The following is a 144179-nucleotide window of genomic DNA, read 5'->3' on the forward strand; positions in this document are numbered from 1 at the left end:
TGTCCATGATGGGACTGAGGACTAATGCGGCTGGCACTCGGACTGTCCTGTACTTCAGCTCGTCACCGGCATTGAATGTTATAGCCATGTCGCTCCAAGGGTTTATGACAGCGATTTGGCAGACTTCGGCGAGGTCACGAAGTGCTCTTTTGTGTTTGTTGTTCGAAGCGAATGTCTCAAAGACTGTCAACACTCTTGTGTCGTCTTCCGGAGGGTGCTGTTCTGGGGCATCATTGATAAGGATGTCTTCGCTGCTCTTGGCCACCTGCCGGAGTATCCAACAAGCTCTAAGGCTATGGTTTGCCATGGTATCTAGTGTTGTGTGTATTTTGCATGGGCCATCGAGCCATCCCTCCAGAGCGGTGTCGTGCCGCGTAATGGGTTTATGTTTCTTGACTGTTGGACTGGGCGTGCCGTGGGGGTGCGCCCTCTTCGTTTGTAGGAGGAGTTTAGTTGGGACCGACGGTTCCCAGCAAGCTACCTGAGTTTTCCAGGCGCTTTCCATCGTGTTGTACTTCTGTATGATAGTTGCTAAGTCGGTGAACTTCATTATGCGGCGGCAATTGATGGCGTTGAGGATTCCTTCGTCTGCGCAATTGTTGCGGATCGCGGACATCGCGTCCTCGCCATGGCAATCTTTTACCCTGTCTTTGATAATTAAATCCGAACCCCGACCTGAACGATTATCCGGAGTCTGAAGACCTTCTGGACTCAACATTCCAGGTTCCGGAACATCTTATGATTGTTTAGGACTGCCGTCCGATTCTACGTTCGGAGGGCTGGCCGCATCCTTTCGCTGGTGAGTATCCGGCTCTTCTTGATCGGCGATCCGAACATAGTCCATCTTCGATATAGAAGGAGACTCGCCGTCCTGCTCCTCGACTACCGCAATCTGGTGGGTGACCGGTGCAGTCTTGATTTCTCCTTGATCGGTTTTAGGCCCGATCCGATCGTAATCTGTGGCGATTCCCAAAGCGGCGATGCGATCTAGGAGTTCGTTCAAGGACAAAAACTCTATCGGATCCATCTTCTTGGAGTGCTCGGAGTTGATGCGAAGGGGGTTTTCGAAGGCCCGAGAGGTCATCGTCGGCTCAACGACCGAACCGGCGATCATAGTGAAGCCGCCCAGCTAGAGGGTTTGGCCTGGGGCCAGAACTCCCGCGGTGGTGATGTTGTCTTTAAGGACAAGGCGAACCATCAAACCTTTCGTCCACGGCACAGTGGAACTCTCAATGAAAGCACCAATGTCGGTGTCAAAACTAAAGGAGGAACCCGCCTTGCAATACCGAAGACAATTGGAGTGCGGACACCTCACTATTGAAGACTGGTTCGGGGGCTACTGAGGGAGTCCTGGACTAAGGGGTCCTCGGGCGTCCGGCCTGTTATCCATGGGATGGACTGATGGGCTGTGAAGACGTGAAGGCCGAAGACTGCACCCGTGTCCGGATTGGACTCTCCTTTGTGTGGAAGGCAAGGAGAGTCCAATCCGGACACGGGTGCAGTCTTCGGCCTTCACGTCTTCACAGCACATCAGTTCGGCCCATGGATAACAAGCCGGACGCGCGAGGACCCCTTAGTCCAGGACTCCCTCAGTGATCTCAGGAAGGTCATAATGAACAAAGTGCACAATTCTCTTCTTTCTATCCACCCAGGCAGTTCGAAGATGTACCATGACCTCAAGCAGTTGTATTAGTGGACATGAATGAAGCGAGAGATTGCTCAATTCGTGAATGAATGTGATGTTTGTCGAAGGGTGAAAGCAGAACATCAACGACTAGATGGTCTCCTCCAACCTCTTGCTATTCCAGAATGGAAGTTCGATCATATCGAAATGGACTTTCTCACTAGCTTTCCCAAGTCCAAGCATGGGAATGATGCTATCTTCGTTGTCATCGACAAGCTTACAAAACTGGCTCATTTCCTTCCAATCAAAGAATATATCACGGCAGCTCAGTTGGCAGAGCTATACACCTCTAGAATTTTCTCATTGCATGGAATTCCACAATTGATCTCTTCAGACCGTGGAAGCATTTTCACTTCCAAGTTTTGGGACTCTTCCTAGAAGGCCAGGGGCACCAACATTCGTTTCAGCATGGCTCCATCCTCAAACAAGTGGCCAAGTCGAGAGAGTCAACCAAATCCTTGAAGACATGCTCAAAGCTTGTGTCATCTCTTTCGGTATGAAGTGGGAAGATTGCCTCCCATATGCCGAGTTCTCCTACAACAATAGCTACCAAGCAAGTTCGGGAAAGGCCCCCTTCAAAATATTATATGGCAGAAAGTGTCGTACTCCTCTCAACTGGTCTAAGACTAGTGAACGCCAACTTCTTGGCAATGACTTGATCACAGAAGCTGAAGAAATGTGCAAAGACATCCTTGAAAATCTCAAAGCCACGCAATCGCCCCAGAAGAGTTACTATGATAGCAAGCACCGTGACTTGGCTTTCGAGATCGGAGACCATGTCTATCTCCGCGTCTCTCCAATGAAAGGCACTCAATGCTTTGGTATCAAAGGGAAGCTTGCCCCTAGATATGTGGGTCCTTTCAAGATCATTGGCAAAAGAGGTGACCTCGCCTACCAACTTGAGCTCTCGTCCAACTTCTCAAATGTGCACGATGTGTTTCACGTGTCACAACTTCGCAAGTGCTTCAAGACGCCCGAGTGCACTATCAACTTCGAAGAGATTGACCTCCAATAAGACTTGTCTTATCATGAGCATCCCGTTGCCATTCTTGAAGAAACCGAGCGCAAAACTCGCAACAAGTCGATCAAATTACTCAAAGTTAAGTGGTCTCACCATTCCGACCGAGAAGCCACTTGGGAGAGCGAGGATCACCTCCGTTTTGAATATCTGGAGTTCTTTCAATCCTAGATCTCGGGGTGAGATCCTCTTATAGTGGTGGAGAGTTGTAACGTCATGGATGTAACATTCCATATTTGTACCTCCAAGTCTTGCCATTTCCGGCAATGTGATATGTTATATCCTCTATGGTTGGTTTTTGTTCTCGTTTTGCATTTTGTTCATGTCATGCATTTCATCTCATGTCATCATGTGCATCTCATTTGTATTTGTGTTCGTCTCATGCATCCGGTCATTTTCCCCGTTGTTCGTTTCGGAATCCGACACTCACACATGCACCCGATGCACCTCTCAGATCTCGTTTCGTGAGAGGGAGAAAAACCTTCTCGGAATGGGTCGAGATTTGTCAAGTGGCCTTGGTACATCACCGGTAGGCTTCCTGTCAAATTTCGTTCCATTTGGAGGTCGTTTGATGCCCCAACGGTTAACCGTGTAACCACCGAAACCCCTCTCTCTTTGCAGCCCAACACCCCTCCACAACAGCCCACTAGCCCATCAAAACCCCTCCATGCTCTCCATCGTTGGATCATGATCGTGTTGGCGAAAACCGCACCCCATTAGCCCTCTCCTAGCTCCCATAATCTATAAAAAGGCCTCCCCCTCCGAAATCACGGGCAAACCCTAGCCACACCGCTCCCCGCGCCGCCGGACGCGTCCGCCGATGGCCGGACGCGTCCAGCCGCCGTGCCCCAGCCAACCGCAAACCGCCATGTGGCCCCGGCCATCGCCAGCCACCACCGGCTCGTGAGCCCAGGTTGGGCCCTCCCGGCCCGTGCGCTCCTCTGCCTCCCGCTCGCTCCTCCGCCGCCCGTGCCGCCGAGCGCTGCTGCCTCCGCTCCACCGCGCCGGCCGCCGCCTCCCGCCGCCGCCAACGCCGCTCTGCCGCCCACGCCTCGCCGCCATTGACTCCGGCCAGATCCGGGTCGGCGCCGCCCGGATCCGCCGCCGCCGACCCTCCCGGCGCCTCCTAGCCCCTCTGCGCCATCTCCGGCGAGCTCAACCTCGCCTCAGTTCGCATGCTACGGACGAACCCTAGATCTGCGAGGTGAAAATATTTGTAAGTCCCAGATGTTTTCTTCTCATGTGTGCTACCTTGAACTGCCATAACTTCGTGCTCGTGGCTCCGATTTGTGCATATGATATGTCAAAATGTTCATCTCGTGATGCTCTACATGCTAGTGTCATTTGCATGCATGTTATTATCCATACTGATGCCCTAATCTTCGTTGCAAAAGTGCTAAATGATGTTATCTGCTGGAAACTATCATAACTTGCTGATTTGTCTTTTTCATAGCATTTTGTGTGTTCATCTTTTGAGCATCATGTCAACATGTTTTAGGAGCATCTTTATGCCACGTTTGCGGTGGTGCAATCAATGTATTTTTATGTGCCCTGTGGTGACTAGCACAAGCATGCAAATTAGGCTACTTGTTGTTGCTGATTTCAGTGACTTGGTTTTCTGCTAAGTCTTTTCCTGCTACATTATGTTGCTACAAGTGAATCCATGCATATTTTGGTGATGTTTATTAAGGATGTTATGTAGATGTTGTAATGTTCTATCCATCCATGCTTTGTTTGCAATTATGGAGTACTGTACCTTGTCGTTATCATGCTCTCAATTTGCTAAATATTATTGTTGTCAGTCTGTTAACAGTAAGTTCATTTTTGCCATGTGAATAACTAGTGACCTATGCATCCTATGACAATGCTCTTGCCATGATTAGCTTCATAAATGTATCTTATTACTTTTGGTTGCATTATTATGCCATTAAATGCTTTCTGGTGAGTTGCACAAGCTCGCAAACATGCCTACATGAATCTGTTTCTGCCATGCCATGTTTTCTAGTCTGAATTTGTTCATATCACTTGCCATGTTTGCATTGATGTTATCATCTTTTCTGTGGATCTTTGGGACAAGTTCAGTAAGGGATTTTTGTTAAGTGCATTTAGTACTGGGGTGCCATGCTCAAGCTTTCCATGATAGGTTCCTGTAACCTGTAGTTTACTAGCTCTAAACATTGCTACCTGATGTTGTTTATGCCATGTCCAGTATTTTCACTGTTTGTTAAACTGTTATCATTTGCGTTTTTGCCATGCTGTTTTAAACATGTTCTAGTGAGTTCTAGCAGTAGCTCAATGTTCATGATTTGTAGAGCTTCACTTGTACTTTACTACTGTAAGTGCATCTAGTGCCACCCCTAGTTGATTTTGGAGTATTGACGACAAACCTGGTTGAGGGACTGATGTGTTTGTGAGAATTGTAGGATAACACAGGTAGTGGTCCCTCATTGATTCGGTTTACCTACCGGAGATGACCCCTAAAAATGTATGAAGACATTTGAAGACAATGGTGGTATATGAAGATATTCACATTGAAGACTATGACATGGGAAGACATTGAGTGAATACTATGGAGCGCGAAGACTTAGTTGTTTCGTTGTTTCCTTTTCTTCTTTGTTGAGTCATAGGAACCACCGTACTGTTAAGTGGGGTCCAAGTGAACAAAGTCAGAGTGACTAAAGTGATGCTCAACCAAAATCCTATGTCTTTGAGCGAAGACAATGAGAGCAAATCTTATCCAGAGCTGGATGAGTCAGCTTTGCTTGTAGCCCAAGTAAAGTTGTCGTGTGTGTTAGAAATCTGACCGTTGGAACACGTGTCAGTTCCTTAGTGACCCAGGGTCATTTCGGACAAATCAGGTCGGGTTGCCTAGTGGCTATAAATAGCCCACCCCCTACACCATAAATTGGTGGCTGCTCAGAGTTAGTGCACGGCTTTTGTCATTTGAGAGCAACCCACCTCCAAAGCTTTTGAGAGAGTGAAATCCTTGCGAGGACAAAGCCCAAACACCTAGAGCCAAAGAGTGTTAGGCATCACTGAAGTCTTTATGTCCGCGTGACCTGAAGACTTGTTACACTTGAGGACTGTGAATCCTGTAGCCTGTTAGGCGTCGCGTTCTGAGCATCCAAGAGTCATTGTGGATCGCCAGTGAACGAAGTCTGTGAAGGTTTGGAAGTCTACCTTGAAGACTTACCAGAGTGATTGGGCGAGGACTGGGTGTCCTTAGCTCAAGGGGAATAAGGTGAAGACGTGGTCTTCTGAGTTGAATCTCAGCCTCCCCAACCAGACGTACAGTTGGCACAGCAACTGGAACTGGTCCAACAAATCCTGTGTCCTCAACTAGTGACTGGTTCTATCCTCTTCCTCTCTTTACTTACAGTTTGTCTTCATGAAGTCATTGCCTGATTGCCTTACCTGTTTGACTTCACTGCTTGACTACTATTGTTGTTCGGCTTCATACTATCTTCCATCCTGATCTTTACTACCTAGCTACAATTAGTCTTCGTGCTTTCACTTCATTGCATACTTGACTATGGCTTTCTTAGTGTAGTCTACCTTCCGCTGCATATCAATGGGTTCATTTCTATTGTTTGTCTTCTAAACTTCCATGTTTTGAAAACTTTCATAAAAATCGCCTATTCACCCCCCCAACCCCCCTCTAGTCGATAACTAGCACTTTCAATTGGTATCAGAGCAAGGTACTCCCTTGTTCTGTGTGATTCGGTTTAACCACCTGGAGTTTTAGCTATGTCGACTGCAGGGATAATCAAAGTCTCTGCTGCTTGCCCCGTCTTTAATGGAACTGAATATCCCTACTGGAAGAATAAGATGCACATGCATCTTGAAGCCATTAATGTCGACCTCTGGTATGTCGTCAAGAATGGCATTCCCAAGGCTGGTGAAGGTGTCACTCCTGCTGATGTCAAGAAGTTCATTCAACTGGATTCAACTACCAAGAACATCATCTGTGGTCATCTGACCAAAGGACAGTATGGCCGTGTGAGTGCTCTGGAAACGTCCAAGCTAGTTTGGGACTGGCTCTCCAAGGTCAACAAAGGCGTCTCAACCCAGAGAGATCAAAGGATCAGTGTTCTTCGCAACCTCTTCAATAGCTTCAAGAGAAATGACAATGAAAATGTCCAGCTCACGTTTGATCGCCTCACTGACATCACATATGAGCTTCGTGCTCTCGGCGCCACTGAGATTACCAAACATGATCGTCAAGACACTGCTGTGATCACTTGACAGCTCCTTTGACACCCTTGCCCTCATGATACAAGAACGCCCTGACTTCAAGACACTCGATCCGTCTGATATACTTGAGAGGCTCAACACACATGAGTTCCAGCTATCTGAGAAAAGAGATATCTATGGTCCCAACTATGGCCGAACTCGTGCTTTGAAGGCAAAAGTTGTTTCCTCATCTGAAGAAGAATCTGACTGTAGTTCTGATGATCCTAAAGACATTGGAAAGGAACTTGCCATGCTTGTGAAGAAGTTCCAAAAGTTCACTAAGAAGAAGGGCTTCAGAAAGTCTTCACGATCCAGCTCAAGAAATGATGAAGCTTCCACTCATGACTACAAAAAGAGAACATGTCACAAGTGCAAGAAACCTGGACACTATATCTCTGAGTGTCCAAAGTGGGACAATGAGAAGAACAAGAAGAAGAAGAAGAAGAAGAAGAGCAAGGAATATGATTCTGATGACAAGAAGAAGAAGAAATCTTCGAAGTCTTCTTCCAAGTCTTCATCTCATAAGAAGAGCTCATCTGGCAAGGCTCGTGCTTTTGTTGGCAAGGAGATGGATTCAGAGGAGGAGTCTGCTTCTGAGGAGGCGGAGGTGGAGTCTGAGGAGGAGTCCGACCCCGCGTTGCAAGTCTGGCTCTAGCCACAGCCTACGTTGCCAAGTCCATCTTCAACACTGAAAACAATGACTCCCTCACCTACGCTAAAGCTAATGACAAGGACGACTCTGCTCCCACCTACTGCTTCATGGCACATGGTGCCAAGGTAAAATCACGCGATGCTTACTTTCAAATATCAAGTGAAGATGACTCTGATTGTGAATCCAAACCTAGCTACAAAACACTTGCTAAAATTGCAACTGAACAACAAAAAGCTATGGAATATACTCAAAAACTGTTAGACAAAAGCGATGATCTGTTGGACGCGGAAATGACCCGTTCACAGTCCTTAGTTGAAGACATAAAAAATCTTCATGCTACTGTTGCATTGTCTTCAACTGTTGATGTGGTAACTAACCCCTCTGCCGAGGATACCACTACTATTGCTGATGAAAATGCTAGGTTGAAGACATTGCTTGAAACAGGGATGTAAAAAAGTCTGAAAGGGCATCAGACACTGTGCGATGTCCTGAACCGAAACCCTAGGAAAGAGGGTGTTGGGTTCGAGCGGAAAATGAATGTTGATGGTTCCTACTGGAAGCCTGAGCAGTACCCCAAAACCACATGGGTTGCTGCAAAGGGACCTTCAGTGGACCCATCCACCTATCTGGCTTTACCTGTGCTAACCCCATTGTCATTGATGAATCCTTTGATGCAAACTATAAATTGTTTAAGAATCAGAATGGTGAAGTGTTTGCCAGGTATATTGGTACTAACTGCAGGAATGGGCCACCTATGAAGAAGATCTGGGTTCCCAAAAGCTGTCTCGAGAATCTTCTAGTGAATGTCATCATGACACCACCTGGGAAGAAGAAAAACCCCAGACCTAAGGCTTCATATGGCCCAAGGGCTTCATACAGACAGAGGACTCACCTAAGTCACCCTAACACCAATGTTTTGCAGGGAAACCATACTCAGACTTATGAGTATGAGCGTGTGTCTTCGAACCGCTATGTTCATAGAACTAAGGATTTTTCCGCTTATTCATATGAGTATCGTTCTTCTCCTGCAAGGCTATTTGCTAGGGTTCCAAAGCCAAAGTTCTCAGATGCTGCACTTAGACTCATTGCTTCTAAGCCACCCCTGAAGATGTGGGTGGTTAAGAAGAATTAACTCTCTTTTGCAGGGAAAGGTCTCCAGCCAGAAATCAAAGGCGCCTGATGCTATTGCTGGGGACCTAAAACATCTTGTAGGGCGCAAGATCAAATGCCCAAATGGTCTCACTATGTATTTTGTTCCTGAATTGTTTGCCATTCATGCCATCAGTCCTAATCTTGATCTGAGCTTCAATAATCCTCTTGCCCATCAAATGTTTATGCTTCACACATCTCTTGGTGAGGCCTATCCCCCTGACTGTACTGTAGGGTATGACACCTCATGCTTCAGAATGGATTATGGATAGCGGATGCACTAATCATATGACTGGTGATCGAAGTCTTCTCATGGACTCAACTTTACGTCCATCTGACAAGAGTCACATCACATTCGCTGACACTGGTAAAAGCAAGGTATTGGGTCTAGGTAGAGTTACAATCTCAAAGGATCAACACATGGATAAAGTGATGCTTGTGGAATCCCTTGGTTTCAACTTAATGTCTGTCTCAATGCTTTGTGACTTGAACATGGTTGTGATATTTGGAAAATATCGTTGCCTTGTACTTATGGAATCTGACAAGTCTCTAGTCTTTGAAGGGTACCGGAAAGATGATCTATACATGGTAGATTTCTCAGCAGGTCCACCGCTTGCCGTATGTCTTCTTGCAAAAGCTTCAGAGTGCTGGCTCTGGCATCCGAGACTAGGGCATGCTGGCATGAGGAACTTACACACTCTCGCCAAGAAGAAGCATGTCATAGGCATCGAGGGAATCAAGTTCAAGAAGGATCATTTGTGCGGTGCCTGCGAAGCTGGGAAGATGACTAGGGCCAAGCATCCCTCGAAGACAATCATGACGACATCTCAACCCTTCGAGCTGCTACACATGGACTTATTTGGCCCTACTCACTACTCTACCCTCACAACAACTGCTTGTCTCTATGGCTTCGTCATTGTTGATGATTACTCAAGATATACGTGGGTGCACATAGTTCTCTACAAGACTAAAGTACAGGATGTCTTCAGACGCTTCGCCAACCGTGCCATGAACAACTATGGCGTCAAGATCAAGCATATCAGAAGTGACAACGGCACTGAGTTCAAAAACACCGGCCTTGATCTTTATCTGGATACTATTGGAATCACTCATGAGTTCTCTGCTCCGTACACACCTCAGCAGAATGGCATCATGGAGCGCAAGAACAGAACCCTCATTGAGATGGCTCGAACAATGCTCGATGAATACAAGACACCAAGAAAATTCTGGCCTGAAGCTATTGACACTGCATGCCATGTCATCAACCGTGTTTATATTCACAAGCTTCTGAAGAAAACATCCTATGAACTCCTCACTGGCAAGAAGCCAAATGTCAGTTACTTTAGAGTATTTGGAGCTAGGTGCTGGATCAAGGATCCACATCACAAATCAAAATTTGCACCAAAAGCTCACAAAGGTTTCATGCTCGGTTACGAAAAGGACTCGCACTCTTACAGAGTCTTCAACCTCTATCTCTATAAAGTCGTTGAAACTGTGGATGTCAGATTCGATGAAACCAATGGCTCGCAAAGAGAGCTCCTGCCAAATATGCTAGACGAAGCTCCGCCCAGTGAATCTATCAAGCTAATGGGAACTGGTGAAATCATGCCTTCTGAAGCACAGCCTGAAAAGGAACTTATCATTTCTGCACCTAATCAATCTGAAGACAATGCTCAGCCTGAAGACAATGATGACAATGATCAGCAAGAACAGAGTCTTCGTCCAGTTCATCCGCGAGTTGCAAACGAGGTACAGATTGAGAAGATAATTGACAGCATAAATGCGCCTAGTCCACTCACTCGTTCAAGAGCAACACAGCTAGCAAATTTCTATGGGCACTTTGATTTTATCTCAATATCTGAACCCAAGAAAGTTGTTGAAGCCTTTATGGAACCTGAATGGATTCAAGCTATGCAAGAAGAGCTTAAACAGTTCAAACTGAACAATGTCTGGGAACTGGTCAAGCGACCTGACCCTCGCAAGCACAACATAATAGGCACAAAATGGATATATCGCAACAAGCAAGATGAACATGGTCAAGTCGTCAGAAACAAGGCACATCTCGTCGCTCAAGGATATACTCAAGTGGAAGGGATTGACTTCTATGAAACATTTGCTCCGGTGCCTAGGCTTGAAGCTATTCGCATACTGCTAGCCTATGCTAACCATCACAACATCTTGCTATATCAAATGGATGTGAAGAGTGCATTTCTCAATGGCAAGATTGAAGAAGAAGTATACGTTGTACAACCTCCTGGCTTTGAAGATCCGAAACATCCTGATATGGTGTACAAGCTAAACAAAGCAGTGTATGGCCTCAAACAAGCTCCTCGCACTTGGTATGATACGCTCAAGGACTTCCTGAAGAGCAAAGGATTCAAACCTGGTTCCCTGGATCCCACACTCTTCATGAAGACATATGATGGTGAACTATTTGTGTGTCAAATATATGTGAATGACATTATCTTCGGCTGCACCAATCAGAAATACAGTGATGAGTTTGGACACATGATGCAAGAGCAATATCAGATGTCCATGATGGGTGAGTTGAAGTTCTTCCTTGGTCTTCAAATTGGTCAGCAAAGAAATGGCATTTTCATATCTCAAGAGAAATACCTCAAAGATTGCCTGAAGAAGTTTGGAATGCAAGATTGCAAAGGTTACACGACGCCAATGCCAGCTAAACACCATCTGGGTCCCGACGACAATGGTAAAGAGTTTGATCAAAAGGTATACCGCTCCATGATTGGTTCTTTACTTTATCTATGTGCATCTAGGACAGATATTATGCTTAGTGTTTGCATATGTGCTTGATTCCAAGCGGCACCAAAGGAATCGCATCACTTAACTGTGAAGTGAATTCTTTGATATTTGGCTTACACCCCAACATCAGGATTATGGTATCCAGAGGGCTCAGAGTTTGATCTGGTTGGTTTCTTAGATGCTGATTATGCTGGTGACAAGGTGGATCGCAAGTCTACATCAGGCACATGTCATTTTCTGGGATGATCACTTGTCTGTTGGTCTTCAAAGAAGCAGAACTGTGTATCACCCTCCACTGCTGAATCTGAATACATTGCTACTGGATCTTGCTGCGCTCAGCTCCTATGGATGAAGCAAACTCTCAAGGACTCACTACTAGAAAAAGGGCTATAGATGGGATTGACACTAATGGCACACCAGACAAGCGGTGCGCCATTAGTATATACTAATGGCGCACCACCTTTTGATACGCCATTAGAGTTGAAACTACTAATGGCGCATCTGGCCCAGGGTGCGCCATTAGTATCAATTTTTTTTGAACTAGTGCGCCTGTCCAAACATACTAATGGCGCATCCAGACATTACTAGTTACAACTAGTAATGGCGCACCTGTCGGAAAGTGCGCCAGTAATGTTGTTTTTTATTATATTTTTTATTCCTTTTTTTGCAAAACTACTAATGGCGCATTGTTCCACCATTTGCAAAACCAGTAATGTGGAACAGTGCGCCATTAGTATGTTTTTTTGCAAAACTACTAATGGCGCACCACCAGAAGGTGCGCCATTAGTAACCTGGATTACTAATGACGCATTTAGAGTTGGTGCGCCATTAGTAAGTGGGCAGCAACAAGATATTTTGGACAGCCTCTCCTACCCACACTCACTTTCTCCCCACTTCATTCTCTCCACCTCCTCCTTGTCTCGGGTGCCTCCTCTTTTTCACCTCATTTCCACCATAGATTCATTCAATTTAAGTGGTTAAATTACCTTGTTTTGATAGGTAAGTAAGGGGGGAAGCTATATTTATGTTGTTCTCCCTACAACAATGTGCACATGCACTTTTTATGGCCTAGCTAGATCTATGTATGTTTGTGGTGTTGCATATGTTTGTGGTGTTGCATATGTGTTTGTGTTTGCAGGTGTACCGGTATTTGAAATGCGATAGTTGCCAATATTTTGCTGGAATGTTGATTCATTTCCGTTTCGGCGAGAATTTTGGCATTAAGCATTCTTTTTTGTCCTATTTTTAGGGTAAGTCATGCGAAATTTTTTCTTGGTTCTAAAATATCGATTTGCTCTACCCCGCAGGCGACCATGGTCCGCATGACGACCGAAGGCATCGTGAATAGGTTTTTGAGGTCCGCAAAGGCCGAGATGCTTCAAAAGAACGAGACGGAGATAAGATGTCTGTGTCGAAGATGCAAGCTGAAGAGCCTTATTTCGGACCCGGATTCCGGGCAGGTGCGGGACCACCTGCTCTTGCGTGGTTTCATGGATGGCTATAGGTGGCAAGGTGATGAAGATGACTACGAAGTCGTCCATGGGGGCCGGGCAAGAAATGAGGAAGGGCAGCAAGGCAACCACCGCGGCTCGGGCGGGCAAGAAGACGAAGAATCCCTAGGAGATGATCATGACGGTGATGCTGTACACAGTCATCATGTAGAAGATGCAGGACATGATGATGAGGAAGATGCCGGAGCAGACGACGGGCATGATCATGAAGATGATGATGCCGGCGGAGCAGATGACGCTGGACCATCGATGGGCTAGGTGCAGGACCCTCATATTCAAGAGCTGCTTCTCAAGCAGACGGATAACGCAAGAGCTGCCGCCCGAGAGAAAGCCAAGATGGATCAACTTGAGTTCGACGCGGTTACTCCATTGTATGAAGGATGCAGGCCCGAGGATACCCGCCTGAAAGTAACGCTCATGGCTCTGGAGATGAAGGTAAAACACAAAATGACCGACGCATGCTTCGACGAGAACATGTCATTCTGGCACGAACGTCTTCCCAAGGGGAACAAGTGCCCGACCAGTTTGGAGGAGGCGAAGAAAATCATGTGTCCTCTGGATTTACCGCACGTGAAATACCATGCGTGCATGAACAATTGCATCATTTATCGGGACGAGCACGCGGAGTCTACCATATGTCCGGTGTGCGGCGTCACTCGATACAAGAAGAGGAAGAAAGCTCCTCGAAAAGTGGTGTGGTACTTTCCGATCACTCCTCGTCTGCAGTGGTATTTCGCGGACCCTAAGGTAGCAAAGCTCCTGCGGTGACATGCGGATAGGGAGGAGAAGAAGCGAGAAGATGACGCAAATGATCCAGAGATAGATAAAAAAGACAAGATGCTGAGTCACCCTAAGGATGCGAGCCAGTGGCAAGCGTTGAACTTCGAATACCCAGAATTTGGGAAGGATCCAAGGAACATCGTGCTGGGCACGAGCACCGATGGAGTCAATCTGTTTGGCAGCCAGAGAAGCACACATAGCACCTGACCTGTGTTTGTGTGGATGTACAACCTTCCCCCCTGGTTGTGCATGAAGAGGAAGTACATTCACATGAGTATGCTAATTGAAGGTCCGAAACAACCAGGGAACGACATCAATCTGTATCTGGGGCTGCTGAAGAAGGAGCTAGACACACTATGGAAAACGCCAGCCAATATGTGGGACGCCGCAGAGAAAGAATATTTCCCTATGAGAGCCGCACTGCTCACGACGGTGCACGACTATCTCGGTTACGGATATCTCGCGGGGCAGGTAGTCCACGGATTTTCTGGATGCGTAAGGTGCATGGATGATAGAGATCCCGGGTCTTCAAAAACCGTGTTCATGGGACATCGAAGGTGGCTTCGCGACGATGACCCGTGGAGGAAACGCAAGGATCTGTTCGATGGTGAAACCGAACCCCGAAAAGCCCGTGTACGAGGAGCGGCGAGGAAATAGACAAGCTGTTGAAAAATTGGAAAGACTGCCCACTGCCGGGAAAGAAGAAAAAGGCGCCGGAGCCGGGAAAGAAGCGAAAGGCGCAAGAGCCGCTGCTGAAGGTATGGAAAACGAGGTCTGTTTTCTGGGACTTGCCGTACTGGAAGATCCACCGTGTGCCTCACAGCCTTGATGTCATGCATATCACGAAGAACGTGTGCGAGAGTCTGCTTGGTACCCTACTCAACATGCCAGAGAGGACCAAAGATGGGCCGAAAGCAAGGGCAGACTTGAAATCAATGGGCATCAGGCAGGAGCTTCATGCTATATATGATGATGATGATGATGATGATGATGATGATGATGATGATGATGAGGCGAAGCAGGACACAGAAAGTCGTCGCAAAGGCAAGAAGACCAGAAATGACTACCCTCCCACGTGCTTCACTCTAAGTCAAGAGGAGATCGAGCAGTTTTTCACCTGCCTCCTAGGAGTAAAACTTCCATACGGTTATGCGGGGAAGATAAGCAGATACCTAGACCCAGTGAAGCAGAAGTTCAGCAGGATGAAGTCTCGCGACTGTCACGTGCTGATGACGCAGATACTTCCAGTTGCAATCCGTGGGATCATGGACGCGCACGTCCGTGAAACGCTATTTGGCCTATGCAACTTTTTCGACGTCATCTCTCGGAAGTCGATTGGCGTGAGGCAACTCAGAAGGCTAGAGGAAGAGATCGTGGTGATACTATGCGAGCTTGAGATGTACTTCCCGCCCGCATTCTTCGATGTTATGGTGCATCTCCTGGTCCATATAGTGGAGGATATCATCCAACTCGGGCCGACGTTCCTGCACAGCATGATGCCGTTCGAAAGGATGAATGGTGTCATCAAAGGATACGTTCGCAACATGTCACGTCCAGAGGGAAGCATAGCTAGGGGCTTTCTGACCGAAGAGTGCATCTCCTACTGCACGAATTATCTAGGCATCGAGAATCCCGTTGGTCTGCCCGTCAACAGGCACCTCGGCAGGCTCGCTGGATGGGGTCACCGTGAGGGTCACCGCGAAATGCATGTCGACTTCGAGGGTCGACTCGCCGACTTTGAAAGAGCAAACCTAGTCGCGCTACAACACATAGACGTGGTCGATCCTTGGGTGGTAGAGCACAAAACCTTTATTAAGAAGACGTACAATGACCGAGGCCAATAGAGGACGGACGGAGATATACTCAAAGAGCACAACTCATGTTTCACGCGTTGGTTCAAGCAGAAGCTTCTGTCGTACCCTTTACATGAGGATTCTTCCGCGGAAGAACAACTCATATTCGCCTTGTCACAGGGCGCCGAGCACAACCTGATGACCTATGAGGCGTACGATATCAATGGCTACACATTCTACACTGAGGCCAAGGACATGGAGAGCGATGGTTATCAGAACTCCGGGGTAACGATGGAATCCTACACCGGTAACGACAAGGACAGATACTACGGAAGGATCGAGGAGATCTGGGAGCTGAGCTTCGCTGGAGAGAAGGTCCCGATGTTCCTGTCAGATGGGCCAAGAGCGTCCTAAAAGAAGACCGGTATTTCACCACCATGGTTATACCCGAAGCCAAATCCAAGACCGCGGGCGCAAACGTCACCGCGAAAAATGAGCCATGGGTACTGGCTTCCCAAGTGGACCAATGCTTCTTCATTACCGACCCGTCAAAGCCAGTCGTGTTGTCGTGAGGAGAGGCAAAAGGAAGATCATCGGAATGGATGGAGTAGCCAATGAGCAAGACTTCGACAAGTACAGCGACCCGAGGATCGAACATGACGACGATGATGAAGTAGCAGCATACACCACAAGAAGAAGCAGGACCACCCTACCTAAAGGACGTCCGTTCCATAGAAGAACTCCATTTGCGAAAAAGAAGGGCAAGAAGATTGTGAACAGATAGCTAGCTAAGATCGATTGTATTTTAAATCGTAGCCTTCATTTCTCGATTGTATTTCATGGGCACTTTTTGAACTATCATGAATATTTTTAAATTTCATGGACACTCGATCTCGATCCCCCTCCATCTCGATCGCTATCCCACCTCGCTAGATCCGGTCCCCCTCGCCGCCGAGCACCCCCCGCACCCTCCCCCGCTCCACCGGCATTACTGTTTGATGATATTTTTTAAAAAATTATTACTATCTTATAAAAAATATTACTGTTATGATTTAAACAAGTTTGAACATATTTAAACACAAATAAGTATCAAACAGCATTTTAAATGCATAAAAAAAATTGTGGAGCCTGGGAATCAAACCCAGGACCTCCTGGTGTGAGAACTGGCTGCTGACCAGTCAAGCTAGTAGAGGGAACTTGATGTGGATCAGGTCAGGTGGAAGATAACCTGTTGGCTCGAGCAGAAATCAAAAAAAGTACTAATGGCGCACCAGGGTGAGGTGCGCCATTAGTATGGATGTACTTATGGCGCACCGAGGGGTGGTGCGCCATTAGTATTGTGCCGCCCCCATCCATATTTCCTCCTCGGCCCAAACCTATCCCCTCTCTCTCCCTCACCCTCGCCCTCGATCCCCTTCCCCTCTCCTCTCCCGACGCCGCTGCCCCGCCACCTCGACGCCGCCCCGACGCCGCCTCGACGCCGCCTCGACGCCCCGACGCCGCCTCGAAGCCCCGACGCCGCCTCGACGCCTCGACACCTCGACGCCGCTGCCCCGCCGCCTCGATGCCGCCGAGGAGCACGACCTGGCGCAGGCGCACGGCGTGCAGGGCTACCCCACCCTCCTCTTCTTCATCGACGGCGTGCCCAGGGACTACTCCGGCGAGAGGACCAAGTGAGCAATTTCTGCAGATCCCAATTCCCTCCCTGTTCCCGCTCCGCAGCTGCTGAGAATTTTGTTTTTGCTTTGCTGCAGGGACGCCATTGTCGCTTGGATCGGCAAGAAGCTGGGCCCTGCGGTGCAGAACCTCACCACTGTCGACGAGGCCGAGAAGATCGTCACCGGCGACGACGTGGCCGTGCTCGCCTTCCTCGACCACCTCTCGGTATGCAATGCGCCTTCTCAAGTGGCAGCAAAGTCAAACAAACCCAAAATTGGTTCAGTTGCAAACCATGTTACCCACATTGACCCAAAATTGGTTGAATTGCAAACCATGTGACCCAGATTGACCCAAGAATACAATGCTTGAATTGTGGCCAAACCAAGAACATGTGGCCATGTTACCCAAAATACAGTGCACCTAGTTTTCCCAATGCCTTTATTCTTCTGCTTGCTCACTACTAGATGAAATGTCAACCTGCATTTTCCATTTCCATGTTCTGAGAACAAATCCGAGATGTGCTCGTATGTTTAGCTCTCGGTACGCAATGCACCTTCTCCAAGCACAGCAAAGTCTAGCAACCCAACCTGCTTCAACTGCATCCATTACAAGCATAGTGTTCCTTTACAAGCATAGTAGAGCATAGTATGGATTCTAATGTTCAACTCTGACTAAACAGGTTCTGCAAACGGTCTTTTACTGCACTTGACTGAAGAAGTAGGTGTCTGCTATATCCTGCACTTGAGGTGAGTTGTGTTCTCAGGTTTACATTGCAATGGGCACTCTTCTTGTAAACACAAATTCAGATTTATATACTATATGCTGGCATGACTGTTTTTATTAGGCAGGACAGTGCAGTAGTTGATGTATCTTGGGTTGATTATAAAGTTTCTTGGGTTTAATATTACCCATCATGATGATGTATCAATGTAGCATTAGCATATGATCCAAGTGCTAGTACTGCTAGTAAATAGCTAATATAGTTAATGAAGAAGAAAAAAACTGCTAGTACAGTTAATTAAGAAGAAAAAAACTGCTACTACTGCTAGTAAATATCATCAGACTGAATGTCTTTTATATATGGTACTGCTAGTAAATAGCTTCTTCTATATACTAATTTGCATCAAAGTGTAGAACAAAGCATCAGACTGAATAACTAACAGTGGGTAATTAACCTAACTATTCATTTTTCCTTAGGTTAATATTAAAATGTCCAGTGTATATATATTTGAAAATGATTGCTGCTAGATGTTAATTTGCTGGTACTAGCTAGAATTTGGCACTGAAAAGCAAAAGAAAAAGCTAATTAACTGCTGGGTAATAGCACTGGTACTAGGTAGCTAAAATATGTGTTCTGAAACACTGAGAGCAGAAACACTTACTACATACATATGCTCAAGGAACACTTACTAACCAGAAAAGGTTTTGACTTGAAATGTTAATAGCACAGAGAGCAACACAAGTTAAACACCTCAATCTGTTAGTATTTGTCTGCATTTTCTCACATTCTTCTTGTATCTGATCCAGTATTGCTTGTAGTGGTTTGTCCAAAATGTTGAATGATACTGCTTGGAGATGCATATATTGTTTCACCTCTTCACATGCCAATGTATTTTCCATGTTGTGATGGAGGCCTTTTATGCCTCTTCCACCCGAGAGGCCCTTGAGTTTGCTGGAATGTCGATTAACTTCCGTTCCGGCAAATTCGGGTACTCCATATGTCCTATTTTCAGCAAAGGTCAGGCTGAAATTTTCCGTGAATTTTAGCATGACTTTGCTAAAAATAGGACATATGGGGTACTTGTGACTAATGCATGGGTGTCGAGAAACCATTAATTATACAACCTTGGCTTTTGGGGTGCCTCGGTGTCGATAAAAACCGAAATGATGAAAGATTAGGCTTTTAGGGTGCCTCGGCGTTGAAAAACCCTCAATGATAAAAGCTTAGCTTTTAGGATGCCTCGGTGTCGACAAACCCTAAATGATGAGACCATGATCTTGTTCCTTGACAATAACCAACTTTTTGACCAAACTTTGTTCCTATTTAGAGAGAAACATGGCCAACAACGATGAGGCCGGGGGTTCGGGCGGCAAGGCATTCTGGGAGCTGTCCCAGGAGATGGAGGAACAACCTCACTTGTATGAGGACGCCGCCTTCCCCACCGATCCTGAGACCACTGATGGTGCCGCCGAGGATGACCCCACTGATGCCACCACTGATGGTGCCGCCGAGGATGCCACCACTGATGATGGCGGCGCATGCACAGATGGCAGCCAACCGAAGAGGCAACGGAAGGACCGGCGCCCGACCGTGCTCCGCACCCTCAAGGAGGAAGTTACTGAAGTGGACTCTGACGGGAATCCAACGGCGGCGCCTGAACGAATAGTCAAGGGGTACTCGCTTCAGCTCGGGTGCATTCTCCGGAGCACCGTCTCGATCAACACCGAGAACCTGAGGCATCCTGACCGAGGGAATTTGCGCAACCTCCTCTTCACGAAGCTGCACAAACGATACAAGTTCCCCGCTGAATTTGAAAACACAAGCCTCAAAGGGAATAAAGTGAACAATGCTGCCCTCACGAAGATGAGCAAGGCCCTGTCTACTTGGAAAAGCAATGTGAAGAGAATGATCGAGAAAGGTGAGGGTTATGAGAAGATCAAGGAGAAAAATCCTTTGATCGCCGAAGATGACTACAACGACTTCAAGATCAATTGCTCGAGCACTGCAAACTCCGAATCAAGTCAGTGGGGGAAAGAAATGCGGGAGCTGAACTTAGGGGAACACACACTCGGTCCCGGCGGTTACAGAGTGGCGGAGCCTATATGGGACAAGGAGGAGGCGGACCGTGCCGAGCAAGGCCTACCGCCCCTCTTCGATAAATACGGTGACATGCAGACCAGGAACTTTGTCAGGGCCCGGTACAAGAAGGACCCGAAAACAAAGGAGCTTACCACGGATCCGAAGACCAGGGCGCTTGAGCTTGTTCTGGTAAGGAATACACCCCCGCGTAATTACCTCCATATGGTTGCATTCTAATTAATGAAGCCAAATTTCTAAATGGTTCACATTCCTTCCATAGGCGACTGAAAGCAGTAGCGCGGGGTCGACTAAGAGCAACCCTTGGGACACCACTCTAAATAGGGCGCTGAATGTAATGAAGAACAAGGATAAGCTCAGTAAGCCGACGTCAGCTGGTTGTGTGGCCGGCAAAGGCTTGTCGACAAAATGGTCGTCATACTATAACACTAGTGGGCGAAAGGAGAAAAAGACCAGCTCGGAAAGCCAGGCGCGCGAGGTTCAAGAACTCAAGGCACAGGTGGCACGGATTCCGGAGATTGTCCAAGAGCAAGTGCAACAACAACTCGGAGCGACGATCACCGCCATTGTGCCTACCTTGATCGAGGGGTTGAGTGCGTGGATTGCGGGCGGCCAACAGGGGCCACCCCCGATTCCTAGCTTCGCGGCCAGCAACTCACAGAACGCGATGGCGGGGCAATTGGTGTCTCCGGCGGAGGCGGCATTGGTGTCTCCGACGCCGGCACCGGAGCTTAATGCACCCGGGTCTACGCCGGCCGCCACCTCTGCAGCTAGCGGCCCCTCCGTCAACTGCACGCCCGCCGTTGGCGGCGCCTCGACATTAGCCGAGCTCGACGCCATCATCACGGTAACTAATTAAGCCTCTCTCGGCCGAGGACTTCATCTCCTTGCCTTTGACTGGGCATCCCTGACGCCCTACATGTTTTCGCAGGGCACCGCCGACGTTCCGTGCACTCTCCTGCACTTCGTGAGCAACGAGTTGGTCGATGTCACCAAGGGAAAAATCGTTCAACCGGGCAACCCCTTGTTCCACGGTACCCAGATGCCACCCAACTTGTTTAGGGTTCAACTGGTTCGGGTGCTGCCAGGCTGCGACGAGTTGTTACCTCTGATTCGACCCGTCGGGGCCGACGATGATGACGTGATGACCCTCAGCGCCTGCCGGAGCTGGCCCCTGCTTTGGCCAAAGAGCCAGATTCGTTTGGGGGTGGGGGACACCACCCCAAAGACAACACCACCAGTCGTGCCGGCGCCAAGTCGGCCCCATGGCAAGACCTCCGCAACGGTGCCGGACATCCCTATGCCACTGGATCCAAACATGCATATGGCACAGGATCAGAACGACGACGACGATGATACATTTGGCAACGTCGATCAGTACTTTGCCGATCATGGGTACGGTGGCGACTTCATGGGGCCTCCTTCTCAAGAACCCAACCCAACAAAAGACATGCGCGATCTAGCTGGTACCGCGGAGAAGCCAAGTTGCAACAGGCGTCATCTGCCGTTCAGCTCTCAGGAGACGCCTCCAGCTGCCGACTTCACCGGGCCTCAGATAGACGAGGTGCGAAATATTATCAGCCCCAACACACTCAAGAAGGCGGTTTGTGAGCAGAACTCGGTCCCATTATAGGAGAAGAAGAAGGCACGCAAAAGAAAGACTAACAAGGGTGCGGGCCAGCCGGCACCGAGTACGATCCGTGCTCAGGACGGGCCACCTTCACCTGAGGATTTAATGAGGAGGCTGTATGTGGCGGGTAGGCCGATGCTACCGAAAAATATGCTCGATGCTGCAACCGGTGCTATGTAGAGTCTGCATGACAGTGTTCTTTCTTTGGAGAAGTGGCGTCTCAGAGAGAAGGATGTGGCATACCCGGTTTTCGCGACCAAAGTGCCAGAGGGCAAGGGCTTTGTGGATAACTCCATCGGGGGTACGATCGTCCTGCGGTTTGATGACATCCATGCTATGTTGAACCTTCATCCACTGCACTACACCTTCGTTCGGCTATTTTCGCTGAGTATGGAGATGCGGATCATTCGCGACAAGACCCCAGACATCGTGATAGTCGACCCCTTCTACATGCGTGCCAAGATCTTGGGCAGCGCTGGGGACCGGCAACTCGCGAGTTCTTACCTCGAAGGCGTCATTCTGGCAAACAAAGATAAGGATAACTTCCTCGTGCCTTACTTTCCCGAGTAAGTCCTCCCCTCAACCGCCCCATAACATATGAATTCTTAGATTTCGATCATTTTTCTTTTAACATTTCGTGTTTTCTGCAGTGACACACATTGCACGCTCATCCTCCTAAGCCCCAAATATTCCACGGCCACGTATTTCGACCCGGACCGTCAGTCGAACGTAGACTACACAAATGTCAAGAAGGTTCTTGATGATGTTCTCCCCGGCTACGCCAAATCTGGAGGCACCTTCACCAGGCCTATTCGTAAGTACGGCAAGCACATGTTCTCCCACAATATGACGTTCTGCTGCGTCAAGCAGCCGCCTGGCGGTCAGAAGGGTGCCTACTACGCCATCCATCACATGCGGGCGATCGTACGGGACCATCATCAACTTATGCTACCGAGTAAACTCAGAGATTGGGCCGCGAGCGTGTTGGCAATCCAGGAGGCGGACATCAGACAAGAATTCTTTCACATCCAGTCGGAGTTTGCGGAAATCATCCATCAAGATGTCCTTCGTACCTTGGGGCAGTTCTACCTCAGAAATCAACCGTCCAACAGTGACATCTACACAATGCTACAAATGCAGGCTGACAACGCCTGTTATTTCATGACTCCCACGATAGACGGCGGCTTCATCCACGCTCCGGTCCCTTGAGTCGAGTCGAAAGCAGTGATGTTGTGTCTAGTTCTGAAACATCGATTGGCTCATGTTGTAATTAAACTTTAATGAACTTGTAGTATGTCTCTTTGGTTTCGAGAGTCGTTCAACTTAGATGTAATCGATGCTATTAATGTCTTGCTTTTCTCTTCCGATCATTCTGTTGCATACTTATATATTTCTTATGTATTATCTGTGAATTGGTACTAACGTTTCGTTTGGCTAGTGCATAGCGATGCCGTCGTATGTCGTGTACAAGGGTAAGGTTCCTGGAGTCTACGACGACTGGGAGGAGTGTCGGAGACAGGTTCACCGATTCAGCGGTAACAGTTACAAACGGTACACCACTAGGGCCGAGGCCGAATCTAGATACGCCCGCTATCTAGCGGGAGAGGGGAGGGAGCATTGCAGGAACCGGATGAAGACGAGTTTCATCGTGATGATGCTCATCGTGATTACCGCAGCTCTCTTCTATGTGATGGTAGTTTAGATGATCGATATCGACTTGTAATGTGAAGACAAACTCGCTACTCGCGGTCTCGAGACTTGTAATATAATGTTCTATCTTTGTTCGGTCTTTTCAATTCGGAGACTAATATGATGAATTGTACTCGGAGACTAATATGATGAATTGTATTCAGAGACTAATCTTCTATTGTATTCGATGAATCTGTTGTTGATGTGTGCTGTCTATATTTTGTCCAATTATACATTTTGTAACCTGTGCAAAAAACAGAAAATTAAAAAATAAAAAAAACCTAATATTCATACTAATGGCGCATCACATCACAGTGCGCCATTAGTATGCCAAAGGATACCAATGGCGCATCATTAAACAGTGCGCCATTGGTATGCCGAAGTTACTAATGGCGCATCTTGTTGTTGTGCGCCATTAGTATGCCAAAGCACCTGGGTATACATGGCCCCCTGGGAGGCATACTAATGGCGCACTGTTGTATATACTAATGGCGCATCTGAGGTCCGCCATTAGTATACCAGATACTAATGGCGCACCAGTGGTGCGCCATTAGTAAAATATACTAATGGCGTGGCACTAATGGCGCACCACTAATGCGCCATTAATGGCCAAATTAGGTGCGCCATTAGTAGGCCTTTTCCTAGTAGTGACTATGGCATCCATCTGAAACAAGTACCACTCTACTGCTACAACGAAAGCGCCGTCAAGATTGCCAACAACCCCGTTCAGCACTCGAAGACAAAGCATATTGAAATTCGTCATCACTTTCTCAGAGATCATGTCATGAAGGAAGATATTGATATCATACACGTCAACACTGAAGAGCAACTGGCAAATATCTTCACAAAGCCCTTGGATGAGAAAAGTTTTTGCAAGTTACGGTGTGAGCTAAATATCTTGGAATCCTCAAATGTCCTATAATCAGGCACACATCCTAACACTTATGCATGTTGATGACTTAGATGTGCAACACACGAAGTAAAATATATCTTCAATCAATTAAGACTTACATTCTGAGTGTGAATACATTAACGCGGAATTTGACTTCGGTGCGCCACGATAATTGTGCACCGTGTCTGGGTCTAATACTTCCTATACGGTGGGTAACGCCACCACCAAATTCTTATGTTTGGAGTGTTCTTCTCATGGCGTTACTTTTTGCTATGTCTTCACATTTGTTTTGTCTTTGACATAATCGTTTCTTATTGATTATCTTCACTATGTTGATTTGGTTGTATTCTCATATATATATATATATATATGTTAGTGTTCTGTCCTCTACAACATTCACTTATAGCTATGTCTTCTCTGTTAAATCTTTTGAACTAAGTGAATGTGATCAGACCCTAATCTCTCTATGCTCTCTATCTCAAACTCTATCTATCCAAGTCATATGCATTCTATTGAAACTGTCGAATGTCTTCTCTGCGTCCTTCTCAGCAGAAGATACAGAGGCAAACATTAAATATGTTTTAAATGATCTATTCTCTTTGCCTGAAATCTGGAGAAGCCAGAACGACCATCCGACAATCCTGGCGGGCGTGGGAACATGGGACAACCACAAATGTGTTGCATGTACGCCACGTGTCCCTCAAATGTGAACTGCCAGGGGCACCTGCGTAATTGCGCTGTGTCGTCCCTCTCCCTAAAAATGCAAGTCCAATCGCTGTCAAAATCTTTCTTCCACCTCTCCACCTCGCCAAACCCTAGCGCCACCGCTAGCCCTCGACGACGCCGGCGACGAAGCACTTAGCTGCCGCCACTTCTCTGACGCCGTCTTCACGCCAGCCGCGGACATCGTCTTCTCCGCCGCCGCCGTAGGTGTCTTCCGTCGCCAAGTTAGGGCATGGAAGATCGAACTGCTCGACCTCCACTTCTTCTCCGTCTAGCAGTTCTTCGTGTGGTAAATAAAACCCTCTTTTTATCGTCTTTTTTATCCTAAAGATTCATCCTTTTTACCAAAAGTGTTTTCTGCCTACACAACGTTAGATCTAGTCTGCATCTCATATAATGCCTAGTATATTCACTTATGCTTCGCACGTAGTTAGATTCCTCACTTGTACTTATTCTTGGATTCGTACAAATCTGGAACCAACTCTCATCATATAAGTGAATCTCTTCGCGCTATGAGGTCAATGTCTTCTAAACTGATTTATCTTCAAAATCTTCTGAGAATGCATATGACCTCTTCCCCTTCCCTCGCATCTCTAATGCTGTCACAGGTACATGTCCGTGGGAGAATTCCTTGGTTCTCATAGTCTGCATTCATTTGTAGAATTCTTACAGCATCACATCAATTCTCCCGAAGCCAGCTCTTGTCTGACCAGCAGACGGAAGCCTTTGACTGTATTGAAGCCTTTTAGTTTAAACTTCATGACAACAGAGAAATCAGCTAGGAAGGGTGGCAGACAGCGCCGTGGGAACACCTCAAGAGATTTGCCTCCTCACCTCTATGAGCTATACAAGACTGATCCAGAGGAGGACTACAATCAGAGAAAAACCTGAATCCAATGAATTCGAAGATATTGGGCAGAACAATGGTACAAGTACAGGTTCGTGACCCAGGAGTATGCTGAGAAGAATGCCATCAAGCGACCATGGGGAGACATTTTGTACAAAGATCTTCCTCCCCGGTCAAGAGCTGAAGTTATTGAACAAGGCTTCTACCCTTGCATGGTCCGTGGACCATAGCCTGCAGACTTATAGACTCATCCCCAACAACTTACCAGTATATTACCACTCACCTCTCACCCATGGATGAACACTGAACGGACTTAGAGGTCAAAATTAGGAATTATTTGGATGCACCTCACCTCCCACCCATGAATATGAAAACTATAGATTAGACGGGCCAGCATGTGAGTCTAACCAAGAATTAGAAGTACCTCACCTACATGTGGTTGGCTGCTAGAGTTAGCATGTATGTATGCACAAACAACAAGGTTACAAATAGGGTGTGCACTAGTTAATTGGTTGACGATGAAATAATTCAACTTGCTCAACCGCCATTTGAGTTGGAACTTGATAAATTGTTGGCTAGACATGAATAATGCATGAATCAGATATTACTAGATACATGAGCAGCATCAGCATACCCTCTGGTCCTTGCAACCTGCACCTTCCTTGTAATCGAGTGTTGATCTGCACAGAGCTCAGCACATATCCCCATATGGAAATCATTGTACACATCCCACAGCCCATCCTTGAGCATCCATCGATGAGGACGTCATGCCCAAACTGCGACCCTCATCTGCATTTCATGTCAACAGAGGACCTTGTTAATGTTGGGTGTAGCCAAAGACTTGGGTTTGCCGAGCGCCCGACAATGATGGATGAAGAAAATATAAAAGGACAAAGTATACTGCACAAATACACTTCATTTTTTATGACCTTTACTTTGTAGGCATTCAGATGGAAGAGATGAGCAGCAACCAACTGTATCTCTCTGTGTGTGTGTGTCCCCCTGACTTTGTTGCAGTTCAAGTGCAAGCAGGCTGTGCTGATAATTGGTTTGATCTTTACAATTTATTTTCCTTCTCTGCTGATGCCATCTTCAGTTAAGCATAATTGGAAAATTTTGAATTTTAAACTGTCTGTGTGATCAACCATGTACACGTAACTACAGGCAGGGTGTGTACAGAAGTCACACACACACACACAGAGCAGCTGTGTGCATTCTCTTTAGTGATTGATTGCTAATGAGTGTTTACTGCACATGCTTTATTTACCAACTTGCAGCAACTGTGTGCATTCTCTTAGAGTTTATTTATTTATTGGTTTCCGAATGGACGAAGCAATCAATGTTGTCAATCATCTATCCGGAATGGATCCTATATAGTAAAAAGCTACTGTTCCATGCACAAAGAGATCGACAACCTCTTATACATCCCTATCTCTGAACTAATAATTGGTACAACAAGTGGATGTCCGTCTGACAGAAGAAGAAAATGCAGACTCCTTCCTCTGCTCCAGCGACTCCGTCATGCTCCTACAGAGCAGAGGACGGAGGGAGACGTTGCCAACGCCTGATGCTATCCTTTTGTTGGAGAAAGGAGTACTCCGCACTAGACTATATTATGGCAAAGAAAATCTAAGACCATCCCCGCCTGAATCTCGATAGCAGCAGGAATCAATAACCCTAGCTTGTAGCTACAGATCCATCACTTACATATCAAGAAGCGATGGTGTCCTAACTCCAGCTCTTGGTAGGTATGGCGCTGCCGCCGGCTCTGGCTCCGGGCGACCTCTGCTCCACCGGCCACCGGCAGAAACATCCGCTCGCCCAGACTAGTGGTGGTGGTTGCAGCCAGGGGGTAGGCACCTGAAACCCTAGCCACGGGCAAAGGTGCAGGCCTTGACGCATGGATCTGGATGGAGGGGAGGGAGGGGCTGATGACCCACAAGTATAGGGGATCTATCGTAGTCCTTTCGATAAGTAAGAGTGTCGAACCCAACGAGGAGCAGAAGGAAATGATAAGCGGTTTTCAGCATGGTATTCTCTGAAGTACTGAAATAAGTGGTAACAGATAGTTTTGTGATAGGATAAATTGTAACGGGCAACAAGTAATAAAAGTAAATAAAGTGCAGCAAGGTGGAACAATCCTTTTTGTAGCAAACGACAAGCCTGGACAAACTCTTATAATGAGAAAAGCGCTCCCAAGGACACATGGGAATATCGTCAAGCTAATTTTCATCATGTTCATATGATTCGCATTCGGTACTTTGATAATTTGATATGTGGGTGGATCGGTGCTTGGGTGTTGTTCTTACTTGAGCAAGCCTCCCACTTATGATTAACCTCTGTTGCAAGCATCCGCAACTACAACAAAAGTATTAAGGTAAACCTAACCATAGCATGAAACATATGGATCCAAATCAGCCCCTTACGAAGCAACGCATAAACTAGGTTTAAGCTTCTGTCACTCTAGCAACCCATCATCTACTTATTACTTCCCAATGCCTTCCTCTAGGCCCAAATGATGGAGAAGTTTTATGTAGTCGACATTCACATAACACCACTAGAGGCTAGACAACATACATCTCATCAAAATATCGAACGAATACCAAATTCACATGACTACTAATAGCAAGACTTCTCCCATGTCCTCAAGAACAAACATAACTACTCACAAAGCATATTCATGTTCATAATCAGAGGGGTATTAATATGCATAAAGGATCTGAACATATGATCTTCCACCGAATAAACCAACTAGCATCAACTACAAGGAGTAATCAACACTACTAGCAACCTACTAGTACCAATCCCGGACTTGGAGGCAAGAATTGGATACAAGAGATGAACTAGGGTTTTGAGAGGAGATGGTGCTGGTGAAGATGTTGATGGAGATTGCCCTCTCCTGATGAGAGGAGCATTGGTGATGATGATGGCGATGATTTCCCCCTCCCGGAGGGAAGTGTCCCTGGCAGAACAGCTCTGCTGGAGCCCTAGATTGGTTCCGCCAAAGTTCCGCCTCATGGCGGCGGAGTCTCATCCCGAAAGGTTGCTTATCAATTTTTACTCGACGAAAGACCTCATATAGCAGAAGATGGGCATCGAAGGGCCAACAGGGGGCCCACGAGGCAGAGGTGCGCGCCCTGGGGGGTAGGGCGTGCCCCCCACCCTCGTGGCCTGGTGGGTCCCCCTCTGGTGTATTTCTTCTGCTCAATATGTTTTATATATTCTGGAAATGACGTCCGTGGAGTTTCAGGACTTTTGGAGTTGCGCAGAATAGGTCTCTAATATTTGCTCCTTTTCCAGCCCAGAATTCCAGTTGTCGGCATTCTCCCTCCTTATGTAAACCTTGTAAAATGAGAGAGAATAGGCATAAGTATTGTGACATAATGTGTAATAACAGCCCATAATGCAATAAATATCGATATAAAAGCATGATGCAAAATGGACGTATCAACTCCCCCAAGCTTAGACCTCGCTTGTCCTCAAGCGAAAGCCAATAACGATAAATATGTCCTCATGTTTCGAGGCAGAGGTGTCGATAAAAATAAAATACGGACATGAAGGCATCATGATTATTTTTATAACAGCAACATATATGGATATTGTCATATGATTACTTATGCTCAAGTAATAATCTATTCACAATGCAAAGTATGAATCAAAAACTTTATTGAGAACCAACAAACTATAATCTCAGTCATTGAAGCAATTGCAATTTATCATAACATCAGAAAGAGTCTATGTCAGAGCTTTGTAGCAAGTCCACATACTCAACTATCCTTTAGTCTTTCATAATTGCTAACACTCACGCGATACTTGTGGTTACGGAGTTTCAATCAGACACAGAGAAAGATAGGGGCTTATAGTTTCGCCTCCCAACCTTTTACCTCATGGGTAATGTCAACAATAATAACTCATGCTCCCCTACATCCAATTGGATATATCTATCAGGATCTTTCCAACATACTGCGCTTGCCAAAGGATAAAATGTAAAAAGGAAAGGTGAAGATCACCATGACTCTTGCATAAGGTAGAGGATAATAGTAACAGATAGGCCCTTCGCAGAGGGAAGTAGAGGTTGCCATGCGCTTTCGGGTTGGATGCACAAAATCTTAATGCGAAAGAACGTCACTTTATATTGCCCCTTGTGATATGAACCTTTATTATGCAGTCCGTCGCTTTTATTTCTTCCACATCACAAGATCGTATAAAGCTTTTTTTCTCCCACATTAATAAGTCATACATATTTAGAGAGCAATTTTTATTGCTTGCACCGATGACAACTTACTTGAAGGATCTTACTCAAGTCATAGGTAGGTATGGTGGACTCTCATGGCAAAACTGGTTTAAAGGTTTTGGAAGCGCAAGTAGTATCTCTACTTGGTGCTGAGAATTTGGCTAGCATGAGGGGGAAAGGCAAGCTCAACATGTTGGATGATCCATGACAATATACTTTATCTTAGATATAAGAAAACATAACCCATTACGTTGTCTTCCTTGTCCAACATCAACTCTTTAGCATGCCATATTTTAATGAGTGCTCCCAATCATAAAAGATGTCCATGATAATATATTTATATGTGAAACCTCTCTTTCTTTATTACTTCCTATTAATTGCAAAGATGACCAAAGCTACGTTTGTCAACTCCCAACAACTTTTAATCATCATACTTCTTCTATGTGAAGTCATTACTCTCAATAAGATCAATATGAACTATTTGTTTCTTTTTATTCTTTTTCTCTTTTCTTTTATTCACTCAAGATCATGGCAAAATAATCAAGCCCTTGACTCAACACTAATCTTTATTATAAATAGCTCATGGACTCGATTACATAGAGGGATCATAAAGCAAAACTCAAAACTAGATCATGCCATAAACTTTATTCTACTAGATCAAGATACTACTAATAGGATCGAACTAAGAAAACGGTAAAGATAGGAGTGTGATGGTGATACGATACCGGGGCACCTCCCCCAAGCTTGGCAGTTGCCAAGGGGAGTGCCCATACCCATGTGATTATGTCTCCTTCTTTGTTGTTGGTGAAATATTCTTGGCGATGATGCCCCTCAGGATACGATTCTCCTCCTCGAGCTTATTGACTTGCTGCTTGAGGTCCATTATTTCTTTACGAAGCTTTCCTGTAACTGCTAAGGCTCCTTGCACCCAAGGGTGTTGCACAGCTACGGGAGAACAAGTGACACTCCTCTTCATATTTTCATAAGAAAGAAATCTAACATTGGAAGGGATAACCGAGTTTGGAATAGCCGAGCTCTGTAGTTCTCCCATCGTGAACCCAGCTCGGAAACGAGAAGTGACTTCTTGATCCTCGATGGCATGTACCCTCATCAAGTCAGCCTCCATCTCTTCCTCCATTGCTGGCCCAAAGTGGTCAGCGTCGTTGTTTGCCCTTGGCCTAAAGTGGACACCCGGCTCTCCCCGACTGACTCTTGAGAAGACATCTTGCTCTAATCTGCAGCAGCAATAGCTTGAAACAAGAACATAGGATAATTGCATGGTATAGGAGTCAAAACCTTTGGGAGATTATATAATGAATTTTTACCGACCAAAATACGTATCGTTCAAGAAAACGGAGTCCGGAAGGCACACGAGGTGCCCATGAGGTAGGGGGCGCGCCCAGGGGGGTAGGGCGCGCCCTCCACCCTCGTGTCCTTCCCGAACTGTTTCTTATTTTTTCTATTTTTCTAAATATTCCAAAACGGAGAAATATTGCCTTAAAAACTGTTTTGGAGTCGGTTTACTTACCGTACCACATACCTATTCCTTTTTGGAGTCTGAAACGTTCTGGAAAGTGTCTCTTATGTATTTCTCCGGGGTTACAGTTTCAATAACATTGGTTTCAACATTTATAGGATTACCTGAGATATAATGTTTAATTCTTTGACCGTTCACCACCTTCGGATTTGTGCCTTCGAAGTTGTTGATTTTTATGGCACCGGAAAGATAGACCTCCTCGATAACGTAGGGACCTTCCCATTTAGAGAGAAGTTTTCCTGCAAAAAATCTTAAACGAGAGTTGTATAGCAATACATAATCACCTACATTAAAATCACACTTTTGTATCCTTTTGTCATGCCATCTTTTAAATTTTTCTTTAAACAACTTGGCATTTTCATAAGCTTGGGTTCTCCATTCATCAAGTGAGCTAATATCAAATAACCTCTTCTCGTCGGCAAGTTTGAAATCATAGTTGAGCTCTTTAATAGCCCAATATGCCTTATGTTCTAGTTCAAGTGGTAAGTGACATGCTTTTCCATAAACCATTTTATATGGAGACATACCCATAGGATTTTTATATGCAGTTCTATAGGCCCATAATGCATCATCAAGTTTCTTGGACCAATTCTTTCTAGACCTATTGACAGTCTTTTGTAAAATTAATTTGAGCTCTCTATTGCTCAATTCTACTTGACCACTAGACTGAGGTTGATAAGGAGATGCAATTCTATGATTAACATCATACTTAGAAAGCATTTTACGGAAAGCACCATGAATAAAATGTGAACCACCATCTGTCATTAAATATCTAGGGACTCCAAACCTCGGAAAAATAACTTCTTTAAGCATTTTAATAGAAGTGTTGTGATCAGCACTACTAGTTGGAATAGCTTCTACCCACTTAGTAACATAATCAACAGCAACTAAAATATGTGTATATCCATTAGAGGCAGGAAAAGGTCCCATATAATCAAAGCCCCAAACATCAAATGGTTCCATAACAAGTGAATAGTTCATAGGCATTTCTTGACGTCTACTAATATTACCAATTCTTTGACATTCATCACAAGACAAGACAAACTTACAGGCATCCTTGAAGAGAGTAGGCCAATAAAAACCAGATTGTAATACCTTATGTTCAGTTCTATCTCCAGCGTGGTGTCCCCCATAAGCTTCGGAGTGACACTTGCGTAGCATCTGTTCCTATTCATTCTCAGGTACACAACGTCTAATAACACCATCTACTCCTTCTTTATAAAGATGTGGGTCATCCCAAAAGTAATGTCTCAAATCATAGAAGAACTTTTTCTTTTGTTGGTATGTGAAACTAGGTGGTATAAATTTTGCAACAATATAATTAGCATAATCAGCATACCATGGAGTACTACGAGAAGTATTTATGACATTTAATTGCTCATCAGGGAAGCTATCATCAATAGGTAGTGGGTCATCAAGAACATTTTCTAACCTAGACAAGTTGTCTGCAACGGGGTTCTCAGCTCCCTTTCTATCAACAATATGCAAATCAAATTCTTGTAGCAAGAGAACCCATCTAATAAGTCTAGGTTTAGCATCTTTCTTTTCCATAAGATATTTAATAGCAGCATGATCAGTGTGAATAGTTACTTTAGAATCAACAATATAAGGTCTGACCTTATCACAAGCAAATACAACTGCTAAAAATTCTTTCTCAGTAGTAGCATAATTTCTTTGAGCATTGTCTAGAGTTTTACTAGCATATTGAATAACATTTAATTTCTTATCAACTCTTTGCCCTAGAACAACACCTACAGCATATGCACTAGCATCACACATAATTTCAAAGGGTAAATTCCAATCAGGTGGTTGAACAATAGGTGCAGAGATCAATGCTTTCTTAAGTATTTCAAATGCTTATACACAATCATCATCAAAGACAAATGGTATATCTTTTGTAATAAATTGGTCAGAGGCCGCGAAATTTTTGAGATGTCCTTAATGAACCTCCTATAAAAATCGGCATGACCAAGGAAACTTCTTATACCTTTGATGTCCTTGGGACATGGCGTCTTTTCAATAGCATCAACCTTGGCTTTATCAACTTCAATACCTCTTTCAGAAAATTTATGCCCCAAGACAATACCTTCATTATCCATAAAGTGGCACTTTTCGCAATTCAAGACAAGATTACTTTCTTCACATCTCTGCAAAACTCGATCAAGATTGCTCAAGAAATCATCAAAGGAGGATCCATAGACGGAAAAATCGTCCATGAACACCTCGCAAATCTTTTCACAAAAGTCAGAGAATATAGCCATCATGCATCTCTGAAAGATAGTAGGTGCATTGCATAAACCAAAAGGCATACGTCTATAAGCAAAAGTACCAAAAGGGCATGTAAAAGTAGTCTTTGATTGATCATTGGCTGACACAGGTATTTGAGAGAAACCAGAATAACCATCTAGAAAGCAAAAATGTGTATGTTTAGATAATCTTTCTAGAATTTGATCGATAAAAGGTAAGGGGTAATGATCTTTCTTAGTAGCTTTATTTAATTTGCGGAAATCAATTACCAACCTATACCCTGTAATAATTCTTTGAGGAATCAATTCATCTTTATCATTAGGGACAACAGTAATACCTCCCTTCTTAGGGATACAATGGACAGGACTTACCCACTGACTATCGGCAACGGGATAAATTATACCTGCCTCGAGGAGCTTTAGTATTTCCTTTCTTACCACTTCTTTCATTTTAGGATTCAACCTTTGCTGATGATCAATAACTGGTTTGGCATCTTTCTCCAAATTTATTTTATGTTGACATAGAGTGGGACTAATGCCCTTAAGATCATCAAGAGTATATCCAATAGCAGCATGGTGCTTCTTTAGAGTTTTCAATAATCTCTCTTCTTCATGCTCTGAAAGGTTAGCACTAATAATAACAGGATATATCTTCTTTTCATCAAGATAAGCATATTTAAGAGTATCAGGCAATGGTTTAAGCTCAAACACGGGATCACCCTTGGGTGGAGGGGGATCCCCTAGGATTTCAACAGGCAAATTGTGTTTCAGAATAGGTTCCTGTTTAAAGAAAACTTCATCTATTTCCCTTCTTTCATTCATAAACATATCATTTTCATGGTCTAGCAAATATTGTTCTGAAGGATCACTAGGAGGCACGTCAATAGAAGCAAGACCAATAATTTCATTCTTACTAGGAAATTCTTCTTCACGGTGTTGTCTACTAAATTTAGAGAAATTAAACTCATGGGACATATCACCCAAACCAATAGTAACAACATTCTTTTCACAATCTATCTTAGCATTAACGGTGTTCAAGAAGGGTCTACCAAAAACAATGGGACAAAAGCTATCTTGTGGGGAACCAAGAACAAGAAAATAAGCAGGATATTTAGTTTTCCCACACAAGACTTCAACATCTCTAACAATTCCCATTGGTGAAATAGTATCTCTATTGGCAAGTTTAATTATGACATCAATATCTTCCATCTCAACGGGTGCAATATCATGCATAATTTCTTTATATAAGTCATAAGGTATTGCACTAACACTAGCACCCATATCACATAAGCCATGATAACAATGATCTCCTATTTTAACAGAAATAACAGGCACGCCTACCACAGGTCTATGTTTATCTTTAGCACAAGGTTTGGCAACTATAGCGGTTTCACCACAGAAATGAATAACATGCCCATCAATATTTTCAGACAATAGATCTTTAACAATAGCAATATTAGGATCAACTTTGACTTGCTCAAGAGGTGTATAAGTTCTAATATTGCTTTTATGAACCACAGTTGAAGCTTTAGCATGATCCTTTATCCTAACAGGGAAAGGTGGTTTCTCATTATAAGAAGTAGGAACAATAGGATCACTGTAAGTGACAGCCTTTTCTTCAACTTTAATAGGTGCAGCTACTTTTACTTCTATGGGAGGATGATATTTAAACCACTTCTCCTTAGGGAGATCAACATAAGTAGCAAAAGATTCACAGAAAGAAGCTACTATCTCAGAGTCAAGTCCATATTTAGTGCTAAATTTATGGAAAACATCGGTATCCATAAAAGATTTAACACAATCAAACATAGGTGTCATACCTGACTCCTTACCTTCTTCGAGATCCCAATCTTCAGAGTTGCGTTTAATTCTATCCAATAAATTCCATTTGAATTCAATAGTCTTCGTCATAAAAGAGCCAGTGCAAGAAGTATCAAGCATGGTGCGATTGTTATCAGAAAGCCGAGCAAAAAATCTTTGAATAATTATTTCTCTTGGGAGCTCATGATTGGGGCATGAATATAACATTGATTTAAGCCTCCCCAAGCTTGAGCGATGCTTTCTCCTTAGCGAGGCCAAAAATTATATATATAATTTTGATCACGATGAACAAGATGCATAGGATAATACTTCTGATGAAATTCCAATTTCAATCGTTTGTAGTTCCATGACCCCGTATCATCACATAGCCTATACCATGTCAATGCATCTCCATCCAAAGATAAAGGGAAGACCTTCTTCTTAACAACATCATCGGGTATACCTGCAAGCTAAAATAATCCACAAACTTCATCCACATAGATTAGGTGCTCATCAGGATGCTTTGTTCCATCTCCTGCAAAAGGATTATCTAGCAGTTTTTCTAACATACCTGAAGGAACTTCAAAGGGAACATTTTCATTTTCAGTAGGTTCAGTAGGTTGAGGAGCAACTCTTTGCTCTACTGGTCGGGGTGAAGATACCCCGAACAAGCCCCTCAGAGAATGACTTTCCATAATAACAAGTGACAGTAAATTTCAGCACACTATATAAATTTTTCCTTACCAAATTCCAGCTACCAAAGGCGCTTCACTCCCCGGCAACGGCGCCAGAAAAGAGTCTTGATGACCCACAATTATAGGGGATCTATCGTAGTCCTTTCGATAAGTAAGAGTGTCGAACCCAACGAGGAGCAGAAGGAAATGATAAGCGGTTTTCAGCAAGGTATTCTCTACAAGTACTGAAATAAGTGGTAACAGATAGTTTTGTGATAGGATAAATTGTAACGAGCAACAAGTAATAAGAGTAAATAAAGTGCAGCAAGGTGGCCCAATCCTTTTTGTAGCAAAGGACAAGCCTGGACAAACTCTTATAATGAGAAAAGCGCTCCCGAGGACACATGGGAATATCGTCAAGCTAGTTTTCATCACGTTCATATGATTCGCGTTCGGTACTTTGATAATTTGATATGTGGGTGGACCGGTGCTTGGGTGTTGTTCTTACTTGAACAAGCCTCCCACTTATGATTAACCTCTATTGCAAGCATCCGCAACTACAGCAAAAGTATTAAGGTAAACCTAACCATAGCATGAAACATATGGATCCAAATCAGCCCCTTACGAAGCAACGCATAAACTAGGGTTTAAGCTTCTGTCACTCTAGCAACCCATCATCTACTTATTACTTCCCAATGCCTTCCTCTAGGCCCAAATGATGGTGAAGTGTTATGTAGTCCATGTTCACATAACACCACTAGAGGCTAGACAACATACATCTCATCAAAATATCAAACGAATACCAAATTCACATGACTACTAATAGCAAGACGTCTCCCATGTCCTCAGGAACAAACGTAACTACTCACAAAGCATATTCATGTTCATAATAAGAGGGGTAATAATATGCATAAAGGATCTGAACATATGATCTTCCACCGAATAAACCAACTAGCATCAACTACAAGGAGTAATCAACACTACTAGCAACCTACTAGTACCAATCCCGGACTTGGAGGCAAGAATTGGATACAAGAGATGAACTAGGGTTTTGAGAGGAGATGGTGGTGGTGAAGATGTTGATGGATATTTCCCTCTCCCAATGAGAGGAGCATTGGTGATGACGATGGCGATGATTTCCCCCTCCCGGAGGGAAGTGTCCCCGACAGAACAGCTCTACCGGAGCCCTAGATTGGTTCTGCCAAGGTTCCGCCTCGTGGCGGCGGAGTCTCGTCCCGAAACGTTGCTTATCAATTTTTCATCGACGAAAGACCTCATATAGCAGAAGATGGGCATCGAAGGGCCAACAGGGGGCCCACGAGGCAGGGGGCGCGCCCTGGGGGGTAGGGCGCGCCCCCCACCCTCGTGGCCAGGTGGGTCCCCCTCTGGTGTATTTCTTCCGCTCAATATTTTTTATATATTCTGAAAATGACTTCCGTGGAGTTTCAGGACTTTTGGAGTTGTGCAGAATAGGTCTCTAATATTTTCTCCTTTTCCAGCCCAGAATTCCAGCTGGCGGCATTCTCCTTCCTTATGTAAACCTTGTAAAATGAGAGAGAATAGGCATAAGTATTGTGACATAATGTGTAATAACAGCCCATAATGCAATAAGTATCGATATAAAAGCATGATGCAAAATTGACGTATTAGAGGCGAGCTTGGGGAGCTTGGGGGCTCGTTGCGCGCGGCCGGAGCTCGCCGGAACTGGCAGGCATGCGTGGTGGCGACCGCAAGGGGATCGTTGCGGAGAGGAGCTTGACCGTGGGGTGGGGGTGAGGGTCACGAGAGAGTTTTTTTGAGGGATTCGTCAAAGAGATTTTGGTGTGGTGGGTGTGGTGCGGCAGTGGACATACTCAGTAGTAGCGTGGTTGTCTCGCGCGCGCTTTAGGTGTTCACTTAGCAGTAGCGCATGTTTTATACCCCACGCTATTATTATTGTATGATGAGGGGTGTCGGTGTCAAAACCGGCGGATCTCGGGTAGGGGGTCCCGAACTGTGCGTCTAGGCGGATGGTAACAGGAGACGAGGGACACGATGTTTTTACCCAGGTTCGGGCCCTCTCGATGGAGGTAAAACCCTACCCCTGCTTGATTAATATTGATGATATGGGTAGTACAAGAGTAGATCTACCACGAGATCAGAGAGGCTAAACCCTAGAAGCTAGCCTATGGCATGATTGTTGTTGTCCTACGGACTAAACCCTCCGGTTTATATAGACACCGGAGGGGGCTAAGGTTACATAGAGTCGGTTACAATGGGAGGAGATCTACATATCCGTATTGCCAAGCTTGCCTTCCACGCCAAGGAAAGTTCCGTTCGGACATGGGACGAAGTCTTCAATCTTGTATCTTCATAGTCCAGGAGTCCGGCCAAAGGTTATAGTCCGGCTATCCGGACACCCCCTAATCCAGGACTCCCTCAGTAGCCCCTGAACCAGGCTTCAATGACGACGAGTCCGGCGCGCAGATTTGTCTTCGGCATTGCAAGGCGGGTTCCTCCTCCGAATACTTCATAGGAGATTTTGAACACAAGGATAGTGTCCAGCTCTGCAAAATAAGTTCCACATACTACCGTAGAGAGAATAATATTTACACAAATCTAATCTGCTGACGTATTCTATAGCATGACATCACACCACAGCCAAGCCTTTATTCGAATCGTTTTTACTGTCCCACCTCAGCGCGTTTTGCGAGGCGGTTTCCTTGGCACGTCTTGTCGAAGCAGAGATCGTGTCCCCTTATCACGGGATTCTCATCAATACGGGCGTGGGTAACCCAACTGTGCCATTGATTACGGTGTTTGGGGGATAAGCGAGTTTTACCAGGCTGGTGGGGGACGCATAGTTTCGTCCGCCCATATAAAGGGATAAGGATTCACCTTTTCATCCACACATTCTTCCTCCTTTGCTTATGCATTTTCGCACACTCGAGCTCCAGCGCCCAAGTCCGCGTCTTCTTCCTCAACCTTCTCCAACCATGTATGGAGCAGGAGGCAAGTGGATGGTCTCCTCCATCATGGAGGGAGACGTCAAGAAGCTGAGGAGAGCCGGATACCTGCCCGACGACATCGCGCACCGGCTCCCAGATGAGGGGCAGCTCATCCCCACCCCAGGCCCCATGAGAGGGTAGTGTTCCTTACCCATTTCCTCCGTGGATTGGGATTCCCTCTCCACTCATTCGTCCGGGGGCTCATGTTCTACTACGGCCTGTACTTCCACGATCTGGCCCCGAACATCATCCTCAACATCTCGGCGTTTATCATCGTGTGCGAGGCCTTGCTCTGCATCCAGCCCCACTTCGGCTTATGGCTGAAGACCTTCAATGTCAAGCCGAAGGTAGTGAGCGGCCGCCAGGCGGAGTGCGGAGGCGCCATGGTGGGCAAGATGCCCAACGTCACATGGCTCGAGGGCTCCTTCGTGGAGACCATAAAGGGGTGGCAATCAGGGTGGTTCTACATCACCGAGCCGCGCGACCCTGAATGGGTAGCGGCCCCCGAGTTCTGATCAGGCATCCCCACGCAACTCACCTCCTGGAAAGAGAAGGGTTTGTCCTGGGGTAGTTCGGGAGAGGTGACCGGACTCCAAGCATGTGTCCAAAACCTGGTGAGCAAGAAGCTCAAACTCATCAACGTAGTCGAGGTCATGCTCATCCGCCGGATCCTCCCGTGTCAACAACGGGCTTTCAACTTATGGGAGTTCGACCCGGCCCAGCACCGAACTCTGAACAGGCTCTTCGACACAACGCACGAAGATGCCTGGAAGGTGCTATTCAAGGGCGCCGAAGTTCCTCCTCCTACTATCGAGGATCGCGGGTTCTGCGCGAAGCGCCAAGCCAGCGCGTAAGTTGTTTTACCTCTTACAGGATATTTGTATTTCATAGTTTGACTCTATGTGGGATCTAAGCTCCCATACCTTTGACCGGACTAGCAGGAGACGGCCGGACAGATCAATTGTCCGGCTCCTTTGCCCGAAGACCCAGCCGATGCTCGCTTAGCAAAGCTGCTGGCTCCGGCACCTTACGTGGTGCCGGAGAAGAAGGCCAAGAAGAAGGCCACGAGAACCCGAAAGGGTTCCCGGCGCCCGGTGGTGTCGGACTCATCGTCCGATGACTCCGAGGCGCACTCCTCCCATGAAGACGAGGAGGAGGAAAAAGAGGTTTCTTCCCCAGCAGGGGGAGAAAAGAAAAGGAAGGCCGCCCCAACTGGGGAGGCCGGAGGGTCCAAGAAGGGAAGGACCCTTCCTCTGGACTGCTCCACCAACGCCACCGACAGCGAAGAGGAGTGGCTGCTCAGGGCCAAGCCCCTGGCGAAGTCGTAAGTATTCGGACACCAGAGTGACGCATAGCGTTCCTTTATTGCACAGCTTCTCCTGACGCCGAATATAACCATGCAGTCCGCCCCGGACCCGAGTCAACATTTCGTCGAGCGGTTCCCTGGATTCGTCGGATGTGAATAGCTTTTCACTTCCGACCGCTACCTCCCCTCGCCCCACGGACGACGCCGAGGTGTTGTCCCAAAAGGTTCCAAGCCAAGGGGAGGTGGTCCTGGAGGCGCCGCAAGGCGACCTCCCGGACTGCAGGCACAAAGGTAGCAAGTATCCCAAGGGCTCTAACTCCGGCTTGGGACGGACACCGCACCAGAACCTTTAGCGGTTCCGGACTACGGCAGGCGGCCCCCCACTAAGAAGGGCAAGCCTACCATGTCGGTGACCTCCGTCCAACCGGTGGCACCGAATAACTTGCTGGAGGTGCTTAACGGCACCTCCATCGACGAGGAGCGCCGCACTATTATGAGTGCGGTGATCCAGAAAGTTCAGTCCGCCAAAAGTGGGCTGACCGAAGCCTGTGCCAGCCTGCTGACAGGCTTTGAGGTATGTAAAAAATGTATGAAAATATTACCGCATAGACAGTAGCCCCTGATGCTCTGTTTGGCGTTCACAAAGAAAAGCCGAATAGAGGATCTAATAATATTCACATGAGTCTAACATAATTATGTCGATATGCGTATACAGGCTTCGCTGCTGGCCTCTGCCGCACTGACTGCGGAGGTTGATGCGCTGAAGCAGAACCTCGAGCGGTCCGAGCAAGAGCTCGACCTTGCCAAGAAGCGGCTCGAGTAGAACCAAGGTACGCAATGCCTTGTCCGGGTGTATATATAAAAAAGATGCAGTTACAAGAAACTATAGGATCGTTATTGGTGTGCTAGGGGCCACGACTGAGGTGGCGACCCTGAGGCAAGCGCTTTCCGAGGCCGAAAAGAAGGCGGCCATGGAGCGCACTGAGCGCGAGAAACATGAGGCGCGGGTTGGCGAGGTGCAGCAAGAGCTCGAGGCTCTCGTGAAAAAACATGAGAGTTTGGAGCTTGACTCGAAGACGCGAGAGTCCGAGCTCGTGGCGGCCCTTGAAAGCGCCAAGTCTGCCAGGGCCGAAGCCCAAAAAGCCCTCCAGGAAATTGAGGCGATGAAGAAGATAGCGGCGGGTAAGGCATTCTTTATGCAAAGCAAGCAGGTGAAAGTGAATTACTTGTTACTTACCTGAGTCCGAAGCTCTCCAGGAGCATTCGCAGATTTGCCCCGTAGCGTGTCAGATGCCGCCGCCTTCTACCGGGCCGAGGAGGGGAGCTCGACGGAGAAGGTGTTCTGGTCTCAGTATGCTGAGACCGGACACCCGGTGCCTTTGAGCGACCAGCTGAAGCAGCTGGTCGAGCTCCATAAGGTGGCCGAACAGGCCATGAAGGGTCTCATAGTCCGGCTGTAGCCTGGAGAGGCCATGCCTGGGAGCTACTTCGGGTTGGTGATGCGGCTGGTGGATGCCTGTCCGTGGCTTGAAGTCATCAAGTGCTCTGTCTGCATCGAGGGCGCCCGTAGGGTGCTTGCCCGTGCTAAAGTGCACTGGGGCAAGATGGATGCTGAGAAGCTTGTGAAGGATGGGCACTAGTACAAAACAGGGCTATGGTCCAGGCCGGGTCAGCCCATTAGTCCCGGTTCAGTCTAGAACCGGGACCAATGTGGGCATTGGTCCCGGTTCGTGAGCCTAGGGGGCCGGCCGGGCCACGTGGGCCATTGGTCCCGGTTCATCTGGACCTTTTGGTCCCGGTTGGTGGGATGAACAGGGACCAATGGGAGTCGCTCCTGGCCCACCACCTTTGGTCCCGGTTGGTGGCTTGAACCGGGACCAAAGGCTCCCCTTTAGTCCCGGCTCATGTCACCAACCGGGACCAATGAGGTGCCTATATATACCCCCTCGCGCAAGAGCAGAGCACACTGCTCTGTTTTTTCTGGCCGAGGGGGAGAGGGCTTTGTGGTGCTCTAGCTCACCTCCTATGCACATGAGGTGTTCGATGGAATGCCCGAGCCACACTACTTAAGCTTTCTCCTCTCGAAGCTCGACCTTCAAGCTCCATTTTCCTCGAGATTTGTCTAGATTTAGCGGTCCGTCACGCCCCGTCGCCGTCTTCACCGCCGTCGATCACCCGCGCTGATCTCATCACCGACACCACCGTGGTGAGCCTCTTGTTCTTATCTTCTTTCTGAAAGGAAAAATATTCTTACTTGTATGTTTATATAGATACTTGTATCATTTTCTTACATTTATTATTGCATCTTATATAGTGCGATGGTTTTGGTATCCGCCCCCGTCGGCCCTCGTCCTGTCTATGATTCGGATGTGGTATGCATATTATCTTTATAACTATTGGTTCATTTATTGTTTATGAAAATTATGCCGACCAACATGACATAGATTTTATTTATCTAGGATGTATGTGAATCGGAAATGCCAACCGACCCTATTGTCGAGAGGTTAAATTTAGTTGAAGAAGAAAACAATTTGCTGAAGGAAAAAATAAAAAAAATTGAGGAGGAGAAGATGATATTGGAGTTGCATGTTGCGGATGTCGTCGATGATCACAAGATCAAGATGGATGCAATGCGCTTGAAGATTAGAAAGATTAGAAAATATGCCATTCATACCGAGGCTTGGTATCATTATGCCGTTGGATCAATTGTTACCTTGGTTGCGATTATGATCGCATTTGTCTTCACATTGAAATGTTTTACATAGTTTCAATGTATGGTTTAATTAATTACATGCTCTGGAGAGCTATATGTTGTTAGATGAGAACTATGTATGCACTTTGGTTTTAATGTGATGATGAACTTCTATTAATTTGGACACTTAATTATATATAATGCACGCAGATGAACCGGCAATGGATGTACGGTGACAGACACGCCCGCGAGTACATTAAGGGTGTGCATGAGTTTCTCGATGCGGCTGAGGCAAACAAGCATAATAGTTTTATGTGTTGTCCATGCACTAAATGTGGGAATACGAGGTCTTACTCTAACCGGAAAATCCTTCACTCCCACCTGCTTTACAAGGGTTTCATGCCACACTATAATGTTTGGACGAGGCACGGAGAAATAGGGGTTATGATGGAAGACGGCGAAGAAGAAGACTACGATGACAACTATGTGCCCCCTGAATACGGTGATGCTGCAACGGGGGGAGCTGGTGAAGATCAAGAGGAACCAGACGATGTGCCCAATGATGCTGCAACGGGTGAAGCTGCTGAAGATCAAGAGGAACCAGACGATGTGCCCGATGATGATGATCTCCGCCGGGTCATTGTCGATGCATGGACGCAATGCATTAGTCAAAAGGAGAAGCTGAAGTTCGATCGCATGTTAGAGGATCACAAAAAAGGGTCATACCCCAATTGCGAAGATGGCAACACAAAGCTCAGTACCGTACTGGAATTGCTGCAGTGGAAGGCAGAGAATGCTGTGGCTGACAAAGGATTTGAGAAGCTACTGAAAATATTGAAGAAGAAGCTTCCAAAGGATAACGAATTGCCCGACAGTACATACGCAGCAAAGAAGGTCGTATGCCCTCTAGGATTGGAGGTGGAGAAGATACATGCATTCCCTAATGACTGCATCCTCTACCGCGGTGCATACAAGGATCTGAACGCATGCCCGGTATGCGGTGCATTGAGGTATAAGATCAGACGAGATGACCCTGGTGATGTTGACGGCGTGCCCCCCAGGAAGAGGGTTCCTACGAAGGTGATGTGGTATGCTCCTATAATACCACGGTTGAAACGTTTGTTCAAAAACGAAGAGCATGCCAAGTTGATGCGATGGCACAGTGAGAACCGAAAGAAAGATGGGAAGTTAATCGCACCCGCTGACGGGTCGCAGTGGAGAAAAATCGAGAGAAAGTACTGGGATGAGTTTGCAAAGGACCCAAGGAATGTATGGTTTGCTTTAAGCGCGGATGGCATTAATCCTTTCGGGGAGCAGAGCAGCAATCACAGCACCTGGCCCGTGACTCTATGTATGTATAACCTTCCTCCTTGGATGTGCATGAAGCGGAAGTTCATTATGATGCCAGTTCTCATCCAAGGCCCTAAGCAACCCGGCAACGAAATTGATGTGTACCTAAGGCCATTAGTTGAAGAACTTTTACAGCTGTGGAATGAAAACGGTGTACGTACGTGGGATGAGCACAGACAGGAGGAATTTAACCTTAAGGCGTTGCTGTTCCTGACCATCAACGATTGGCCTGCTCTCGGTAACCTTTCAGGACAAACAAACAAAGGATACCACGCATGCACGCACTGTTTAGATGACACTGAAAGTATATACCTGGACAAATGCAGGAAGAATGTGTACCTGGGCCATCGTCGATTTCTTCCGACCAACCATCAATGTCGAAAGAAAGGCAAGCATTTCAAAGGCGAGGCAGATCACCGGAAGAAGCCCGCCATGCGCACCAGTGATCACGTGCTTGCTATGGTCAATGATTTACACTACGTAATCTTTGGAAAGGGTCCTGGTGGACTAGCTGTTCCGAATGACGCTGAGGGACACGCACCCATGTGGAAGAAGAAATCTATATTTTGGGACCTACCCTACTGGAAAGACCTAGAGGTACGCTCCTCAATCGACGTGATGCACGTGACGAAGAACCTTTGCGTGAACCTGTTAGGCTTCTTGGGCGTGTATGGGAAGACAAAAGATACACCTGAGGCACGGGAGGACCTGCAACGTTTGCACGAAAAAGACAGCATGCCTCCGAAGCAGTATAAAGGTCCTGCCTGCTACGCTCTTACGAAAGAAGAGAAAGAAATCTTCTTTGAATGCCTGCTCAGTATGAAGGTCAAACTGGCTTCTCGTCGAATATAAAGGGAATAATAAATATGCCAGAGAAAAAGTTTCAGAACCTAAAGTCTCATGACTGCCACGTGATTATGACGCAACTGCTTCCGGTTGCATTGAGGGGGCTTGTGACACCCCAAAAAAAATTTGGCCTTGTTTTAATGAATTAAAAATTTTGCCAGGAATTAAAACTTTAAATTTCTGAGCTCCATTTTGATTTTTTAAATCATTTCCTTCCCTGTTATGATGAGTTTTTCCCAAAGAGAAAACTTTTCAAATATGTCATTGGACTTATTTAATCTGTCAAGAAAAACTTTCCTTTATTTAATATAACTAATTAAATAATTAAGTTGCTTGATCTTTACTTTCTTGAAAATGGTTTTTCAAGGTTAAATGGCCATATTTGAACTACAACCATTTGATAAATTCACTTAAAATTCCCACAAAAATTTGGAGATGTCATGTGATGTTTTTAAATCACTTTTGTACAAAAAGATCTTTTATTTATGTAATATTTTGAGCTCTGCAACAATTTTTCCTTCTCTGGTCCAGAGTGCTATTTACACTACAACCCTTTTAAATAATTCTTTCTAGCCTCCACCAAAATTATGGGATGATGGTAATAGCCTATGATTCCACTTTATGCAAAAAACCTAGTGATGTTATTTGAAAAATTTGAGTGAATCAACCTCATCTTCATTCTGGTCCAACATGATGGTTTGTACAGCAACCATATTCTTGCTTGCTCTTTAGCTCTTGATTCTTTTTCCTACTTGTAGAAAGCCCTACCAAACCCCTAAGTCCAGGAGCATGCACCCATTGGCATATTTTTGGTTCATGAAATAATGTCATTTATTTCCTGTCCAGAATTGAAGTTTTGCAAAACTTGCACTAACAAGTTTCTGCTTTTGGCCAACTAACCTCACCACTCTCTCTTGCATCTAAAGAGACCACCATCTGGAGAAATTGGCCCCTCCAAGAAGAGCCTAGGTTCCTGTGGCATTTTGTCAAACACCTGGAGAGCATGACCAGTTTTGACATGAGTTTTGGCATTGCACTGTGAACTTGCACCTCTGATCAAACTAACATGTCCACTAGGCTCCCAGTTGCCCCTAGCCTGAGTCTGTTAATTGCCAGCCTCGACCGCGACCTCTAGCATGCTCTGGCATTTCGTCGAACAGCTTCCGTGCGTGCTCTGGCCGCGCCCAGAGCGCGCGTATTGCACGGCCCGCGCCCGAGCCGACACGCTGGCCCCACGGTTTTGGCCCGCTCTGCAGCACCACGCCACGCGCTCCCCTCCTCACAGCAACGCGCCAAGCCGCCCCTCGCCACGCCCGGCAGGCCAAGCGCTAGCCGCCGCCGCCGCCCGACAGCCTCTGCCCATGTCGGCGCCGCCAAAGCCACTCCCGCTCGCCAGCTCGCCCTTGGAGCAGTAGCCGCTCGTCCGCTAGCTCCTGCCGCCATCCCCAGCCTCGCCACGATGCCCTGCAGCTACAGAATGGCGGTCGTCGGAGAGCTTATCCGGCCGCCGCGGAACCGACCTCGATGAGCTATAAAAGGAGGCCCCGAACCCATGCAAGCACACAGGCAGCCTTAGAATGCTTCCCTAGTTCTCCCATGGCAGCCAATCGACCCGGGGGAGGTCTTCTTCCCCATCTCCGGCAACTGCAGCCGCCGCCACTGCCCCGGCCAATTCGGCACCACCAGGGCCTCCCACTCTCTGTTCTCTCCACCAAGAACTCCCCCTCCCCTCCGTGAACACATCCCCCTACTCGATTTCGATCGGGGCTCACTACGGGAGAATTTTCACTCCGCCCCCGAAGCCTCCTCCGCCGCGAAGCTCGCCGCCGGCAGCTCCCTCCGTCCCCACCGGCCTGGCAACCACCGGGAGGACCGCACTGGAGTGGCGGATCCATCCCCGCCCTCGGGGCCCCGCGAAGGGCTGCCAGTCGCCGGCGACGATCGCCGGAGCTCCGCCTCCGCTCGGGACAGAGAAAGAGGAGGGAGGAGACTGGTCAAACCTGACCAGTGGGCCCTCTGGACCCACTGTCAGTGACCCCGTGCCTGTCCACGTGGGATTGAGTGAAGGCGTATTTCCCCGAGTACGTTTTCCCCGCTCCGAAAGCGTATTCACCTCTGAAACGTTTTCTTTTCTATTTTATTTTAAATAACAGATTTTGACCACAACTTTGACTGGCTATAACTTTTTAAATATAACTCCAAATGAGTTGATTCTTTTTCCTACCTTCCTCAAATTTGGTCTAGTTTATTTTAAGATTTATTTGAAAATTTTCCAAACAACTTTTTTGTACTGTTTTTGAAATGTGTGTTAATTCAAATATATTTTAAAATAGGATTTTGGAGAGAGAGAAGACACTTTCAAAAGTTTTGGAGAGCACCTCACCCCTCCACAACTTAAAGGAAAGCATTCTGAACCCTGGCATAATGTTTTTGGTGTGTTATTTGACACGTTTATAACACCACCTTATTTTAGAGGACTTGTTATTTCATGTGACATGATCATTTGCATGGAAGCATATTAGTGATTTCCTTGCTGTTGGAAATGAATATTATGGTGATGGTAATCATCCTCATGTGCCTTGCATGCATGCCGGAAAGGAATCCGGGAAAGCCTCGGCCTTGGGTAGGCGTGAGCTTGTCGCCGGTCCCCGTCGGGACGGTTATGTCCGGTATGGCATGGTAAGGTACATTGAGTGGTGATTTCTTCGGTTGAAATATATTTGATATACATGTCATGCAGGGAACTTATAAACCTCCTGAGTCGACCGTAGACCGAGTCTTGTTCCAGTAACCCCCATACTTGCCTCGTACTACCACTTGTCCCTGCCGCAGGTAGGGTATGGTTCAGTAAGTCGTCAACCCCTTTCAAGCACACACCGTACAGAGAGGCCATGGTGGAAGATATCGGTTGTAGCCGGTAGGCATGCCACCTGGTCCGGGGGCATGGGTGTTTCCGGTTGGGACCGAGAGGGGAGGCCACCCCTTAGAGCGCGCGATATAAATTTGATCCCATGCTACGCGAGGTTGTAGCCTCCCCACTTAGAGTTTTGCTTAACAAGTGTCGTGGGTGATTCCAGACACCGATGAGTTAAGCTGGTGTGTGCAAGTTAGGCGTGTTTTCAACTAAAAGACCGTAGACGGAATTAGTCCCGATGGACTAAAGGAATCCGTTACTCGTGGGTAAAGAGTACACCCTCTGCAGAGATTAAAACCTATTCGAATAGCCGTGTCCATGGTTAAGGATTACAGTCTGGGATGGGTCAAGTGTTGGTCTTAGTGTCGGTCTTCGGAGGAGATATTGTTAAACCAAACTTGGATACCGACTGATTACTTGTGAGAAACATGATTACTATTTTGTGATGGACTAACCCTTTGTATTAATTATATTATTGAGTATCCTCGGGACGGTTCTACCTCCTGGATATTCATTGTGATTATTTATTCTTTTAAAGCCCTTTATGTGGTGTCGCTCAGACGCCCGACTGTGGCATTTCTTTTAAAGCCCTTTATGTGGTGTCGCTTAGAGGCCCGACTGTGGCATTTCTTTTAAAGCCCTTTATGTGGTGTCGCTCAGACGCCCGACTGTGGCATTTCTTTTTAAGCCCTTTATGTGGCGTCGCTCAGACGCCCGACTGTGGCATTTCTTTTAAAGCCCTTTATGTGGTGTCGCTCAGACGCCCGACTGTGGCATTTCTTTTAAAGCCCTTTATGTGGTGTCGCCTAGACGCCCGACTGTGGCATTTCTTTTAAAGCCCTTTATGTGGTGTCGCTCAGACGCCCAACTGCGGCATTTTATTCCCACTCTATTATTGCTCATTCATGTTGCATAAAATAACCTGCTTGCATGCATAAAAGATATTTTATTTGTGACTGACGATGTGATCATAAAATTTTTCCGTGCATGAATATCAATTATATTATACCTGTGTTCCTAATGTTTGCGAGTACATTCAAAGTACTCACTGGCTTGTCCCTGGCTATTGTCTTGGCCAGATTTCCGCATGCAGAGGAGCGTTGCGGTGACAGCCCCAGAAACTAAGCAAACAGTGATAGCAGCCTCGCGAAGATAGGAGTTAACCTGGTCAGCTGTTCCCGTGGGAAATGGAGTCCCATACAATGATGATTCACAAACCGCTTCCGCCATCGACCACTAGAAAACCATTTGATGTACTCATAGGCCACAATGGTCTTGTACTACACATTTTGTACTTTTGCTTGGAATTTCTGTAACAAGTTGGTGCCTCATCAGCTAACAGTAATCCTGGGGCTGGTGAGCACGACGGCAATTTTCTGGAAATTTATGTCCGGAAAACCGGTCGTGACAGACTTGGTATCAGAGTCAGGCTGACCATTGGCTAATCCTATCTTAGCCGGGTCTATAAACTTAGGCAAACCAACCCACCAAACCATAACCAAAGCCCAGCCAAGCTTCTCGTGCAAGATAGCCACACAGTGACCCAACATTTTTGGCAGTCGGTGCCCAACCTATCAACCTAACCTGTCGCTCATGCGCCAGTGACCGGCTCCTGAATAGTCTTTCTCACAAGCGTGCGAAGGAAGACTCCGTCCCCTTTTTCCTATAAAAAGGGGCACGCTAGCCCCAACACAGCACAGCACAGCCTCTACCCCAAACCAAGCTACAATGCCTGGCCCTGTCGTGCACAATGACACCACAGCAACCAACCTTGGAGGCTTTGTGACCATACTCGCAAACCTCACCCGTCGTGCCTATGCGTTAGAAGAACCCCCAGAATATGTTGTGTACCAAGGACCCATGAGCGGTGAGAATCGTCAATTCTGGGCCACTGTACACATCTACGGTAGGGGTCTAGAGCCCGAGCGCCCCTACAGGTTCACCGGAAGGACAACTTCCTTTGAGCTTCAAGCCATCCAACTAGCTGCTCGAGAGGCTATAGTTCATCTCCGGCACTTGTCGCCCAGAGTTAACTGTCGCTCGTTCCACTACTACCCCAGACGTGAAGGGTATGGTAGGCCACCCCAAGTTGCCAACGGAGATCACGAGACGGATCCTGCATTGTTGCACCTGGTGCGCTATGTAAGTGCACTAGAGGAACTGTGCGATCAAATCACTATTGATTTAATCGCAGCTCGTGGAGAGCTGGTTCGTCGAGCCCCGGCAAGAGAAGAAAACAAGCCCAACACCGACAACCCAGTCGTGCTGTTTGGACACCCGATCGAGTCCCTGAGATCTGCCCCAGCCATCGGCCAAGGTGCTGCGATAACCCCAGAAGTGCTTCGTCGCATATTGGGAGCACACTCCAACGGGATTGTGGCCAACAATCCCCAAGATGGTCCTCATCGCTACCCCAAGCCTGCAGCCCCTCAACCCACTCCAGCTAATTCCGACGACGAGACCCGTGGAGGAGCCTCAAGGCACGCCCGCTTGGATGTAAACGAGGTAGACTGTGTCACCCGAGTCGTATCGAGTCCCAGTGTACCCTCGCTTTGTAATCGCGTGGTCTTGTAATTAAACGCCGCCTGTTGTCGTGCCTCTGTTTTAATGGTAGCCTTGCCTGGATACGCCAGTATGCAGTATAAGATTTCTATCCCAGGCACAGTTACCAAAAACCACCCCGTCAACCCCACAGTAACACATCACTATAGTGAAATGTGTGAATCTGTGACTTGACCCCGACCCTTGGGACAGAGCTAAAATTTTCTTTACCATTCACCACGGTAAAAATGACCCAGCTCCAGTGCTATAAAAGGCCACCGCGTGACCTTGCCAAGCACCTCTCACCTTGTGCACCACCCTCACAGCCATTTCCTGGCCATGCCGAACCCTAGCATTTATCTGAGAACCCCAGATGCAACCCCAGGTAGTTTTGTCAAGATATTGCGGGATTTTACCTGCAGTACCTTGGGCGCTACCCAGCCACCCCAGTACGAGCTGTTCAAATCGAGGATCACCCCTTCCACCTCAAGATATTGGGAAGCAGTGCACATCCCTCCCGTAAACTCAAACCAAGACCCAACAGAGGTCTCCTTCATGGGGAAGTCTATGCCAACCCCACAGATGGCCATAGAAGCTGTTGCATACGAAGCGCTTGCTCGCCTTTGATTCGCGGTACCCTATGCCAGCGAACGAGGGTATTATTACTTCCCGAGCCGTGCAGCACCCGGAGGAGTGACATCTTTTCCCGGTGGATGCATTGAGAGAGACCCATTCCTGGCCAATCTTGTCCAGTACGTCATCGCTCAAGAGCATTTAACCCAACCTGTGATGGGTTATCTCCAGAGCCTCGCAGATTTAAATCCTCAGATCGCTATCGGCAGAGCACTACGGCCCGACCAGGAGAGACACGTACTTCGACTGGTCAATCCACTTTCCCCGATAGAAGAGGAGTGTATCCCAGTACCATAGACGTTTTCTAGGGACCCCATCCAGTTACCGTTTCCATTTTAGACGTCGCTACAATGTTCATTATGGCAACATTTATTTATGTGTGTGACTTATGCGTGCTACCCTGAGTTTGTACGACGAGTCAATTATTTGGTTTCTACTAATATGTGTAGTTTTTGTTGTGGTTTATGCTCCTTTAAATTAACTGTTTTTCTCTCGCAAAATCCTGGAGTGAGATTTCTTTTCCCTGAGTTGCTACATCTGCCCCTTCTCACGACATGGATTATTTAATTTCACACAGCACCACGCAGCAGACTCACAACCATAATCATTCAGACACATAAGCTGTTTGCAAAACTTTGCAACAGTGTTGCATCCAGCTAATCACCCCCTAACAACGGTTAGCACCCGACACACCTCACCTACTCCTCGTGATCACCACCACCGCGGAGAGCCAACACCCGAGCAGCAGCGTCGCGACGATCGTCGAGGATCATCGCGCACAGGAGCACGGAGAGCCCCAGCAGTGTCGCCAGCCCTCCGCATATCAGGATCGCAAACCAGTCCGGCATCGCCTCCGCCATTAGAGCCTCACCCGAGCTTCTGTAAGCAGTAATGGAGAAAGAAGGAGAGGGAGAAGTGAGGCCAGCATTCTGAACCCTGGCATAATGTTTTGGAGAGAGAGAAGAAACTTTCAAAAGTTTTGGAGAGCACCTCACCCCTCCACAACTTAAAGGCAAGCATTCTGAACCCTGGCATAATGTTTTTTGTGTGTTATTTGACACGTTTATAACACCACCTTATTTTAGAGGACTTGTTATTTCATGTGACATGATCATTTGCATGGAAGCATATTAGTGATTTCCTTGCTGTTGGAAATGAATATTATGGTGATGGTAATCACCCCCATGTGCCTTGCATGCATGCCGGAAAGGAATCCGGGAAAGCCTCGGCCTTGGGTAGGCGTGAGCTTGTCGCCGGTCCCCGTCGGGACGGTTATGTCCGGTATGGCATGGTAAGGTACATTGAGTGGTGATTTCTTCGGTTGAAATATATTTGATATACATGTCATGCAGGGAACTTATAAACCTCCTGAGTGGACCGTAGACCGAGTCTTGTTCCAGTAACCCCCATACTTGCCTCGTACTACCACTTGTCCCTGCCGCAGGTAGGGTATGGTTCAGTAAGTCGTCAACCCCTTTCAAGCACACACCGTACAGAGAGGCCATGGTGGAAGATATCGGTTGTAGCCGGTAGGCATGCCACCTGGTCCGGGGGCATGGGTGTTTCCGGTTGGGACCGAGAGGGGAGGCCACCCCTTAGAGCGCGCGATATAAATTTGATCCCATGCTACGCGAGGTTGTAGCCTCCCCACTTAGAGTTTTGCTTAACAAGTGTCGTGGGTGATTCCAGACACCGATGAGTTAAGCTGGTGTGTGCAAGTTAGGCGTGTTTTCAACTAAAAGACCGTAGAAGGAATTAGTCCCGATGGACTAAAGGAATCCGTTACTCGTGGGTAAAGAGTACACCCTCTGCAGAGATTAAAACCTATTCGAATAGCCATGTCCATGGTTAAGGATTACAGTCTGGGATGGGTCAAGTGTTGGTCTTAGTGTCGGTCTTCGGAGGAGATATTGTTAAACCAAACTTGGATACCGAATGATTACTTGTGAGAAACATGATTACTATTTTGTGATGGACTAACCCTTTGTATTAATTATATTATTGAGTATCCTCGGGACGGTTCTACCTCCTGGATATTCATTGTGATTATTTATTCTTTTAAAGCCCTTTATGTGGTGTCGCTCAGACGCCCGACTGTGGCATTTCTTTTAAAGCCCTTTCTGTGGTGTCGCTCAGACGCCCGACTGTGGCATTTCTTTTTAAGCCCTTTATGTGGCGTCGCTCAGACGCCCGACTGTGGCATTTCTTTTAAAGCCCTTTATGTGGTGTCGCTCAGACGCCCGACTGTGGCATTTCTTTTAAAGCCCTTTATGTGGTGTCGCCTAGACGCCCGACTGTGGCATTTCTTTTAAAGCCCTTTATGTGGTGTCGCTCAGACGCCCAACTGCGGCATTTTATTCCCACTCTATTATTGCTTATTCATGTTGCATAAAATAACCTGCTTGCATGCATAAAAGATATTTTATTTGTGACTGACGATGTGATCATAAAATTTTTCCGTGCATGAATATCAATTATATTATACCTGTGTTCCTAATGTTTGCGAGTACATTCAAAGTACTCACTGGCTTGTCCCTGGCTATTGTCTTGGCCAGATTTCAGCATGGAGAGGAGCGTTGCGGTGACAGCCCCGAAAACTAAGCAAACAGTGATAGCAGCCTCGCGAAGATAGGAGTTAACCTGGTCAGCTGTTCCCGTGGGAAATGGAGTCCCATACACTGATGATTCACAAACCGCTTCCGCCATCGACCAGTAGAAAACTATTTGATGTACTCATAGGCCACAATGGTCTTGTACTACACATTTTGTACTTTTGCTTGGAATTTCTGTAACAAGTTGGTGCCTCATCAGCTAACAGTAATCCTGGGGCTGGTGAGCACGACGGCCATTTTCCGGGAATTTATGTCCGGAAAACCGGTCGAGACAGGGCTTCTACCGGAAAACGTGCGATTAGCCATTGTGAAGCTATGTGCATTCCTCAATGCAATCTCTCAGAAGGTGATCGATCCAGAAATCGTACCAAGGCTAAGGAGTGATGTGGCGCAATGTCTTGTCAGTTTCGAGCCGGTGTTCCCACCATCCTTCTTCAATATCATGACGTGTGTCCTAGTTCATCTAGTCGACGAGATTGTCATCCTGGGCCCGTATTTCTACACAATATGTTCCCCTTTGAGGGGTTCATGGGAGTCCTAAAGAAATATGTCCGTAATCGCGCTAGGCCAGAAGGAAGCATTTCCATGGGCCATCAAATAGAGGATGTTATCGGGTTTTGTGTTGACTTCATTCCTGGCCTTAACAACATAGGTCTCCCTAAATCGCAGTATGAGGGGAGACTGACTGGAAAAGGCACTCTTGGAAGATACTCAATAATATGCAGGGACGGATATTCTTGGTCTCAAGAACACTACACAGTTCTACAGAACTCTACCTTGGTGACCCCGTATGTCGATGAACACAAGAACAGTCTGCGCTCCAAACACCCGGAGTAGTGCGATGACTAGATTACATGTGAACACATCAGGACTTTCAGCAGTTGGTTGGAAACACGTCTCAGAGGTGACAACACTGTTTGTGATGAGTTGTACTTGTTGTCCAGGGGACCATCTTTGACTGTATTGACTTACAAAGGATACGAGATAAATGGGAATACATTTTACACGATCGCCCAAGATCAAAAGAGCACCAACCAAAACAGCGGTGTCCGCTTTGATGCAGCAACCGAGAGCGGAAAGGATACATATTATGGTTACATAGTGGACATATGGGAACTTGACTACGGACCTGATTTTAAGGTCCCTTTGTTTAAGTGCAAATGGGTCAATCTGTTAGGCGGCGGGGTACAGGTAGACCCACAGTATGGAATGACAACAATGGATCTGAAAAATCTTGGGTACACTGACGAACCGTTCGTCCCAGCGAATGATGTGGCACAGGTTATCTATGTGAAGGACATGTCTACCAAACCGAGAAAAAGAAAAGATAAGGAAGCGAATACATCATACGATGAGCCAAAGCGCCACATAGTTCTTTCAGGAAAAAGGGACATCCTGGGAGTGGACGGCAAGACAAACATGTCTGAAGATTATGAAAAGTTTCATGAAATTCCTCCCTTCAATGTCAAGGCTGACCCAAGCATCCTGATAAACAATGAAGATTATCCATGGTTACGGCGCAATAAGCAAATGACACAAGCGAAGAAAAAGTGAAGACTTTCTCCCGCAACTATTATGATGATACCATGCCAACTTTGTAACACACGAACATGCTACCATTCTCCGTTTTGTACATGCATATGCTATGTGGGTGAAATTATGATACCATCCCAACTTTCAACTTTTTCAGAGTTCATTTGAAATGCTTTCATGTCTTATGGTTCAAGGTTTTATGTGTTGAGGCAAATGGATCAATATGTCAGGAGGCGGGGTACAGGTAGACCCACAGTACGGTATGACAACAGTGGATCTAAACAATCTTGGGTACACAGACGAACCATTCGTCCTAGCCAATGATGTGGCGCAGTTATTGTCCGAAACTTTGATACTTCGAAAGTGATTGTCCATTTTGTACACGAAGTGCATCAAGTTTTTGTCGTAACCCTCTCTACTTTTTGGAACATGCTATCTGGGTGAAATGATGATACCATGCCAACTTTCAATCTTTTCAGAGTTCATTTTAAATGCTTTCCAATTTCAGGGTCATTTAGCTCAAAGAATGAATTAATAGCAAACAGAATGAACTACAAAACTTTTATGAAAATAAAAACAATCAATTAAAATATTATGTTATGATCAACTAAAATAAAACTATAATATTCTTCAATAGCAAAAAGAATATAATTTTTGTGAACTAAAATCAAACTATAAGTATTTAATTGTAAGTATCAATTAAAAGTAAATAGCAAAAAAGAAAAAAAATTCTATTTTTATAGTAAAGTTATTCATAAACTAGTGATTCACACAAATTTTAAAAAATACAAATTTAAACTATTCAAAATTTTAAAACTAATGGCACTAACAGAAAGTTTATAAATTTTGTGACCTAAAAACAAAAAGAAATCACTAAAAAACTATAAGTATTTAGTTGTAAGTATAAATAAAAAATAAATAGAAAAAAATTCTATTTTTATAGTAAAGTTATTCATAAACTAGTGATTCACACAAATTTTTAAAAATTCAAATTTAAACTATTCAAAATTTAAAACTAATGGCACTAACAGAAAGTTTATAATTTTTGTGACCTAAAAGCAAAAAGAAATCACCAAAAAACTATAAGTATTTAGTTTTAAGTAGAAATAGAAAAATAAAAAACCAAAAAAATGTAGAAATAAGAAAGAAAAAACCAAAAAAAATGCCACCTACTGGGCCTCCACGGCCTGAATACGACTAGAAACCCTACATGGGCCAGGATTCAGGCCCGCAGAAGGCCCAATAGGCCCACAGGCAGTAGCAAGTTTAGGCCCGAAAGCCTGCATAAGAGAGGAGCTCGAATGGGGAGGCACACCAGCACTTATAAACAAGTGTCGGCGCCCTTCAGCTAGTGAGGTGGGACTAAACTTTTGGGCACGGGGCAGCACAAGGCCATTGGTCCCAGTTGGTGGCACCAACCGGGACTAAAGGGGGCATTGGTCACGGTTCGTGGCACCAACCGTGACCAATGCCCCACTTTAGTCCCGGTTGGTGCCACCAACCGGGACGAAAGGCCGCCGCTTCCCGCCCTTTGGGCTGCTGAAAATTGGCCTTTGGTCCCGGATTGTGGCACCAACTGGGACTAAAGTGGGGCATTAGTCCCGGTTTGTGCCACGAACCGGGACCAATGCTCTTGCTATATATACATCACTTAGTAGTTTTCGCCAAAATCCATATGTTTCTTCTCGCCCCGACGCCTTCTGCTCCTCGTCGCCGTCGCCGCCGAGTCCTGCCCCGACGCCGTCAGGCTGGTCCACCTCGCCGTCTCCGCCGCCGAGCCACTGCCCCGACACCGTCGCCGCGCCCGCCGCCCCTGCCGGCCCCGACACCATCGCCGTCGTCGCGCGCGCCGCCCCTGCCCCGACCCCGTCGCCGTCGCCGCGCGCGCCGCCCCTTCCCCAACCCCGTCGCCGTCGCCGCGCGCGCCGCCCCTACCCCGTCGCGCCACCCGTTGCCCCGACCACACGCTGCCGCCTTCGGTCCGGCCGCCGGCGCCCTTTTCTCTTATTTTTTGCATTATTATAAAAAATGTGTATATATGTATATGTTCTCTGTGTATATATGTTCATATATGCAAAAGTTAGATTTTAGAAAACTTTATATATGCAAAAGTTTATATATGCAAGTATATATGTATGTATAGATGGATGTATGTGGATAGATGAGTTTTATATGCAAAAGTTACAATTTTAGAAAAAGAAGTATAGGAAAGAAGAAAATTAATAAGAAGAGGAAAGAAAGAAGAAGAGGAGAGGAAAAGAAGAGGAGAAATAAATAATTAAGAAGAAGAAAAAAGAAGAAAAAGAAGGGGAGAATAAGAAAGGAATAGTGGAGAGGAAGAGAAAATAGAATATTCTATTTTCTCTTCTTCTCCACTATTCCTTTCTTCTTCTCCTCTTTTTTTCTTCTTTTTTTCTTCGATCTTCTCCTCTAGATATTCCTTTCTTCTTCTCCTCTTTTTTCTTCTTCTTCTTCTTCTTCTTCTTCTTCTTCTTAATTTTTATCGGGAACGAGGGTGTCGAGGATCGCCGAGGGGTCGAGGGTCGGGAACTAGGGTAGAGAGTCGAGGGTCGTTAAGGGGTCAAGGGTCGAGGGTTCGAGGGTTCTATAGGGTCTAGGGATCGAGGGTCGACGGTTCCAGGGTCATCTAGGGGTCGAGGGTGCCAGGGTCGTCGAGGGTTCGAGGGGTCGAGAGAGGTTTCCTAGTGTCAAAGTATTGAAGAAATCCATGGCTTCATCATTAGCCGGAAGTAACCAGGGCATGACGAAGTCCTCCAAAGTTATTTTGGAATGGTATCCCGGATAGGATAATTTGCTTTTTTGTATGAATTTCAGCAAAGGCCTTCCAAATAATGATATTTGGAAGGTGTTGCTGAACTTTGTACCAAAAAGCGAATTATCTTATCTGGGACTCCGTTCCAAAATAACTTTGGAGAGCTTCGTACCATCATGCACATGTTACTTTCGCCTAATGATGAAGACATGGTTTTGTTGAATCCTTTGACACTAGGCAACCTTCCGACCCCTATTCTTTCTCCTCTATTATTTATTCTCCTTTATTGTCGAACATGAGAGGAAGAACAGGATAAAAAAAGAAGAGGAAGAAGAAAAAAAAGAGGAGAAGAAAGAATAGAGGAGTTCTTCTCCTCTATTCTTTCTTCTCCTCTTTTTTTTCTTCTTCTTCCTCTTTCTTTATCGGGAACGAGGGTCGTCGAGGGACATATAGATGTAGTGTCGTCGTTGTCGATATATACCCCCTCCCGATAGCTTCAACACGTGGGGGGGGGTCGAGGCCAGTAATTAATATATATGATTCCTTACTATGATTAGGTAGCTAGTTCTACGTTTGGCACTAATATATCCATCTGTCATGTTTGAATAATAATTGCCATGTTGTAAATATTTGTAGAAACTATGGACACCGCCCTAGATGACACCGCAAAAGAAGCGTTGTTGAGGAACATAATCGCAGAAGGAAGTGATGCCGTCTCGTTGTTTCTCAACGACACCGATGGTCTGGAAGGAGAGGGTGAACAAGCTGGCTACGGTGACCTAATGCCGGTGCAAGAAGAAAAACATGAGGACAGCTCCGGTGACCCAATGCCGGTGCAAGAAGGAGACCATGATGACGGCTCCGGTGACCGAACCGAGTCCGGCCAGGTATATATATTAGTTAAGCATGTGCTGACTAGCTGACTGATGCATTCATTGTTTTGTTATGTACACATATTAATTAAGTCTTTGTTCTTTTTTCTAGCCCTCCGGATCGAGCACAACTTCGGTAAAGAGACGAGGCCCGAAGAAAAAGTTGAGCTCGGATGAAAAGTTTGAGATCATAGCAATCGCGCCCGACGGCCAACCGATTGAACACCTCCAGACAAAGAGCGCATTTGTTGCTCAGTGCGGGGTTCTGGTTAGGGACAAGATCCCGATAAGCATCCAGCAATGGTTTAAGCCGGCTACAGAAGACCCTGAGGTGTCTTATGTCAATGATATGCAGAAAAATGATCTTTGGACTGAGCTAAAGTCAAATTTCACCCTACCACCAGAGGATAATCCAGAGAACCCAGTTAAAGAGCGATTAATCAAGTCTTTTGCTCTTAAGAGGATGGCAGAACTATTCAGGAGGTGGAAGAAAGAGCTGAATAAGTTTGTCGAAAATAATGAGACACCAGAATTCAAGGGCAGATATGAGAAGATCAGAGATCACTAGCCCACATTTGTGGCCCACAAGACATCGGAAAAGAGTAAGAAGATGTCGGCGACAAACAAGCAAAATGCTGCGAAGAAGATGCTTCACCATCGCACGGGGTCAGTTGGCTACCTCGTAACCAGGCCTAAGTGGGCCAAGACTGAGAATGATCTGGTTGATAAAGGGATCGAACCAGAGACAATTAGCTGGCCAGACCGTTGCCGGACTTGGTTCTTCGGGGCTGGCGGAACCTTGGACCCTGTAACAGGGAAGAGCATTTGGACGAACGATCAAATGGACATACCAGTCAGGAAGCTTAAGCAGTATATCGAAGCAGCGCAACAAGGGAAGTTCTTTCCAGACAGAGAGAACGACGAGCTCACAATGGCCCTCGGGAATCCTGAGCACCCTGGACGAACACGAGGCACGCCAGGCTCCATTCCGTGGAAGGTTGGGTTTCCGGACGCAGGCGGTTACAAATCCCATGAGAGGAGGAAAAAAGTGCAGCAGACCCAAATGCAGGCGCTGCAAGCAAGGGTAGACGCGATAGAGGAACGAGAAGCAAATCGCAGCAAACGTACTGCCGAAGCCTCCCCCGAAGCTACCCCGCCATCTCAGTGCAGAAGCAGTGTGGCTTCCACCGAGCTGCTTCAGCCGGAGCATGCCTTGATGGCTCCTGCCAGCTATCCCGTGGATGCTATCACAGAGTCTCAAAATTGCCACCTTATGACGCAATGGATGAATTTGAAGGTCAAGGCAGCTGTTGGCTCTGTTTATCCTACTGAACCCGGTGCAACTTTTCACTGCCGGCCGATTCCAGAAGGATATGCTAGGGTGATGGTGGATGAAATAATGGAGGGATTTGAGGACCTCCAGCTTGACCACCCTACCGGTGAAGGGGAGACTCGGCTGGGGTCTGCTCTGAAGACTCCATGCCTATGGCGGAAGGAGCTCATCAACCTTCCGAACTGGATGCCTCCGCCTCCTCCTCCTCCTCCGGCGAGTCAGCGCACTCCGCCTCCTCCATCGCCTCCTCCTCCGGCGAGTGATGATCAGGGCCCTCGGCCGGCTCCTTCTCCGGCGCGTGGCGGCACTCCGCCTCCTTCTCCGCCTGCCCGACGCGCCCGAGCAGCGAGCCTCCTCCTTCTCCACCTCGTCAGCAAGGGCGGAAGAGACCTGCCACCGCTCCAGCTGCTCTGGCGCGTCGTAGTCCTTCTCCTCCGCCTCGTAAGCAAGTAAAGAAGACAACCGCTCCGTCTGCTCGGTCGGCGTCTAGCAGTACAACCAGAGGCGGGAGGACATACAGATTCGGTCCTTCTCTGAAGACTCCAGAGAAGTTACCATATGAGAGGACCCCGGAGGAGAAGGCTGAGATCGCGCGAACCGAAGTGGATGACTGGTTTCAAGGGTTGAGAGCAAAGAGACATCCACCTCCGAAGGAGAAGGTAGATCCGGTGAAAGTGAAGCGTACTCTGGCTGCCCTGGCAAAACCACCCAAGTCTCCGCCGAAAGGCAACTATGAGCGCATTATTGCAAAGACATGGGCCAAAGCGGAGTGGTCGGGAAGTACAGTCAGTGATCAAAGGCTGAAAGAACGACGAGCAGCTGGGAAACAAATTGCCGAGCTCGGCGAACAAGCGAAGCAATCGTGCCCCCCTCAAGGTGCCTAGCGACATCGTCGATCCGAGGATGGTGCCCGGTTATGGCAATGTTGACGATTACCTGCCCGACGATGTACATTATGATACCATGGAGGTGCAGATACACAGATACGAGTACGGGAAGCCTCTCGTCAAAGATGAAAAATCTTTAACAGCGATGATGCGAAGATTACATGATTGGTACATGAAAATCTGCAGAGAGTTTGGGGGGAGGAGTACTTTGTATGCGAGAGTTAAACAAGAGCATGACCTCGTTGGAATTGAACTGTTGCCTATTCCATTTGAGGAGTTCTATCAGTTTTTCAATCAATTGGCCCTCGACAATACAACGATCACCTGCTACTGCCTGTAAGTACTACTACTTCTGTCATTAAGTCTCTCTATATAGCTCATCTCTTTCATTGCATGTATTTATAATTATCCTCACTATATTATGTAGAATGAAGATCACCGAATTGAAGAAAAGACAAATCGGTGATATTGGGTTCGTTAACACATATCTCATAGATGCAACTGAGGTTCAACATCGTCCCGGAGATACCAAGGCCAACTTGCTACGATCATTCAAAAAAAATGAAAACAAAGATATAATACTCTTTCCTTACAACTTCAAGTGAGTGTTACTGTCTTGTGCATATTCGGTTTCCCTTATATATTAGTCCAGGTTATAGTAATGTAATTGATGAGTTATGCATGCATGTGCAGTTTCCACTATATTCTCCTAGAGATTAGGCTTGAGCAGGGAGTAGTAACCGTCTTGGACTCTAAACGAAAAGATCCCCAGGAGTATGCGGACATGACTGAAATCCTCAAGAAGTAAGTTAAATCGATCATTATCCACCATATCAGCAACTTTGTTCATTTCCTGATATCAAGTAATTGTTTTCTTTGTCCGGCAGGGTTTGGAGAAAATTCACCAGAACAGTTCCGGGACTGCTGAAGGAGCTGGAATTTAGACACTTGAAAGTAAGTACTATAGTAGCATGTTCCGCGCATCTCCTAGTGATTCAAGCGCTACTTTCATCAATACCATTTAGCATTCTTGCTTATCAGTTTGATTGACCTCTATTTCTTGTAAAGTGGTTGTGGCAGGAAAAAGGGAATGATTTCTGTGGATACTACGTCTGCGAGTCCATCCGCCACACGACCTGTGAGCGGGGAGGGTACTCTGGCGAACAATATGAAGTACGTAAATAACAACATTCACAATTTTATTTTATTACCATCATTTGTATTGAGTTTCATTCATTCATATATATATATGTATTAACCCCCTTCTTCAAATTAGATGTTTCGGAAGCGGGATGAACTCCTAGCACCAGCTCGCATGCGAGAAAATCAAGAGGAATTGGCGGCATTCTTTCTTGACCAAGTGATCGCTGAAGACGGAGAATACTATGTGGACCATGAGTCTGTATGATTATATTTGTAAGAGATAATTATTGTATATATGTAGCCGGTAGTGTCGGATAGATATACGAGAACTTGTTGTTTGACCAATCTCTCGGAGAAGGAGAGGTGGTCGATATCACTTCTCTCTGTATGCATATATGTTCATGATGATCTTCTGTTTCCTTCGTTTGCTTACTAGCTAACTAGCGTGTCTACTCCTCTCTATACGTATGTAAAGTACGTAGCGTCGACCAATCACGGACGTAAGAGAGGACACTTCTCTCTATTAATTATAGCTAGCTAGCACAATATATGAAACACCTAAATTAACCCCCCAAAACCCCCAAACCCCCCCCCCTTTCAAAAAAAAAACAAAAACCCCAGCCACAGAAATGCTGACACGTGGATGCCTATTGGTCCCGGTTGGTGCCACCAACCGGGACCAAAGGGTCTCCTGCCTGGGCTCTGCGCACTGCCCACGTGGAGGCCCATCAGTCCTGGTTCTAGATTGAACCAGGACTAAAGGTACAGGGCATTAGTACCGACACTTTAGTCCCGCTTCAGGAACCGGGACTAAAGGCCCTTACGAATCGGGACTGTAGGCCCTTTTTCTACCAGTGGGGCCACCGCAGGGCAAGGAGCATCGCCACCCCGAGATTTATTATGAGGGCGTTCTGAAGGGTGCCCGCCTTGTGGCGGATGAATGTTCCAAGGATGTAATATTTGAGTAAACTCGCTCGTGTTATCCTGTATGCTGAAAAATTGTTCATATGCGATATGCAATGCTTGTTTTAATTTAAAATATTACCTTCTATGCGGCCATTTATTAAATCTGAGAGATGGCGAGTCGGCGGCTTCTTCCCCCATGCTACGAGTGCTGGGGTGTTCGGGATAAACCTGAGCACTCTTTTCCCATTCTTGGGTCCTTCGAGGGAGGTGCTCAGCACAACGAACAAGGCAATCGGACTATCTTGCGTTATCACTCTCACTTAGCCAGAGAATTCAATAATTTTAAATTTTGGCGAAGCCCCTAGTGTTCGGAAGACCGAGTTCGGGGCGCTATACACGCCTAGGCCGGACATAGCCGACTCCTCGCTCTAAGCGGCATAAGTCTTTAGGGACTCGAAACCTCTCAAACAGCGACCAGCTCTCGCCCTATCATGACAGTTAGTTTTAGCTTTCTCTACTAAGGTGCTCAGCCCAGCTTAACCGGGGCACAATCGCAATAGTTCTCCCAGTGCTACCTTAGCCGATATAGCGGAACGTAAGGTACCAAAACATGGGAGCCGGGCAAACCCAACTATTGACCAAAGACATGATTCGGAGCTGATGCATATAATGCTATAAGTTCAGAGTGCCGCACTTATGGAAGTGTTCGGACTTCTCACGCCGTATTATGGGGTGCTTGAGCCCCTGGCGTATTGACCGTACCAAAGTGTACGGGTGCTAAATGTCATAACTGAACATATATATAAAATAAAGGAATGAATAGAGAATGCCATAATAAGCTGAAGCTAAGCATTGTTTATTCGAAAAGGGTGTGTTAAAAGCAGAACGATACAAATAGTGCGATAAGTAGGAGATGGGACTATTTAACATGTCCCCTCCAGGGAGCTGCGGAATGGCATGTAAAACAGGTACTTTGCTTGTTATAGAGACCACCTGGGAGTTCCATAATGCGATGCAGCTTTCTGCCTTCCTGGTTGTTGTATCGTTTGTTCGGCAATAGAGCTGCCGATCAGGTCTTCCAGAGAGTGGAGTCCTGAAAGTAAGAAAAAATAACAAAACCAGCAGCCCCTAGTGCGGTTAAGCTGCGTTTCGGGCGCGCCGTGATCGTGCCCCTCCCCCTGTGCCCACGGTATTTTCAGGGCGTAATTATGTACGCGTATCACGAATTTCGCCGTTTTGCAAGGGCTGGGGTTGGGGCCGCATTGCTACGCTTGCTCAGAACGTGCCAAGCGGTCTTGTTGTATGTTACTCCGGGCGCGCTTGACGGTGTCCAGACGTTTTATCGCCGGACTGGAGAATTGCCTTGAGAGGCTGCTTTGTACTTCCGCTGCGAGAGCCGCCGTGTGCTCCTCCATTCGGAGAGAGCGTTCGGTGTTTCCATTGACCGTAATAACTCCCCGAGGTCCTGGCATCTTGAGCTTGAGGTATGCATAGTGCGGCACCGCATTGAACTTTGCGAATGCGGTTCGCCCGAGCAGTGCGTGATAGCCACTGCGGAACGGGACTATGTCGAAGATTAACTCCTCGCTTCGGAAATTATCCGGGGATCCGAAGACCACTTCAAGTGTAACTGAGCCTGTACAGTTGGCCTCTACACCTGGTATGATGCCCTTAAAGGTCGTTTTTGTGGGTTTAATCCTTGAGGGATCTATGCCCATTTTCTGCATTGTGTCCTGATAAAGCAGGTTCAGGCTGCTACCGCCGTCCATAAGGACTCGACTGAGGTGAAATCCGTCAATGATTGGGTCTAGAACCAATGCGGCGAATCCGCCATGGTGGATACTAGTGGGGTGGTCCCTTCGATCGAAAGTGATCGGGCAGGAGGACCATGGGTAGAACTTTGGGGCGACTGGCTCCAACGCATATACGTCCCTTAACGCACGCATCTGCTCCCTTTTGGGGATGTGGGTTGCATATATCATGTTCACCGTCCGCACTTGTGGGGGGAAACCCTTCTGTCCTTTATTGTTCGGCGGCCGGGGCTCCTCCTCGTCGTCGCTATGTAGCCCCTTGTCTCCGTTTTCGGCATTTATCTTGCCGGCCTGCTTGAACACCCAACACTCCCTGTTGGTGTGATTGTCTGGATTTTCGGGGGTGCCATGTATCTGACATGAGCAATCGAGTATACGGTACAAACTGGACGGGCCCGGATTATTTCTTGAATGGCTTTTTCCGTTGACCGGGTTTGGAGCCTCTGAATCCGGCATTAACTACCATATCCTCAGCATTGTCGCTGTTAATGCGGCGCTTGTGCTTGTTGCGATGCGACCTGCCATTGCTGTCCTTGGTATCTGAATTACCAGGGTTCTTTGACATGTTATTGCTGCGAGCCAGCCAGCTGTCCTCTCCCGCGCAAAAGCGGGTCATAAGTGTCGTGAGGGCTGCCATAGATTTCGGCCTTTCTTGTCCAAGGTGCCGGGCTAGCCACTCGTCGTGGATGTTATGCTTGAAAGCCGCTAGGGCCTCCGCGTCCGGACAGTCGACGATTTGATTTTTCTTGGTTAGGAACCATGTCCAGAATTGTCTGGCTGATTCCTCTAGCTGCTGAATTATGTGGCTCAGGTCATTGGCGTCTGGTGGTCGCACATAGGTGCCCTAGAAATTGTCGAGGAACGCGGCTTCCAGGTCTTCCCAACAACCAATGGATTCTGCGGGCAAGCTGTTAAGCCAATGCCGAGCTGGTCCTTTAAGCTTGAGTGGGAGGTATTTGATGGCGTGTAGATCATCGCCACGGGCCATGTGGATATGAAGGAGATAGTCCTCAATCCATACCGCCGGATCTGTCGTGCCATCGTATGACTCGATATTTATGTGTTTGAAACCCTCTGGGATCTAATGATCCATTACTTCATCTGTGAAGCATAGCGGGTGTGCGGCACCTCTGTACTGGGCTATATCACGACGTAGCTCAAATGAGTTTTGTCTGCTGTGTTCGGCCCGGCCGGATTTACTTTTGCTATATCCGGCGTGACGGTTATCGTCTCGTATCGTGGGGCGCCCACGTGATCCGTAGATCGATCTTGTTTGTCTTGCTTTGTCCTCCAACATACCTTGCAGGTCAAGCGCATTTCCCCATGCCTTGGTATTTTTTGAGCGACGCCTGGGTGCGGCTTGAGTTGTGGGCCGAGAGGCCTCTCTGTCGCGGCCACGAGGTGGCCGGTCAGCCGCGTCATGCGCTGGAGATGTAGGTTTAGATGCTTCCTCCTCTAATCGGGGTAGCAACCTACGCTTTGGATAGCTTTTGGAGGGGCGTTCGAGTTCGTATTCCTCGGCCGCAAGGACTTCAGTCCATCTGTCGGCTAGCAAGTCTTGATTAGCTCTAAGCTACTGCTGCTTTTTCTTAAGGCTACTCGCCGTGGCCATAAGCCTGCGCTTGAAGCGCTCTTGCTCGACGGGATCCTCAGGCAAGACAAATTCGTCGTCGCCGAGGCTTGCCTCGTCTTCGGAGGGAGGCATGTAATTACCACCCTCTTCCTGTCTGTCTGCTGCTCTCTCAGGGGGGGCTGGCTTCTTCATCCTCCTGCATTGAATCTTGCTGGAGGGAGTTGTCTTCGGCACTGTCCGGGGTGTTATTATCTCCCGTGCCAGTATCACCGTTTTTGCTTTGGCGGGACTTAGAGCGGCGCGCCGGCGCTTAGGTTGCTTCTTGGAGGGGTCGTCCCCCGCTGTTCCGTCGCCATTGCCTTCTTTGGGTGTATCCACCATGTATATGTCATATGACGAGGTGGCTTTCCAGTGCCCTATAGGCGCTGGTTCCTGTTCGTCCCCTACATCGTCGTCCATACCTTCGATGTCTTCGGAGTCGAAATCTAGCATGTCGGTTAAATCATCGACAGTGGCTATGAAGGGGGTGGTCGGTGGGTGTCATATTTCTTCGTCGTACGTATCCCAATCCTGCAGGTCATAATCCGGCCAAGACTCTCCTGACAAAGAGAGAGACCTTAGTGAATTCAGTATATCACCAAAGGGCGAGTGCTGAAAGATATCCGCGGCGGTGAACTCCATGATCTGCGCCCAATCGGATTCGATTGGCAGGGGCGCGGAGGGTTCAAAGTCCGGAGAGGAGTCCGGCAATGTGGAGTCATGGGCCTCGCGAAGGATGAGGCTGGTGTTTGGCTCGATCGCCGTTGAGGCTACAGCCTCCGCGGAGGGGTCTAACCACCCGTCCTCGGATGGCGCAGTTGGCTCCAAACTAAAGGTCGGAGCGGATGCAGGTGCGGTCTCCAGGACACTGTTCGGCGGCTGAGCTAGATCATGCCCATCGAGACACTGCGACGTGCTCGGCTGTGGCTTGAATCTGTTGAAGATCAAGTCTCCGTGGATGTCGGCCGAGTAGTTCAAACTTCCGAATCTGACCTGATGGCCAGGGGCGTAGCTTTCAATCTGCTCCAGATGGCCAAGCGAATTAGCCCGCAGTGCAAAGACGCCGAACACGAAGATCTGTCCGGGGAGAAAAGTCTCACCTTGGACTGCATCGCTGTTGATGATCGAAGGAGCCATCGGGCCTAAAGATGACGACACAGAGGAACTCTCAGTGAAAGCACCAATGTCAGTGTCAAAACCGGTAGATCTTGGGTAGGGGCTCCCGAACTGTGCGTCTAGCCGGATGGTAACAAGAGACGAGGGACACGATGTTTTTACCCAGGTTCGGGCTCTCTCGATGGAGGTAAAACCCTATTCTTGCTTGATTAATATTGATGATATGGGTAGTACAAGAGTAGATCTGCCACGAGATCGGAGAGGCTAAACCCTAGAAGTTAGCCTATGGTATGATTGTTGTTGTCCTACGGACTAAACCCTCCGGTTTATATAGACATCAGAGGGGGCTAGGGTTACACAGAGTCGGTTACAATGGGAGGAGATCTACATATCCGTATTGCCAAGCTTGCCTTCCATGCCAAGGAAAGTTCCGTCCAGACACGGGACGAAGTCTTCAATCTTGTATCTTCATAGTCCAGGAGCCCGGCCAAAGGTTATAGTCCGGCTATCCGGGCACCCCCTAATCCAAGACTCCCTCAAGGGGACAGGGTGAAAATCATTTAGTAGCAGCGCAGGTTTTTTGTGCCCGTGCTACTACTATGTCATACCAGTAGCGCATTTTTTCTGCCACGCTACTACTAAGTAGTAATAATGCGGGTCAAATAACCCACGCTACTACTGAATTTCTATCTATAGGGGTTTTCCTAGTAGTGATTCCATGCCATGTCTTGCATCATGTTGCTTGCACATTGCATCGTGATTTATTGTTGTTCCGTTGCTTGTGTTCTTGCCTTGGGTAGAGTCGGGAGACGAGTTCGTGAACGAGGATCCTGTCGAGTATGTTTGTGATGAGCAAGCTTTCGACAACCCTGAGAACATTACAGGCAAGATGATCATTACCCCCGATATCACTTCTATCTTTGCTTGCTAGTTGTTTTTTCTATCGCTATGTCGCGCTACCTACCACTTTTTTTATCAAGCCTCCCATATTGCCATGTCATGCCTCTAACCCACCTTCCTAGCAAACCGTTGTTTGGCTACGTTACCGCTTTTGCTCAGCTCCTCTTATAGTGTTGCTAGTTGCAGGTGCAGTGCAGGTTGTTCCATGTTGGAACATGGATATGTTGGGATATCACAATATCTCTTATTTAATTAATGCATCTATATACTTGGTAAAGGGTGGAAAGCTTGGCCTTTTGCTCGGTGTTTTGTTCCACTCTTGCTGCCTTAGTTTCTGTCATACCGGTGTTATGTTCCTTGAATTTTGCATCCCTAACACGGTGAGGGTTTATGGGCCCCCTCGATAGTTCACTTTGAATAAAACTCTTCCAGCAAGGCTCAACATTAGTTTAACCATTTGCCTAATAACAACTAAAATTTTCATAGGGAGTAATTAACCCGAGGATACTTAATCAACAACCCGGGCCAGTGCTCCTCATGAGTGCTGGTCCAACCTATCAACCGCCGGTGGCCGCCAGGGGCAACTCTGGGTTGGCCTACCAGAAGTTTGGACAATCCGATTGTGGCCTGAGACGAGATATGCGCGGCTACTATCAGGGTGTCTGCACGTCGGGAGGTCTTGCTACTTTTGTTTTACCATTGTCGAAATGTCTTCTGCACCGGGATTCTGAGTCTGGTCGGAGGGTCCAGCGATGGAGGATTGTCTCTGCGGATCGTGAGCTTGTCATGGGCTAAGTTGGGACACCCCTGCAGGGTTTAAACTTTTGAGAGCCGTGCCTGCGGTTATGTGGCTGATGGGAATTAGTTAATATCTGGTTGTAGAGAACTTGACACTTGACACTTGACTTAATTAATATCTGGAAGTGAACACGGTGGGGTTATGTTTGAATGTAAGTAGTTCAGGATCACTTCTTGATCACTTCTAGCTCTTTGTCTGTTGCGTAGTTTTTCATCTTACTCTTGTACTCGTATGTTAGCCACCATATTTGCTTAGTGCTTTCTGCAACTCCACCATATAACCACATCTTACCTTTAAGATTAAATAGTCTTGATATCACGGGTTTTGAGATTGCTGAGTCCTCGTGGCTCACATATACTACAAACACAGTTGCAGGTACCGAAGAGACTAATGTAGGTGATGCCACTGAACTCAAGTGGGAGTTGAACGAAGATCATGGCCGTTACTATGTTTCCTTTCCGGACGATCAGTAGTGGTGCCCAGGGTCGATCGGAATTAGCATGGGTGGTTGTCTTTTATTCGTTTGTTTTCGTCCGTAGCCGGACTTTGTGTTCATCTTGAATGATTGTATAACTTGATGATATTGTGTGACATTGTGGCGATTGTAAGCCAAAGCTCATATTCTATCTATTCAGTACATGAGATGAGGAAAGATACAACCACTCTTGCGACCATAAATATGCGCTTATACCCCAAGTCGTGCCTCGACACGTATGGAGTATAGTCGCATATTGGGCGTTACAACCCGCCGGGTGTTAGGGCTCGCCGGGTTCTCCAGGCTCGGGCCCCGTGTGCCACGAGGCATTGTTCTCTGTCTTGTCGATCGTCACGGAGTGGCCGGGTTGAGTCCGCTACAGTGGTGAACCGCCAGGTCGCCGTCTGCTGGCGTCAGCTGTGACGTCGGGTGCGATGTAGCCACACCGGCCTCAGTCAGCAGGGTAGGTGGGGCACTGTTGCCATGCCTCTACCGGTCAGGGGAGTTGGTGGGGTACTGCGGCCTCGCTCATCCCCTTAATGGAGACTCGTCCCATCGCACGCCTTGGATGGGACATGAGTTGACACGTGGTCGGGTTGAGGAACACGCCACGGGACAGCTGGCTTGCTGGAGAAGTCTTGGTTCATCGGGTTCGGCTGTCTTGCGCCAGCCGGCAAGGCCGGGTGGCCGTCTTTGTTGGGTCGAAGAGTTCGGCCGGGCCGAGTGATTTGGCCGGGTTACGGAGCCCGTCCAAGTGCGAGCCGTATTGTGGGGCGATGCTGGCCCCGATGTTTTTGAAAAGGATCTGGGTTCCGCTGCCCGCCCGGGATTCATCCCCCTGACACTAAGCATTCATTAGGGAATCTCATATCCAAAATAACGCTTCAGATTCCTCACATACCAAGGTTCATCCATATCCTCAAGAAGTAGGTGTCTACTCACACATGGAGACAACAAACATCATGACAAGGGTAATGACATACATGGACGAATGATTCAAATAACACACAAGATTATCCATTATGGTTCTTGATGTTACAACGATAAGGATGTGGATGATGATGATGATGATGACAATGGTGATGATGATGATGATGACTGTCAGGACCCCGATTCCAAGTCACATCGATCTAGCCGGTAACACCTCATATCACTTTGCGGCCTCACGCACGGTACCCCACGGGTGTCGCCTTACCATGGCCCGGGACCGTTTGCACCTTTTGGCTCACGTATATGATAGTGTCGCTAGCATCCATATGACAGAGAACCCGGGCCAACATGGCTAGTCGTGAACCCAAAGCGGCACAGACCTATGGAGACAGGCATACATGAATCACATCAAGCATGTCGGTCGTCAGCGTGATTCCGGGATGTAGCACTGGGCTAACAGGACTCCGGGGAACCCGGGCTGTAGCAGGCTAGGCAGGACTCCGGAAATCACCGCGTGACATTTCCCCGAAGGGACAGACATAGGAACAAAGTGAAACACATGTCGGCCAGACAAGTGTCCTGAACAGTAGTGTTGGGCTAGCAGGACTCCGGTGAACTGGGCTGTAGCGGACTACTATGGCTCGAGGAGCACTAGACTACATTTCCCCATAAGAAAGACTGCCAAGGATAAACAACTAGATTGTCGGATCCCACTCATACCAAGCATTTCAATCATACACACAATATGCCCGATATGAGTACATACAACATGGCATCACAAAAAAACTCTACAATTCAAGTACTTTATTTAAAGGCTCTAGGGAGGCATACATAGCATGTTCATACAGATAGGGGTCACATGACCCGACACTCAAGTCATACAAACACACAAGCACATGCAGAAGCAGCTAGTCTGAGTACAGACTCTAGAAAGAAAGAAGGTTTATCGAAGCTTGTCTATCTACATAGGGCCCTCCATGGCCAGGATCACCACCTGGGTGGCTAGTCACTCGTCGACGTCAAGGTCTACATAAAACCCATCGGAGGGGGCGGTGTTGTCGTCTGAAAATAGTAATTAAGAAAACATGAGTACAAAGGTACTCAGCAAGTCTTACATCAGAACCTACTAAACATGCTTATTCTCAAGAAGGTGGTGGGGTTAATGCAGCAAGCCAGCTTTGACTCTTGGCTAAGCTATCCTACGGAACTTCACCAGAAAAATAGTTTTCGCACACGAGTCCACTACTCACCAACACAATACACCATCGTGGATCCTCCCTCGTCATCCTACGAGAGGGCCATCCTCGATACTCACACTTATCTTGAGTCTTTTAATAGTATCCATTAACTTGTCTATGAACTGTATAGGCAACCAAGTAGTCCTTTACCGCGGACGCGGCTATTCGAATAGTTTTATACCCTGCAGGGGTGTACTTCATCATACACGCTTTCACCACTTACCGCCGTTTACACGACATGTACTCGGCAACCTTCAAGCGGAAGCCCAACGAGGGTGTCGGCCACGGCCTACCTAAACACTTAAGCCTCTATTCCAGGTTTATCGCCTATCCAGGTTCCATCTGTAGGGAGTCCGGCCGAGGTTTCAACATACGGCCCCGAATGATGTGAACAGGGTTCCCGAGACACCAAACGGGTGACTCGGTACACCGTGCCACGGTGTACCTACCGTAACATAGCCCACCTCGAGGGTCAGCGCTACGCACGGCCGCCAACACATAACCTACAAGCACCAGAAACTATTTGCAACTCCTGGACAGAGTACTAGGGTGGTTAAGAAGCCGAGAGGGTCAATTAAGGATCCCAATGCATGGTAGTAGCTGAATCTTAAATCACACATACAGATCACATTTCTTAGGGACGGCCTCAATGAAACAACCCACCATGTACTCCTACATGGCCTCTCATCGATACCTTTACCAAAACATGTTCCACGCATCCCTCACATTACCGACATAAGCATTTCACTCCAGCCCATCACCCAGATGAACCAGACCTGACACAACTCTAAGCATAGCAGGCATAGCAAGGTAGGAATCACATACATGGCTCAATCAACTCCTACACATGCTAGTGGGTTTCATCTAGTTACTGTGGCAATGACAGGTCATGCAGAGGATAAGGGTTCAGCTACCGTAGCACACAGCAGTTTGAATCGCGTTGTCTTAATGAAGTACACAAGAGCAGAAGCGAGAACATGGGTTTGTATCGGAATGATCAATGGTTGCTTGCCTGATGGAGTGGTAGTGGGATATTGCCCTTCAGTTGGATACTCGTGAATATCCTCGGAGGCAGAACCTACCACGAAGAACACATCGGAATACAATCAACACATGACGATATGCAACAATATGATGCATGCTATGACATGGCAATATGAATGTGTCTTGGCCTAATGCAAGTTATATTAGAAAGGAATGAACTCATTTGAATCAAAGATTCAAATATTAGCTCATTAAACATGGCCTTAATAGTGCATTTCCTTATTCTGCTTAAACAGCAAGGTGAACTTGTTTTGTCATGCATGAAACCATTACAGATGGATAGATTGAATATTTCTGATAATTTTTCATATATAAATTATTTCATTTGGAGTTACGGTTGAATTTCTATGATTTTTAGAAGTTTTAAACATTTTCTGGAATTTCCTGTATAAAAATAAATCCAGAAAATGCATTACTGCGTCAGCATTGCGTCATGCTGACTTCAGCAGGTCAAAGGCGCCAGCCCAGGTCAAACCTGACTGGTGGGCCCCTGCTGTCAGCCTCTCAGTGCACTAACTACGTTTAGTTAGCCTAATTACTGGGCAGGGCCCACTAGTCAGTGACTATACTAATTAAACTAACTAAATTTTAGTTAGAAACTAATCTGGATAATTAGCAGAGGGGGGCCCACTTGTCATTGACTCAGGGAAGTCAACTGGGCCCACCCAGTCCACGTCAGTGGTCAAATCCGCCGGTCAACAGGGCTAATCCCGCCGGCGTTGAGTCGCCGGCGAGGCCGAGACGGCGGAGGGCTTCGGAAAATGCCCTCAGGCGCCCAAATCGATGGCGGAGACTATCTACGGATAGCTGGGAACGAGCCGCAGCATTTGGTGGTGGTAGTTGGGCTCGGGGTGGCCGAAAACGTCGCCGGCGACGAGCTTAGCGGTCGCCGGAGTCGGGTGAGGACGGTTTCGAGACTACGGTGCACGGGAGGAAGAACTGGTGGTGGCTACGGGTTCCTAGTGCTGCGCTGAGCACGGTGAGGCGCTCGGACGCGTGCTTGCACGGCCGTAGCCACGACGGCGACATGGCCGGCGGCGAGGAGCTCTCGGGTGCGGTGGAAACGGCGGCTACAGGGGCCAAAAGAGCACGGGGGCTAGGGGAAAGGAAGAGGAGCTCACAGTGGAGTCGGAGAGGGGGTCAACGAGCTCGGGGAGGTCCTGGCGTCGGCGAATCGACCGTAGATGGCTCGGGTGCCCGAGGTTGAAGACGAGGGCGAAGGCGGCGAATCAGGGCTTCTGGCGAAGCGTGGCTCGGTGGGGAGGACGAGGGAGTCGTGGCGGAGCTAATGGGCTCATCGGAGGGGCGAGGGAGTGGCTGTATAGGCAACTACGGCGATCGGCGGCGAGGGACGTGCTCGGCCGTCGCGGGGGAGAGTGAGGGAGGCGAGGGGGAGAGTGCGAGAGGATGAGAAGGAGACGTGGGGGTCGCGTGGCGTCCTCTGGGCGTCTCCCAGCGTCGGCAGAAGCAGGAGGTGGCCGGCGCGTGGCCGGCGCGCGGCGAGCACGCGCCCCTGCCTCCTGGCGTGAGGTAGGGGGTGACTGGCCGAGCCAGTAGGCTGGGCCGAGCCAGGTAAGGCCTAGGTGGGCTTCTTTCTCCTCTTTTTTTTGATTTAGTTTCTGTTTTCTATTAAACTGCAACTGTTTAGCTTTATTTAAAATACTAAAACATTTCCAAAAATCCTGAAAATAAATGTGGCCTCTGTTTAGATTATTTCCAACAGGAAACATTTATTCCCAGAATTATTTGAGCATTTAGATTATTTTATAGCATTTAAATGCCCAAATTCAAATACTTATGATTTAATTCAATGACCTTCTGTTGACCTAGAAAATTGTGCACCAATTTTGCTAGAGGTTCTAACCTAAGACAAAGAGGGTGAACTTTTTAGAAGGGCATTTCAGGTTCATTGAAAATATTTTTAGTAAACCCTAGTTGTTTCCAGGGGGGTGTTGGGGGTTCTGTCTTCCCCAATTCAAATTTAAGAAGAATTTAAACATGATGCACATTCTAATGCTTGGACTAGCTAGGGTGTGACAATGACAGTGGCGATGATGTCGAAGCCCCCATGTGCACAGTGAGGAAGACCCCCCCCCCCCCCCCTCTTCTCCTTGCCAATCCCTCCTTCGGATAAACTCTGGAGGCTAGGGTTATGCCTTCTAGATGAGTTTCTGATCTCTCTGGACGTCTGATCCATGATCCAATTTCACGGGGTGAAAATAGTTGACCCGGCGGCAGCGATGGCACTCCATACGACCACCCATATGAGCGAGCGCGATCATATGAAACGTCGTATTTTGCCCTGGAAGCGCAATGACGATTTCTTGTTTGGCTTTCTTGCTTGATTCTTTTATGGTAGGAGATTATCACTTTAAATATGTGATTCCACTACCATTTCTAAGGATTTCTTCCATATTATACTAAATGGTCCAAAAGCATTACCCGAGGCATTATCAACAAAAAGAGGTGCGCGAACGCAGTAAAATTTCACGAAGCCTATCATGTAGGCACAAAAAACTTACTAAAATTATCATATAAATTTTACTCATTAACAATAGCCGAGTAACTATCACTCGGATGATACGTTGTCACTCGACGCAAGCGCATGGTACTTAGATAGATGAAGGTGAACAAGCATCAACAAAACTGAAACACCAGCCACCAGTTACCATGTTTATAGCAAGACATCAATCTAACTTTACCCCCTAGCATTAGCAATCAAGGCCAACACATTCTATATAAGCCGCCCTTCGACTCCATAACAAGGGTTCGCAATCCATTGTAATCTTTGAGACATAAGAGAAAACTAGATCCAGAGCTCAAGGCGTAGGGTCTTTACCTCCACAGAGAGGGGCCCGAACTCGTAAAATCCCATGACACACTTGCGCCATAGCTAGGAACAACCTTGATTCATACCCCTACTACTTACTGTCAAAGTCATCACCACGACAGTGCCAAACCGACGCACTCTGCACACTTACATATTCTGGTGCACATTAGTCGTCACACTCCGCGATCAGCACCATAAGGCCATGGAAAAACCAAGGACCCTGGAACATGACCCTCTTCCAATAGGGACCTCCTAATGGGAGCTCTCAACGTCGGTTTTGATTACTTGCGCTCGAAGGTGGAGCTATTTGGGCGGCCCAGCAAAACTTTGTACACTTGCTTGTGGGCAGCATGAAAAAGTCAAACAAAGTAGCGCTCCAGGGAATCGAACTCGCGCCGCGATTACATATCGTTTGAGTGTGTCTAACCACCACAACAACTAGGTACTAGCGACTAATTACTTGGCGAACAATTTAACAACACTGTAGCCATGTAATTTACTGCACAATTATACCATCTACTATAGCACCTTGATTCTTGAATTAAAATAAAACGCATGAATACGAAGTTTCAAGATTCAAAACATCAATAAATTCAAAAAGTCATGAAATTGGAAAAAGTACACTAATTTGGGTAAAAGTTCATGAATTTGAAAAAACGTACATCTATTTTGAAAAATGTTCATGAACTTCTTTCAGAAAAAAATCTTGGTGGTCGAATTTGAAAAAATGTTCATCCAAAATGAAAAAAGTTCTTCGAATTTGAAAAAAGATCATCGACTTTGAAAAAAAGTTCATCGAGTTTGAAAAACTTCATGAATTTGACAAAAAATTCAACAAATTTTAAAAAAGTTCACTGAGTTTGAAAAAAGTTGATCAAATTTGAAAAAAGTTCATTGAGTTTGAAAAAAGTTCATGAAATTAGAAAAAGCTCATCGATTTTGAAACAGTTCATGGATTTGACATAAAGTTCATCGAATTTGAAAAAAAGTTCATCGAGTTTTAATAAAAGTTCATCATATTGGAAAATACCTCATCAAATTTGAAATAACTTCATTGCATTTCAAAAAGTTCATGGAATGTTATAAAAAAGTTCACGCAGTTTTAGAAACAAAAAAGGAAAAATGAAAAACAATAAAGAAAAAGAAGAAAAAAGAAAAGAAAGAAAGAGAGAAACGATGTTATCGAAGCACAGTCGGGGTGGTTGCCTTGTTGGCTATGGTAGCTAGCGCAAGAAGAGCAGGTCGCTAGTTCGAATCATGCCCCTCGCGCTTTCCTTTTCCTTTTGAGAACAGAAAAAGAAGAAGATAGGATGGGCCGACCCAGTGTGGCGGGATAGTGTGCACCCGACTGCGTATTATACCTTAAACAGGCACTTAAGGCGATGTTTAGGATTTACCCTTACAATATCCCTAACAGAAAACCGGAAATTTAGTTTTTTTGTGAGATTTTTTAGATGATTTTTTAAGAAATAAACCTGAAAGTTAGTTTTTTTAAGGGAAACATGCTTTATTAATCAATCGGTCATAGTACCGGAATTATAGAAGTATCATGGGGATTGAGTAGCCACAAGTGGCGCCCCTCACCTAGATATAAAACGAAATCACTAGTTGAGGAGTACTCGTTACAAAGATCACTACCACCTCCCTAGGTTGCGACAAGTGGTGCACTGCATGTGCGCCATGATAACCCACAAGTATAGGGGATCGCAACAGTTTTCGAGGGTAGAGTATTCAACCCAAATTTATTGATTCGACACAAGGGGAGCCAAAGAATATTCTCAAGTATTAGTAGTTGAGTTGTCAATTCAACCACACCTGGATAACTTAGTATCTGCAGCAAAGTATTTAGTAGCAAAGTAATATAGAAGTAACGGTAGTGATAGCAAAAGTAATATTTTCGGGTTTTGTAGTGATTGTAACAGTAGCAACGGAAAAGTAAATAAGCGAAGAACAATATGTGTAAAGCTCGTAGGCATTGGATCGGTGATGGAAAATTATGCCGGATGCGGTTCATCATGTAACAATCATAACATAGGGTGACACAGAACTAGCTCCAATTCATCAATGTAATGTAGGCATGTATTCCGAATATAGTCATACGTGCTTATGGAAAAGAACTTGCATGACATATTTTGTCCTACCCTCCCATGGCAGCGGGGTCCTAATGGAAACTAAGGGATATTAAGGCCTCCTTTTAATAGAGTACCAGACCAAAGCATTAACACATAGTGAATACATGAACTCCTCAAACTATGGTCATCACCGGGAGTGGTCCCGATTATTTTCACTTAGGGGTTGCCGGATCATAACACATAGTAGGTGACTATTTCTACCTCTTGAGCACTGCGTTGGATTTCCCGAAGAGGAGAGGATGATGCAGCAAAGTAGCGTAAGTATTTCCCTCAGTTTTTGAGAACCAAGGTATCAATCCAGTAGGAGGCTATGCGCACGTCCCTCGTACCTGCACAAGACAATAGCTCCTCGCAACCAACGTGATTAGGGGTTGTCAATCCCTTCACGGTCACTTACGAGAGTGAGATCTGATAGAGATGATAGATAATATTTTTGATATTTTTGGCATAGAGATGCAAAGTGAAAAGTAAAAGGCAAAGTAAAAAAGCAAAGCAAGATTAAAGTGATGGAGATTGATATGATGAGAATAGACCCAGGGGCCATAGGTTTCACTAGTGGCTTCTCTCAAGAGCATAAGTATTCTACGGTGGGTGAACAAATTACTGTTGAGCAATTGATAGAATTCAGCATAGTTATGAGAATATCTAGGTATGATCATGTATATAGGCATCACGTCCGAGACAAGTAAACCGACTCCTGCCTGCATCTACTACTATTACTCCACTCATCGACCGCTATCCACCATGCATCTAGAGTATTAAGTTAAAAACAGAGTAACGCCTTAAGCAAGATGACATGATGTAGAGGGATAGTTTCATGCAATATGATAGAAACCCCATCTTGTTATCCTCGATGGCAACAATACAATACGTGCCTTGCTGCCCCTTCTGTCACTTGGAAAGGACACCGCAAGATTGAACCCAAAGCTAAGAACTTCTCCCACGGCAAGAAAAACCAATCAAGTAGGCCAAACCAAACTGATAATTCGAAGAGACTTGCAAAGATAACCAATCATACATAAAAGAATTCAGAGAATATTCAAATATTATTCACAGATAGACTTGATCATAAACCCACAATTCATCGGTCTCCACAAACACACCGCAAAAAGAAGATTACATCGAATAGATCTCCACGAGAGAGGGGGAGAACATTGTATTGAGATCCAAAAAGAGAGAAGAAGCCATCTAGCTAATAACTATGGACCCGTAGGTCTGAGGTGAACTTCTCACACTTCATCGGAGAGGCTATGATGATGTAGAAGCCCTCCGTGATGACGTCCCTCTTCGGCGGAGCTCCGGAACAGGCCCCAAGATGGGATCTCGTGGGTACAGAAGGTTGCGGTGGTGGAATTAGGTTTTTGGCTCCGTATCTGATCGTTTGGGGGTACGTAGGTATATATAGGAGGAAGGAGTACGTCGGTGGAGCAATAGGGGGCCCACGAGGCAGCGGGCGCGCCCTCCACCCTCGTGAGCGCCTCTGTTGTTCCTTGGAGTAGGGTCCAAGTCTCCTGGATCACGTTCGGTGAGAAAATCACGTTCCCGAAGGTTTTATTCCGTTTGGACTCCGTTTGATATTCTGTTTCTCCAAAACTCTGAAATAGGCAAAAAAACAGCAATTCTGGGCTGGGCCTCCGGTTGATAGGTTAGTCCCAAAAATAATATAAAAGTGGAAAATAAAGCCCAGTATAGTCCAAAACAGTAGATAATATAGCATGGAGCAATCAAAAATTATAGATACGTTGGAGACATATCAGGCATCCCCAAGCTTAATTCCTGCTCGTCCTCGAGTAGGTAAATGATAAAAAGAGAATTTTTGATGCGGAGTGCTACTTGGCATAATTTCAATGCAAATCTTCTTAATTGTGGTATGAATATTCAGATTCGAAAGATTCAAGACAAAAGTTCAAATTGACATAAAAACAATAATACTTCAAGCATACTAACAAAGCAATTATGTCTTCTCAAAATAACATGGCCAAAGGAAGTTATCCCTACAAAATCATATAGTCTGGCTATGCTCTATCTTCACCACACAAAGTATTTAAATCATGCACAACCCCGATGACAAGCCAAGCAATTGTTTCATACTTTAACATTTTCAAAACTTTTTCAATCTTCACGCAATACATGAGCGTGAGCCATGGATATAGCACTATATATGGAATAGAATGGTGGTTGTGGAGAAGGCAAAAAGAGGGGAAGATAGTCTCACATCAACTAGGCATATCAACGGGCTATGGAGATGCCCATTAATAGATATCAATGTGAGTGAGAAGGGTTTGCCATGCAACGGATGCACTAGAGCTATAAGTATATGAAAGCTCAACAAAAGAAACTAAGTGGGTGTGCATCCAACTTGCTTGCTCACCAAGACCTAGGGCATTTTGAGGAAGCCCATCATTGGAATATACAAGCTAAGTTCTATAATGAAAAATTCCCACTAGTATATGAAAGTGATATCATAGGAGACTCTCTATCATGAAGATCTTGGTGCTACTTTGACGCACAAGTGTGGTAAAAGGATAGTAACATTGTCCCTTCTCTCTTTTTCTCTCATTTTTTTATTTGGGCCTTTTCTCTTTTTTATGGCCTCTTTTTTTTCGTCTAGAGTCTCATGCCGACTTGTGGGGGAATCATAGTCTCCATCATCCTTTCCTTACTTGGGACAATGCTCTAAAAAATGATGATCGTCACACTTTTATTTTTCTTACAACTCAACAATTACAGCTCGATTCTTAGAACAAAGTATGACTCTATATGAATGCCTCCGGCGGTGTACCGGGATGTGCAATGAATCAAGAGTGACATGTATGAAAGAATTATGAACGGTGGCTTTGCCACAAATATGATGTCAACTACATGATCATGCTAGCAATATGACAATGATGGAGTGTGTCATAATAAACGGAACGGTGGAAAGTTGCATGGCAATATATCTCGGAATGGCTATGGAAATGCCATGATAGGTAGGTATGGTGGCTGTTTTGAGGAAGATATATGGTGGGTGTATGATACCGGCGAAACTGCGTGGTATTAGAGAGGCTAGCATTGGTGGAAGGAAGGAAAAATTGTGTATAATCCATGGACTCAACATTAGTCATAAAGAACTCATATACTTATTGCAAAAATCTAGAAGTTATCAAAGCAATGTATTACGCGCATGCTCCTAGGGGATAGATTGGTAGGAAAAGACCATCGCTCGTCCCCGACCGCCACTCATAAGGAAGACAATCAATAAATAAACCATGCTCCGACTTCATCACATAACGGTTCACCATACGTGCATGCTACGGGAATCACAAACTTTAACGCAAGTATTCTTTAAATTCACAACTACTCAACTAGCATGACTCTAATATCACCATCTTCATATATCAAAACAATTATCAAGATCCAATCTTTTCTTAGTATTCAACGCACTCAAAAGAAAGTTTCACATATCTTGAATACCAAGCATATTAATATTAAGCAAATTACCATGCTATTAACGACTCTCAAAATGATCTAAGTGAAGCATGAGAGATCAATAGTTTCTTTAAAACAAATCCACCACCGTGCTCTAAAATATCTAAGTGAAGCACTAGAGAAAAAATTATAAGGCTCAAAAGATATAAGTGAAGCACATAGAGCAAAACTATCAAGCTCAAAAGATATAAGTGAAGCACATAGAGCAAAACTATCAAGCTCAAAAGATATAAGTGAAGCACATACAGTATTCTATCAAATTCCAATTCATATATGGCTCTCTCAAAAGGTGTGTGCAGCAAGGATGATTGTGGCACACTAACAAACAAAGACACAAATAATACAAGACGCTCCAAGAAAAACACATATCATGTGGTGAATAAAAATATAGCTTCAAGTAAAATTACTGATGGAAGTAGACGAAAGAGGGGATGCCTTCCGGGGCATCCCCAAGCTTTGACTTTTTGGTGTCTTTGGATTATCTTGGGGGTGCCATGGGCATCCCCAAGCTTAGTCTCTTTCCACTCCTTTTTCCATAATCCATCAAAAGAATTTACCCAAAACTTGAAAACTTCACAACACAAAACTCAACAGAAATCTCGTGAGCTCCGTTAGAGAAAGAAAACAAAACACCAGTTCAAGGTACTGTAATGAACTCATTATTTATTTATATTGGTCTTAAACCTACTGTATTCCAACTTCTCTATGGATTATAAACTATTTTACTAGCCATAGATTCATCAAAATAAGCAAACAACACACGAAAAACAGAATCTGTCAAAAACAGAACAGTCTGTAGTAATCTGTAACTAACGCAAACTTCTGGAACTCCAAAAAATCTACCAAAATAGGACGACCTAGACAATTTGTTTAATGATCAGCAGCAATTGGAATCAGTATTTTATCACGTCCTGGTGATTGTTAACAATTGTTTTCGTGAACAGAAAGATTCTGGAAATTACAGCAAGATCAAATAACTATCATCCAAGAAGATCCTATAGGTCTAACTTGGCACAAACACTAATTAAAACACAAAACGACATCTAAACAGAAGGTAGATGGATTATTTATTCCTAAAAAGAAGCAAAAACAAAAAAAACTAAAAAAAATTGGGTTGCCTCCCAACAAGCGCTATCGTTTAACGCCCCTACCTAGGCATAAAAGCGAGGATAGATCTAGGTATTGCCATCTTTCGTAGGCAATCCATAAGTGGCTCTCATGATAGATTCATATGGCAACTTTATTTTCTTTCTAGGGAAGTGTTCCATGCCCTTTTTTAATGGAAATTGAAATCTAATATTCCCTTCCTTCATATCAATAATTGCACCAACCGTTCTAAGGAAAGGTTTATCGAGAATAATAGGGCAAGATGGATTGCAATCTATATCAAGAACGATAAAATCTACGGGCACATAATTCCTATTTGCAACAATAAGAAAATCATTAATTATTCCCATTGGTTTTTTAATAGTGGAATCCGCAAGATGCAAGTTTAGAGAGCAATCATCAAAGTCACGGAAATCTAGCAAATCACACAAGGTTTTGGGGGATAGTGGAGACACTAGCACCCAAATCGCACAAAGCATGGAACTCATAATCTTTAATTTTAATATAATAGTAGGTTCCCACTCATCATAGAGCTTTCTAGGGATAGAGACCTTCAACTCAAGTTTTTCTTCATAAGATTGCATCAAGGCATCAACAATATGTTCGGTAAACACCTTATTTTGACTATAAGCATGAGGAGAATTTAGCATGGATTGCAACAAGGAAATACAATCAATTAAAGAGCAACTTTCATAATTAAATTCCTTGAGATCCAATATAGTGGGTTTAGCAACATCAAGGTTTTTATTTCTTTCCATCCCACTTTTATCAATTTCATCATCAAGATCTAAATACTCCGAATTTTTGGAACGCCTTTTAGGTAAAGGAAGATCATATTCAGTTTCATCAAGATTAATATTGCAAAACAAAGGTTTAATAGGGGACACATCAATAACTTTTAGATCTTCATCTTGATTTTCATAGGAATTGGAAGAACACGCTTTAATAAAGGCATCTTTGGAAACACTCTTAGTACCAAATAATTTCATAAGTTCATCCATCTTTCCACTCAAAACATTGATTTCTTCTATCGCATGCACTTTTTTATTAGTAGATCTTTCAGTATGCCATTGAGAATAATTAACCATAATATTATCTATGAGTTTAGTAGCATCTCCTAAAGTGATTTCCATAAAAGTGCCTCCCGCGGCCGAATCTAAAAGATTTCTAGAAGCAAAATTTAATCCGGCATAAAATTTTTGTATAATCATCCACAAGTTCAAACCATGAGTAGGACAATCACGTATCATTAATTTCATTCTCTCCCAAGCTTGTGCAACATGTTCATGATCAAGTTGCTTAAAATTCATAATGTCGTTTCTAAGGGAGATGATTTTAGCGGAAGGAAAATACTTAGAGATAAAAGCATCTTTGCACTTGTTCCAAGAATCAATACTATTTTTATGCAAAGATGCAAACCAAGCTTTAGCACGATCTCTAAGCGAAAAAGGAAATAGCTTCAATTTAACGACATCATTATCGACATCATTCTTCTTTTGCATATCACATAAATCAGTGAAGCTATTTAGATGAGTAGCGGCATCTTCACTGGGAAGGCCGGTGAATTCATCTTTCATAACAAGATTCAACAAAGAAGTATTCATTTCACAAGATTCAGTATTGGCATGTGGAGCAATCGGAATGCTAAGGAAATCATTATTATTGGTATTGGTGAAGTCACACAGTTTGGTAGTATCTTGAGCCATCGCGACAAACAAGCAATCCAACACACGAGCAAACAAAAGGCAAGCGAGAAAAAGGCAAACGGGAAAAAGAGGAGGAGATTGGGAAAGAGAGGGCAAATAAAACGGCAAGGGTGAAGTGGGGGAGAGGAAAACAAGAGGCAAATGGCAACTAATGTAATGCGGGAGATAGGGATTGTGATGGGTACTTGCATATTGACTTTTTGCGTAGACAACGGCGCTAGAAGTGGCCTGTTGTTAGGAGTCCAAATCTTGACTTCCTCTTGCGTAAACCTCCCCGGCAACGGCGTCAGAAATCCTTCTTGCTACCTCTTGAGCACTGCGTTGGATTTCCCCGAAGAGGAGAGGATGATACAGCAAAGTAGCATAAGTATTTCCCTCAGTTTTTGAGAACCAAGGTATCAATCTAGTAGGAGGCTACGCGCAAGTCTCTCGTACCTGCACAAAACAATAGCTCCTCGCAACCAACGCGATTAGGGGTTGTCAATCCCTTCACGGTCACTTACGAGAGTGAGATCTGATAGAGATGATAGATAATATTTTTGGTATTTTTGGTATAGAGATGCAAATTGAAAAGTAAAAGGCAAAGTAAAAAGCAAAGCAAGATTAAAGTGATGGAGATTGATATGATGAGAATAGACCCGGGGGCCATAGGTTTCACTAGTGGCTTCTCTCAAGAGCATAAGTATTCTACGGTGGGTGAACAAATTATTGTTGAGCAATTGACAGAATTGAGCATAGTTATGAGAATATCTAGGTATGATCATGTATATAGGCATCACGTCCGAGACAAGTAGACCGACTCCTGCCTGCATCTACTACTATTACTCCACTCATCGACCGCTTTCCAGCCTCCATCTAGAGTATTAAGTTAAAAACAGAGTAACGCCTTAAGCAAGATGACATGATGTAGAGGGATAGTTTCATGCAATATGATAAAAACCCCATCTTGTTATCCTAGATGGCAACAATACAATATGTGCCTTGCTGCCCCTTCTGTCACTGGGAAAGGACACTGCAAGATTGAACCCAAAGCTAAGCACTTCTCCCATGGCAAGAAAAACCAATCTAGTAGGCCAAACCAAACTGATAATTTGAAGAGACTTGCAAAAGATAACCAATCATACATAAAAGAATTCAGAGAAGATTCAAATATTATTCATAGATAGACTTGATCATAAACCCACAATTCATCGGTCTCAACAAACACACCGCAAAAAGAAGATTACATCAAATAGATCTCCATGAGAGAGGGGGAGAACATTGTATTGAGATCCAAAAAGAGAGAAGAAGCCATCTAGCTAATAACTATGGACCCGTAGGTCTGAGGTGAACTACTCACACTTCATCGGAGAGGCTATGATGATGTAGAAGCCCTCCGTGATGACGACCCTCTCCAGTGGAGCTCCGGAACAGGCCCCAAGATGGGATCTCGTGGGTACAGAAGGTTGCGGCGGTGGAATTAGGTTTTTGGCTCTGTATCTGATCATTTGGGGGTACGTAGGTATATATAGGAGGAAGGAGTATGTCGGTGGAGCAACAGGGGGCCCACGAGGCAGGGGGCGCGTCCTAGGGGGGGCGTGCCCCCCACCCTCGTGACCGCCTCTGTTGTTCCTTGGAGTAGGGTCCAAGTCTCCTGGATCACGTTCGGTGAGAAAATCACGTTCCCGAAGGTTTTATTCGTTTGGACTCCGTTTGATATTCTGTTTCTCCAAAACTCTGAAATAGGCAAACAACAGCAATTCTGGGCTGGGCCTCCGGTTAATAGGTTAGTCCCAAAATAATATAAAAGTGGAAAATAAAGCCCAATATAGTCCAAAACAGTACATAATATAGCATGGAGCAATCAAAAATTATAGATACGTTGGAGACGTATCAACTATAGACTTGCAAGATAGGATCAAGAACTCACATGTATTCATGAAAACATAATAGGTTCAGATCTGAAATCATGGCACTCGGGCCCTAGTGATAACCATTAAGCAAAGCAAAGTCATAGCAACATCAATCTCAGAACATACTGGATACTAGGGATCAAACCCTAACAAAACTAACTCGATTACATGATAGATCTCATCCAACCCATCACCGTCCAGCAAGCCTACGATGGAATTACTCACGCACGGCGGTGAGCATCATGAAATTGGTGATGGAGGATGGTTGATGATGACGACGGTGACAAATCCCCCTCTCCGGAGCCCCGAACGGACTCCTGATCAGCCCTCCCGAGAGGTTTTAGGGCTTGGCGGCGGCTCTGTATCGTAAAACGCGATGAATCCTTCTCTTTGATTTTTTTCTCCCCGAAGGTGAATATATGGAGTTGGAGTAGAGGTCGGTGGAGCGTCAGGGGGCCCACGAGGCAGGGGGCGCGCCCAGGGGGGCAGGCGCGCCCCCACCCTCATGGACTGGATGTGGGCCCCCTGACGTGGATTTTTCTTCCAGTATTTTTAATATTTTCCAAAAAGATGTTCCGTGGAGTTTCAGGTCATTCCGAGAACTTTTGTTTCTGCACATAAATAACACCATGGAAAGTCTGGTGAAACAGCGTCAGTCCAGGTTAGTTCCATTCAAATCATGCAAGTTAGAGTCCAAAACAAGGGCAAAAGTGTTTGGAAAAGTAGATACGACGTAGACGTATCAACTCCACCAAGCTTAAACCTTTGCTTGTCCTCAAGCAATTCAGTTGACAAACTGAAAGTGATAAAGAAAAACTTTTACAAACTCTGTTTGCTCTTGTTGTTGTAAATATGTAAAGCCAGCATTCAAGTTTTCAGCAAAGATTATGACTAACCACACTCACAATAACTCTTAGGTCTCATGTTTACTCATATCAATGGCATAATCAACTAGCGAGCAAACAAGCATCAATCCAAACAGAATGCTACACACATTATAGGCGGTTCCCAAACAAAATGGTAAAGTTTATACTCCTCCTCCACCAACAAGCATCAATCCATGGCTTTCTCAAAACAACGAGTGCCTCCAACTAGCAACAGCCCCCGGGGAGTTTTGTTTACAATTATTTTGATTTAGTTTGCATAAAGCATGGGACTGGGCATCCCGGTGACCAGCCATTTTCTCGTGAGTGAGGAGCAGAGTCCACTCCTCTTGAGAATAACCCGCCTAGCATGGAAGATACAGACATCCCTAGTTGATACATGAGCTATTCGAGCATACAAAACAGAATTTCATTTGATGGTTTGGAGTTTGGCACATACAAATTTACTTGGAACGGCAGGTAGATACCGTATATAGGAAGGTATAGTAGACGCATATGGCATAACTTTGGGGTTTAAGAGATTGGATGCACAAGCAGTATTCCCGCTTAGTACAAGTGAAGGCTAGCAAAAGACTGGGAAGCGACCAACTAAGCGACCAACTAGAAAGCGACAACAGTCATGAACATGCATTAAAATTAATAGACATTGAGTACAAGCATGAGTAGGATATAATCCACCATGAACATAAATATCGTGAAGGTTGTGTTGATTTGTTTCAACTACATGTGTGAACATGTGCCAAGTCGAGTCACTTAAATCATTCAAAGGAGGATAACACCCCACTATACCACATCACAACCATTTTAATAGCATGTTGGCACGCAAGGTAAACCATTATAACTCATAGCTAATCAAGCATGGCATAAGTAACTATGATCTCTAATTGTCATTGCAAACATGTTTATTCATAATAGGCTGAATCAGGAACGATGAACTAATCAAATTTACAAAAACAAGAGAGGTTGAGTTCATACCAGCTTCTCTCTTCCTAGTCAGTCCATCACATATCGTCATAATTGCCTTTCACTTGCACGACCGAACGATGTGAATAATAATAAGAGTGCACCTGCATTGGACTAAGCTGGAATCCATGAGCATTTAATAAACAGGAGAAGACAAGGCAATATGGGCTCTTGGTTAAATCAACAATAATGCATATAAGAGCCACTTCAACAATTTAATTATGGTCTTCTCCTATCGACCCCCAAAGAAAAGAAAAGAAATAAAAACTATTTACAACGGAAAACTCCCAACAAGCAAAAGAAGAACAGGAAATCTTTTTGGATTTTCTTTTTAATTATTACTACTACAGCAAGAAAGGTAAACTAACTAAAAGCTATTACTAATTTTTTTGGTTTTTTCTTAAGGTTTATAAAACACACAAGAAGAAAGTAAGAAAAATAAAATAAACTAGCATGGATATTACAGTGAAAGAGTATGAGCACCGACATCTTGCAATGAGTTTGTGAATATAAATGAAATGTCGGTGAGAAATACATACTCCCCCAAGCTTAGGCTTTTGGCCTAAGTTGGTTTATTGCCACGGATGGCTTGGCGGATATCCATAGTTATAGCCGGGGTCGTACTGAGATGAAGAAGCCCAAATACATACTCCCCCAAGCTTAGGCTTTTGGCCTAAGTTGGTTTATTGCCACGGATGGCTTGGCGGATATCCATAGTTGTAGCCGGGGTCGTACTGAGATGAAGAAGCCCCTGATTGCCACTGGTTGGGAATCGTCTTCGGATCCCACTAGTAATTAGACTATCGTGGAGGTTCAAATTTTGGTTCCGACTCCGTGGCTGGTGTACGGTTCCAGTAGGCGTAAATGACTGCCAACGGAACGATATACGGACCTGTAGATAAATTAAACAAGGAGGGAGCAGGCAAGGTAATTGAGGGAGTCCTGGATTAGGGGTGTCCGGGTAGTCAGACTATACCTTCAGCCGGACTCCAGGACTATGAAGATACAAGATTGAAGACTCCGTCCCGTGTTCGGAAGGGACTTTCCTTGGCGTGGAAGGCAAGCTTGGCGATGCGGATATTCAGATCTCCTACCATTGTAACCGACTTTGTGTAGCCCTAACCCTCTCCGGTGTCTATATAAACCGAAGGGTTTTAGTCCGTAGGACAGAACCCCAACATACAACAATCATACCATAGGCTAGCTTCTAGGGTTTAGCCTCCTTGATCTCGTGGTAGATCTACTCTTGTACTACCCATATCATCAATATTAATCAAGCAAGACGTAGGGTTTTACCTCCATCAAGAGGGCCCGAACCTGGGTAAAAACATTGTGTCCCTCGTCTCCTGTTACCATCCGCCTAGACGCACAGTTCGGGACCCCCTACCCGAGATCCGCCGGTTTTGACACCGACATTGGTGCTTTCATCGAGAGTTCCTCTGTGTCGTCGCTTTTAGGCCCGATGGCTCCTTTGATCATCAACAACGATGCGGTCCAGGGTGAGACTTTTCTCCTCGGACAGCTCTTCATCTTCGGCGGCTTCGCACTGCGGGCCAATTCGCTTGGCCACCTGGAGCAGATCGAAAGCTACGCCCCTGGCCACCAGGTCAGGTTTGGAAGTCTAAACTACATGGCGGAAATCCGCGGGGACTTGATCTTCGACGGATTCGAGCCACAGCCGAGCGCACCGCACTATCTCGATGGGCATGATCTAGCTCTGCCGCCGAACAGTGCCCTGGAGGCCGCACACGCATCAGTTCCGACCATTGATTCGGAGCCTACTGCGCCGATTGAGGATCAGCGGTTGGACGCTGCCTCAGGGGCTGCGATCTCAGAGGCGATCGAGCCGAACTCCAGCCCCGCACTCTGCAAGGCCCGTGACTCCAAGTGGCCGGACTCCTCTCCAGACTCCGAGCCCTCCGCGCCCCTGCCGATCGAATCCGATTGGGCGCCGATTATGGAGTTCACCGCCGCAGACATCTTTCAGCACTCGCTCTTTGGCAACATTCTGAAGTCACTAAAGTCTCTCTCTTTGTCAGGAGAGCCCCGGCCGGACTACGGTCAGCGAGGATGGGATACGGATGATGAAGAAATTCAAAGCCCACCCACCACCCATTTGGTAGCCACCATCGATAATTTAAACGACGTGCTCAACTTCGACTCCGAAGACATCGACGGCATGGACGACGATGCAGGAGACGCATATGAACCAACGCCTGTAGAGCATTGGACAGCCACCTCATCTCATGATGTGTACATGGTGGATACCCCTAAAGGAAGCGACAACGAGGAACACAGGGATGCAACGAGGGATCGATCTCTCAAAAAGCAAACAAAGCGGCCGCGTACACGTCGCTCCAAGCCCCGCCTCGATACAGATCCAGCTATAGAGCAGGATGAGCCAGCAAACGACGAGCATGCCTTAGAGCAACCGTCCAAACAGGGCAACTCGGATAAGGAAACCTAACAACCCGTCCTCAGCGAGAACGGCATTCCGGACGGCTTTACGCCAGATAAGCCCACGGAGCATAAGAACCTCCATAAAAGGCTCGTTGCAACCGCACGCAGCCTAAAAAAGCAGAAGCGGAAGCTAAAAACTGCGGAGGACGCACTCAGAATCAGATGGAGCAAAGTACTAAACACCGCAGACAAATAAGGCGGCAGTCGCCGCACCAAAAGCTATGCGAAGCGAAAACTGCTGCCTGAATTCGATGAGGAGGCCCTAGAGCCCCCGCAGTCAAAAAGTAAGAAAGCCACCCGGTCGGATAGACGACCCCATGGCCAGCATAAAGCAGCAGGCGGCGCCGCACTCAAGCCGTCACGCGACCCACTCAAGGATTCCATCAGAAAGACGGCCCAGCTAGATCTATTTATGGGCCAAGAAATCAAGCTTTCATAAGCAATGCAACAACACCAGTATCCGAACATCACGGCTCACCCAAATACAGGGGAGCCGCACACCCTCTGTGTTTCACCGATGAGGTCCTGGATTATGAATTTCCAGCGGGATTCAAACCCGTAAACATAGAGGCGTACGATGGAACAACAGACCCTGGAGTCTAGATCGAGGATTATATCCTCCACATACATATGGCTAGAGGAGATGATCTCCATGCCATAAAATATTTACCCCTTAAGCTTAAAGGGCCAGCCCGACATTGGCTTAAAAGCCTTCCTGAAAACACAATTGGAAGTTGGGAAGAGCTCGAGGACGCTTTCCGAGCAAACTTTCAAGGGACTTATGTCCACCCTCCGGATGCAGATGATCTCAGTCACATAACTCAACAACCCGGAGAGTCAGCTCGGCAATTCTGGAACAGATTTCTTACTAAAAAGGATCAGATAGTCAACTGCCCGGACGCCGAAGCCTTAGCAGCCTTTAGGCATAATGTCCGAGATGAATGGCTCGCTAGACACCTCGGCCAAGAAAAGCCAAGAACAATGGCCGCACTAACAAGCCTCATGACCCACTTTTGCGCAGGAGAGGACAGCTGGTTGGCAAGACGTAGCACCAGCGACCCAAGTACATCCGAAACTAGGGTTGGAAACGGAAAACCGCAACGCAACAAGGACCGTCGCCGGACTAAGGAAAACAGTCCGAAGAGCACGGCAGTGAATGCCGGATTTAAAAGCTCACGGCAGAATCAGAAAAAGCCGCCCCTCCAGGATAACAGGGACGATCCATCCAACCTAAATAAAATCCTGGACAGGATATGTCAAATACACAGTACTCCCGGGAAGCCTGCTAACCATACCCACAGAGATTGTTGGGTCTTCAAACAATCCGGCAGACTCAACGCCGAACACAAGGGGCTCAACACACCAAGCGAAGACGATGATGAACCCCAAAAGCAGAGCACCAGGAAACAAAAGAATTTCCCACAAGAAGTAAAAACAGTAAACTTACTTCACATAACAAAATGCACGGTGCCCGTAAAGGTACGTGCCACATGGCCTATCCCAAAGGAGTCTCGCCACTGGTTGTCAAAACCAATCATCTTCGACCATCTGGATTACTCTAGAAGTATCAGGAAAGCAGGCTGTACTGCCTTGGTACTCGATCCAATAATTGGTGGACTCCAGTTTTCAAATGTCCTTATGGACGGTGGCAGCAGACTCAACCTGATATATCAGGACTCAATCCGCCACATGAGGATCAATCCAAAAAGAATTCGCCACAGCAAAACCTCCTTTCAAGGGGTAACACCAGGTCCGGACACCCATTGCAGGGGTTTTCTCCGGCTAGAGGTTAAATTCGGCTCTACCGATAACTTCCGTCGCGAAAAGATGACTATCCACATCGTCCCATTCTCAAGCCACTATCAAGCACTACTGGGACGCGAAGCTTTCGCCCGCTTTAACGCAATACCACATTACGCATCTCTTACCTTAAGATGCCCGGTCCACGAGGCATCATCTCCTTGCAGGGGAAGCAGTGAGTGCGCCTCCCCCGAGCGGAGGATTGTGCGGCCGCTTTAACAGCCCCACAATACAATGGCTTCACCAGCCAGAACATCCGAACAGGTCATTAAGACCACAAACACGGATAGATGAGTCCGGCACAAAAGTATCGTTGATAAAGGCTTAGTGGCCATATACCCCTGCACTAGGGACTTCACACATATAAAATAAGAGACAATAAAGCTAAATTTTCCATATTTTACTTTATACTTTGTTTATTTAATATAACTTTTGTTCGGCATGACCCTTTTTCAACTTAGTTCCTCTCTTTTATAGATGAACGTCGTGCTGCGCCCATCCAGGATACGGCACAACGGAGACACACGCGCAGACGTGCAGTAGGGACCCGTTCCAAGGATTCTTTTCAGATTAAGACCCTGCGTAAACCTTTTTTACTGTCTCTTGTTGATACACATCCCCTGGTTCTATGACCAAGGAGGAGGCTGGCGTCTTGGCAAGTGGCCACATCAGAATTCCTGCGCGTACCTGGACACTAGGGGCTTATACCCAAGAGCGTTACCTCGCCCGCTCTCATAAAGACCGAATACCTTAGGGAGTGTTCGGCGTCGCGAGTTTGGCCTTATATGCATCAGCTCCAAATCATGATTTTGGTCAAATGTTGGGTTGCCCGGCTCCTGTGTTCGGCCGCCTTACGTTCCGCTCTATCGGCTAAGGCGGCACCAGGAGAACTACTGCGATTGTGCCCTGGTTTGGCCAGGTGAGCACCTCAGTAGAGAAAGCCGAAAACCGACTATCATGATATAGCGTGACACTGGTCAACCACTCGATGACTCTCTGGAATCTATAGGATTCCTCCGCATTAACAAAGGGCCGTTTCCTGGCCAGGCACATACGCGCCCCGAATTCGGGCGAGCGCAGTCGCCACCAGGGGCTATCTAAAAAGTCCCACTGTCAAGCTCCTATGGCTAAGTGAAAGTGTTAAAGCATTATAGTCTGGTTGCCTAGCTCGCTGCACCATCACCTCCTTTGTAGGACCAAGACATTGGATTATGTGTGAAAATGCGCCTTCTACGAGCACCCCACACTATGTGCGTGGGGGCTGAAGCCAACGACTGCCATCTTTCAGATTTTATATATATCTTAAAACTGCCGCACAGGATGTGTTCCAAATACTTGAAGCCACAAGTATAAAAGTCTACTACAATTCATCAAAATACTTCTTTATAATTAAATATGCTATCAGAATATAGCATCCTTCGAGCACTGTGTCTCTATTACACGAGCGCCTTCAAGGGCTTCCTGAAAATAGTGCTCGGATGGTACTCGGCTTTTGTTCGAATCTCGGGATGCAACAACGGTGGTCTCCATCTCCGCCCAGTATGTTTTGACACGGGCAAGAGCCATCCGTGCGCCCTCTATGCACGCTGACCTCTTCATTGCATTGATACGTGGCACCACGTCAAGGAATTGCTGCACCAAGCTGAAATAACTCTTCGCTCCGATCTCCTCGGCCACAAATGACCCATGACGTACTTCATGGCGAGTCCGGACAACCTATTCAGTTCGACCCATTGAGCCAGATGATTGTCCACCGCCAGTGGACGCTCTGGATTGTGGAACTGCGACCAGAAAAGTTTTTCCACTTCGCGATCCTCTTGATCTCGAAAGTGTTCGGTCGCATCGGCAGCACTCGCTGCCAAATCCAGATAGGTGTCCTCCACACTCCACATCCGGTCCAACGGATCAAACTTCGGATCGCAGAACTTCCTCCGCAGCATAAAGGGCTTTCCAGCCGCAATCTGTTCGGCCCGACGCAGCTCCTCCTTCGCAGCTCTCATCGCAGAGCGAGCGTCCTTGGCATCGGCAACGGCCTTCTCTAAGTCCGTCTATCTCGCCCGGTCTTCTTTTTCAAGAAGCTTGCAATGGTCAGCAGCGCTTTTTAGCTTCACGGCCATATCTTTCTTGCTTCGGCAGTGAGCAGCCTGTTCGGCTCTCAGCTCTTCAAGGGCCCTTTCGGCAGCCGCATCACTCTTTCTGGCTTGTTCCTTGGCTCGGGCAAGTTCCGCCCGAAGACTCTCCACCACGGCCGCACCATCTGCATCAAACAAACATATTGTAAGATACTGGCATAAGCTCCTCTTACAAGGTGCCGCGGGAGGGATTACATACCTTGTGCCTCATCAAGCCGCTTGTTAACAAGCACGATGTCGGCATCAGCCACATCAAGTTGCCGCTTTAGCTTGGCAAACTCGTCAGTCCGGCTGGATTCCGGACACTTCGCCACCTACATACAAAGGCGACATTTTAGACCTGGGATTATGATCCTCTGCGCTGTCACTTTTGACAACGCATAGAGTCTCAGGGGCTACTATCTATACAGGGCGCATCTTGTTTATGCGCAATTGTCCAAAAGTGTACATTATTTCACGTACCTCAAAACCTGTCAGTAAACTTCTGACGGCCTCGTGCAATCCGCTTTCCGCGGACGAAATCTTTTCAATCACCTCGCCCATCAATGCACAGTGCTCCGCTGAGACAGAAGCTCGCCCTAGCAGAATCTTCAGCTCCTCCGACCGCGCACCGGACGGTGCCGGACTCGTCACATGGCCTCCGTCGAAGGCCGGACGCGGAGAACCTTGGGGGGCCATTTGGCTACCTTCCGCCCCTGCCGAATTCGGAGAAACCCTCCGCGACGACACCTCAGGGTCGCCCGCCTCGCTAGGCGGTACGGCAGGGGGAGGCGTTCCGCTCTCCATCATCTCCGGAAGAAGATCCCCCAAAGACGAGCTCTGCTGAGAAGGGCTGAGGTCCGAGCTACAAGGTAAAATTTCGATTAATCTTCTCAGATATAAAGCAAGGATTTCTCTCATCTCTCAAAAAGAAAATCTTTCTCTACTTACGGCTCACTAGAGGGCTGATCCCCTTGAGGGCATAGTTCGGCCGAGGTACTCCCCGATGTAGGACCCTCTGACAAGGATTTTCCCCCCCGCTTTGAGGCCATCATCTTTGGGTCATCAGAGGCGGCCCTCTTCTTCCCCTGAGGAGTGAAATTGTCGGTTCCTCCCTTTGGAACAGCCTCCTTCGAGGAGGCCGTGGTCTCCTTGTCCCTTCCCTCACTTCCCTCCAAAGGCACAATATTCAACATCCTGACTAGCACGGGATCCGGCCTAGTCTCAGGAAGGGGAGCCGGACACCTTATCAGCTTTGCCTTCGCTATCCACTCCTGTTTAAAAGGATAGGGGCAAGTTTATGACAATTATATGATAGCGAGTCCGGGCACAAGGCTCTTACTTGAGTATCCGGGCAATTGCAGCTTAGACCTGCGTCCTCGGTCAAATCCGGACACATTGCTTGTGATTCGAAGAACAGTTTATACATCTCCACGGGCGTTGCGCACATAAAATGCTGGAGAGCTCGTGGTCCCTCCGGATTAAACTCCCACAAACGAAGGGAGCGACGTTTGCCGGGCAGTGTTCGGCGGATCAGCATGACTTGCGTCACTTTGACCAGGCTGAGACCACTTTCTAAGAGGTCCCTGATGCGGCTCTGCAATAAAGGCACATCCTGGGATGGCCCCCAATCCAGGCCTTTATTGACCCACGACCTTAGCTGCTTTGGGGGACCCGAGCGAAAGGCAGGCGGCGCCACCCACTTGGTGCCCCTGGGAGCGGTGATATAGAACCACTCTCGTTGCCATAGGCCGAGCTCCTCTTGAAAAGGGCCCTCGGGCCATGGAGCATCAGCATTCTTGCTTATAACAGCACCTCCGCACTCTGCGTGCTGTCCCTCAATCATCTTTGGCTCTACTTTAAAGGTCTTGAGCCATAATCCGAAGTGAGGAGTAACACGGAGGAATGCTTCACACACGATGATGAATGTGGAAATATGGAGGATGGACTCTGGAGCTAAGTCGTGAAATTCCAGCCCATAATAGAACATCAGCCCCCTCACAAAGGGATCAATTGGGAAGCCTAATCCGCGAAGGAAGTGAGACATGAACACCACGCTCTCACGAGGCTGGGGACTGGGAATAGCCTGCCCTTGAGCAGGCAGCCTATGCGAAATTTCGTCGGTCAAGAACTTGGCACGGAGGAGGCATCCATCGGCCTTGAAGGTCGGAACCGGACATTGTCAAAGGTCCGAAGCACCTGAAATCTAGAGCCTAGGGTGTTGGAACTCGAGGCGATGGGTGAACTCGTATGAGATTGAAAGAAAGGAGTAAGGCCTTGGTCTCTTTATAAGAGGTTGAATACCAAGAGCCCTCCCCGTAACCGTTTGGGACTCGCCTTTAATCGAGAAAACATGCTGACGGGCACGATTGGGTTACCCACATTCGTATTGATGAGAATCCCGTAAATAAAGGGGACACGATCTCTGCTTTGACAAGACGTGCCAAGGAAACCGCCTCGCAAAACACGCTGAGGTGGGGAAGTGAAAACGATTTGAATAAAGGCTTGGCCGTAGTGTGATGTCACACTGCGGAATACGTCAGCAGATTAGATTTGCATTAATATTATTCTCTCTATGGAAATATGTGGAAACTTATTTTGCAGAGCCGGACACTATTCTTAGTGTTTACAATCTTTTATGAAGAACTTGGAGGAGGAACCCGCCTTGCAATGCCGAAGACAATTTGCGCGTCGGACTCGTCGTCATTGAAGCCTGGTTCAGGGGCTACTGAGGGAGTCCTAGATTAGGGGGTGTTCGGGTAGCCGTACTATACCTTCATCCGGACTCCTGGACTATGAAGATACAAGATTGAAGACTCCGTCCCGTGTCCGGAAGGGACTTTCCTTGGCGTGGAAGGCAAGCTTGGCGATGCGGATATTCAGATCTCCTACCATTGTAACCGACTTTGTGTAACCCTAACCCTCTCCGGTGTCTATATAAACTGGAGGGTTTTAGTCCGTAGGACAGAACCCTAACATACAACAATCATACCATAGGCTAGCTTCTAGGGTTTAGCCTCCTTGATCTCGTGGTAGATCTACTCTTGTACTACCCATATCATCAATATTAATCAAGCAGGACGTAGGGTTTTACCTCCATCAAGAGGGCCCGAACCTGGGTAAAAACATTGTGTCCCTCGTCTCCTGTTACCATCCGCCTAGACGCACAGTTCGGGACCCCCTACCCGAGATCCGCCGGTTTTGACACCGACAGTAATAGTCTCAGGGTGATGATTATCAAAGAATAATTTGTATTTAAGAGCCCCTTCCCTATTCTTAACAACAAAGTCATGCGCTATCATACTCTTATAATCTAAATAAGCATTGGGCAGCAATTTTTCTTCTTTTTCATAGTGCCTAATAGGTATGTTATAATGTGCAGCAAGGCGTGAAGCATAAATACCTCCAAAGATGGGACCCTTTGTACTGTTCAAACTTAACCGTTTAGCAATAATACCGCCCATACTAACAGTGTTATCGCAGAATATACCATGGAACAAAATGATAATATCTGGGACACTAAGGTTTCCATAGTTTCCGCGACCAATTAAGCAACGACTAGCAAATATTGCAAAGTAGCGTAAAACAGGAAAATGTATGCTAGTGATTCTCGCATCAGAAACCTTCCTAGTTTCCCCAACAGTAATAGTGTCAATAAACCCGTCCACATCTTTACAACGTGGTTCCTCTAAACTACCCTCAAAAGGTATTTTGCAAACCTTGCAAAATTCATCTAATGGCATCTTCTTAACCACATCATATAAATGAAATTCTACTGAAGGAGGTGATTCCTTAGGAAAATAGTAGAAGTTTTGCACAAAAGTATTGGTGAGTAAGAGATACTGTTCGCGTTGGTCGCGGAGGAAGTCGGTGAGGCCTGCATTCTCAGTGAATGAATAGAAATCATCATAAATCTCGGCTTCTCTCAAGAAATCATCGGAAGGCCATTCACACGGCCGAACCTCCGCGGTGCGAGGCAGATTATATTTGGGCCTTTGTGCTTCTTCACTTTGCTTTTCCTTCGAGCTTCGGCTAGATGAGCCCCTAAAAAATATCTTCATTATTTTCTAAAAATTTCTAAAATTTTAAGTAACTTCAAATAAAAGTGAACCAAGCTCAACAAAATTGATAGCAACTACTCCTACAAGTGCCTAGAGCCTATATCATGCATTAGAACTACTTGGAACCATATAAATTTGACATGCAAGCTCAAGAACATGGTCACCTAGGCAACACAAATTTTCAATGAATAAAGCACTAGAACAAAAACTAATTGGACCAATGGAGGAGTCACATGCCAAGGAACAATCCCCCCAAGCAGTTTTGTGAGAGGTCCTTTGAGCAAGGAGATCGAAAATCGCAGCAAAATGAGCCAGAACTCGTGCTTGAGCTAGATAGTGATTTTTTTGAGAGGAAGAAGAAGTGTGTGGGTGCAGGAATAAGTGGAGGGGGCCGCCGTGGGCCCACGAGGCAGGGGGCGCGCCCTCCACCCTCGTGGCCGGGTGCTTGCTCCCCCTGTTGTGTTCTCAGTTCCAAATATTCTCAAATATTCTAGAAAAATCATATATCATTTTCAGGGCATTTGGAGAACTTTTATTTTTGGGGTATTTTTTATATTGAATGGATAAATTAGAAAACAGACAGGAAAATACTATTTTAACTTTAATTCAACTAAATAACAGAAAGTAGAGAGAGGGTGTAGAAGGTTGTGAAGGAAATATGCCCTAGAGGCAATAATAAACTTATTATTTATTTCCTTATATCATGATAAATGTTTATTATTCATGCTAGAATTGTATTAACCGGAAACATAATACATGTGTGAATACATAGACAAACAGAGTGTCACTAGTATGCCTCTACTTGACTAGCTCATTAATCAAAGATGGTTATGTCTCCTAACCATAGACAAAGAGTTGTTATTTGATTAATGGGATCACATCATTAGATGAATGATCTGATTGACTTGACCCACTCCGTTAGCTTAGCACTTGATCGTTTAGTTTGTTGCTATTGCTTTCTTCATGACTTATACATGTTCCTATGACTATGAGATTATGCAACTCCCGTTTACCGGAGGAACACTTTGTATGCTACCAAACGTCACAACGTAACTGGGTAATTATAAAGGTGCTCTACAGGTGTCTCCAAAGGTACTTGTTGGGTTGGCGTATTTCGAGATTAGGATTTGTCACTCTGATTGTCGGAGAGGTATCTCTGGGCCCTCTCGGTAATGCACATCACATAAGCCTTACAAGCATTGTAACTAATGAGTTAGTTGTGAGATGACGTATTATGGAATGAGTAAAGGGACTTGCCAGTAACGAGATTGAACTAGGTATTGAGATACCGAAGATCGAATCTCGGGCAAGTAACATACCGATGACAAAGGGAACAACGTATGTTGTTATGCGGTCTGACCGATAAAGATCTTCGTAGAATATGTAGGAGCCAATATGGGCATCCAGGTGCCGCTATTGGTTATTGACCGGAGACGTGTCTCGGTCATGTCTACATTGTTCTCGAACCGTAGGGTCCGCATGCTTAAGGTTTCGATGATAGTTATATAATGATTTTATGAGTTTTGATGTACCGAAGGAGTTCGGAGTCCCGGATGAGATCGGGGACATGACGAGGAGTCTCGAAATGGTCGAGACGTAAAGATCGATATATTGGACGACTATATTCTGACATGGGAAAAGTTCCGAGTGGTTCGGGTATTTTTGGAGTACCGGAGAGTTACGGGAATTCGCGAGGAGAAGTATTGGGCCTTATTGGGCCATACGGGAAAGAGAGAGGGGCTGCCTAGGGCAGGCCGCGTGCCCCCCAAGGCCTAATCCGAATTGGACTAGGGGGAGGGGCTGCACCCCCTCCTTCCTTCCCTTCTCCCTTCCCCTTCCTTGTCTCCTACTCCTACTACATGGAAGGACTCCTAGTTGGACTAGGAAAGGGGAATCCTACTCCCGGTGGGAGTAGGACTCCCCTAGGGCGCGCCATAGAGAGGGCCGGCCCTCCCCTCCTCCACTCCTTTATATACGGGGGCAGGAGGGCACCCTAGAACGCACAAGGTTATCTTCGTGATCGTTCCTTAGCCGTGTGCGGTGCCCCCCTCCACCATATTCCACCTCGGTCATATTGTAGTGGTGCTTAGGCGAAGCCCTGCAACGGTTGAACATCAAGATCGTCACCATGCCGTCATGCTGACGGAACTCCTCCCCGAAGCTTTGCTGGATCGGAGCCCGGGGAGCGTCATCGAGCTGAACGTGTGCCAAGAACTCGGAGGTGCCGGAGTAACGGTGCTTCGATTGGTTGGACCGGGAAGACATACGACTACTTCCTCTGCGTTACGTCAACGCATCCGCTTCGGTCTACGAGGGTACGTAGACAACACTCTCCCCTCTCGTTGCTATGCATCACCATGATCTTGCATGTGCGTAGGAATTTTTTCGAAATTGTTGGAAATATGCCCTAGAGGCAATAATAAAATGATTATTATATTTCCTTGTTCATGATAATTGTCTATTATTCATGCTATAATTGTATTATCCGGAAATCGTAATACATGCGTGAATACATAGACCACAATGTGTCCCTAGTGAGCCTCTAGTTGACTAGCGCGTTGATCAACAGATAGTCATGGTTTCCTGGCTATGGACATGGGGATGTCATTGATAACGGGATCACATCATTAGGAGAATGATGTGATGGACAAGACCCAAACCTAAGCATAGCACAAAGATCCTGTAGTTCGTTTGCTAGAGCTTTTCCAGTGTCAAGTATCATTTCCTTAGACCATGAGATTGTGCAACTCCCGGATACCATAGGAGTGCTTTGGGTGTGCCAAACGTCACAACTTAACTGGGTGGCTATAAAGGTGCACTACGGGTATCTCCGAAAGTGTCTGTTGGGTTGGCACGAATCGAGATTGGTATTTGTCACTCCGTATGACGGAGAGGTATCTCTGGGCCCACTCGGTAATGCATCATCATAATGAGCTCAATGTGACCAAGTGTCTGGTCACGGGATCATGCATTATGGTACGAGTAAAGTGACATGCCGGTAACGATATTGAACAAGGTATTGGGATACCGACGATCGAGTCTCGGGCAAGTAACGTACCGATTGACAAAGGGAATTGAATACGGGATTGATTAAGTCCTTGACATCGTGGTTCATCTGATGAGATCATCGAGGAGCATGTGGGAGCCAACATGAGTATCCAGATCCCGCTGTTGGTTATTGACCGGAGAGGCGTCTCGGTCATGTCTGCATGTCTCCCGAACCCGTAGGGTCTACACACTTAAGGTTCGGTGACGCTAGGGTTGTAGAGATATTAGTATGCAGTAACCCGAAAGTTGTTAGGAGTCCCGGATGAGATCCCAGACGTCACGAGGAGTTCCGGAATGGTCCGGAGGTAAAGATTTATATATAGGAAGTCCAGTTTCGGCCATCGGGAAAGTTTCGGGGGTCACCGGTATTGTACCGGGCCCACCGGAAGGGTCCCGGGGGTCCACCGGATGGGGCCACCTCTCTCGGAGGGCCCCATGGGCTGAAGTGGCGTGGCAACCAGCCCCTGGTGGGCTGGTGCGCCCCACCCAAGGGCCCAAGGCGCCTAGGGTTGGAAACCCTAGGGGGCCGTTGCCCCCTGGTTGGAAAACCCTAAAGGGGGCTGTTGCCCCCAGGCCCCCCCCCTTAGATGGGATCTCCAAGGGGGCATGCGCCCCCCTAGCCCCTATATATAGTGGAAAGGAGGGAGGGCAGCCGCACCTTGCTCTTGGCGCCTCCATCTCCCTCCGTTACACCTCTCCTCCCCGCTTGTGCTTGGCGAAGCCCTGCCGGGATCCTGCTGCATCCACCACCACCCCGTCGTGCTGCTGGATCTTCATCAACCTCTCCTTCCTCCTTGCTGGATCAAGAAGGAGGAGACGTCTTCCCAATAGTACGTGTGTTGAACGCGGAGGTGCTGTCCGTTCGGCACTTGGTCATCGGTGATTTGGATCACGGCGAGTACGACTCCATCATCCCCGTTCACTTGAACGCTTCCGCTCGCGATCTACAAGGGTATGTAGATGCATTCCTATTCCCCCCGCTGCTAGAATACTCCATAGATTGATCTTGGTGATGTGTAGAAAATTTTTAATTTTTGCTACGATTCCCAACAGTGGCATCATGAGCTAGGTCTATGCGTAGTTTCTATGCACGAGTGGAACACAAAGCAGTTGTGGGCGTTGATATTGTCAATTATCTTGCTGTTACTAGTCTTATCTTGATTCGGCAGTATTGTGGGATGAAGCGGCCGGACCAACCTTACACGTATGCTTACGTGAGACCGGTTCCACTGACTGACATGCACTAGTTGCATAAGGTGGCTGGCGGGTGTCTGTCTCTCCCACTTTAGTTGGATCGGATTCGATGAACAGGGTCCTTATGAAGGGTAAATAGAAATTGGCAATTCACGTTGTGGTTTTGGCGTAGGTAAGAAACGTTCTTGCTAGAAACCTATAGCAGCCACGTAAAAAGTTGCAACAACAATTAGAGGACGTCTAACTTGTTTTTGCAGCAAGTGCTTTGTGATGTGATATGGCCAAAAGTTGTGATGAATGATATATGTGATGTATGAGATGATCATGTTCTTGTAATAGGAACCACGACTTGCATGTCGATGAGTATGACAACCGCCAGGAGCCATAGGAGTTGTCTTAATTTATTTATGACCTGCATGTCAACATAAACGTCATGTAATTACTTTACTTTATTACCAAAGTGTTAGCCATAGTAGTAGAAGTAATAGTTGACGTGACAACTTCATGAAGACACGATGATGGAGATCATGATGATGGAGATCATGGTGTCATGCCGGTGATGACGATGATCATGGCGCCCCGAAGATGGAGATCAAAGGAGCGAAATGATAATGGCCATATCATGTCACTATTTGATTGCATGTGATGTTTATCATGTTTTACATGTTATTTGCTTAGAACGACGGTAGCTTAAATAAGATGATCCCTCGAATTAATTTCAAGAAAGTGTTCCCCCTAACTGTGCACTGTTGCGAAGGTTCGTTGTTTCGAAGCACCACGTGCTGATCGAGTGTGATAGATTCTAACATTTGAATACAACGGGTGTAAGCCAGATTTACACATGCAATACACTTAGGTTGACTTGACGAGCCTAGCATGTACAGACATGGCCTCGGAACACGGAGGACCAAAAGGTCGAGCATGAGTCGTATGGAAGATACGATCAACATGGAGATGTTCACCGATGTTGACTAGTCCGTCTCACGTGATGATCGGACATGGCCTAGTTGCCTCGGATCATATTTCACTTAGATGACTAGACGGATGTCTCTCTGAGTGGGAGTTCATTGAATAATTTGATTAGATGAACTTAATTATCATGAACTTAGTCTAAAATCTTTACAATGTGTCTTGTAGATCAAATGGCCCGCGCTAAGGTTGCCCTCAACTTCAATGCGTTCCTAGAGAAAACCAAGCTGAAAGATGATGGCAGCAACTATACGGACTGGGTCTGGAACCTGAGGATCATCCTCATAGCTGCCAAGAAAGATTATGTCCTAGAAGCACCGCTAGGTGAAGCACCATTCCCAGCAAACCAAGACGTTATGAACGCCTATCAGTCACGTGCTGATGATTACTCCCTCATTCAGTGTGGCATGCTTTACAGCTTAGAACCGGGGCTCCAAAAGCGTTTTGAGCAACACGGAGCATATGAGATGTTCGAGGACCTGAAAATGGTTTTCCAAGCTCATGCCCGGGTCGAGAGATATGAAGTCTCCGACAAGTTCTTTAGTTGTAAGATGGAGGAAAATAGCTCTTTCAGTGAACACATACTCAAGATGTCTGGGTTGCACAACCGCTTGACTCAGCTGGGAGTTAATCTCCCGGATGACGCGGTCATTGACAGAATCCTTCAGTCGCTTCCACCAAGCTACAAGAGCTTTGTGATGAACTTCAATATGCAGGGGATGGAAAGGACCATTCCCGAGGTATATTCAATGTTGAAATCAGCGGAGGTGGAGATCAAAAAGGAACATCAAGTGTTGATGGTGAATAAAACCACTAAGTTCAAGAAAGGCAAGGGTAAGAAGAACTTCAAGAAGGACGGCAAGGAAGTTGCCGTGCCTGGTAAATCAGTTGCCAGGAAGAAGTCAAAGAATGGACCCAAGCCTGAAACTGAGTGCTTTTATTGCAAGGGAAGTGGTCACTGGAAGCGGAACTGCCCCAAATACTTACCGGACAAGAAGGCCGGCAACACCAAAGGTATATGTGATATACATGTTATTGATGTGTACCTTACCAGCACTCGTAGTAGCTCCTGGGTATTTGATACCGGTGCGGTTGCTCATATTAGTAACTCAAAGTAGGAGCTGCGGAATAAGCGAAGACTGGCAAAGGACGAGGTGACGATGCGCGTCGGGAATGGTTCCAAGGTCGATGTAATCACTGTCGGCACGCTACCTCTACATTTACCTACGGGATTAGTTTTAAACCTCAATAATTGTTATTTAGTTCCATCTTTGAGCATGAACATTGTATCAGGATCTCGTTTAATTCGAGATGGCTACTCATTTAAATACGAGAATAATGGTTGTTCTATTTATATGAGAGATATGTTTTATGGTCATGCCCCGCTGGTGAATGGTTTATTCTTGATGAATCTCGTGCGTAATGTTACACATGTTCATAGTGTGAATACCAAAAGATGTAAAGTTGATAATGATAGTCCCACATACTTGTGGCACTGCCGCCTTGGTCACATAGGTGTCAAACGCATGAAGAAGCTCCAAGCAGATGGACTTTTAGAGTCTCTTGATTATGAATCATTTGACACGTGCGAACCATGCCTCATGGGTAAAATGACCAAGACTCCGTTCTCCGGAACAATGGAGCGAGCAACCAACTTATTGGAAACTATACATACTGATGTGTCCGGTCCAATGAGTGTTGAGGCTCGCGGTGGCTATCGTTATGTTCTCACTCTCACTGATGACTTGAGTAGATATGGGTATGTCTACTTAATGAAACACAAGTCTGAGACCTTTGAAAAGTTCAAGGAATTTCAGAGTGAGGTTGAGAATCAACGTGACAGAATAATAAAGTTCTTACGGTCAGATCATGGGGGAGAATATTTAAGTCACGAATTTGGCACACACTTAAGGAAATGTGGAATCGTTTCACAACTCACGCCGCCTGGAACACCTCAGCGTAACGGTGTGTCCGAACGTCATAATCGCACTCTATTGGATATGGTGCGATCTATGATGTCTCTTACCGATCTACCGCTCTCATTTTGGGGCTATGCTTTAGAGACTACCGCATTCACTTTAAATAGGGCTCCGTCGAAATCCGTTGAGATGACACCGTATGAATTGTGGTTTGGGAAGAAACCTAAGCTGTCGTTTCTAAAAGTTTGGGGATGCGATGCTTATGTCAAGAAACTTCAACCTGAAAATCTCGAACCCAAGTCGGAAAAATGCGTCTTCGTAGGATACCCTAAGGAAACCATTGGGTATACCTTCTACCTTAGATCCGAAGGCAAGATCTTCGTTGCCAAGAATGGATCCTTTCGAGAGAAGGAGTTTCTCTCGAAAGAAGTAAGTGGGAGGAAAGTAGAGCTTGATGAAGTACTGCCTCTTGAAGCAGAGAGTAGCGCAGCTCAGGAAAATGTTCCTGTGGTGCCTGCACCAATTAGAGAGGAAGTTAATGATGATGATCAAGAACTTCGGATCAAGCTCATACTGAACTTCGTAGGTCCACAAGGACACGTTCCGTACCAGAGTGGTACGGCAACCCTGTCCTGGAGATCATGTTGTTGGACAACGGTGAACCTTCTAATTATGAAGAAGCGATGGCGGGCCCAGATTCCAACAAATGGCTGGAAGCCATGAAATCTGAGATAGAATCCATGTATGAAAACGAAGTATGGACTTTGACTGACTTGCCCAATGATCGGAGAGCCATAGAAAATAAATGGATCTTTAAGAAGAAGACAGACGCGGATGGTAATGTGACCATCTATAAGGCTCGACTTGTCGCTAAGGGTTATCGACAAGTTCAAGGGGTTGACTACAATGAGACTTTCTCACCCGTAGCGAAGCTGAAGTCTGTCCGAATCATGTTAGCAATTGCCGCATTCTATGATTATGAGATATGGCAAATGGACGTCAAAACGGCATTCCTTAACGGCTTTCTTAAGGAAGAATTGTATATGATGCAGCCGGAAGGTTTTGTCAATCCTAAGAATGCTAACAAGGTGTGCATACTCCAGCGCTCAATCTATGGGCTGGTGCAAGCATCTCGGAGTTGGAACATTCGCTTTGATGAGATGATCAAAGCGTTTGGGTTTATGCAGACTTATGGAGAAGCCTGCGTTTACAAGAAAGCGAGTGGGAGCTTTGTAGCATTTCTCATATTATATGTGGATGACATACTGTTGATGGGAAATGATATAGAATTCTTGGAAAGCATAAAGGCCTACTTGAACAAGTGTTTTTCAATGAAGGACCTTGGAGAAGCTGCTTATATATTAGGCATCAAGATCTATAGAGATAGATCGAGACGCCTCATCGGTCTTTCACAAAGTACGTACCTTGACAAGATATTGAAGAAGTTCAATATGGATCAGTCCAAGAAGGGGTTCTTGCCTGTATTGCAAGGTGTGCAATTGAGCACGACTCAATGCCCGACCACGGCAGAAGATATAGAAGAGATGAGTGTCATCCCTATGCCTCAGCCATAGGGTCTATTATGTATGCCATGCTATGTACCAGACCTGATGTAAACCTTGCCGTAAGTTTGGTAGGTAGGTACCAAAGTAATCCCAGCAAGGAACACTGGACAGCGGTCAAAACATCCTGAAGTACCTGAAAAGTACCAAGGATATGTTTCTCGTTTATGGAGGTGGCGAAGAGCTCGTCGTAAAGGGTTATGTCGACGCTAGCTTTGACACATATCTGGATGACTCTAAGTCACAAACCGGATACGTGTATATTTTGAATGGTGGGGCAGTGAGCTGGTGCAGTTGCAAGCAAAGCGTCGTGGCGGGATCTACATGTGAAGCAGAATAAATGGCAGCCTTGGAGGCAGCACAAGAAGCAATCTGGGTGAAGGAGTTCATCACCGACCAAGGATTCATACCCAATGCGTCGGGGCCGATGACTCTCTTCTGTGACAACACTGGAGCTATTGCCCTTGCCAAGGAGCCTAGGTTTCACAGGAAGACCAGGCATATCAAGCGTCGCTTCAACTCCATTCGTGAAAGTGTTCAAAATGGAGACATAGAAATTTGTAAAGTACATACGGACCTGAATCACTACTGGAATCAGCTAGTTTGCCATCTGCCAGTTCTTTGCCGTCCGCTCTTTGCCATCAGCTTCCTAAAAGCAGACGGCAAAGAACTGGCTGATGGTAAACACAAAGTTTGCCATCAGCCAGTTCTTTGCCGTCTGCTAGCGGACGGCAAAGATCTTTGCCGTCGGCTAGCAGACGGCAAAGAGGGAGGGGCCCCACTGACGAGCTGCAAAAAAAAACCTAACGGGCCCCCTCTTTGCCGTCCGCTAGCGGACGGCAAAGAGAAAGAAGGCGGACGACAAAGGGTGGCGGACGGCAAAGAGGGAGGCCCCAGGTAATGTTAACGGGGCCGCGCCCCACACCCTCCTCTCTCTCTCTTTCTCTCCCACCTCCACCGCCCCATCGCACCATGCCCCGCCGCCGCCCCAGCGCCCCCCCGCCCCGTCGCCCCCGCCGCCCCCACCGCCCTGCCGTCTGGGCACCGCCACGCCCCGGCGCCCCGGCACCTCCGCGCCCCGCCGCCCCAGGCCGCCCCGCCCCCCTCCTCCGCCGCCCCAGGCCGCCCCGCCCCGCTCCTCCGCCGCCCCAGGCCGCACCGCCCCCCTCCTCCACCCTGCAGGTGAGGTGATCTTCCTTTTTTCTTTTTCCTTTTTTTTGTTTTTTAGGTTTAGGTTTATGTTTAGTTTAGATTTAGTTTTAGTTTTAGGATTAGTTTTAGGTTTATAGGTTTAGTTTAGTTTTAGGTTTAGATTTAGTTTTTTTCTTTTTCTGTTTTTTTAGTTTTAGTTTTAGGTTTAGTTTAGTTTTAGGAAAGAAGAAAAAGAGAAAAAGAGGAGATCAGGAGAAGAAGAAGAAGAAGAAGAAGAAGAAGAGGAGGAGGAGAAGAAAAAAGAAGAAGAAGAAAAAAGAGGAGAGGAGGAGAAGAAGAAGAGGAAAAAGGAAAGGAGGAAGAAGAAGAAGAAGAAGAAGAAGAAAGAGGAGAGGAGGAGAAGAAGAAGAGGAAGAAGGAAAGGAGGAAGAAGAAGAAGAAGAAGAAGAAGAAGAAGAAGAAGGAAAAAAGGAAGAAAAGGAAAAAGAGGAAGAAGAAGAAAAGGAAAAAAAACCGACCCGACACGGTACCCTGACCCCGACCCGGCACCCCGACACGACACCCCGACCCCGAGACCCCGACCCCGACCCCGAGACCCCGACCCCGACACCCCGACTTCGACCCCGACCCCGACACCCCGACCCCGATACCCCGACCCCGACCCCGACACCCCGACCCCCCAAGCCTGACCCGACACCCCGACCCCGACCCCGACACCCCGACCCCGACCCGACACGGTACCCAGACCCCGACCCGGCACCCTGACACGACACCCCGACCCCGAGACCCCGACCCTGACACCCCGACCCCGACCCCGACCCCGACACCCCGACCCCGACACCCCGACCCCCCAAGCCTGACCCGACACCCCGACCCCGACCCCGACACCCCGACCCCGACCCGACACGGTACCCAGACCCCGACCCCGAGCCTGACCCGACACCCTGACCCCGACACCACACCCCGACCCCGAAACAACACCCCGACACCGACACGGCACTACCCCGACATCGACACGACACCCCGACCCCCCGACCCCGAAACAGCACCCCGACCCCGACACGGCACCCCGACACCGACAGGACACCCCGACCACCGACACCTCCCGAAAAGGTGTTCTTTGGCCTTCCAGAGGCCGACGGGGTCATATATTTGTGAATTATTAGTTAGGTCATATATTTTTCGATTTTGTTATGAAAAACATCATATATAATTGTGTTGATCGTGTAGTTTTAAATGTGCAGTTGTTTCATCGCTGCGAGGTTTGGTGTTCGACGACCTCGCCGTGCGTTTGACGAGCTCTGCCCCTTCGTTCTTGGGTGAGCACAAATGACAAGTCCTCCTCCCCCATTAATTATTTGATCTATTCCGATGAAACTTGATAGCTAGTTATGTATGTGTCTTGAATCATCAGTATGCGTAACCAATATGTGTCTCCCGTTCGAAAGCGTCATAGTTATAAATATGCATGCATTTGCATATTTATAACCTTGATTCTTTCGAATTATCCAACGCTATCCATGGACAGCCCGAGTATGTGTAGATTGGGTTCGTTTTCCCATATGCTTTGCTCCGGATCCGACGCATATATTTCGTCAGTGCCTCCCCTGTTGTTCTCCGGGTACACATCCTCTCTGTTTATTGCAGAGACGTGTATCAGGAGAACAGCGGGGAGGTGCTGCCGAAATTTTGCGTCGGATCCGGAGCATAGCATGGGAAAATAAACCCAATCTACACATACACGGGTGGGATTAGGACCTATCATTACCTATTAGAGTGTAGGTTGCATGGACGTAATAAAATTGACAAAGTAGATCAACTGATGAATATATACATGGTGAATTACATATATAATTGTTGTGTGTCCAGTAGCTCTGAAAGTCAAGATGAGTGACCGTGCTTGGATGTATACCGGTCACACTGGTCAGAACAAATGAAGTGCTGAATGGTTCACAAAAACTAAGGGGTTTGTGCAAGCCGCATTTGCAAATGGCCAAAAGAAAACCTGGTGCCCCTGTTTCCGGTGCGGCAATTGGGAAAAGAAGACAGAGGCTGAAATGGGCAAACACCTGCAGAAGAGTGGTTTTACGCCCGATTATACGGTGTGGACATTTCATGGTGAGTCTGCCCAACGTGACCAAGCTGAGGTGGATCGTCGTCGCACCGACGAGCATGGTACCGGGATGGAAAACATGGTGCAAGGCTATGATGATGCTCGGGATTCGGACGAGGAGATGGAGGAATCTGCAAAGGCCTTCAATGAAATGTTGGAGTCTTCGAAACGTCCGCTCCACGAGCACACTGAGCTTTTTCAGTTGGATGCCATCTCACAAGTAATGGCTCTAAAGGCTCAGTTCAACTTGGGCAGAGAATGCTATGACGCAATTATGACAGTATTTGGACGCTTTCTACCCAAAGGCCATGTAATGCCTGCAAACCTGTACCAGTCGGACAAAATCCTCCGTGCACTGAAGATGCCCTATGAGAAGATACATGCTTGTGAGAAAGGATGTGCCTATTTAGGCTTGACTATGCGGACTTGAACTATTGTCCCATTTGCAAGTCTTCCAGGTATATTGTGGTAGACAACGGTATGGGTGAGAAGACACAGACCAAAATCCCCGTTAGTGTTCTTCGGTATATGCCAATCGTACCAAGACTTCAACATCTTTTCATGGTCGAAGAGACGGCCAGACAGATGACATGGCACAAAATAGGCAAAAGAACCGAACTAGATGCAGATGGGAATCTGATGATGGTACACACATCGGATGGTGTTGCGTGGAAAAAGTTTGATGAATTACATGCTGACAAAGCGGCAGATCCGAGGCATCCTCGAGTCGGCATCAGCACGGATGGGTTCAGTGTGTTTGGTATGACGGCAGCCCAATACAGTTGTTGGCCCGTATTTGTCTTTCCACTCAATCTCCCCCCCCCCCCGGACAGATTATGCAAAGAAAGAACATTTTCCTGACGTTGATAATTCCAGGACCCAACTATCCGGGCAAAAATATGAATGTGTACATGCAGCCGCTTAAGGACGAATTGCAAGAAGCCTGGGATAATGGGTTCAAGACATAGGATGCCTTTAGCAAACGGAACTTCATAATGCGTGTCTGGTACATGTACTCGACGCATGACTTGCCGGCGTATGCGCTATTCGTTGGCTGGTGTGTGCATGGAAGGTTCCCGTGCCCCACATGCAAGGGAGCTCTTGAGTTTCGTTGGCTTCAGGCCGATCGCAAGTTTTCTTGCTTCGACATGCATAGACAGTTCCTGGATCCTCGCCATAAGTTCAGGAAAGACAAGAAGAACTTCATCAGGGGTAGAGTTGTCAAAACCTCTGCACCACCTGCATTGACAGGCCAACAGACCCTGGATCAGTTAAATGCTCTCGAGCCAGATCCACAACGTCCAGGGTACTTCAAGGGGTATAATACTAAGCACGCGTGGACTCACAAAACATGCTTATGGGATCTGCCTTACTTCAAAGACCTCCTTTGCCCACACAACATCGACGTGATGCACACTGAGAAGAATATCGCCGAGGCACTTTTTGGTACATTGTTCGGCATAGATGGGAGGTCAAAGGATAATACTAAGGCTAGAGTCGATCTGGAGGCGCTATGTGATAGGCCGTTACAAAACATGAAAGAACCGAAAGGAAAGCAGAACTGGACGAAGCCAAAGGCATGGTTCAATCTTGGAAGGCCAGCTATGAGGGAAATTCTCTTGTGGGTGCAACAGCAGTTGATGTTCCCCGATGGGTATGCAGCGAATCTAAAGAGGGGAGCGAATCTTGATAAACTGAAGATATTTGGTCTCAAGAGTCATGATTGGCACATATGGATTGAGCGGGTAATGCCGGTGATGTTGCGTGGCTTCATCCCTGAGGATGAATGGCTAGTACTGGCAGAACTCAGCTATTTCTTCCGTGTTCTTTGTGCGAAAGAGCTATCGCCTGGCGTGCTAGAAGAAATGGAAGAGTTGGCGCCGGAGTTGATCTGCAAGTTAGAGAAGATCTTTCCACCGAGCTTCTTTAATCCAATGCAGCATTTGATTTTGCATCTCCCGACCGAGGCAAGATTGGGGGGGCCCGTGCAAAATCGTTGGTGCTACCCAACTGAGAGGATGCAGAAGACGCTTTGAGAAAAATGTAAAAATAAACGTAGAATTGAAGCATCGATGGCTGAGGCATTCATCACAGAGGAGGCGGCAAACTTCGTAACAGCGCACTATGAAGCCAAAAATCGTCATTTTCATAATCCGAAGCCTCGGTACAATGCTGACGAGCCTAAAAGGGTGGATCCAACCTCAGCCTATTCAAAGGGAATCTCGCACCAGCTAGTGTTTCACATCCAGTATCTTTGGATAACGAAGAATGGCGGACCATTTCGTTGTATATCTTCAACAACCTGATAAAAGTGCGGCCGTACATCGAGTAAGTTCTCGGTACATTGTTTCGCAACTTCTATTTCCTTTGAACTACTCTTATTCCTGGATATGTCATACAGTCGATACATCACCATATTCTTGTATGGAGCGGAGATCCAAAAGGATTCTGTCGAAGAGTATGAGCTTCTCGCAAAGCAAGGAGGTGGCTATCCCGGTTTCATCTCTTGGTTCAAACAAACAGTAATTTCTATTAGACAATTTCATTTCATTCGCTAATTTGTGCATAATGCAACAATCCTTTCATATTAAACTTGTAGGCTAATTCAGAGTCTATGGACGCCGAATTGAGACAAGTCGCTAATGGTTTTGACTATAAGGTCCGTTCATTTGACAAGTACGATATCAACGGGTATCGCTTTCGTACCTATGGCAAAGAACTATCTATGGCCGACCGAAAGTCTACAAATTGTTGTGTATCTGCTATTGGCGAAGGAGGTACGGAGTATTATGGGAGAGTTGAAGCAATTTATGAACTTCTGTTCTATGGTGAAAACCCACTGAATGTCGTAGTCTTCAAATGTTATTGGTTTCAGCTGAAGGAGACTAGAAGGACTCATGAACATATAGGGCTAGTTGAAATCAACCAAAGCACTCATTTAGATGTTCCTGATGTCTATATTATGGCTCAACAGGCGACCCAAGTATTCTATCTACCGTGGGCCTGCCAAACTAATCCAAATCTGAAAGGTTGGGATGTCGTTTATGAAGTGCCGCCCCGTGCTAGACTTTCTCCCCCAAAGGAAGAGGATTATGAACCTCACATTAACCCAGACACATATGAAGGAGAATTCTTCCAAGAGACACGTCTTTCCAAAAAGCGTTTCAAGAACCGCTATACTTCACCCCAAAACATTGAAGTAGACAGCGACAATGAATCCGACATCACCCCAGAGGAGGAACAAGAAGAGCCGGAACAAGAAGAGGTTACTGCTGCGGATGACCTGTCAATGCTTGACCAATTACGTCAAGGTGGCCTTGCACATGTTGATGCCAATGAACCCTATGAGCCCGTCATTGATTATAGTGATGATGATGATTATGCATTTATTTATGATACTGATCGAGATTATTAGTAGTGTTAGGTATTACATTTTTTTATGTTGTACTTGATGATGATACACTTAAGTGATACAGATATTATTATTCATGTCGGTCTTTTTTTATGTTTTACTAATTTCGTTTACTGTTTGTCATGGCAGGTGTTGAAAGATAGTGGGCGCTGGTCGGGAGCGTGGTCTGAGGTCTTCCATTCCAGACGCACCTCTCCGCCGAGCGTTGCTGGACAGTATGGCCACACCGCCGGGCCCTTCTTCATCGACCGCGGTGCCCAGCAGGGGACGAGCTCGAGGTAGGAAGAGAGGAGGTGGGGCATGTGGTCGTGGGAGAGGAGGTAGGGTGACTGCTACGGCGCCTTCCTCGCCGCCACCCCCGGCTGTTTCACCCGAGCACGTGACTGCTAGGGTGGACTCGTCCGAGGAGGAGGCTACACGGACTCCGGTCCACGAGCCTCCGGTCCACGGGTCTTGGGCCCACGAGCCTCGGGTCGACTGGCCTTTGGCCCACGAGAGTTCGGCCCACGTGACCCCGGAGGAGCACACGTCCGGATGGGGTACCTGGCCGGATCAGCCCGAGGAGCCGAGTGGCCATGCTGATGATGGCGGGGAGCCGACTGATCTTGAGGAGGAGGGGGGCACCGTCTACCAGCGTGGTGCTACACGGCTCCCGTCCGTGCCGGTGACCCGCGAGCAGAGGTGGTTGATTTTCCCTGATGGGGAGAGGTACGTAAGTGCATTTAATATTTTTGTACCTTGTGCATTCACATTTTTTCAAATAACTAATGCGTTGGCCTTGTCATGCTGCAGGGGTTGGGACCACCATCATAGTGTCCGCCAGCCCAACTCCGTCCTTGGAGTTCTTTGCCGGCAAAACTTCCTGGGGTTTGTCACGTTGCCTGGTGAGGGTCGGCTTCCAGAGCTTGGATTGAGCTGGGAGCACTACGTGGCTGCCCCGGCCCCGCCGGATGAGATTATCGACGGTGTCGTGTGCGACACGAGGGCAGACATGGTGATCAGAAAGTTTTGGGTAATTTCTCCTTTACACATTTAAAAATCTTCAACTAGCTAGTTATTGATTGTACTAATCAATATTGTCTCATTTGATTGCAGACATTCTACAGGTGTGAGGAGGGATACGAGGAGGACGCGGCACATGTTATCGAGAACGTCTGCAAGCGCCTACTCCAGAACTTACGGCACGAGGCTCGGGTGCAGGCTGTTCGAGACTACTACGCCTTGCGTGGTATCAAGAAGACCAAGCCGGCGTGCCGCGATAAGTTCCTGAGTAAGGAGCAGTACATGAAGGTAATTCCTAAGGCCTTCTCTACTTAAGTTCCTTCATTTAGTAATTCTTAGCCGTAGCGCTCAAGTTTCTATTTGCTAACTTAGGCGCCTCCGAGATGGTGTGCGGATCGGATGGATTGTTGGGAGGTGTTGGTCGATGAGTGGTGCTCAAAACAATGGCTAGCCCTCCACAACGAGGCCAAGGACAAACATGCCCAAATGGAAGGTGTGCCACACCATCAAGGCAGCTCCAACTTATATCAGTTCGGGCGCAACTGGGTATGTGGTTTGCTTCATGATTCATGCAATTCATTCATCATGCTAGCTTGAGCCCTTTAATTACTAATTTTCATTGTTTCTCTCTTTCAGGCACGCTACAATAAGGCGGATAAGGTGCCAGAGGTGCACGACCTGTATGCCATGGCCCACACTGCCTCTTTCAAGAAAGTCAAGGCTTTCTCTCAGTCTGACCTCGATGATGCAAACAACTTCACCAACATCTCCTCCCACAACAAGCTCGTGAGATATAGAGATGAGGGGAAGGCGAGGAAAGGGGAGGACTTTAACCCGAGCCAGGGTCCCATTGATCCAGAGCTATTGATGATATCTGGTGGCGGGAGGTCCCATGGCTCCATAGCCATTGGAGATGGACTTATCCGTTGTCCTAGCACTCTCCCGGAGATCAAGGCACGCCAGTCGAGCTCCACTCCTGAGATAAGGCCTCGTGAACGGCCAGTGCAACTCGCCATCAAGGTTAGTGATACGTACTCATTTATCTTTCTCCATTACATTGTGTGCGCTTCCATCGATGATTACAAATGGTCATGTGAGTGGTGTTGCAGGCTGCTATACAGAGTGAGAGAGATAGAACGGAGAAACTTCTGGCGGAGGCGGCGGAGAGGCAGCGGGAGTTGGAGGAGAGGACGACAAAGATGATGGAGGAGGAGAGGGCACGGAATGACATGCAGGCAAGGGCCATGTACGAGCTCCTTGTGGTAAGTTTCTTCTGCAGATTAGCCAAAACATTCATGTAGTGTTTGTCTCATTACTAACTAGTATGACTGAGTCGTCAAAACCAAATGTGCATTCTGTGTGCGAGAAGATAGGTTAGACCGCTCCGCCGATGCCAGTGATTGCTCCTGGGACCACGGTGAGTTTTATTTGAATGGACATTACTTGCTAGTCTTAACATTTGAGTGTCTTCATGCTAACAAGACATTGGAAATGATCTTTGGTGCAGCGTAACTCCAGACAAGCATCGCACGATCCTTCTCCAGCTACCGACACTAGCCACCCCGCTCCTACACCTCCTGGATCTTGGTAAGTTTATCTAGTGTTTTGCTTAACACATGCATAAAGACCTAGACTTAGCTTTATTTCCTCCAATGCTTACCATAATGACCTAGACTTAGCTTCTTCACCTCCAAAATGACTTAATAAGCTTACTGACCTCCAAAACCATCCATTTTACCTAAGTTAGCTCTAAAACGATCTGTACTTAGCTTACTTATGTCAAAAATTGCATAATTAGCTTAGTTAGCTCATAGACGATCCATTTTACCTAAGTTAGCTCTAAAATGACCCATTTTACCTAGGTTAGCTTATAAATGATCCAGTTCATCCAAGTTAGCTCAAAAATGACCCATTTTACCTAGATTAGCTCCTAAATGATCCATTTTACCTACGTTAGCTTTAAAATGACCCATTTCACCTAGGTTAACTCCAAAATGACCAATCTTACCTAGGTTATCTCATAAACGATCCATTTCAACTAATTTAGCTCATAAACGATCCATTTCACCAAGTTAGCTAAAAAACGATCCATTTCACCTAAATTAGCTCTTAAATGATCCATTTCACCTAAGTTAGCTCAAAAAGATCCATTTCAACTAAATTAGCTCATAAATGATCCATTTCACCTAAGTTAGCTCAAAAACGATCCATTTCAACTAAGTTAGCTCATAAATGATCCATTTCACCTAAGTTAGCTAAAAAAACGATCCATTTCACCTAAATTAGCTCTTAAATGATCCATTTCACCTAAGTTAGCTCAAAAAGATCCATTTCAACTAAATTAGCTCATAAATGATCCATTTCACCTAAGTTAGCTCAAAAACGATCCATTTCAACTAAGTTAGCTCATAAATGATCCATTTCACCTAAGTTAGCTAAAAAACGATCCATTTCACCTTAGTTACCTCAAAAACGATCCATTTGACCTTAGTTAGCTCATAAACGACCCATTTCAACTAAGTTGCCTCATAAATGATCCATTTCACCTTAGCTAGCTCTTAAACGACCCATTTCAACTTAGTTAGCTCATATATGATCCATTTCACGTAAGTTAGCTCATAAATGACATACTCTTCTTGTTCTACTCTTCTTCTTGTTCTACTCTTCTTGTTCTAGTCTTCTGCTTGTTCTACTCTTCTTCTTGTTCTACTCTTCTTGTTCTAACTTTCTTATTTTTCATTTTGCAGATTTCATTCACTTGACGAAAGCTTGCATAGATGGAGTGCTCCTTATCCCTTTCTCTGTTTCTTTTGTATCATTGAACTATGCATGTATCGTTGGATGAAAGTATTGTAATATATATGGTTGTATGCCTCTATGTTGAACGATGAAGTTATGTGTTGGATATCTTATATGTTTGCTCTGTAATGGCCTTTCGAAATATATCTATATATGTCATATATATTTGTGATGAAAATTGTTGGATTTAATAAAAAAAGAAAAAAGAGCCAATATGCAGGCTCTTTGCCGTCTGCCACCGATGGCAACGGGCTCTTTGCCGTCTTCCGCGGACGGCAAAGAAGACACGTGGCATCCAGCTGTGCTTCCTGGGAGCTGACCCATTTGGTCAGTTTGCCTACAGTGGTAGACGGCAAAGACTTTGCCATCAGTGGCAGACGGCAAAGAACCTGCCATGTAGTGACGTGTAGATGACATCATACGGCGGACGGCAAAGACCCTAGCAATTTTGCCGTCAGCGGCGGACGGCAAAGGCCTGCCGTTAGCCACTTAACGGACTGACAGCGCAATTATTGTCGTCCGCTCTCTTTGCCGTCTGCCGCAGACGGCAAAGACTTTGCCGTCAGTAGCAGACGGCAAAGTAGCTGTTTACCGTAGCCTACTTTGCCGGAGCCTTTTGCCGTCCGCCGTTCATGCCTTTGCTGTCCGCCGTGGCAGACGGCAAAGTAGCTGATTCCTATAGTGAATGTAGCAGATACGTTGACTAAACCTCTCCCTAGAGCAAAACATGATCAACACCAGAATTCCATGGGTGTTCGATTCTTCACAATGTAACTAGATGATTGACTCTAGTGCAAATGGGAGACTGTTGGAAATATGCCCTAGAGGCAATAATAAAATGATTATTATATTTCCTTGTTCATGATAATTGTCTATTATTCATGCTATAATTGTATTATCCGGAAATCGTAATACATGTGTGAATACATAGACCACAATGTGTCCCTAGTGAGCCTCTAGTTGACTAGCTCGTTGATCAACAGATAGTCATGGTTTCCTAGCTATGGACATGGGGATTTCATTGATAACGGGATCACATCATTAGGAGAATGATGTGATGGACAAGACCCAAACCTAAGCATAGCACAAAGATCATGTAGTTCGTTTGCTAGAGCTTTTCCAGTGTCAAGTATCATTTCCTTAGACCATGAGATTGTGCAACTCCCGGATACCGTAGGAGTGCTTTGGGTGTGCCAAACGTCACAACGTAACTGGGTGGCTATAAAGGTGCACTACGGGTATCTTCGAAAGTGTCTGTTGGGTTGGCACGAATCGAGACTGGGATTTGTCACTTCGTATGACGGAGAGGTATCTCTGGGCCCACTCGCTAATGCATCATCATAATGAGCTCAATGTGACCAAGTGTCTGGTCACGGGATCATGCATTACGGTACGAGTAAAGTGACTTGCTGGTAACGAGATTGAACAAGGTATTGGGATACCGACGATCGAGTCTCGGGCAAGTAACGTACCGATTGACAAAGGGAATTGAATACGGGATTGATTAAGTCCTCGACATCGTGGTTCATCCGATGAGATCATCGAGGAGCATGTGGGAGCCAACATGGGTATCCAGATCCCGCTGTTGGTTATTGACCGGAGAGGCGTCTCGGTCATGTCTGCATGTCTCCTGAACCCGTAGGGTCTACACACTTTAGGTTCGGTGACGCTAGGGTTGTAGAGATATTAGTATGCAGTAACCCGAAAGTTGTTCGGAGTCCCGGATGAGATCCCGGACGTCACGAGGAGTTCCAGAATGGTCCGGAGGTAAAGATTTATATATAGGAAGTCCAGTTTTGGCCATCGGGAAAGTTTCGGGGGTCACCGGTATTGTACCGGGGCCACCGGAAGGGTCCCGGGGGTCCACCGGATGGGGCCACCTATCCCGGAAGGCCCCATGGGCTGAAGTGGCGTGGGAACCAGCCCCGGGTGGGCTGGTGCGCCCCACCCAAGGGCCCAAGGCGCCTAGGGTTGGAAACCCTAGGGGGCCGTTGCCCCCCGAGGGGGCATGCGCCCCCCTGGTTGGAAACCCTAAAGGGGGTCGTTGCCCCCAGGGGCCGCCGCCCCCCCCTTTAGATGGGATCTCCAAGGGGGCATGCGCCCCCCTAGCCCCTATATATAGTGGAAGGGAGGGAGGGCAGACGCACCTTGTTCTTGGCGCCTCCATCTCCCTCCATTACACCTCTCCTCCCCGCTTGTGCTTGGCGAAGCCCTGCCGGGATCCTGCTGCATCCACCACCACGCCGTCGTGCTGCTGGATCTGCATCAACCTCTCCTTCCCCCTTGCTGGATCAAGAAGGAGGAGACGTCTTCCCAACCGTACGTGTGTTGAACACGGAGGTGCTGTCCGTTCAGCACTTGGTCATCGGTGATTTGGATCACGGCGAGTACGACTCCATCATCCCCGTTCACTTGAACGCTTCCGCTCGCGATCTACAAGGGTATGTAGATGCACTCCTATTCCCCTCGTTGCTAGAATACTCCATAGATTGATCTTGGTGATGCATAGAAATTTTTTAATTTCTGCTACGATCCCCAACAGAAATTACTACGTTCCCCAACAGGTTGTGCCTTCTATTTTCATCCATCTCATGCTCATCAAAAAGATTCCACTAACAAGGTTGATCAAGTCTTGTTAACGAACTCATTCTGAATAACATGGAACCGGAGAAATTTTGAATAACACTATGTTACCTCAACGGGGATATGCACATCCCCAGTAATAAGAATATCATATCTCTTTTTGACAGTAGGAAGAGGAAATTCAAAACCTCCAAAAATAATCGATGGAATTTTTCCAATAGAATTGATACTGTGGACTTGAGGTTGTTTCCTCGGAAAGTGTACCGTATGCTCATTACCATTAACATGAAAAGTGACATTGCCTTTGTTGCAATCAATAACAGCCCCTGTAGTATTCAAAAAAGGTCTTCTAAGAATAATAGACATACTATCGTCCCCGGGAATATCAAGAATGACAAAGTCCGTTAAAATAGTAACGTTTGCAACCACAATAGGCACATCCTCACAAATACCGACAGGTATAGCAGTTGATTTATCAGCCATTTGCAAAGATATTTCAGTAGGTGTCAACTTATTCAAGTCAAGTCTACGACATAAAGAGAGAGGCATAACACTAACACCGGCTCCAAGATCACATAAAGCAGTATTAACATAATTTCTTTTAATGGAGCATGGTATAGTTGGTACTCCTGGATCTCTGAGTTTCTTTGGTAGTCCACCCTTAAAAGTATAATTAGCAAGCATGGTGGAGATTTCAGCTTCCGGTATCTTCCTTTTATTAGTAACAATATCTTTCATATATTTAGCATAAGGATTCATTTTGAGCATATCAGTTAATCGCATACGCAAAAAGATAGGTCTAATCATTTCAGCAAAGCGCTCAAAATCCTCATCATCCTTTTTCTTGGATGGTTTGGGAGGAAACAACCCATGGCTCCCTTTCTTTACCATCCAAGAAAAAGGATGGTTTGGGAGCAAAAAGACTAGGTGCATCAATATTATTTGTCTGAGAATCTTGTTCAATTCTCTTAGGGTGGCCTTCAGGATACAAAGGTTCCTGAGTCATTCTACCAGTTCTAGTAGCCACTCTGACAGCATAATCATTTTTCTTACTATTCAATTCATTGAGCAAATCATTTTGATCTTTAAGTACTTGTTCTACTTGAGTGGTAACCATAGAATCATGTTTACTAATGAGTTTAAGTTCACCTTTAACTCTAGACATATAATCACCCAAGTATTCAAGCGTATCGGGATTATATTTCAATTGTCTACCAAAATAAGCATTAAAATCTTCTTGCTTCACCATAAAATTATCAAACTCATCTAAGCATTGGCTAGCAAACTTAGTAAGAGGGATTTCAGCTTTATCATATCTATAGAGAGAATTTACCTTTACTACCTGTGTCGGGTTATCAAGACCATGAGTTTCTTCAATAGGTTATGGATTAAGATCAATGTTTCTTCAATAGGTGGTAAATTAAGGCCATGTATTTCTTCAATAGGAGGTAAATTCTTAACATCTTTAGCTTTAATACCTTTTTCTTTCATAGATTTCTTTGCCTCTTGCATATCTTCAGGACTGAGAAATAGAACACCTTTTTTCTTCGGAGTTGGTTTAGGAATATGCTCAGGAACTGCCTCAGGAAGTGTCCAATTATTTTCATTTGTCAACATATTATTCAATAGAATTTCAGCTTCATCCGGTGTTCTTTTCCTAAAAACAGAACCAGCACAACTATCTAGGTAATCTCTGGAAGCATCGGTTAGTCCATTATAAAAGATATCAAGTATTTCATTTTTCTTAAGAGGATGATCTGGCAAAGAATTAAGTAACTTGAGAAGCCTCCCCCAAGCTTGTGGGAGACTCTCTTCTTCAATTTGCACAAAATTGTATATTTCCCTTAAAGCAACTTGTTTCTTATGAGCAGGAAAATATTTAGCGGAGAAGTAATAAATCATATCCTGGGGACTACGCACACAACCAGGATCAAGATAATTAAACCATATCTTAGCATCACCCTTTAGTGAGAACGGAAATATTTTAAGGATATAAAGGTAGCGCGATTTCTCATCATTAGTGAATAGGGTGGCTGTATCATTTAATTTAGTAAGATGTGCCACAACAGTTTCAGATTCATAGCCATAAAAAGAATCAGATTCAACCAAAGTAATTATATCAGGATCAACAGAGAATTCATAATCCTTATCAGTAACACAGATAGGTGAAGTAGCAAAATCAGGATCAGGTTTCATTATAGCATTAAAAGATTGCTGCTTCCATTTAGCTAATAACCTCTTGAGCTCGTACCTATCATTGCAAGCTAAAATAGCTCTAGCAGCTTCTTTTTCCAGAACATAATCCTTAGGCACAACAGGCAATTCATATTTATTAGGGGGAGAGTCTTCATCATCACTTCCTTCAATAGATTCAATATTTTCAATCTCTCTAGCCCTAGCAAGTTGTTCATCAAGAAATTCACCAAGTGGCACAGTAATATCAAGCATAGAAGTAGTTTCATCATAAGTATCATGCATAGCAGAAGTGGCATCATCGATACCATGCGACATATCAGAATGAATAGCAGAAGCAGGTTTAGGTGTCGCAAGCTTGCAGAGCTAGGTGGCAGTTCCTTACCTCCCCTCGTAGTTGAGGGATAAATTGTTGTTTTCGCGTCTTTCAGGTTCTTCATAGTGACTAGCAGATATAAATCCCAAGTGACTCAAAGAGTAGAGCTATGCTCCCCGGCAACAGTGCCAGAAAATAGTCTTGATAACCCACAAGTATAGGGGATCGCAACAGTTTTCGAGGGTAGAGTACTCAACCCAAATTTATTGATTCGACACAAGGGGAGCCAAAGAATATTCTCAAGTATTAGCAGTTGAGTTATCAATTCAACCATACCTAGATAACTTAGTATCTGCAGCAAAGTATTTAGTAGCAAATTAATATGGAAGTAACGGTAACGATAGCAAAAGTAATATTTTTGGGTTTTGTAGTGATTGTAAAAGTAGCAATGGAAAAGTAAATAAGCGAAGAACAATATGTGAAAAGCTCGTGGGCATTGGATAGGTGATGGAGAATTATGCCGGATGAGGTTCATCATGTAACAATCATAACATAGGGTGACACAGAACTAGCTCCAATTCATCAATGTAATGTAGGCATGTATTCCGAATATAGTCATACGTGCTTATGGAAAAGAACTTGCATGACATCTTTTATCCTACCCTCCCGTGGCAGCGGGGTCCTAATGAAAACTAAGGGATATTAAGGCCTCCTTTTAATAGAGTACAGGACCAAACCATTAACACATAGTGAATACATGAACTCCTCAAACTATGGTCATCACCGGGAGTGGTCCCGATTATTGTCACTTCGGGGTTGCCGGATCATAACACATAGTAGGTGACTATAGACTTGCAAGATAGGATCAAGAACTCACATATATTCATGAAAACATAATAGGTTCAGATCTGAAATCATGGCACTCGGGCCCTAGTGACAAGCATTAAGCATAACAAAATCATAGCAACATCAATCTCAGAACATAGTGGATACTGGGGATCAAACCCTAACAAAACTAACTCGATTACATGATAGATCTCATCCAACCCATCACCGTCCAGCAAGCCTACGATGGAATTACTCATGCACGGCGGTGAGCATCATGAAATTGGTGATGGAGGATGGTTGATGATGACGACAGCGACGAATCCCCCTCTCCGGAGCTCTGAACGGACTCCAGATCAGCCCTCCCGAGAGGTTTTACGGCTTGGCGGCGGCTCCGTATCGTAAAACGCGATGAAACATTCTCTTTGTTTTTTTCTCCCCGAAAGTGAATATATGGAGTTGGAGTTGAGGTCGGTGGAGCGTCAGGGGGCCACGAGGCAGGGCGCGCGCCCAGGGAAGGGGGCAGGCGCGCCCCCCACCCTCATGGACAGGGTGTGGGCCCCCTGATGTGGATTTTTCTTCCACTATTTTTAATATTTTCCAAAAAGATGTTCCGTGGAGTTTCAGGTCATTCCGAGAACTTTTGTTCCTGCACATAAATAACACCATGGAAAGTCTGCTGAAAAGAACGACAGTCCGGGTTAGTTCCATTCAAATCCTGCAAGTTAGAGTCCAAAACAAGGGCAAAAGTGTTTGGAAAAGTAGATATGACGAAAACGTATCACGCCACTTGTGGCAACATGATGGTCTTCTCCTTTTTCGTAGATCTGTTTATTAAAAATATTTTATCTCTTAAACTATGCGTCCAAATTTTGAACCGTTTTCACCGTTGGATTCCTCTCGTCGAGATCTTAAACTAGATCTCATGTTGATAGGTTTTGACGATTTTTTTTCACGAAAAAAACCCGACCCGGGAGCACGGGTTTTTTCTCTTTCCGAAAGAGGCATGCCCGTGCCTCTCGCTGAAACAAAACTGTCCCTCTCGCAGAAGAAAAAAAATAGAAAACGCGTTTTTTTCGTTTCCGAGAGGCACAGCCGTGACTCTCGCGAAAGCACAACCGCGCCTCTCGTAGAAGCAAAACCGGGCCTCTCGTGGAATGAAAAAAAAGAGAAAACGCGTTTTTTTCGTTTCCAAGTGGCACGGCCGTGACTCTCGCGAAATCATGCCTCTCGCGAAAGAAAAAAAAAATAGAAAACGTGTTTTTTTCCTTTTCCGAAAGACACGACCGTGACTCTTGCAAAAGCATAACCGTGTCTCTCGCGGAAGCAAAACCATGCCTCTCGCGGAAGGAAAAACAAAACAGAAAATATTTTTTTACGTTTCCGAAAGTCACGGCCGTGACTCTCGCGAAAGCACAACCGTGCCTCTCGCGGAAGCACAACCGTGCCTCTCGCGGAAGAAAAAAACACAATTTTTTCCGTTTCCAAAAGGCACGACCGTGACTCTCCCGAAAGCACAGCCGTGCATTTCGCGGAAGCAAAACCATGACTCTCGTGAAAGAGAAAAAAAGAAAACACGTTTTTTTGCGCAATTTTTTTTAATTTTTTTACCCAAAAGCTAAGGAAGACCGGTAGAAAACCGAAACATTGAAAAAACCGAAAACCCCATTTAAAAAGCCGAAAACGTCTGCAGAAAAATAAAAAATAAAAATCCGGAGAAAATGCCCAGAGCGCGACATGTGACGGGCGGCTGAGAGTGCACCAAGTGACGTTGATCATTGCGAGGCCCTCGAAGAAGCGCTCGTTAACTAGTTGCTCTTGATATAAAATATGTTTAGCAAACCTATGTGCTTTCGTGTTGGACCTGAAAGTTAGTGATTTTGGTATGTGTACAACCTCCCGAAGCTAGCCCAACAAAGCCCACAAAGCCCTGCCTATAAAAGACAGGCACTCCAAAAATGGACGAAAACCCTAGAATTGCTCGTATTTCCCATGCGCAGCCACCTCCTAGCGTCCTAATCGTCTTGCGCGCCGGCCAACCCACTTCCGCCAGCCACCGCCTACTGCTCGTCTTGCGCGCCGGCCAACCCACGACCGCCAGCTGCCACCCAGCCGCCGCCGCGATCTCGGATCAGATCGGACGGATCTCACCACGCCGCAACAGCGAGGCCCGCTCGGGCCCGAGCGAGGCCCTCCCCGAGCCCGTGCGCTCCCGCCCCTCGCCTCCTCCTGCCTCCCGAGCATCCCGGCCGCTGCCGGCAGCAGAAGCAGCAGCACCGGCCAGCCCCGTGGGCATCCCGAGCGCCGCGCCGTCGCCATCAGCCTCCAGCGTCGCCGGCACGAGCAGCCGCCGCACCACCAGATCGAACCGTCGTCGCACGAAGCTTTCTCGCCGCCGCAAGCTGCCGGAGACGCTCGCCCTCGGCCCGGCAGCTCCGGATCCGGCGAGATCCGAGCCAACGCGCCCCCTGCCGCCCCGATCCGCTGTCCCCGACCTCCATCGTCTCGCGGGCGCCGCCAGGAGCTCCGCTGCTCGCGTCTTCAGCCGCCATCGCCAGATCGGGAACGAGGCGTCTCCGCCGCAAGCTCCCGGAGACGCTCGCCCTCGCCCCGGCAGCTCCGGATCCGGCGAGATATGAGCCACCGCGCCCCCTGCCGCCCGGATCCGCTGTCCCCGACCCCCGTCGTCTCGCGGGCGCCGCCAGGAGCTCCGCTGCTCGCGTCTTCAGCCGCCATCGCCAGATCGGGAACGAGGCGTCCCGCGTTGACCCCGCCCAGGCTGCCTCGCGTCTGCTCCGCGCGTGGGCCGCAGCCAGCCGGTCCAGCAGGCGCAGGTGAGCAGCCTAGTGCACCTCTCTCCTCCCTCTGCTGTTGGGTTCCGGCCCAGTTGCTCGTCCGGATTACGCCTCGCTGTGGGTGCATAATAGTTATTCTGCGTGCGCGGTTTAAACCCAGTTAGGCCTCTGTATGGCCCAGTTTGCTGTTTGCATGGGCGTTGCATAATGTCTGACGCTCGTCTATTCGGCCCAGCTCGCGCAGATTGCAGCCCTTTTGTACAGGGTCTGTTTGTTTTAATTTGTTCAACACTAGTTAGTTTGTGTGATTATACATGACGCTGGTTCATCAAATTATCATTCACAGATAGGGTATTCAATGGGCGAAAACTGTTCTTATTGCTTATATTAGATTTTGCACTGCCAGAACATAGCTCAGGTGGTGTTTTGCTGTTGTTTGCCACAGTTTACTACTACATTTACATAGCCAGGTGGAGTACATTATAGTTAGGCAAGTTTGACTCTGTTAAGTGTTAAGCGTGTATGCATTCTTTATCTAATTCTGGCATGCCACATTTCCAAACTGCGCCCCACATTTCAGATAATTTTTTTATAGAAAGCTTGCCACATCCTGTGATGATCAGTTTGCTCACCACATTGGTGTGTGGCTTGACACACATCTGGCATTGTAAGTTAGTAATAAAAAAAATAAGCAATCCATGGCAACTAACCAAACAAGTCCTCAGTTCAGCATTTTGATAAATAACCGTTTGTTTACAGCCATTAAATAATATTTTTACAAGAACTGCTAAGTTTAATTCTGTGAATTGACTAGCCTCTGCAATACAGAGCACAGGGCCAAACTGGCCATTAAGACCAATGGACTAGATTTTAGATGAGCGTCATTTACATAGTCTAAATACATTGAGCATTTATCTCTATGTTCTTGTATTGGCCAGTTTGGCCCCACATTTCAGATACTTTTTTTATAGAAAGCTTGCCACATCCTGTGATGATCAGTTTGCTCACCACATGGGTGTATGGCTTGACACACATCTGGCATTCTAAGTTAGTAATAAAAAAATAAGCAATCCATGGCAACTAACCAAACAAGTCCTCAGTTCAGCATTTTGATAAATAACCGTTTCTTTACAGCCAGGATGGCTCTGATACCAGCTCTATGGGGACCCCGACTTATAAGTCGAGATCACCGAATGCACGTGTACAGTTATCCCAGAGATCAATGCTCACTGAACACACAGAAGCTGAATAACAAGAGTCTTACATCCATACATACCGTCTTACACAAATTATGACCAATATGGTCCAGTCTTGAGTATAACTTTGCAGCAGAAAAATCTTCGTCGATAACTTGGACCCATGCTATCTGCCTTAACCCTATAGGCATTCTGACTGGGAAGCGTCCTAGCTCGCATGTTCGTCACCGAAGTATTCTTCTTCATATCATGTTCTTTCATGCCTGGCCAATAAAATAACCAGTGGCAAGCCAATGAGTACTTTGAATGTACTCGCAAGCAACCCATGTTTTGGTTCGAGATACAACAATGCATGATATAGGTAAATTTTTGCAGAAAGCTAGTTTTGAGTGCAATGACATGTTCAACAACTTGTAAGACGTGCATCAGGAGAATTCAAGTAACCATGAGGACATGTTACATATATCAACATAAATAGAGTGGGCATCAACCCAGCGCAATCATGTCAAGTCCTTTGACTTGACCCAAGTAGTTCTTCCCCCACACACACTGGTTGAAAACAAATGGACGTAGCCCAAGAGCGGTTACCCAACTCTCCTTGACCGTGGACACGGCTATTCGAATAGTTTTACGCTCTACAGAGGTTGCACACTTTACCCATAAGATCCGGGGAACTTTCGTGTCATCCACGACCCGCGGTACCTCAAGTACCCGGGGTAAGCACCCGATCACTATCTTTCCCTAGACGACACTAACAAGGAGTCCACTCGTTGTTCCGTATCCTCACAATGTACATCATACGAGACTCACTCGAGATCGTAACATCCGAGAGTGGACACAATGGTGTATCCGGTGCCCTGTGAAAACAGTCATGGCCGCCCTACCTGGCATGACCCCGTCCCGAGAGAGCGCACCAACAACTCTCCCGTCACTAGTAATGTGGGCTCCAAGCTAGTATCGGCCTAGGTAATCGATAATGCCCTTTCCCATACAAGGGTAGAGTGGTTGCGCATGTAAGGTTGGAATAACGGTCGCAACTTAAACCAATCCGTTTTGAAACAAAACAACACACACACACTTGCCTCGGTACACCACTTTGTCATCAAGTGGTTACCCAACTCATTATCTCCCTCGGGCATAAGTGGCACCCGATGGGGTTTTCGAAAAGTTTTTGAAAAAACCTTGCTTCCATCACCATACATATACCCATCCCATTTGCGTAGCATCTACTTAGCATCCTAACTACACCCACTCGCATAACCCTCATAAGAAGGTAGGGTCATGCATCATGCAAGTGTCAACGAGAAAAGCAACGGAGGAAAACCACTTCAAGTGGTCACCATTTTATCATGACTTCGATTCAATCAATAAAAGTGCCATATGACATGCATAAAAAGAGTTTCTTAGACATGGTCAAAGGGTTGCTTGCCTGTTTTAGCAAAGTCTTCGAGGTCTTCAAATATCTCTGGTCCAACTCCAAGCATTTCGTCTACTTCGTCAACTATCGTCGAAAGCAACCATAATAAGCAACACAACAAGGCAGAAAATAAAAGTGCTCTAAAAATATTTATTTAATTTTTCTAGGATTATAGTTATGAAAATGCTAGAATTTTGGGCAGAAATGACTTTTATGTGACATGCTAGAATTTTCTTGGATTTTTATGAAAATATTTCCTGTAGAAATATTTCAAATCCTTGAAATGGGCAGAAATGGTTTTGGGAGGTTTTGTCCAATATTTTGAACATGACCATGTGTTGAAACTCATATATATGGACAATATATGTCCACTGAGTTTCCCTGATTTTTCTCAAATATTTTTCAAGCTTTAAAATAATTTTAACCTATTTAAGACCATTTCTGGCCTTAAGAAAAAGCCTTTAAATAAAATAGGAAAATAACTTTTAAAATTATATTTTTATGGTTTCTGGGTATCCTATATCTAATAGGAGTCAAATATATTTTTGGAAAGATTTTTATTGTCCTCAATTAGGTACTTGCAGTGCAAGCCTCAATTCAGGGGGTTTTTGGAAAACTAATTTTTTGAAAATACTATTTGGCCAAATTATTTTTGTAAGAAATTATTTTTATGTCCTATACACATGACATGATCATTGGTTCAAGAGTTGGGAGCAAGGAGATGAAGATAGGAGTTGGAGGATTTATTTGATTTTTATAGCACTTGCAAACAACACACAAAATCCAATGAAGGCAAGGTCCAAAACACTCAAAAGTTTTTGTCAAACCACATTTTATCATGATTTATTAGCTTAAGTGTTGTGGCATGAAAATCAAGGTGTGACAGAATATGTCACTAGTGTTATTATCTCCATATACAGTGCAAATTATCATGTTGGTAGTATCATACTATCATGTGACTGCGCTGCATACCGATGATGATGCTGGCTATCTAATGGCCGGGTCATCGCACAAGCTAGAGCCCTAAAAAAAGTGCAGGACAAGTCGTGGGTGCCCGTGGCTGCAAGAGGCAGAGTTAAACGGCGGTGCTACTGCTTCATTCAGAAATACAAGGCCCAAGGCAGGGATTACAACAATCAAAGGTCCCATCATGAACCAAGCATATCTTTGATCATCATTCAAACTCTCAGTGAGCCACTGACTTCTGGATTTGCGTACAGAGAGCGTACAAACATTTGGCTAGCACATACATCCGTGAAATCAAAAACATATCTAGAAGATTGACAAAGAAGATAACTAGTATTCCCACAACTATCCAGACATGAGGAATACAACATACTACATACAAGGTGCTGACCAAAGACTCAACTACAAACAAGACTCAAAACCACAAACAAGGCTCAACAACTAAGCTTCAAGTGTTGACCGAAGACAGATGAATAGCAAAAGACTAACTACAAAATGGGGTGCTGCTAGGCTCCCTTGGGATAATGTCCTGAGGTGAAATGAGATAGCTTTAAAGATTTGAGATCACCAGCGTCATATAACTGCTTCTGTACATGACATATAACCACTCCAAATTTTATGATGAAGAGGTAATCAGCTCCTATCACATTGTATTCCTGACCATTCTGGAGTCTCCTGTAGTCCTTAAGTGCCTCCATCCGATGTGCGATTCTATTGCGAAGATACAGGAAAAACATCTCACAATCATACAGGAGCTCAATATGAACTCTGTCTGCTTCTGGCATGGCCTGATAAGTAGGTACATCTATCCCCAACCAGCGAGCTATTCTAACAGGAGTAATAGCGTACATCCCTCCTTGTGGATGTGTGTATGTTGCGTTCAACAATGCATTGCCGATAGCCAAGTTTCTCCAGTTGTGAAGAAAAGGCTGCAGACTCAGCAAAATGGCTTCCCTTTTCTGATCCTCAATTGTTGTATTCACGTGGTCAAACATCTTCTGAAATACCAAGCATCCAACTCCAATGGGAATCAAAGATGCATGGATATGGTATAAATCAATGTTTGCAATGCCTTCATCTCCATCTATCATTGTAAACAGATCCTGAATCTCTGGAGGAATACCACCTGCAGCAATAAAAATAGCCCTTAAAATGCCTACTGCAGCCCTGTAATTCTCCCTTACCAATCGATGCCACTCACGTATCGGGTCGGTCGAAAGAAGCTGCACCCCTTTCAATCGAACACAACCATCAGCACCAACATACACATGTTGTCTTCCGATGCTCTGAAAATGCTTTCCTATCTGAACAGTACACCAGAGATCCTCAAAAAGTGTTCTTGCAATCATTTTTCCACCTTCTGTAGCAACTAGATGTTGAACTGTTTCGCAAGGAAGTTCAATATCATCATCTATGTCTCCTCTCTTTCCAGTATAAGGGGCCCTGACTGCAACAGGCCTTTCACGCACATATTCATCCACTTGTAGACATCCATGGGCACACTCAATACCATCAACGACATACTTGTCAAAACACAGAAATGGAAGAAAATGGCTGTCTTCAACATCAAACTCAGGATACATAACTCTGTTAACATAAAAGAAAGCGGGTAAGGAAGGGAATTGGAGATTTCAAATCTGGAAATACATTTGCAACAAGTAAAAACAAATGATTCGAAAGTGTATTGACGCATTTCAGAAGACATTGCTGAACTACGTATGGACGTATTGCACATTGTGCATTGCGACCACATGGTTATCTATATATTCTTCCCTAAAAGTACCTCCAAAAAGACCAATACAAGAACAGAGAGATAAACGGTCAATGTATTTAGACTATGTAAATGACGCTCATCTAAGATCTAGTCCATTGGTGTTAATGGCCAGTTTGGCCCTGTGGTTCTGTATTGCAGAAGCTAGTCAATTCATAGAATTAAACTTAGAAGTTCTTGTAAAAATATTATTTAATGGCTGTAAAGAAACGGTTATTTATCAAAATGCTGAACTGAGGACTTGTTTGGTTAGTTGCCATGGATTGCTTATTTTTTTATTACTAACTTACAATGCCAGATGTGTGTCAAGCCATACACCCATGTGGTGAGAAAACTGATCATCACAGGATGTGGCAAGCTTTCTATAAAAAAAGTATCTGAAATGTGGGGCCAAACTGGCCAATACAAGAACAGAGAGATAAATGCTCAATGTATTTAGACTATGTAAATGACGCTCATCTAAAATCTAGTCCATTGGTCTTAATGGCCAGTTTGGCCCTGTGGTCTGTATTGCAGAGGCTAGTCAATTCATAGAATTAAACTTAGCAGTTCTTGTAAAAATATTATTTAATGGCTGTAAAGAAACGGTTATTTATCAAAATGCTGAACTGAGGACTTGTTTGGTTAGTTGCCATGGATTGCTTATTTTTTATATTACTAACTTACAATGCCAGATGTGTGTCAAGCCACACACCAATGTGGTGAGCAAACTGATCATCACAGGATGTGGCAAGCTTTCTATAAAAAAAATTATCTGAAATGTGGGGCGCAGTTTGGAAATGTGGCATGCCAGAATTAGATAAAGAATGCATACACGCTTAACACTTAACAGAGTCAAACTTGCCTAACTATAATGTACTCCACCTGGCTATGTAAATGTAGTAGTAAATTGTGGCAAACAACAGCAAAACACCACCTGAGCTATGTTCTGGCAGTGGAAAATCTAATATAAGCAATAAGAACAGTTTTCGCCCATTGAATACCCTATCTGTGAATGATAGACTCTTGTTCTTCAGCTTCTATGTGTTCAGTGAGCATTGATCTCTGGGATAACTGTACACGTGCATTCGGTGATCTTGACTTATGAGTCGGGGTCCCCACAGAGCTGGTATCAGAGCCATCCTGACTGTAGGAAGCCTTAGTTAGCATGGTCGTTAGTTAGGGTAGAACTATTTCCAAACTATTACAAGTTTTCAAAACTATCTATACTTCTCTTCCCTTCTCAGTTTTTCAAAAACTAAGGTATACTTTCCCCATCGATCTCTTCCCTTCAAAACTATTGCAAACGGTCGCTAGCACCCTCAAGCCCCTGACCACGGGATTCCTTGTAATCCTTGTGGATAGCCTAGGAGGAGTACACCTTGCCAAACACTCACCCACCTCTTCTGGACCCAAGATTCGCGACACCACAACAAGACGATGCCAACAGAAGATGCGCCTTTGAAGAATGAGGACATGAAGACCCAGAGGATGGTGACACCTCTGAATTTGCCCCAGGATGATGCAACCTTGTCCTATGACGATCAGGGTGTAAGATATGCAAGACCATGATAGACATCCCTAATAGAGCAATCATGTCATTACCGTTGTTGTATCGGCAACCACCGGTGGATGAGAACCTCGCCATTTGGCCCGGGTCACTATAGTGAGCAGGAAAACGGTTCTCTTCATCCCCTGCTCATGGTGTCGATGCTTTCATCAACGTAACCGACATGTTGGGCCTCTACTATGCCTTGTTAATATCATTGCATAAGGGATTACCTACCTGGTACCGTCGATGCCTTAGAAGGCAAAAGGGGTCGTCGTGATTAAGAAGACAACAGAAGACCGAGTCAATGCCTGCTACGAGGAGCCACCTTCACCCCATCACTTCAATAGGCGAGAAGTTGTTGAAGAATCTTCAGGCTCAACCCGGATTGTTTCATCGAACAACTACAAGAGACGTAGCAACACCTGAGGGAAACCCAAAAGACTGCATGAGGCACAAAGTAAAGCGCGACTACTTAGTCCGAGAACCCCTAGGGTAGGATGAGTTGTGTAACCCCTATGCGCAGTCGAGTCCGTATGATGGTTCGAATAGAACCATGATTGTGCGTTACTTGTTTTTATTTGTTTGTGTTTTGATATAGGTCGCACTTTTGCCCTAGGCAACAATTATGCGACTATATCACCTTCCTTACCTTGTTTCTTTTGTTTGGCCCTTTTGGCACCCGTTTGTTTGCACTTACACTATAGAACCCCTTTAGGCATCCCCCTCCTCTATGCTAATTTTCCCTCTCATCTCTCTCTCCTCAACTGAAGACCAGCAAGGCAAGATGCACCAAGGACTCCACCTCGGCGACCAACTAGCACTGAAGACTTTTGCTACAGCTTCCTAGACCAAGTGCAACCCCGTATGTTTACACCTCAAGACTAGAAACCCATCTCTAGACCCTTCGAGACTTCACAAGATACCCCAGCTCAAATCCTTTACCATGTGCTTAACCCATAGAATTGCAAGAGAACTAGTTAAGCCTCCATAACCTTGCTTATCACTGGGTTCATTATGGAACTAGTGGACATAGTGAACGAGCACATTATCATCCTAATATAGCACAAGAACTGACGATGCCATAGGGAAGACCAATTTGAGGATATAGGAATAGAGGACAAATGACTTGATGAGTTTATATCAATGACTTCGAGGAATCATCTGAGGCTATTTGGTGGATTATGAGGCTTTCATGTTGGTAGATGAACTTGGAAGGATCATGATTATAGATTAGAATAGCTTTCATTACCCCTGAGTAAATTGGATTTTGTAGAACAATTATGATCGCAAGCTGAGATTCTTGGAGGTGCAAGGATTTGACTTGATCAGATGATATTGATAGGAGCATTGTTCAGGAATTCGGTAACCGGTAACTGCTCGGTCAACTACTGATTAGCGATTAATCGGTTAATCGGCCATTTAACTGAATTAATCGGTCGATCATTAATCGGCTGCACATGAGAATATATTGGCAACATGTAACTAGTTTTTCACGTATTGTACCACATAATCCAATGCTCACAACTATGTATTATACAGTTATACTAAAATATAATGTCGTAGGCACATAAAAAGCATGGACAAGAGGTAGAATTGTTACCTGGACGGTTTGGTCATGATGCATCCAAACCAGAGGTTATGGTGCCAAATAATGGCCTAGATTGTCACTTCGGTTATGCCCCTTTTTTTATGGATGCCGCTTCAGTTACCTGACCCATCACCGACTAATTGGTTTGATGATCAGTTAATCGTCTGACAACCGATTAAATGCCAGTTAATCGGCTTGACCATTTAATGAACCGAGTATGTGCTATTCGCCTCAGTTAGGCACTGAGTAGCGATTAAATGGGCATTTAAATGGTAACTCGGTTGAGTTCTTGAACAATGGATAGGAGACAGTTGATATTACGATAATGACTTGGGGGAAACATGTATGGATTTTTGTTGGACATGAGATTTGGATTTAAGTAGGTGATTCTAGTTGAGTATAGATGCTGAGTAAGTCTACATGGTTCGGAGTAAATTGGATTCAGACTGATAATCTTGATCATGATACCATGTTTCTCAGTGGACAATAAACTAGGAGATTGGATTAGTTGTCAGAGTTGATTGAGGGATCTATAGGGGCTTGACGTTGGGAGTTACTTGACCCCTATAATGGAAATTGGTGGACTGACTATAGTAGAGATAGCCTTCTCAAGTATTTGGGGATTATAGGACATTAGAAGATCGTGTGGAACACCATATACATTGGATTTGTAGAATTAATGGATTATGTAGTGATTAATGGAAGTTAACGGGTTGTTGGAGTTGATTCATAGGAAGGAAACAAGATTTTGGAGTGGCATACGACGTGTTTCCTTAGGATAGAGATGCAGTAACATGGACTTTGGAAGAATAGGATGAGCACTTGGATTATCGTGTTTTAGTCCAGCTTGTATGCTCTACCCATGGATTTTTAGGGGTAGCCCTACATATGAGTTTGGGGATCGTAGACATGTACGATTTTGTTAGACCTCCTCTCGAGGGTCCTGGGGATATGAATAGCATGAGTAATGGCGGGAGTTGACACATACGAGATGATGCTTTCGGTGGTATAAGGTGATTTGTTTGAAGGACTAGGTAGGACTATTGGCATCTCAGAAACCATGCTTAAAGATAAGATGATAGCGTTCACCCACACACTAGAATCCTTGAAACCCTTAAGCTCTACCAAGCCACAACATGGACGGACCATGACCTTGGGCCTTGACTCTAGGTCTGGAAGGGCTTGGCCAGTACACAACCAAGACCACCACCAGTACCCTAGCCCACTTTACGTACCCCATAGACATCATGGAATACTTGGACAAGTTAGTTGTCATCTTTATTTAATGACATACTTGTCTACCCGAAGACGGAAGTAGAGCCGTTCAACTGATCAGAGAACATCTGAGGACCGCCATGTCAAGGAGGAAGAACTACACCAACCGTCGTCGTCAAGAAGCAAACTTCCGCGTCGAAGACCGAGCGTATCTGCAAACCACTCCTCTCGAAGGAACAAAAGGAAGCTCACACCAAAAATTTATCGGCCCTCCCCAAGATCACCGCAAGACAAAGAGTAGACGGCTACCAGCTGGAACTACCACCTGAGTTACCCACTGTGCACAACGTTGTCCACACGACACCACTCCGAAAATGTTTCCAACTTCCTAACTAGCCCTGTCTCTACAAGGACATCGACCATGAGCTATCGACCTCCAGCCCAATATGACCTACGCGAGAGACCCCAATTGCAACCTGGATCAAGCAGGACGTCGTACACGAAGCCATGTCATCAATTATTTCAAGGACCAATGAAGCACCACACGGAAGCAGAAACAGTACGAGGACATGAGGACTACCCCAGATTTAAGTCTCGTATTCCTTTCCGCGCCTAGTCTGGGAATCTCGGGGACGAGATTCTTGTAAGGGGGGTAGGTCTGTCACACCTTGATTTTCATGCCACAACACTTAAGCTAATAAATCATGATAAAATGTGGCTTGACAAAAACTTTTGAGTGTTTTGGACCTTGCCTTGATTGAATTTTGTGTGTTGTTTGCAAGTGCTCTAAAAATCAAATAAATCCTCCAACTCCTATACTTCATCTCCTTGCTCCAAACTCTTGAACCAATGATCATGCCATGTGTATAGGACATAAAAATAATTTCTTACAAAAATAATTTGGCCAAATAGTATTTTCAAAAAGTTAGTTTTCCAAAAACCCCCTGAATTGAGGCTTGCACTGCAAGTACCTAATTGAGGGCAGTAAAAATCTTTCCAAAAATATATTTGACTCCTATTAGATATAGGATACCCAGAAACCATAAAAATATAATTTTAAAAGTTATTTTCCTATTTTATTTAAAGGCTTTTTCTTAAGGCCAGAAATGGTCTTAAATAGGTTTAAATTATTTTAAAGCTTGAAAAATATTTGAGAAAAATCAGGGAAACTCAGTGGACATATATTGTCCATATATATGAGTTTCAACACATGGTCATGTTCAAAATATTGGACAAAACCTCCCAAAACCATTTCTGCCCATTTCAAGGATTTGAAATATTTCTACAGGAAATATTTTCATAAAAATCCAAGAAAATTCTAGCACGTCACATATAACATATTTGATGATCTAGCAAAGCCTCATGCCTTGAAGATGAAGAAAACATCATCAAACCCCCTTAAAACCCTTTCTGTCCAGAACCAAATTTGTACAACTCTACATTGCCAAGTATGTCCTTTTGATCTGAATTTTTGTGGACATGTTCAAATCCTCAAATGATGACACTACACCAAGTGGTGCATCAAGGAGAATAGATTTGCATGACTAAATCTTGGTAAAGCCATTTCTGCTGATTTCTAGGGTTTACCAAAGTTACATTGGCTACTTTGCCCAAATGAGCTCAAACTTTGTGGAACACCCTACTTCTACGTGCCATTCCATCCTGTTAATTATCATGGCAAGTGGAATTAATTTTCTTGCCCAAACCAACAACAAACACCTTCTGCCATTTTTCCAATATCATCATTTTGACCTCTTCCACTAATCCCCATGAGCCCAAGTTTTTACCACAGCTGCCCCAGGTCACCTCCTACCTCCAGTAGCCCCCCCTATTCCAAAGCTCCATGATTGATGGGGTAAAACCCCATTTTCCCCTCTGGACAGCCACTGTTCACCTCTCTCTCAACCTCTCTCCTCTCCTAAAGGCTCTCGAGAGCATCCAATGCTTCCTCCCCTTTCTTTAATACTCCCTAGCACTACTGGACATTAGTGGCCGCGCCCACAAGGCATATAAAATGCCATGGCATGCCATTTGCATGCTCTGGAGCACCCTACAGTGCGCTCTAGCACTGTAGCCGTCCCCTGCCAACCACCTCCGGCCACCTCGGGCCTCCCCAACACGCCCGACGATGCGCCTCGGCGTCCACAGCACGGCAGTTGGTCGGCCCCCTCCTCGTTCTCCCTCCTCCTGCCTCCTCTCGCACGTGCATCGGCCGCCCGAGCGCTCCAATGGGCAGCCTCACATGCGCGATGCCCTGGAACTTCCCCGCTCCTTCTCTCCCTTCCCCTGGTCGTAGGCCTCCTCCACTAACGCCCCAGACACGCCCACATGAGCCCCCGTGACCTGCAGCAACGGCAACAGCCTCGCCGGCGCACTGGACCACGGTGAGCCATGGGCCGGCTATATAAAGCCGTCCTAGGCCTCCCTCTGGATCCTCTTCGCCCTCTCTCACTCCCAGTGACCCCCTGGACCAAGCCAACTCTCTCCCCGTGCCCTCCATCCACCAGCATGGCCGGAGCCTTGCCGTCGGCCTCGACTTAAATTCTCGCCACCCGAGCCCCCTCCTCCTCGCCTCATCATCCCATGGCATCACCAAGACCATCGTGGAACTCTCCCCTGCTACTTACCCTCCTTCCCGTGGCCATGCGGTCGAGCCCCATCTCCACCGTCAGCCCCGCCCACCATGGCCGACGAAGCGCCCGCGTCCGACCACCCCTGCGATCGCAGCGCACCTTGGCGGATGCGGCGTTGTCTCCTGGACCCGCTGGTCTGCTGGGCGTCGCCGGAGATGGCCGATGCCACCGGGGAGAGCGCCGGCACCGTCCGGCCTCGCCTCCTCTGTCTCCCCACGCGCACGCGCGGGAGGTTGGCGATGAACCCGACTAGTGGGCCCCATGTGTCGGCGACCCTGAGGGCCAGCCCCGCGAGTTAAGTGGACACGACTTCTTCGGAAGCCGTCTCCCCACGGCCAAGGCGCACTTCTAGCGGGTGTTTTCGACGCCGCCACTCCCCCCTCTGCGCGGCTGAGCGACTAGGCCAGGCCCAGTTCGCTCGGCACTATATCTCGCCCGCTGTGCGCTGTCGCCGCCCAGATCTAGCCCATTCGGGTAAAAATCTTTTCCTTTTTCTTTTCTATAAAACTTGTAAAATCTCCCAAATATTCAAATAAGATCCAAATTTGATGATTCAAAATCCTAGGGTCTTCTAAATTCCTGATCTACCTCATGGTATAGCCTACACTGTTTTCCAGAAAAGTTTCCTTCACACATATTTAAATAAACCTATATTTCCTTTTCTGAGCCAAACTTTAGAAAATCACAGAGAGCACATATTTGATCAAAATTCCATTGTTCAAACTCCAAGATGATTCTAAGTTCATAACTTAGTTTATGAACATTTTTTTATACTTTCTGTGCCACACAAAATAATGAGCCATTTCTTCATACTTGCAACTTTGCCAATTCATAGGAAATTCATTTGAACTCCAAATCCAGTGAAACCAACTCCTAGATGCTTCTAAAATCATGTTTTGTTAAATGGGTGCCTTTGCTCATTTTTCAAAAATATATTTCTGTACACTTCTTGCAAATCCATAAACCTCTTGATTCCATCATATCAAAATGTTTAGAAATATCCACTGACCCAATTCCAATGAAACCACTCTGGTTATTTTTCATATAACCTGAGATGTCCTAGAGAAGTCAAATAAATATTTTTAGAGCACTTTTATTATCTGCCTTGTTGTGTTGCTTATTATGGTTGCTTTCGACGATAGTTGACGAAGTAGACGAAATGCTCGGAGTTGGACCAGAGATATTTGAAGACCTCGAAGACTTTGTTAAAACAGGCAAGCAGCCCTTTGACCATGTCTAAGAAACCCTTTTTATGCATGTCATATGGCACTTTTATTGCTTGCATCGAAGTCATGATAAAATGGTGACCACTTGAGGTGGTTTGCCTCCGTTGCTTTTCTCGTTGACACTTGCATGATGCATGACCCTACCTTCTTATGAGGGTTATGTGAGTGGGTGTAGTTAGGATGCTAAGTAGATGCTACGCAAATGGGATGGGTATATGCATGGTGATGGAAGCAAGGTTTTTTTCAAAAACTTTTCGAAAACCCCATCGGGTGCCACTTATGCCCGAGGGAGATAATGAGTTGGGTAACCACTTGATGACGAAGTGGTGTACCGAGGCAAGTGTGTGTGTGTTGTTTTTTTTTCAAAACGGATTGGTTTTAGTTGCGACCGTTATTCCAACCTTACATGCGCAACCACTCGACCCTTGTATGGGAAAGGGCATTATTGATTACCTAGGCCGATACTAGCTTGGAGCCTGCATTACTAGTGACGGGAGAGTTGTTGGTGCGCTCTCTCGGGACGGGGTCGTGCCAGGTAGGGCGGCCATGACTGTTTTCATAGGGCACCGGATACACGGTTGTGTCCCCTCTCGGATGTTATGATCTCGAGTGAGTCTCGTATGATGTACATCGTGAGGATACGGAACAACGAGTGGACTCCTTGTTAGTGTCGTCTAGGGAAAGATAGTGATCGGGTGCTTACCCCGGGTACTTGAGGTACCGCGGGTCGTGGATGACACGGAAGTTCCCCGGATCTTGTGGGTAAAGTGTGTAACCTCTGCAGAGTGTAAAACTATTCGAATAGCCGTGTCCACGGTCAAGGACAGTTGGGTAACCACTCTTGGGCTACGTCCACTTGTTTTCAACCAGTGTGTGTGTGGAAAGAACTACTTGGGTCAAGTCAAAGGACTTGACATGATTGAGCTGGGTTGATGCCCACTCTATTTATGTTGATATCTGTAACCTGTCCTCATGGTTACTTGAATTCTCCTGATGCACGTCTTACAAGTTGTTGAATATGTCATTGCACTCAAAACTAGCTTTCTGCAAAATTTTACCTATATCATGCATTGTTGTATCTCGAACCAAAACATGGGTTGCTTGCGAGTACATTCAAAGTACTCATTGGCTTGCCACTGGTTATTTTATTGGCCAGGCATGAAAGAACATGATATGAAGAAGAATACTTCGGTGACGAACATGCGAGCTAGGACGCTTCCGAGTCAGAATGCCTGTAGGGTTAAGGCAGATAGTATGGGTCCAAGTTATCGACGAAGATTTCTGCTGCAAAGTTATACTCAAGACCGGACCAGATTGGTCATAATTTGTGTAAGACGGTATGTATGGATGTAAGACTCTTGTTATTCAGCTTCTATGTGTTCAGTGAGCATTGATCTCTGGGATCACTGTACACGTGCATTCGGTGATCTCGACTTATGAGTCAGGGTCCCCACATATGCATAATACTAATATAAGTTACACACCATTATCTTTTTGATCAGAGGTTGAATCGATCATCAGAAGAAGAATTAGGCCAAAAATTAGTATAACCAGCCTTATGACTAGTCTACCACACACCACTAATCGCCCGCTCTAACAGCGTGCGATGCCTTTCTCCATCGAGATCCATTCGTCGGTCGATCTCTCTATGTCTTCAGGCATATGCAGCTGCCCACAGAAAATCACTCAAAAAAATAAAATCCGAAGGCGGCATGTAGATGGCAGAAAGGAGGAGACAGAGAGAAGTCTGTGCGTGAGCGCGAGTGTCGTGCTGGGTTCCCATGAAATCGTCCGTGTCCTCCATGTTTATATGCTGGACAGCATGGCATAGGGAGTAGTATTAAAATCGCGTGTTCTATTTCTGCCAGGCTGTGTGACATCCCTGACTCGGACTTCACAATAAGGCTTTCTAGGTACTTTCTTTTTAGGATTCGGATATCCAGCGAAAGTCAATTTTTAGGCATGACAAATCGAACATGTTTCATGGCAAATCATGTTTAACAGGAATGGGAAGTTTAGTTTGCGAGCATGGTAAATCTTCCCCAGTTTATTTCTTTGTTAGAAAATTGCCGTGCTTTGCAAACTAAATTTGTCATCATTACGCCAATATAAATTGCCATGAAAAATGTCAGATTTGTAATGCCTAAAAATCTGATGTCAAATTTTTAGCGTTTGCATCTTTTTAGCACGGGAAAGGACCCAAAAGTTCCCGAATTATATTACCAAAAGTGGTACAATATCAATTTTTAACAACTAAATATACACATTATCGGTTGAAAAGGTTGCCTAACAAGCTATACAACGGGAAGCCGCCACGCCGCAACGCCCATCTGCCGGACACTGAGGCCTCATTTGGTTGTTAGGGAATTAACACCCAGAGCAAACAAAGCACGGATGAGATCATTTTGGTCATTAATAAGCTAGGGGAGAAAACCACATCTAAGATCCATTCCCTGTCACCATTTGGCAGAGAGGGGAGATCCCTACCCCCGTACTACAACGAGAGGAAAACGAACAGACTCGTGCGGAAGGAAAGTTAGAGGCGTCCAACAAGAGCGACGAGGAATTTTCGCCCGATGTACCGAGACGTGGGAATCTTCCCCGGATTGTGACCCAGATTTGGCAGGGGAAAATCCCATGTAGTTGGCCTCCAAATGGCCATATAGATTTTCCCGGGTTAATATGTCACGTGCGTTTTGCGCCCAGGGATAAGTCTGGGATCCCATGGGATCCTATGGAACCAAATGAGGTTTGAAGGAGCCGCCATGCCGCCCAAAAATTATAGATGCATCGCTCGGAGGCATCGCCACGTGGAATCAATGCCTTCAGCTCGCCCACTACTTTTGGGAACGAGCCCCACCAACGTGGTGAGGACGGATGTGCGCGAGAGAGGAACCGTGCTAGTGGCTATGGTTTGCGCTCTGCTGCTCAGGAGGAGCGGGATGGGAGTTTATGATTTTTTTGGGTTTTCATTGTTATAATATGTAGACCAACTCCTCATCGTTGTTGAAAGCACTACTGCAGGAATGCCTAGTAGTGGTGGGCGCCTAAATCCCATCAATGACGAGCGAGCCTCTTTGGGCCACCCGCCACTGACCTCCTGCCATTGCTAAGGGGGCATCAATGGCGGGCGCCCACCCGTGTTGTCCATCTCGTAGCAGTGGCGGGCAAGGTGCGTCGCTCTCCAGTTCTGTGTGAAGTACGCGCATTGGGCGCTTGTTAACGCCTGTCATTGATTGTTGCAACAGGCTAAAATTAAAAACGCTGCCGTGGCAGCATATATTGTGCTGCCACAACAACATTAGCTAATGCAAATAGGGGACGGTTATCAATTAATACAAGCAGCTCAGTAATAAAACTAGTGGTAATAACTGAAAATAAAGAATGAGAAGTACATTAAAAATAAACGAGTCACACAAAATACATGCATGGTCATCATATAGTCTGTTGATCAAGTTGAACAACATAGTGCATGACGCCAAATATGTTTAGTTACAGTTTCAGTTTTGCCCGCTGCAATAAGCTAGATTAGCCTCTTTTGTTGGTTGGACTCATCTTCTTCAGAGATATTATAGAATAGGCCGGACGACGAGCGGACCTCCTTGTTTATGATAGTCATGAACCTGACTTGTAGTTCTTCGACCACTAAGCCAGCTTCAGCCGAATTGTTTTGTACTTCTTGACCCCATTTGAGGATTTTATCATGTTGATTTAACATTTCGCGGACCATATGAATTCTTCCATGTGAATGCATG

At 46.1% G+C, this 144179-nt stretch overlaps 2 protein-coding genes across 2 annotated transcripts; one reads left to right on the forward strand and one right to left on the reverse strand.

The window, feature by feature from the left end:
* Positions 1 to 12099: 12099 nt before the first annotated feature.
* LOC147965908 (uncharacterized) lies at positions 12100 to 115685 on the forward strand. The gene is made up of 6 exons (XM_087530655.1): positions 12100 to 12118; positions 17094 to 17256; positions 17338 to 17467; positions 114982 to 115076; positions 115161 to 115380; positions 115464 to 115685. Exons 1-6 carry the CDS (start codon positions 12100 to 12102, stop codon positions 115683 to 115685), a joined length of 849 nt encoding a protein of 282 aa, XP_087386781.1.
* Positions 115686 to 130966: 15281 nt separating this feature from the next.
* LOC147965909 (uncharacterized) lies at positions 130967 to 132043 on the reverse strand. Its single transcript, XM_087530656.1, has one exon. It carries the CDS (start codon positions 132041 to 132043, stop codon positions 130967 to 130969), a length of 1077 nt encoding a protein of 358 aa, XP_087386782.1.
* Between the last annotated feature and the right edge of the window lie 12136 nt (positions 132044 to 144179).

This window comes from Triticum urartu, chromosome 6A (genome assembly GCF_056163025.1).
Source record: "Triticum urartu cultivar PI428250 chromosome 6A, HENAU_Tu73, whole genome shotgun sequence".
Classification (NCBI taxonomy): domain Eukaryota; kingdom Viridiplantae; phylum Streptophyta; class Magnoliopsida; order Poales; family Poaceae; genus Triticum; species Triticum urartu.

Bases quoted from the DNA above. Each gene is read 5' to 3' on its own strand.
- LOC147965909 (XM_087530656.1), bottom strand. From the start codon at position 132,043: ATGTATCCTGAGTTTGATGTTGAAGACAGCCATTTTCTTCCATTTCTG.
- LOC147965908 (XM_087530655.1), top strand. The intron at 17,468-114,981 runs GTATGCAATGCG...GATCTTGAGGAG, and splicing joins CCTTCCTCGACCACCTCTCG to GAGGGGGGCACCGTCTACCA. The intron at 115,381-115,463 runs GTAATTTCTCCT...ATTTGATTGCAG, and splicing joins TGGTGATCAGAAAGTTTTGG to ACATTCTACAGGTGTGAGGA.